Source organism: Meriones unguiculatus, chromosome 10 (genome assembly GCF_030254825.1).
Source record: "Meriones unguiculatus strain TT.TT164.6M chromosome 10, Bangor_MerUng_6.1, whole genome shotgun sequence".
Classification (NCBI taxonomy): domain Eukaryota; kingdom Metazoa; phylum Chordata; class Mammalia; order Rodentia; family Muridae; genus Meriones; species Meriones unguiculatus.
This window is the reverse complement of record NC_083358.1, coordinates 121,540,422-121,684,600: the sequence shown is the minus strand read 5'-3', so window position 1 is coordinate 121,684,600 and position 144,179 is coordinate 121,540,422. Positions and strand designations below refer to the sequence as shown.

Sequence of the window (144,179 nt, the reverse complement as noted above, 5' to 3'; positions counted from 1 at the left end):
CACAGCTCAGCATGCAAACTTGAAACTACAGATGGGAAAATACCTCATTAAAAATTGAGTCATGCTGGCACTGGGTGTGTTATTGTAACTGGGTGTGTTTATTGTGTAATGTGGAGACAGAAGACATCTGAGTTTGCTGGCCATTTAGGCTAAGCTAATCAGGAAGCTTCAGCTTTGGAGAGACCCTGTCTCAAAAAATAAGATATATAGAGAGATTAATGAAAATTCCCAAAATTGACCTTTGTCTTTTGCATGCAAGCATATAGGTACAGCTGTGCACTCTAACATGCATACCCCCACACACATGAGAGAGAGAGAGAGAGAGAGAGACAGAGAGACAGAGACAGAGAGGGACCCAGACATCCAGACACACATAGGAAATTGAGACCTGAATTTATATGTAATAGATCAAGTTGCTATAATTGTTTTTAAACGCCCAGTTTTGTTTGTTTCTGTTTTTTGTTGTGTAGTCTTACTCACTAATTGGAAGTCCGCTTTTCCTTCACCGAGCATATACTCATCAAAATTAGATGAAAATGCACATTTCTATGGTTCCTTGTCACAATCTGGAAACACCCATAGGCTACCTGCTCATTGTGGCTCCCTTCTTGACTTTTCGTGGGTACATGAGGAACTTCAAAATATCATCCTGAATCATTCTTGCAGTAAACTGGGAGTTCCTTCTGAGATATCTCTGCTTGGTGCTTAATACTTGCCACCAATGGTCTTGATGCTTTTATTGTTGTTGTTGTTTTGTTTCTTACAATTTGTTCACTTTATATCCTAATTGTAGCCCCCTCCCTCATCTCCTTCCTGTCCCTCTCTAATCTCTCTTCCCCCCATTCTTATCCCTCTCCCCTAGTCCACTGAAAGGGGCAGTTCTCCTTCCCTACCATCTGACCCTAGCTTATCAAGTCTTATCAGGACTGCCTGGGTCCTCCTCCTCTGTGGCCTGGCAAGGCCGCCCCACCAGGGGGAAGTGATCAAAGAGCAGGCAACCAAGTTCATGTGAGAGACAGCCCCTGCTCCCCTTACTAGGTCTGCTAAATGGAGACTTAGGGACCTCTGATGGTTTTGTTGGGAAGGCTCCAGGTCTTGATGTTCTTTTTTTGTTTTGTTTTGTTTTGTTTTGTTTTATTTTGTTGTTTTGTTTTGTTTACCCATAAAGGAAGGAATTCACAGCATCTGCACTTGGATGTCATATTGAATTTGTGTCTTCTCATGGATTCCTGGAGTCTACTTTGTTGGTATTCATCTGGGTTAAGTCCTGGCATTGAAAGGCTTTTCTGGGGTTCCTGCTGGAATCTCAGCTCTCCTTAGGAGGAAACATAAACCTATTAGGTGTAAAGACAGTGGGTACACAGGCTCTCAGTTAGCTTAACTTTCAGCCTTTAATTTGTAGGATATACTTTATACATTTATTTATTTTTTTTATGGCTTCATCTTGAGAGATGAAAACAAGATGAAAAATCATTGAGCTCCCTCCTCAGGGCTCTTCTTTTACCAAGCAGCTTCATGACTGTCCACTGTCATTTTGGAATTCCTTCAGTAGAACAAGAGAGTTTCTTGAGTGGTGGTGGTAACCTTTAGGTACTTGTGCATGGCTAACCTTGCCGCAGGAGCCTGGAACATGTTACTCAGGGTTCTATAGAAACTCTTCTTCAGCAGTGACTGATATTTCTTTGCAAATATCTTAACTATGTCACCAGCTTTTTTCATGTTGGGGTGTAGCAGCTGTGAGGGAATCTCACTTAGATCTTAATACACCCATGGCATGGAACATACCTCATTGGTCTTTGGCATTTTTGCAAACACATCTTCCAAAGATGGAATGGGTGTCCAAGAGAGAAAGCAGCAGAAAAAGACAGCACTTTTGGCACCTAGAGAAGAATGTTTTGATAGACTATCATGTAGCTCAGGCTATCCTCAAATTCACTATGCAGTTGTGGATGACCTTGAACTTCTGACTCTCCTGCCTCCAACTCCCCTGTGTTAGGATTACAGGCATGTGCCAGCACATCATGTTTTATGTAGCACTGGGGATCAAATGCCAGACTTGCTGCATTCTTTTTTTTTCCATAATTTTATTTCTCTCATTAGTTACATTTTGTTAATTCTGTATCCCAGCTGTATCCCTCATTCCCTCCCCAGTCCCACCCTCCCTCCCTCATCTCCTCCCTGCCCCTTTCCAAGTCCACTAATAGGGGAGGACCTCCTCCCCTTTCATATGACTCCCTTTTGTCAAGTATTTTCAGGACTGGCTGCAAAGTCCTCCTCTGTGGCCTAACAGGACTGCTCCTCCCTTGGGAGGTAGGGAGGTCAAAGAGCCAGTCATTGAGTTCCTGTTAGAAATAGTCCTTGTTCCCCTTACTATGGGAAACCAATTGATTACTGAGCTATCAGGGGTCACATCTGAGCAGAGGTTCTAGGTTTTATCCTCTCATGGTCTTTGGTTGAGTGTCCATCTCAGAAAAGACCCTGTGCCCAGATATATTTGGTCCTTGTGGAGCACCTATCCTTTCCACATCAAACTCCCCTTCTTTTATATGATTCCCTGCACTCTGCCGAAGGTTTGGTTGTGAGTCTTAGTATCTATTTTGGAGCACTGCTAGGTAGAGTCTTTCAGATGCTTTCTGTGGTAGACTCCTGTCATAAGTTCAATGCATATCCCATTTGTCTTTCTAAATGAGGATAGATCATCATACCCCGTGTCCGCTTTCTTGATTATCTTCTTTAGGTGTATAGATTTCATTATGTTTATCCTATCTTTTAGGTCTATATAAGTGAGTATATTCCATGTTTGTCTTTCTCCTTCTGGGATACTTCACTCAGAATGATCGTTTCTAGATCCCACCATTTGCCTGCAAATTTCATGATTTCCTCCTTTTTGATTGCTGAGTAGTATTCCATTGTGTAAAAATACCACAATTTCTGTATCCATTCCTCCGTTGATGGACGTCTGGGTTGTTTCCAGGTTCTGGCTATTACAAATAAAGCTGCTACAAACATGGTTGAGCAAATGTCCTTATTGTGTACTTGAGCAAATTTTGGGTATATGCCTAGCAGTGGTATAGCTGGGTCTTGAGGAAGCACTATTCCTAATTGTCTGAGAAAGCGCCAGATTGACTTCCAAAGTGGTTGTACCAGATTACATTCCCACCAGCAGTGGAGGAGGGTTCCCCTTTCTCCACAACCTCTTCAACATGTGTTGTCATTTGTGTTTTTTATCTTGGCCATTCTGATGGGTGTAAGGTGAAATCTTAGGGTCGTTTTGATTTGCATTTCCCTAATGGCTAATGAGGATGAGCATTTCTTTAAGTGTTTCTCTGCCATCCTATATTCCTCTGTCGAGAATTCTCTGTTTAGCTCTGTTCCCCATTTTTTAATTGGATTACTTGTTTTGCTGCTTTTCAGCTTCTTTAGTTCTTTATATATACTGGATATTAGCCCTCTGTTCGATAGAGGGTTGGTGAAGATTCTTTCCCAATCTGTAGGCAGTCATTTTGTTTTGATGACGGTGTCCTTTGCTTTACAGAAGCTTTTCAGTTTCATGAGGTCCCATTTATTGATTGTTGCTCTTAAAGCCTGTGCTGTTGGAGTTCTGTTCAGGAAGTTGTCTCCTGTGCCAATGAGTTCTAGGCTGTTCCCTACTTTTTCTTCTAACAGATTTAGCGTATCTAGTTTTATGTTGAGGTCTTTGATCCACTTGGACTTTAGTTTTGTGCAGGGTGATAAATGTGGATCTATTTTCATTTTTCTGCATGTAGACATCCAATTAGACCAGCACCATCTGTTGAAGATGCTATCTTTTTTCCATTGAATGGTTTTGGCTGCTTTGTCAAAAATTGAGTATTCATAGGTACGTGGGTTTATTTCTGGGTCTTCTATGCGGTTCCATTGATCCTCCTTTCTGTTTCTATGCCAATACCATGCAGTCTTTATTACTATTGCTCTGTAGTACAGCTTGAGATTGGGAATGGAGATACCTCCAGATGATCTGTTGTTGTATAGGGTTGTTTTGGAGATTCTAGGTTTTTTGTTTCTTCATATGAAGCTGAGAATCTTTTTTTCAAGGTCTGAAAAGAATTGAGTTGGTATTTTTTTTTATTATTTTTTTATAAGTTACATTTTATAAACTCTGTATCCCAGCCGTGTCCCGATCCCTCATTCCCTCCCAGTCCCTCCCTCCCTCCCTCATCTCCACCGTGCCCCTTTCCAAGTCCACTGATAGGGGGGACCTCCTCCCCATTCATCTGATACTGTTTTATCAGGTATCTTCAGGACTGGCTGCAAAGCCCTCCTCTGTGGCCTAACAGGACTGCTCCTCCCTTTGGGGGTGGGGAGACCAAAGAGCCAGCCATTGAGTTCCTGTTAGAAATAGTCCCTGTTCCCCTCACTTTGGGAAACCAATTGGTTACTGAGCTACCACAGGCTACATCTGAGTGGAGGTTCTAGGTTATATCCATACATGGTCCTTGGTTGAATGTCAGTCTCAGAAAAGACCCTGTGCCCAGATATATTTGGTCCTTGTGGAGCTCCTATCCTTTCCCCATCAGACTAACTCCCCTTCTTTCTTATGATTCCCTGTACTCTGCCAAAGGTTTGGTCATGAGTCTTTGCTTTAAAAACACTGCTAGTTAGAGTCTTTCAGATGCACTCAGTAGACTCCTGTCATACGTTCAATGCACATCCCATCTGTCTTTCTAAATGAGGATTGATCATCTTACCCCATGTCCGCTCAATTGATTATCTTTTTTAGGTGTATAGATTTCATTATGTTTATTATATCTTATAGGTCTATATAAGTGAGTATATACCATGTTTGTCTTTCTCCTTCTGGGATATTTCACTCAGAATGATCTTTTCTAGATCCCACCATTTGCCTGCAAATTTCATGATTTCCTCCTTTTTGATTGCTGAGTAGTATTCCATTGTATAAAAATACCACAATTTCTGTACCCATTCCACCGTTGATGGACGTCTGGGTTGTTTCCAGGTTCTGGCTATTACAAATAGAGCTGCTATAAACATGGTTGAGCAAGTGTCCTTTTTGTGTACTTGAACAAACTTTGGGTATATACCTAGCAGTGGTATAGCTGGGTCTGTAGGAAGCACTATTCCTAGTTGTCTTAGAAAGCGCCAGGTAGCTTTCCAGAGTGGTTGTACCAGTTTACATTCCCACCAGCAGTGGAGGAGGGTTCCCCTTTCTCCACAACCTCTCCAGCATGTGTTATCGCTTGAGTTTTTCATCTTGGCCATTCTGATGGGTGTAAGGTGAAATCTCAGGGTCGTTTTGATTTGCATTTCCCTGATGGCTAATGAGGATGAGCATTTCTTTAAGTGTTTTTCTGTCATTCAATATTCCTCTGTCGAGAATTCTCTGTTTAGCTCTGTTCCCCATTTTTTAATTGGATTACTTGGATTGCTGCTTTTCAGCTTCTTTCGTTCTTTGTATATACTGGATATTAGTCCTCTGTCAGATAAAGGGTTAGTGAAGATTCTTTCCCAATCTGTAGGCAGTTGTTTTGTTTTGATGACAGTATCCTTTGCTTTGCAGAAACTTTTCAGTTTCATGAGGTCCCATTTATTGATTGTTGCTCTTAGAGCCTGTGCTGTTGGTGTTCTGTTCAGGAAGTTGTCTCCTGTGCCAATGAGTTCTAGGCTGTTCCCCACTTTTTTTTCCAATTGATTTAGGGTATCTGGTTTTATGTTGAGGTCCTTGATCCACTTTGACTTTAGTTTTGTGCAGGGTGATAAATATGGATCTATTTTCATTTTTCTGCATGTAGACATCCAGTTGGTCCAGCACCATTTGTTGAAGATGCTGTCTTTTTTCCATTGAATGGAATTGGCTTCTTTGTCGAATATCGAGTATTCATAGGTGTGTGGATTTATTTCTGGGTCTTCTATGCGGTTCCATTGATCCTCCTTTCTGTTTCTATGCCAATACCATGCAGTTTTTATTACTGTTGCCCTGTAGTACAGCTTGAGATCAGGAATGGAGATACCTCCAGATGATCTGTTGTTGTACAGGATCGTTTTGGAGATTCTGGGTTTTTTGTTTCTCCATATGAAGCTGACAATCTTTTTTTCAAGGTCTGTAAAGAATTGAGTTGGTATTTTGATGGGAATTGCATTGAATCTGTAGATTGCTTTTGGCAGTATGGCCATTTTCACAATGTTAATCCTACCAATCCATGAGCACGGGAGATCTTTCCATCTTCTGATATCTTCTTCGATTTCTTTCTTCAGAGACTTGAAGTTTTTCTCAAACAGGTCTTTCACTTGCTTGGTTAGAGTCACACCAAGGTACTTTATGTTATTAGTGGCTATTGTGAAGGGTGTTGTTTCCCTAATTTCTTTCTGAGCCCTTTTGTCTTTGGTATACAGGAGGGCTTCTGATTTTTTTGAGTTGATTTTGTATCCTGCCATTTTGCTGAAGGTGTTTATCAGCTGAAGGAGTTCTCTGGTTGAATTTTGGGGGTCGCTCATGTATACTATCATATCATCTGCAAATAGTAACACTTTGACCTCTTCCTTTCCAATTTGTATCCCCTTGATCTCCTTTAGTTGTCTTATTGCTCTGGCTAAGACTTCAAGTACTACGTTGAAGAGATATGGAGAGAGTGGGCAGCCTTGTCTTGTCCCTGATTTCAGTGGGATTGATTTAAGTTTCTCTCCATTGAGTTTGATGTTGGCTGTAGGCTTGCTGTATATTGTCTTTACTATGTTTAAGTATGTGCCTTGTATCCCTGATCGCTCCAATACTTTAAACATGAATGGGTGTTGGACTTTGTCAAATGCTTTTTCGGCGTCCAAGGAGATGATCATGTGGTTTTTCTTCTTCAGTTTGTTTATGTGGTGGATTACATTGATGGATTTCCATATGTTGAACCACCGTTGCATGCCTGGGATGAAGTCTACTTGGTCATGGTGGATGATATCTTTGATGTGTTCTTGGATTCGGTTTGCAAGTATTTTATTGAGTATTTTTGCATAAATATTCATAAGAGAGATAGGTCTGAAGTTCTCTTTTTTTGTTGGGTCTTTGTGTGGTTTGGGTATCAAGGTAACTGTTGCTTCATAGAATGAGTTTGGTAGTGTTCCTTCTGTTTCTATTTTGAGGAATAGTTTGAGGAGAATTGGTATTAGCACTTCTTTGAAGGTCTGGTAGAATTCTATGCTGAAACCATCTTGTCCAGGGCTTTTTTTGGAGGGGAGGCTGTTAATGACTGCTTCAATTTCCTTGGGGAATATAGGGCTATTCAGTCTTTCTACCTGATCTTGACTTAATGTTGGTAGATGGAATCTATCAATAAAATTGTCCATTTCGTTTAAATTTTCAAATTTTGTGGCGTATAGGCTTTTGTAGTATGACCTAATGTTTGTTTGGATTTCTTCATTGTCTGTAGTTATGTCCCCCTTTTCATTTCTGATTTTGCTGATTTGGATAGATTCTCTCTGCTTTTTAGTTAGTTTGGCTAAGGGTTTGTCTATCTTGTTGATTTTCTCAAAGAACCAGCTTTTTGTTTCATTGATTCTTTGAATAGTTTTATTTGTTTCTAATTGATTGATTTTAGCCCTGAGTTTGATTATTTCCAGCCTCTGCTCCTCTTGGGTGTATCTGCTTTTTTTTTTTTCTAGGCTTTTCAGTTGGGCCATTAAGTTACTTGTATGGGATGTTATAAATTTCTTCTTGAAGGCACTTAGTGCTATAAATTTTCCTCTGAGCACCGCTTTCAATGTGTCCCATAAATTTGGGTATGTTGTGCCTTCATTTTCATTGAATTCTAAGAAGTCTTTAATTTCTTTCTTTATTTCTTCCTTAACCCAGCTGTCATTGAGTAACAAGTTGTTCAGTTTCCATGTGCGTGTCGGCTTTTTTTTTTCCATTGTTGTTGATGTCCAGCTTTAGTCTATGGTGGTCTGATAGAATACAAGGGATTATCTCAATCTTTTTATATCTGTTGAGGCTTGCTTTGTGACCAACTATATGGTCTATTTTGGAGAAGGTTCCATGAGGTGCTGAAAAGAATGTATACTCTTTTGAGTTTGGGTGGAAAGATCTGTAGACGTCTATTAGGTCCATTTGTTTCAGGGACTCTGTAAGTGCTTTTATTTCCCTATTTGGTTTCTGTCTAGTTGATCTGTCCCTTGGTGAGAGTGGGGTGTTGAAGTCACCCACTATTAGGGTATTGCCATCAATGTGTGGTTTAAGCTTTAATAATGTTTCATTTATGAATGTGGGTGGTCTTTTATTTGGGGCATAGATATTTAGAATTGTGATGTCTTCTTGGTGAACTTTTCCTTTGATGAAAATGTAGTGCCCCTCTATGTCTTTTTTGATTAGTTTTGGTTGCAAATCTATTTTATTAGATATTAGGATAGCCACTCCTGCTTGTTTTTTGGGTCCATTTGCTTGAAAAACTGTTTTCCAGCCTTTTACTCTAAGGTAATGTTTATCTTTGTTGCTTAGGTGTGTTTCTTGGATGCAGCAGAATGTTGGTTCCTGTTTCCGTACCCATTCTGTTAGTCTGTGTCTTTTTATTGGAGAGTTGAGTCCATTGATGTTGATAGATATTAATGACCATTGAATGTTATTTCCTATTATTATAGAGTTGGTGATGTTACTGTGAATCATTGCTTGTTTGCTTTTGACTTTTGTTGGAAATTATCTTTACCCTATGTTTTCTTGGGTGTTTTTGTTTTCATTGGATTGGAATTTTCCTTCTAGTATCTTCTGTAGGGCTGGGTTGCTGTTCAAATATTGCTTAAATTTAGTTTTGTTGTGGAATATTTTATTTTCTCCATCTATGTTGATTGAAAGCTTTGCTGGGTAAAATAGTCTAGGTTGGCATCTGTGGTCCCTTAGGGCCTGCATGATATCTCCCCAGGCCCTTCTGGCTTTCATAGTTTCTGATGAGAAGTCCGGTGTGATTCTGATAGATTTGCCTTTATATGTTACTTGGCCGTTTCCCTTGCTGCTTTTAGTATCTTTTATTTGTTCTGTAGATTAAGTGTTTTGGCTATGATGTGGCATGAGGAGTTTCTTCTCTGGTCTAGTCTATTTGGTGTTCTGTAGGCCTCTTGTATGTTTGTGGACATCTCTTTCTTTAGGTTGGGAAAATTTTCTTCTATGATTTTCTTGAAAATATTTTCTGGACCTTGTAACCTGGACTCCTCTTCTTCTTCAATTCCTATTATTCTTATATTTTGCCTTTTCATGGCATCCTTGATTTCTTGGATGGTTTGTGTTTGGGATTTTTCTGATTTTATTTTTGCTTTGAGAGAAGTATCAATTTCTGTGAGTGTATCTTCAGCACCCGAGATTCTCTCTTCCATCTCTTGTATTCTATTAGTGATGCTTACCTTTGAGATTCCTTCTCTTTTCTCTAAGTTCTTCAGTTCCAGGGTTTTCTCAGTTTGTGTTTTCTTTATTGATTCTAATTCTGTTTTCATGTCTTGCAACATTTCCTTCATCTGTTTGAGTGTGGATTCCTGTGTCTCCAAGATGGACTGTATTTTTTTGTTTATTTCCTCTCTTAGTGCCTCTGCTTCTGCCTCCAATTGTTTGGCTATATTTGCATGTGTTTCTTTAAGAGCTTCTTCGTTCACCTTGTTTGTCTTTGTTTCTATTTGGGAGGCCAAATCGTTAAGGGATTTTTTTGTATCCTCTTTAACTGTTTGAATCTCTATGACTATTTCTCTGAGAGATTTTTTGGTTTCCTCTTTATGTGCCTTAAATAACTGGATAATCATAGCTTTAAAATCATTTTCTTTTTCTGTTTCTGCTGAGTTGGAGTGTCCAATAATTTTGGAGGTTGCCGGTGAAGCCACGATATCTTGATTTGCATTGGTTGTGTTCTTTCGCCGACCTCTGGCCATTTGGTTATCTGTCGTGTTCACTGTCTGTTCCTGGATTCTGCAGGTCAGACTGGTTTTTCTCTGGTATCTGGAGAATTCTTCAGAAAAAGGAAGGTCTAGTGAGGTCTAGTGGTTTCAGTGTGTGCGTTGGTTATTCAGCTATACCTGTAGAAGGAAAGTTCGCAGGTGCAGAAGGGCAAATGCGGGGTAGCGTGTGTTTGAGCATGTGCTTGTGGGTATGTCCTAAGGGACAGGGTGTTGGTGAATGAAGAGGCCTTCAGTGTGTGAGAGGGGTGCTTTGCAGGCACTGAAGTTCTTGCAGGCGCTAAGGGATCGCAAGCACTGTTGAAGAATGCGTGTGCGTATTGATTTTACAGGTCTGCTGGTCTTTGCTGTCTATTCAGCTGATTTTCTGCCACTGAGGGGTTGGATGGCCCATACAGTCACTGGCTGGGCAGCCCTGTGTAGTCCGTGCTGCCACTTGCAGGCTTGGGATCTGGGAAGGGTTGTATGGTGGGTCTGAGTCTCTGTGGCTAGCACTGTATTGGGTGTGCACTCTGGCGGGGTGGAGTTTCGGTGGTGCGTGCACTCCTGCAGAGCTGGGTGGTGGTGGTAGTGGGGAGTGTGTTCCGCGGGTCAAGAGCTCAGGGAGAGGGCTCTAGGTCGGGTGTGTTCTCCTCTGAGTGGTGGCGTTCAGCAGGTCGTTACTGCTCTCTGCTGCGGCTGTGGGGTCTGGAGCCCTGCCTCCCTGCCTCCACCCGTCTTGGGTCCCAGGCACTGAGCTTTGTGGCTTTGGTATCCAGGAAGAATTGTATTGTGGATCTGAGTCTCTGTGGTTAGCGCTCAGTGGTTGGAGCTCTGTGATTGGGCCTGTGCTCCTCCTGTGAGGAGGTTTCTAGGGTTATTGCGCTCTGGCCGCTTGGGGCGTGAGCTCAGCTGCACTTCCTGCTGTGGTTTAAGCTGCAGGATCAAGTCAGCGGGATGGGGGAGGGGACGATCCTCGGGACTGGAGGGCCAGGAGTGGGACGTGTCCCAGGAGGGGTTGGGTGTTCAACGGGTGGTTACAGCAGACCACTGCTGTAAGGGGCCCGGAGCACTGTCTCTGCTGCCTTGATCTCCTGGATGTGAGTTTTGTGCTCAGCTGCCTGGTGCTGTGTGCGGGTTTCCCCGCGGGAGGCCCGGACAAGGGAAGCACCCTATTTCCTTCCTGGAGAAGTCCGTGCCCGATCTAAATCTACTAGCACTCCACGCTTCTGTGGTGGCCTCTCTCCTTTAGAAAGCCCCACAGTCCAAATTCTAGCTTTGATTGACTCTCCACTCACCAATTACGGAGATTCATGTCTTCTGCCTCTCCAAAACAGTGAACCCTGCTCGCCGCCATCTTGGAGTCACTCTGACTTGCTGCATTCTAAGCAAACACCTACTGACTGACCTCACTTATAGCCCCAAGAAGGACCTTGTGAACAGAGACAAGGGAGGAAGTGTCAAGTCCCAATAATACTTTCCTCAGGCTAAGTGATGATTAAGAAGTATGGAGGTGCCATACCTAGAAATCTCTGCTCTCGTAAGTTTTCATCAATGGTTTCTTTTAGTTTGACAAGTCGCCATTGATGCTGTAGAGATGGTTCATGATTTTTCTACCTAAATGTTCTACATTAGGGGTTACTCATGCAATGATTTCTACTCTCCCTGCTTATGATTCATATTTCCCAGTATGTTCTCTATAGATATGTCTGTGAACAAACTTCTTACATTTATAGGTCATGTCTTGATATATGCTGCTCAGGAGGCACAAACTGATGGGTAGATTTCTATAGTTTAAAAAAGTGGCTTTAGCCATTGAATTTTGGCTTGTAAAGAGCCAAAATTCAAATAAAAGCTCATGGAGAAAAATTAATATAAAAAACTATGCATGGAGATAACCTAAGACCCCTGCACAGATGTAACCCATGGCATTTCAGTATCCAAGTGGGTTCCATTGTGATAGGGACTGTCTCTGACATGAGCTGATTGGCCTGCTCTTTAATTACCTCTCCCTGAGGGGGAAGCAGCATTACCAGGCCACAGAAGAGGACAAGGCAGCCACTCCTTGTCGCACGCAGCCTTTGCCGATAAGGATGACGCGGCAACAGAGAATTTGTCCAGCAGCAGTTTTATTGCGAAGCTCTTGAAAGTAGATGGAGAAGGACCCCAAACCCTGTGCGTGCTCTGCTTAAATAGCCAGCAGGGTGACTTGCTCGTCTGTGATTGGTGCTCTACACAAAACCCAATTAGCATGTGTTCTCCAATAGGGAGAACAACCAAACCTACATTAGCATAAAGTGGCGCATGCGTACATCGCAAGACAACGTTTGGCAAGAAGAACCAGGAAGCAGGAAACCGGCGCCATCTTGTAATGGCGGGAGCGGCTCCCGACAACTCCTGATGAGACTTAATTGATTAGGATCAGAAAGAAGAAAAAGAAGTCCTCCCCTATCAGTGGACTTGGGGAGAGGCATGCATGCAGAGGGTGCAGGAAGGGAAGGATTGGGATGGGAGGAGGGAGGGAACCATGGGGGGAGGGGATACAAAGTGAGTAAAGTGTAATTAATAAAGAAAAATTAAAAAAAACCCAATGTATATGTGGTACTTTTCTGATTGGGATGTGCATGATTTTCTCAGAGGGGAGTGGGTTTTGAGGGGTCTCTAGTGTTCTATGGAAAACTTGGAAATCATGATACAGATAAAACTAGTTCATGAAGAAAACACAAAGGATATGAGTTGCTCATTCCCATCCTTATTACAGTTCAATCTGCCTACCTGAGTGAGGAACATGAAGACAGTTTGAAATAGGATTGCTGTAACAAATGCCTGTCATTGGAGATTGTATCATAACAGTCTATGTACAAAGGACCTTGAAACATTACACCCTGTGTTACATGATGAGCAGAGAGAAGTCTGCTATTCAAGTAATCTATGCTATCAACATTATCGACTCCTTTGCTTATGCTCTTCCTGAAGCTATTAGATATAAATTGAAGGATGATTAGAAGATAAATGTTTTTCTGACCTCTGAATGGAACAGGGTAATGTCTATGCTTATTCTTGAAGGTTGTTTTTAAGAGAAGGCACTATCTTGAGTTGACGGAGTCAAAGTACCATGATTTTTAGAATACTCAATTCCTTATCTAGAGATTTATAAAAGCTAAGCATCTAAACAACCCAAGTCACCACCCTTTAATAAATATTTCCAATACTGAGGACTGAATCCAGAGCCTTACCTGTGTTAGGAAGGCACGCTAAGTGTCTACTACTGAGAAGTACTCCCAGTTGCTATACTTTTTGGTCCCACACACCATTTCATTGGATGTCCAGAGCTTGTTATGCAAACATGCAGGGCAAATTCAAGAGACAAAGCCAATTATGTCCTGAATTTGTTGCTGAGAACAAGAAGTCTCTGACCAGATAATCCCTAACAGGGATTAGAAGCTCCAAAAATTGTTCTGCTTTTCCAAAAAGCAATGTTGGGAAAGCTGCAGACATTAACAAACAAACAAACAAAAAGACAACTTGAAAATAAGGATGGCCGTTGGGCTTTAAGCGCTGATTTAAAAAGTTAAGACCATAGACCACCAGGCTTCAAGGCTTGGGAAGATGTGACTCGTTGTCAACTCTGGGAAAACACACACACAGACACACAGACACACACACACACATGCACAGATAGATAGAGATAGATAGATAGATAGATAGAGAGAGAGAGAGAGAGAGAGAGAGAGCACTGCATATACCTAACAGAAACATTTTTCTTGCCACTGCCCTCCCAAAACTCCTTTTTTTTCCTTTTCTTTCAGTTCTGGAATGAACTAATCAGAATGGGAGTCATTCTCCTGCCTCCATCATTTGTGTCTGATGGTAGCCTGGGGCAAATGGCATAGTCTGTTCCCTTCATGTTCTGCTACTTAGTAAAGACAGTGAAGAGTGTTTTCAGGGCTCATGTGAGCAGCACTTGAATGCTTTCTCTGCTGGGACGCTGGGACTTTAGCCTATTATAACTGTTGCTTCCATGGCAATGTACAGGCTTTAAAGATAAGCTTTCTGCTGAAGTACTATGATCTAGTGACAACCTGGAAGACAACTTGAGGCGAGTTTTCTGTAGACATGTTCTAGGCTCCCTAACAACTCCATTGTTTTAAGGTTGTTTTGCTACAACCTTAAAGGGCAATTTGTCCTGAGGGTAGTAGTGAAATAAAAAGGCTTGAATGAATTAAGTCTTCTATTTGAAGACTCAATTTCTTTTCCAATATCCACATCTGGCCACCAGTGTCTTCCTGCCTTAATTCTTTCACGTCTCTGTACCCAATTTCTTTCAAACACTTTAAAAACCTATGAATCATGTTAGCCTCAGCCTCCACATTACAGTCATATATGAAGGAAGAACATACGGGTACAGAGCTGATTTGAATTTTGATCTTCCATAAACTTTATCCTGTGACTTTAACTATCCCAGATCATCTTTGCTTATTTCTGGAGGAAGGTAAAAAACAAATCCAGAGCCAAATTTAGAGGCAATGGTAGCTCAGTATCCAAGTGGGTACCCTAGTAAGGGGAACAGGAACTATTTCTGACATGAACTCAATAGTGGGCTCTTTGATCACCTCCCCACCCCCCGAGGGAGGAGCAGTCCTGCTGGGCCACAGAGGAGGACTTTGCAGCCAGTCCTGAAGATACCTGATAAACCAGGGTCTGATGAAAGGGGCAGGGAGGAGATGAGGGAAGGAGTGTGGGTTTGGGAGGGAATAAGGGAGGGGGATACAGCTGGATACAAAGTTAATAAACTGTAACTAATATTAAAAAATAAAACAATTAAAAAAAGAATAGAACTTATCAACTAGGTTAGATTAAATTGAAGTGTCACAGAGAAAAGCACGCTCACTATAGTGCCTAAACACTGACTTGCCTTCTCATGGCTTATTTCAGAGTGTTGTGCTCATATGTGCTTCTGTGGTAACTGAGGAGAAGTGCAGGCCTCTGGATTCCAGGAAAGAGGACATTAATTACAGGAAGGAGACACATTTTATCTGGATGTCGTTTGTTCTGTGTGAAGCTTCACTTCAGTCTTTGAATTTAGCTTATCTTGGAAGCATAATTTTATGTTCTTGATATGTCTGGGAGAGAAATCTTACAAATATTTGTTTTAATGATTTAAATATGTATAGGAGTATTGCTATCATCCTGATAATATTCAGAGCAAAATTAATTAGACCTTGGGAAAACTTAAGTCGACAAAAGAGATGGTGACCATGCATGGGCTAGACCTAGGCCTGTCACACTTACATACCCAATGGGCAACAGATTTAGCCTCTATTTTGGTGTCTTAGAAAGGGGATCTCTGACATGGTATCTGTTGCATGCTCTTCCATCATTTTTCCCTGGCAGGGATGCCTTGTGAGGACACTGTGAAATAGAAAGTACACAGTCCTGATGCAAATGTATGTGCAGGAATGGGTTTGTGGGAGCTCTTTTTTGAGTGTCAAGGGAGGGGGAATAGTTGGTGAAGAAGGGATGGGAGAGGGACTGGGAGGAGATGGTGGAGGAGGCTATAATTGAGATATAAAGTGACTAACTAAATACAATGTTTTTCTGTTTAACATTTATATATCAAATGAAAAAGTAATTTATGTGGCATCTAGAATATTTCAACTATTACTAAGAAGTTGTTGGATTTCAGTACAATTACTGGCCTTAGCTACAATAGATTCTTGGTTTGTGACGTTGGACATAGGCACAATCATCACTGTGTCTCCTGATCTCTTTGTCTTTAGTATACTCTCTTTAGTATACTTTCTGAGAGAGTTTCCCATTGTGCTCTGGTTCATTACCAGTCAGTCTCTAAAGAATGGCCTTGGATATAGAAGATGGCAACTTTTCATAATGACTGGGGAACCCCCGAGCCCTAAGGAATAGTGAGAATCCCTGAAAGCTCTGATACTTTCAGTGGCAGAAATGGATTCTCTTTGTAGAAATTCCCTTCACTTGCCTAAGAGGATTACTTTGTAGTTATTTTTTTTACATTCTACTTTGAATTCAAATGTTTATATTCTGTGTGTATGCACAAGTGTGCTTTCACTTGTACATCTGTGTTGATGTGAATATGGAAACCATCCTCAGGCTGTATGTTCCAGTGCTGAGGCCAGCAGGTCTCCTTGGAGATCCAACGAGATGATGATGATTTGGTCCAAGCTGTAAAGTCTGGAAAAAGTGATGCTCCTCCAGACAGAAGGACCCTTCTTTCTAGTCTGTCCTCAGAAGTGCTGTCCACTTCCATTGAGAGAAGGTATCTGAAAGGCCTGGTCCTACCTCCATGCCTGTAGTGCGGAGATTGCCAGAGGACCAGCTCTTGCAGCTTGTTAGGTTGACACTGGGAATCAAACTTGGTCCTCATGATTGTGAGGCAAGCATGTTACTAAGTTATCTTCTCCATGCCACAAACGGTATTTGTAAGTGAACTATAACCAAAAGGAAAACATCTTCACATTGGAGACCCCACATTTTAGTTCCTCTTTGATTGGAATAAGTATTTGGTGATAGCTGTGCTTTAGTGGGAAAATATGTATATGACTATGATCCATATTTTGCTAGGTCAATAAGGGAACTATGTAAAAGCATAAAGCTAAATTCAGAATGTAGATTATTAAGCTATTCTCCATGCACATTTTTCTTTTTTCTTTTTAATTTTTTAATTCTTTCTTAATTGCATTTTATTCACTTTGTATCCCCCCCTGTGGTTCCCTCCCTTCTCCCGTCCCAATCCCTCCCTTCCTCCACCCTCTGCATGCATGCCCCTCCCCAAGTCCACTGATAGGGGAGGTCTTCTTTTCCTTCCTTCTGATCCTACTCAATCAGGTCTCCTCAGGAGTGGCTGCATTGTCTTCTTCTGTGGCCTGATAATGCTGCTTCCTCCTTAGGGGGAGGTAAATAAAGAGCAGGCCAATCAGTTCATGTCAGAGACAGTCCCTGTTTCTATTACAATGGAACCCACTTGGATACTGAACCGCCATGGGTTATATCTGTGCAGGGGTCTTAGGTTATCTCCATGCATGGTCCTTGGTTGAAGTATCAGTCTCAGGAAAGACTCCTGTGCTCAGATGTTTTGGTTCTGTTGCTCTCCTTGTGGATTTCCTGTCCTATCCAGATCTTACTGTTTCCCACTTCTTTCATAAGATTCCCTGCACTCTGCCCAAAGGATGCCCATAAGTCTCAGCATCTGCATTGATAGTCTGCAGGGCAGAGCCTTTCAGAGGTCCTCTGTGTCAGGCTGCTGACTTGTTCCCTCTTTTCTCCTTCTTCTGATGTCCAGCCTCTTTGCCTTTCTGGATAGGGATTGAACTTTTTAGCAAGAGTCCTCCCTCTTGATTAGTTTCTTTAGCTGTACAGATGTTAGTAGGTTTATTCTATATTATATGTCTATATGAGTGAGTATATACCGTGTATATCTTTCCACTACTGGGATAGCTTACTCAGGATGATCTTTTCCAGATTCCACCATTTACCTGCAAATTTCATGATTTCCTTGTTTTTTTATTGCTGAGTAATACGCCATTGTGTAGATATGCCAGAATTTTTGCTTCCATTCCTCCACTGGAGGGCATCTGGGCTGTTTCCAGCTTCTGGCTATTACAAATAAGTTTGTTATGAACATAGTTGAGCAAATGTCCTTATTGTGTACTTGAGACTCTTTTGGGTATATGCCTAGGAGTGGTATAGCTGGATCTTGAGGAAGCGCTATTCCTAGTTGTCTGAGAAAGCGCCAGATTGTTTTCCAGAGTGGTTGTACAAGTTTACATTCCCACCAGCAGTGGAGGAGGGTTCCCCTTTCTCCACAACCTCTCCAGCATGTGTTGTCACTTTAGTTTTTCATATTGGCCATTCTGATGGGTGTAAGGTGAAATCTCAGGGTCGTTTTGATTTGCATTTCCCTAATGGCTAATGATGTTGGGCATTTCTTTAATTGTTTCTCAGCAATTCTATATTCCTCTGCAGAGAGTTCTCTGTTTAGCTCTGTTCCCCATTTTTTAATTGGATTACTTGGTTTGCTGCTTTTAAGATTCTTTAGTTCTTTATGTATACTGGATATTAGCGCTATGTCAGATAAAGGGTTGGTAAAGATTCTTTCCCAATCTGTAGGCAGTCGTTTTGTTTTGATGACGGTGTCCTTTGATTTACAGAAGCTTTTCAGTTTCATGAGGTCCCATTTGTTGATTGTTGCTCTTAGAGCCTGTGCTGTTGGTGTTCTGTTCAGGAAGTTGTCTACTGTACCAATGAGCAGCAAGCCTATAGCCAACATCAAATTGAATGGAGAGAAACTTAAAGCAATCCACTGAAATCAGGGACAAGACAAGACTTCCCACTCTCTCCATATCTCTTCAACATTGTTCTTGAAGTCCTTTATAGAGCAATAAGACAATTGAAGGAGATCATGGGGAATACAAATTGGAAAGGAAGAAGTCAAAGTATCACTATTTGCAGATGATATGATAGTATACGTGAGTGGCCCCAAAACTCTACCAGGGAACTCATTCAGCTGATAAACACCTTCAGCAAAGTGGCTGTATATAAAATTAACTAAAAAAAAAAATCAGTAGTCCTCCTGTATACAAAAGACAAAAGGGATGAGAAAGAAATTAGGGAAACAACACCCTTCACAATAGCCACAAAGGACATAAAGTACCTTGGTGTAACCCTAACCAAGCAAGTCAAAGACTTGTATGAAAAAAAATTTCCAGTCTCTGAAGAAAGAATTAGAAGAAGATATCAGAAGATGGAAAGATCTCCCATGTTTATGTCTTGGCGGGATGAACATAGTAAAAATGGCCATCTTACCAAAAAGCAATCTACAGATGCAATGCAATTCCCATCAAATTACCAACACAATTCTTTAGAGACCTGGAAAGAAAAATTCTCAACTTCATATGGAATAACAAGAAACCCAGAATTGCTAAAACAATCCTCTACAATAAAAGATCTTCTGCAGGTATCTCCATCCCTGATCTTAAGCTGTACTATAGAGCAACAATACTAAAAACTGCATGTTACTGGCATAGAAACAGAATGGTGGATCAATGGAACCGAACAGAAGACCCAGAAATAAACCCACACACTTATGGTCACCTGATTTTTGACAAAAATGCCAAAACCATACAATGGAAAAAAGACAGCCTCTTCAACAAATAGTGCTAGTCTAACTGGATGTCTACATGTAGAAAAATGCAAATAGATCCATACTTATCACCCTGCACAAAACTAAAGTCAAGTGGATCAAAGACCTCAACATAAAACCAGACACATCAAATCCGTTAGAAGAAAAAGTTGGGAAAACCCTAGAACTCATTGGTTGAGCATTTCTTTAAGTGCCATTTAATATTGCTCTATTGAGAATTCTCTGTTTAGCTCTGTACTCCACTTTTTAATTGGATTACTTGATTTTTTGCTGTTTAACTTCTTTAGTTCTTTATATATACTGGATACTAGTCCTCTGTCAGATATAGGGTTGGTGAAGATCCTTTCCCAATCTGTAGGCTGTCGTTTTGTTTTGAGGACAGTGTCCTTTGTTTTATAGAAGATTTTCAGTTTCATGAGATCCCATTTATTGATTGTTGCTCTTAGAGCCTGTGCTGTTGGTATTGTCTTCAGGAAGTTGTCTCCCGTGCCAATGAGTTCAAAGATCTTCCCCACTTTTTCTTCTAAGTGGTTTAGTGTGTCTGCTTTTATGTTGAGGTCTTTGATCCACTTGACTTTAGTTTTGTGCAAGGTGATAAGTATGGATCTATTTGCATTTTTCTACATGTAGACATCCAGTTAGACCAGCACCATTTTTTGAAGATGCTGTCTTTTTTCCATTGAATGGATTTGGCATCTTTGTCAAAAATCAGGTGTCCATAAGTATGTGGATTCATGTCAGGGTCTTCTATATGGTTCCATTTACCTACCAGTCTGTATCAATGCCAGTACCATGCAGTTTTTAGTATTGTTGCTCTATAGTACAGCTTGAGATCAGGGGTGGAGATGCCTCCTGAAGATCTTTTACTGTAGAGAACTGTTTTAGCAATTCTGGGTTTCTTGTTGCTCCATATGAAGGTGAGAATTTTTCTTTCCAGGTCTCTAAAGAATTGTGTTGGTAATTTGATGGGAATTGCATTGAATCTGTAGATTGATTTTGGTAAGATGGCCATTTTCACTATATTAATCCTGCCAAGACATAAACATGGGAGATCTTTCCATCTTCTTATATCTTCTTCTAATTCTTTCTTCAGAGACTGGAAATTTTTTTTTCATACAAGTCTTTGACTTGCTTGGTTACGGTTACACCAAGGTACTTTATGTCCTTTGTGGCTATTGTGAAGGGTGTTGTTTCCCTAATTTCTTTCTCAGTTCTTTTGTCTTTTGTATACAGGAAGGCTACTGATTTTTTCTAGTTAATTTTATATACAGCCACTTTGCTGAAGGTGTTAATCAGCTGTAGGAGTTCCCTGATAGAATTTTTTGGGTCACTCAGGTATACTATCATATCATCTGCAAATAGTGATACTTTGACTTCTTCCTTTCTAATTTTTATCACCTTGATTTCCTTCAATTGTCTTATTGCTCTAGCAAGGACTTCAAGAACAATGTTGAAGAGATATGGAGAGAGTGGGCAGCCTTGTCTTGTCCCTGTTTTCAGTGGGAATGTTTTAAGTTTCTCTCCATTGAATTTTATATTGGCTATAGGTTTGCTGTATATTGCCTTTACTATGTTCAGTTATGAGCCATGTATCCCTGATCTCTCCAAGACTTTAAACATGAGTGGATGTTGGATTTTTTCAAATGCCTTTTTAGCATCTAAGGAGATGATCATGTGGTTTTTCCCCCTCAGTTTGTTCATGTGGTAGATCACATTGATGGATTTCCATATATTGAACCACCCCTGCATGCCTGGGATGAAGCCTACTTGGTCGTAGTGGATGATATCTTTCATGTGTTCTTGTATTTGGTTTGCAAGTATTTTGTTGAATATTTTTGCATCGATGTTCATGATGTTCGTGAGGGAGATTGGCCTGAAATTCTCTTTTTTTGTTGGGTCTTTGTGAGGTTTAGGTACCAAGGTGATTGTGGCTTCATAGAATGAGTTTGGTAGTGTTCCTTTTGTTTCTATTTTGTGGAATAGTTTGAAGAGTATTGGTGTTAGCTCTTCTTTGAAGGTTTCGTAGAATTCTGCGTTGAAACCATCTGGCCCTGGGCTTTTTTTGAATGGTAGACTTTTGATGACTGCTTCTATTTTCTTAGGGGATATAGGACTATTTAATTGGTTTACCTCATCTTGATTCAGGTTTGGCATTTAGAATCAGTCAAGAAAATTGTCCATTTCATTTAGATTTTCAAATTTTGTGGCATATAGACTTTGGAAGTAAGACCTAATTATTGTTTCGATTTCTTCATTGTTTGTGGTTATGTCCCCCTTTTCATTTCTGATTTTGTTGATTTGGATAGTTTCTCTTTGGATAGTTTTATTTAGTTTGGCTAAGGGTTTGTTTATCTTGTTGATTTTCTCAAAGAACCAGCTTTTGGTTTCATTGATTCTTTGAATTGTTTTATTTGTTTCTAATTTATTGATTCAGCCCTGAGTTTGATTATTTCCAGCTGTCTACTCCTCTTTGGTGTGTCTGCTTCTTTTTTTTCTAGGGCTTTTAAGTGAGCCATTAAGTTGCTTGCATGAGATGTTTCCAATTTCTTCTTGAGGGCCCTTAGTGCTATGAACTTTCCTCTTAGCACTGCTTTTATTGTATCCCATAAGTTTGGGTATGTTGTGCCTTCATTATCATTGAATTCTAGGAAGTCTTAATTTCTTTCTTTATTTCTTCTCTGACTCAGGTGTCATTTAGTAGCAAGTTGTTCAGTTTCCATGTGTGTGTAGGCCTTTTGCTATTTTTGTCTTTGTGGTCCAGGTTTATACCATGGTGATCAGATAGGATACAAGGGATTATTTCAATCTTCTTGTATCTGTTGAGTCTTGCTTTGTGACCAACTATATGGTTTATTATTTTGGAGAAGGTTCTGTGAGGTGCTGAGAAGAAGGTAAATTCTTCTGTGTTTGGGTGAAAGGTTCTGTAGATATCCGTGAGGTCCATTTGATTCATGACCTCTGTCATAGTTATTGTTTCTTTGTTTAATTTCTGTTTGGTTGACCTGTCCTTTGTTCAGAGTGGGGTGTTGAAGTCTCCCACTATTAATGTGTGGGGGTCTATGTGTGGTTTAAGTTTTATTAAAGTTTCTTTTACAAATGTGTGTGCCCTTGCATTTGAGGCATAGATGTTCAGGATTGTGAGAGCTTCCTGGTGGATTTTTCCCTTGATGAGTATGAAGTATCCTTCTCTATCTCTTTTGATTAATTTTGGTTTAAAATCTATTTTATTAGACATTAGAATGGCTACTCCTGCTTGCTTCTTAGGTCCATTTGCGTGGAAAACTGTCTTCCAGACCTTTACTCTCAGGTAATGTCTATCTTTGTGATTTAGGTGTGTTTTTTTGTATGCAACGGATTTTTGGGTCTTGTTTATGCATCTATCCTGTTAGTCTGTATCTTTTTATTGGAGAATTGAGTTCATTGATGTTGAGGGAGATTAATGACCAGTGGCTGTTTGATGCTTTGATATTGATGGTGGCTACGGTAGTGTGTTTGTGTGTATGGCTACTTCTTGTTTTGCTGTAGTGAGGTTACTTATTTCCTGTATTTTCTTGAAATTAGTTAGTTTTCTTGGGTTGTCTTTTTCCTTCTTGTATCTTCTGTAATACTTAATTTGTGTGTAGCTATTGTTGAAATTTGTTTTTGTCATTGAATATCTTGTTTTCTCCATCTATGAGGACTGAGAATTTTGCTTTGTACAGTAGCCTAGGCTGACATCTGTGTTCTCTTCGGGTCTGCATGATATCCTTCCAGGCTTTTCTGGCTTTCATAGTTTCTGTTGAGAAGTCAGGTGTGATTCTGATGGGTTTGCCATTATATGTACTTGGCCTTTTTCCCTTGCTGCTTTTAGTATTTTTTCTTTGTTTTGTAGACTTTCTTTGTTTTGATTATTTTGTGACAGGAGGATTTTATTTTCTGGTCTAATTTATTAGGTGTTCTGTAGGCCTCTTGTATTCTTATAGGCCTCCCTTTAACTTGGGGAAATTTTTTCAATGATTTTGTTGAAAATATTTTCTTGGCCTTGGAGGAGGGAATCTTCTTTTTCCTCTATTCCTATTATTCTTACATTTTGTCTCTTTATGTTGTCTTGGATTTCTTAGATGGTTTGTGTCAGGAATTTTTTAGATTTATTATTTTCTTTGAGGGATACATCGATTTCTTCTATTTCATCTTCCACACCTGAGATTCTTTCTTCCATCTCTTATAGTCTGTTGGTTATGCTTACCTCTGTAGTTCCTGTTTTCTTTCCTAGTTTCTCCCTCTCCACGATTTCCTCCATTTGTGTTTTCTTTAATTCTTCCAATTCTATATTCAGGTCTTGAACCGTTTTGTTGATTTTCTTCACCTGTCTGACTGTATTTTCCTGTTTTTCCTTCATTTTCTTCAGCTGTTTTTTGAACATTCCTCCGTTTCTTTTCTTTCTTTCAGAGATTTAATCATTTCCTCTCTGAATGCCACAAGCTGTTTGGCTGCATCTTCCTGTATTTCTTTACGGATGACCATAATCTGTTTTACTATATCTTCCCCTAAATCTTTACGCATTTCATTTGCTTCCTCCATTAACCTCTTCATAAGCATAGATGTAAGGTCATCTTCTTGAATTTCACTTATGTTAGGGTGTCCAGGGCTACCTGTCCCTGGATAACTGGGTTCTGGGGATGCCATATTGCTTTGCCTTTTGTTGGTTGTGCTTTTTCACTGGCTTCTACCCATCTCTCTGTCTCAGGTGTTGTCTGTTAATTTCTGTTGCCTGCTGGGTCCTGGGGTGTGGAGAATCCACTTGGCGGGGTTCTGAAGTTCTCCTCTGCTTTTTGGGTATGGCCAACTGAATGGTGGTGCTTCTGAGGAATTGTCACAGTTCACTTCTCGTGTATGGACCTGTGTGGTAACTGTGGTGTTCAGGAAGGCTCTCCTCTCATCAGGAGAGGTCCTGGTGATGGCTGCCCTGCTGCTGGGTTTCTTGCTCTGAATTTAGTGAGTAGCAGCTGTTGCTCTAAAGGTTTAATTATTGGGTGCAGCAGCACATTTTTCTTAAGAAGTTAATTTTCTTTTTATTAGATGTGTTACTGGTGTTATGATATCTGACATGGTAGTAATAGTCACAAATGTCTATTTAAATTAAGTTTGATTAAAATCCGATAAAATACTCAGATTCTCCATTGTGCTTGCTATTTTGCAAGGGCTCAATAGATGCATGTGACCAGAAGATGCTGCATTGGATTTAGCAAAAAAGAGAGTGTTTTTCTCATTGCAAAAATGTCTACTGAATAACATTGCTGGTACATAACAAGACACTTGTTGCACATGTGACTGAAATTTAATCATAGGATGAATGTTTTCATTGTTTGTATGAGCTTTTAAAACGTTTATTAGAACTCTATAAATACGATGCTGCTATGTAGAAAATAAGTGACAGATGATTTTTTTAAAATATCAATTGATTGGACCCAGGATTGCCCAAACTTTGCAATAACTGATTCTAGTTGTGTCTGTAAGTATGTTTCTGGATGAGGTCAATACTTGAAGTTGGTAGACCAAAGCAGACTGCCTTGTTCACGTGGGTGTCCTCATTCAAACAATAATGGACCTGGACAGACTTGAAAGAAAGGTACTCCTGCCTGGAGGCTTGAGCATCACTCTTTTCAGACTTTACAGCTTGAACCAAATCATCATCAGTTCTCATTGGGTCTCCAAGGAGAGCTGCTGGTGTCAACACTGGAGCGAACAGCCTGAGGCTCCTGATTGTAGCCTGAAGTTCTCCAGTTCTCAGGACTTCTCAGCTTTTGAGCTCCTTCAAATCATGTAATCCAGTTTCTTGTGTCCTTATATGTATGTACTCATGCATGTCTGTATGTATGCATATATAGTATGCATACATATATAGTAATATATACACCACTGCATATCTATACATACTTATAAATGGAATATTGTGCACACATACACTGGATTGGTTGATTTTTTTTCCTTTGAAGAGCATTAAAGCATCAATGAAATAAGGTGAAAAGTGTTTGCTAAAAAATGGGAAAATAAAATCTGTTCTTTATATTTTCTTTTTCTAACATCTCACTTTACCAAAAGTCAGCAAGAAAATAATTCAGTCATCAAGAAAAGTGCTTACCTGCAAGCCAAAGCAAAGTGAGAGGGGCAGAAGACATCTGAAACAATCTAACAGGGGGAATAAGCAGCAGAAAAATACTGAATGGAAGTCATATGATAAACTATGTGTGATGAAACCTGGGTTCCCAAATAAAATTATGGGAATGAATATTAGGTATCTAATCACATGATGAACTGTTCTTAAGATGCTTGCCTGATGGCTTAGTGATTTTTCAGAATCACATTATACTGCTTAGAATAGAGATAAATGTGCCTGAAACATTTTCAGGAATGTTTTCTGCTCTTAGGCCTAAGCAGTGGATCAATGAGGCATGATTTGATGCTCTTGTTAGGCCTGTGCCTTATTTTACACTGCAATTTAGCAGCATACAAAATACCACTGAATCATCACCACGATCAAACAAGCGAATAAGCAAACACTCATTCTTTTTCACGATCAAAGAAATAAACAAAAGTGGAATTAATTATCTGAATAAAATAAATTATAATGGATGTGAACTCATTACTGTTGAAATCAACACGTGCATAGCAGACGGTACATCTATTGAAGTCAACATACTTAATTACATTTGGAGTAATAAAAAGAGTAGGCATGAAGTCCAACATCTCTAGAGCCTAAACATTAATTTTGTTCTAATTTTCTTTTCCTTAATGTGGAGAAAATGAAAAGGCAAATAAGATTAAGAGACCAATGTTAACTTCATCAGCTCTGTGAACAGAGGCCTGACAGTTTTGTGGACCAGGAGTCCTCTACATTGTGATTCAAAGACAGGCTCCATTAAATTAAACCCCACAACATCATTATATGAGTAGAGGGGCTCACATAACCTTTCCCAGGGCACAGGAGGAAAGCCCAGATTCTAGGAACCTCAGCAACCGACCCCCATTGAGGATGTAGTTCAGTTAGATATCAGTCCTGATAATTATTTTCATTATGCGGCTTGCCTGTAAGAGATACATGACCTGATTCAAAAAAGAGAGGTTTGAAATTTTTTCAATCCAGAGTTTTGTTGCATTTGAGGGCATGCTTGTTTCTTTCCCCATTCCTTTGACAAAATACCCTGAGAAAAACAACTTAAGGGGCAAAAGATTCATTTCGATTGACTTCCCTTTATGGCCCATCACTTCAGGCAAGTGTCAGCAGCTGGAGCTTGAGGCAGCTGGTCACATGATGACCCCAGGCAGACAACAATGCATGCATGCATGTGCTCAGCTCATTTTCTTCACATTATACAGCTCAGGGTCCTCTGCTGGTAAATGGACCTGCCCACATGTCTTCTGATGTCAATTATTGTGATCAAGATACTCCTCCATGTGGGTGTGGGGGTCGGCAGAGCTGGCCCCAAAGTCATGAGAGACTGGCTGTAAAATGGGCTCTGTGTTCTGCTTGGGCAACATAGTAGAGCTAGTCCTGATGTGGAAGGCACAGATGAGCCAGTCTCGAGGGTGTGAGAGTGGAAGGGTTGGACAGGTTCCTCCCTGGCTGCAGCACTTGGGGGAGTGAACCCCAAACCTTGACTGGACAGCACAGTGGAGTGGCCTGGGGTGTGTGGGTGTGGGTGAGCTGGCCCTGAGAGGAAGAGCAGAAGTTCTACCCCTGCTTCCTGCTGAGGTGTCTTAGCTGGAGCAGTGCTGGAGAACTTGCTCTGATGGTGCAGATAAGGGAGAGTCAGTGGGCTGACCAGCTCAGCTGCCACCAGGCCCAGATACAGGGCTTTGCTTTTGCCTACCTTAATATCTACATTATCTGTGAACTGTTGAGACACGTGAAAGGGCTGGTCTTGCTGAGTCAAAGCTATAAGATCTCCATGACACAGGGCAACAGAATAACTGGGAGGAGTCCGAGAGTAAGGATCCAATACTGATGGTGACACAAAAGCCAGAGACCAGGGACAAGACCAGTGACTCATTGCAATGAACATTTGTCAAGTCAAGATGTGTAGACATAGGGGTATACTGAGGGACACACTGTGACATACCACAGTGAGATGTTTTCTATGCTTTGTTTTGTTTTATTTTTGTTTGTTTATATGTGTGTTTTATTTGGGGGTTTGCAAGGGAAGAGGGCAGTTATGGGGAGACAGGAAGATGAGTGGGACTGCTGTGCATGATGTGAAATTCACAAAGAATCAATAAAAAAATTCTAGAAATAAATAAATAAAATTCTAGGGGAGATAAAGATACTCTTTCATAGGCTTGCATAAAGGATAGCCTAACCTAGATAATCAACACTTACAGTGTGCCAATATGTCTGTCATCTAGGCAATGCTAGAGTCTATCAAGTTGACAATGCTATCATCATTTAAAATAAATGACAGCCATCAGTGACCTCATTCCCGACCTCTCCAGCACATATTATCACCAACTAGAGGTCAAATATTTGCTTGCTAGTTCAAATTTATGTGCAAGAAAACTTACAACTCTTAAATGTGCCATTCTTTAGATTTTTGATAAATTCACACATCTCTGCATCCCAAGCCTTCATCCCTTGCTCTGTCTTTAGGCACCACTGTTTGTCTGCTCTATGACTGATAAAATAGGAGCCACACAGGATACAGTCCTCTCTAAGCTGCTTTTGCTCAGTAGAATACTTTTAGATATCCACACACCCAAACTCTTGTCAAAAGTGGTTTCTTTTCTGTTGTAGAGGAGCATTTTCCTGTATCAAAATGTTATGATTAGTTTTATTTTTTTTTCTGTTGCTGGTCATAGGACTGTTAATAATTTTTATCTCACATTTTAAAAGGATTCTTCTGGCTGAGGGTTAAGAATAGAATCTTGGGTATAACACATCTACGACGCTGATAGTTTGTATGAGAGATAGGATGTGGAGATATTTTTGAATTAATTTCATTTTTTAATTAAGAGATTTATTAATTAACAGTAATTGTTCATATTTATGGGGTACAGTGTGATAATTACTTTCTTGTTCAAAATGTGATTAAATGATTAAAGTAGGGTAATTAGCCTTTTCCTCTCCTTATAAATGTATCATCTTTTTGTGTCAGGAAGGTTTAAATTAGTCTCTTCTGATTTTAGTGAAATGTGTAATAAATTGTAAACTATGGCCACCTTATTGTGCTAGAGAGCATTAGAGTGCCTCTGGGAATGTAATATGATACCTGTGGGTGCATGGGCACAGAGGGCTCCACTCACTACTTATAAACTGTGTGATGAAAGCCATTTTTAATTCCTGCGTCTGATCAGATGTATTATTGGGCAAAATGCTCAGCTTCCACAAGAAAATAATTTTAATTGCTTTTAACAGAGGAAGTATTCAACTTTTGGAAATTGTCTTACTTATGATAATTCTGTCTTAGTTAACAAGACTAGGGAAACAGGGACAGTGGTGAGAATTTCATAGACCACTGGCTTCTAAGGTTTTTGTACTTTATTATGTGTGTGGGATATGTATCTGTAAGTGTGTGTGTGTGTGTGTGTGTGTGTGTGTGTGTGTGCACATGTGTGTGGACATGTGTATGCAAGTGCATGTGCACATGAATGTACACGTGGAGCCCCGAGGTTGCTGTTTGTCACCCTCCTCGTTGTTCTCCTCATTAGTTTTCGAGGCAGGGTCTCTCACTGAACTGGGAACTCACTGATTCTGGTAGACTAGCTGGTCAGCAAGCAAGCCTTCAGGGTCCTCTATTATCCCCTCCCCCACTAAGATGAGGCATGATGGGTGCCACTGCATCTGGCTTCTTACATGGGTGCAGGAAATCCTCATGATTGCATTGACTGAGCCACCTCTAGTCCCAATGATTTTCTTTTAATTTTTAACAATTAAATAATAGTGAACAATCAAAAGGAATAAAGGTTTATTATATAAAGCAAATAAGGGGAACATAGATACTACCTTTTATCTAAAAAATAAGTTTTAACCATCATTTACCATACTCTATGCATTCATATTTTCCTAGTTGCCACAAAGAAAAGGTTTCTACATTCTAAGTTCATGATCTCATGAAGCATTCTCCATAAAAATAAAAGGAGTGATTAGGTGAGCATAGGTAAAACATCCAAGAGAAGAAATTGATCAGAGTTATAACAAATATGTTATATTGAAGGGTATCCAATGAAAGGATGAAACCAATCTGTTGATACCATACAAGCCTGCTAGGGCAAAGCCCCTGCTGTCCTAGGAAGTCTCTATGGGTTGGATTCTCTTGGCTTGAGCTCATTCTAGTTTTATAGTACTGAGATCATAACATCATGTATCCACATATTAAACTATCACACTGTAGACTCTGTACAAACACTATGTCTCAATTAAAACTTTAAACACAAAAATTATAAAGTAAAAAAAAAACCTTTAAACACTTTTTGAAGATAAGAAGTTGATTCTTGTTTATTTGTAAAATGGAGACGTTAGATAATCTTTTCCCCAAGTCAAATAGGTTTCATGTCAAAAAGATTAAATTAACATGGTAATTAATTAACTAAATTGACATTAGTTATCTGTTAGTTTTCTTCACAGAGCCACAGTACAAGGTTGGAGATAGTCAAGTGAAACTCAGGTAATGCCTGTCCCAGGTCCTTTAGTCCAGTGGTTCTCAGCTCCTAAGCCTCAGAGATGTTTGGCAGTGGTCTGTTAATCTCAAGTACTTCAGTAGGCATTCTAAGAAGCACAACCAGGCAAGTCCTCTATCGCCGAGCTCTAGCCACAGCTGTTTCTTATATACCTGTGTTATATCAGAACTTACAACAGCACTCCCAATTCCATCTTCATATCACAGAATTCAATAGGGATTTCTTCCCTTTCGTATTTGTGATGCATTTGTCTAATATTAAGAAAGATGACTCCAATTATCCTTAATATACTGATTTTATAATTCGTCTCCAAGTATGTAATTTAATTTTCCCTCTCTGAGAGCCAGCTGCTCTCTTCCTGTTGAGGGTTTGAAACTGAGCACTGCCTGCTGATGCTGTAGATGCCCCTTTCACCACCTACTGGCTTGCCTCTGCACCAAGATTCATTTTTCACCCTGTCAATGTACACCTCACCCTTGTATGACTCACCTCCATAGGGTGGAGTCAGTCTATTTGCAGTGTCTTGTTTGTACTGCCCATTCATAGTTTGTTCACATCTGACTTTCAGTAGCCTGGTATGATGTCCTACTCATCCTGCTTTCACATTCCTTGCCAGTCACCCTCTCTACCCCTCACATTCTCTAAACTCTTGAGTTGGCAAGTGGTCTAGTTATTTTGTGTGAGTGATACTGAGTAGCAAGCCCAGGTCTTGCGCACTTCCAGCAGGCATTCTACAGCTAAGCAACATCCCCTGGCCATTTTGAAGTTGAGAAAAGGGTCTTGCTAACTGGAAGCAAGAATGTAGTTAAATCACCAAGCCAGACCCCTCTATGTGGGAAAAGAAATGCTTATTTTAGGGAGTTCAAAACTTCCAGGGTGCCTGTAGCAAGTAGGAGAATCTTGCCAGTTTTAAGGGTTTATGTTATGGGCAGGAGAATGGAAAATTAGCTGGAACATAACAGCCTGAGAACTAGTATGGGGCTCTGATCTGTTGGAGGTTTGTTTGCATTAGTAGGAGGTAGGTGGTTGTATGGGCAGATATGAAAATAATGGCTTCTTTTTCCTGCCAGTTAGAACCCCAATTTAAAGGATTTCTGAAGAATGCTTATCCTTTACTGAGTCAGAGTCCAGCCTGAGCTGAGCCCAGACTGTCATCCATGACATTGTCAAAAGCAGTGCTGCCATTTTGGGGGAATTGGGACTGAACACTAACTTGCTCAAGCTAGCCTTGAACTTACTAACCATTTTTGAACTTATCCGTTTTTGTGCCCCAGCCTCCCAAGTAGCTGAAATTATAATGAGGCATCAAAACAACTGACTAAGATGTTCTTGATATGGGCTTATGTCCTTTTTATGTCATTCTTCATCTTTTCCCAGCCTCTGTGACAGGAGCTATTGAGTGCAGAAGCCATTACGGAGATAGGTATCCAAATGGGTCTCCATTAGGCCCTAGGAACAGACATGCTTGCTTTTACCTTTCTGCTGAAAGAGGCTTATCATAACAGTGTCTTAAGACATCAGCAAAACACCCGTGTATCAGGATACCTATCATCACATGTATGTTAATTAAGACTACATGTCATTGTGACAAAGTGCCCAAGACAAACAGCTTATACTGAAGAAGTGTATATTGGCTCACAGTTTGTTTATTTTAGCTCCTAGCCAGTAGGCTCTGGTGCTTTGGTGCCTGTGTCAAGGCAGTAAATTGTGGTAGAAATGTGTAACCGAGAGAAGCTGCAGCTAGGAGAAAAACTGGGAGAGAAGGAAGCTATGGTCCCAATACTTCCCACCCCTTCAAGAGTTTTACCAGTGATCCAACTCTCTATGTTCCACATTCTTCCCACAGGGCCACAGACTGGGGACCAAGCCTTCAGTATATGAGCCTTTAGAGGACAATGCAGATCCCAGCTAAAGCATGCAGTTAATAGAATTATAAACCATATCCTTTTAGTCTTTGCCTGTTCTCTGGACTATTACCTCCCTGGAATATGCTGACTATCCTTTTATCTGTTCATACTTTTAAGTGTGCTGCTGCAAATTTTGAAAATCTCTTTCATTGCCTTAGGGCTTTAACTCTGCACTCAAAACTAATGTGCACAGAGACCCTTGTGTACTCATTTAATGCCTTGTAATATGTTCCAGTGAGCTTCTGCTTCCACAAAAATGATCATGTTCATAGGACCTCTGTTGAGGTTCCACATTTCAGTCATAGGTTTGGACTGGCTTTTGAAGCAGCACACTTTGTGGCCAGCCTGAGAACTGCAGGAGCATGAGATCTAGACTGTCACTTTGGTTCATGATGTACTATGGAAAAGTCTAGCTAAGTTGGCTGCAGAACTGACTCAACAAAATGAAACAACAGCCTTGTAAATATCTGTCTTGTGACAGAAGAATTGACAAGGATCTGTGCCTAGCTTTCCTCAGTGATGTTTCCAACTAGATAGTCATGCAGATGCCAATATGAAATTCCTCAGGGTGGTGGAGAACATTTCATGCCTCTGCTTTGGTACCCTTTTGCTCCGCTCTGCTTTTTTTTTTGTGTGTGTTTCCTCTTTCTTCGTCAGCCTTTCTCTTGATGAAATGCAGGTCTATGTTCTGTATTATAAGTAATAGCAATTCTCGACAAGAAAAGAGATCAGGATTACTTTGACAGTTAAGGATTTATTGTGTATATGTGCATATTCTGTTGCCTTTATTTAAATAGTTGTATGTGTCCAATATATTTTAAAAAGTGAGAATATCATAAGCAAGTTATTTTTGCCTATGTGTTTTTCACAAAAGAAATTGATAGAACAAACTCTAAATTCAGTGGAGAATTCCTTTATAAAATGTATTTGTTATAATGAAGTAAAAAACCACACAAAACCAAACCCCAAAACTAAAAAACACCCTTCTTTTCAATTTTTTGGTTGTGAGACATCTCTCCAGATCTCTTTTTATTTAAAACAACAACAACAAAAACAGTTATGGGTCATTCTATAGTGCAACTCTTTTGCTTTCTTATTTTTCTGTCTTAAATCTTAGTACACAGGGGCACAGAGACTGAAGTCAAGTGATCTCATTAAAAAGGGAGAGAGATCTGCAGACAGAGGCAAACTTTCCCTTCAGAGCAGACCTCTAGCAGCTGAGACTGAAGGCAGACTTTAGAACACTTTAAATATATGACCAAAGGTGGCATAATCTGGGCTATGCCAGAAGGTTTCAGAATAGACAAACTCTCTCCCTTTCAGGTAATGGACTCAACATTTGTAATGGAGACAAGAATGGTATGCTCTGAATCTCAGCTTCTGCTTCAATCTCCTGTTTTGGGTGGAGCCTTTCAGGTAACCCTCTATAGTAGGCTCTCACCCTGTTCCCTCTCTTCCAATTATTTTGGTGTCTATTCTATTTGCCATTTTGAATGAGATTTAAGTAGTCTACCTAATGTCCTTCTTAGTGTTTAGCTTCTTTAGGTCTATAGTTATAGTATGGCTATCCTATAATATATGGCTAATATCTGCTTATAAGTGAGTGTATACCATGCATGTCCTTCTGTTTCCGGGTTACCTCACTCAGGATGATCTTTTCTAGTTCCATCCATTTTGCAGCAAATTTCAGGATTTTCTTGTTTTTAATTGCTAAGGAGTATACCATTGTGTAAATGTACCACAATTTATGTATCCATTCCTTCATTGAAGGACATCTAGGTTGTTTCCAGATTCTGGCTATTACAAATAAAGCTGCTATGAACATAGTTGAGCAAATGTCCATATTGAATGGTGGGGCATCTTTTAGGTATATGCCTAGGAGTGGTATAGCTAGATCTTGAGGTTGGGTTATTCCCAATTTTCTGAGAAAGCACCAGATTGATTTCCAAAGTGGTTGTACAAGTTTGCACTATCACCAGCAATAGAGGAGGGCTCTACTTTCTCCACATCCTCTCCAGCATGTGTTGTCACTTGAGGTTTTTTATCTTAGCCATTTTGATTGGTGAAAGATGGAACCTCAGAGTAGTTTTGATTTGCATTTCCCTGATGACTAATGATGTTGAGCATTTCATAAGTATTTCTCTCCCATTCTATATTCTTCTTATTGAGAATTCTCTGCTTTGATTGGATTATTTGGTTCTTTGGTGTCTAATTTCTTGAGTTCTTTATATATTCTGTATATTAGACCTCTATCGGACATAGGTTTGGTGAAGATCTGGGAGTCTTATGGAAGAAGAGGGTGGTGGGGATAAAAGGACATGGAAGGTACATGGAGGAGCCCCTCAAGGAGAGCAACAAAGCTAAGATATCTGAGCCCAGAGGGTCCTACAGAGACTAATGCACCAATCAAGGACCATACATGGAGAGGACCTACACCCTCTGCTCAGATGTAGCTGACTGGCAGCTCAGTTTCCATGTGGATTACTGAGTAAGGGGAGCAGGGGATACCTCTGTCATGAACTCAGTTGCTTGCTCTCTGATCATTTGCCCCTGGTGATGCAGCCTTACCAAGCCACAGAGGAAGAGGATCCAGGCAATCCTGAGAAGACTTGATAACTTATGGGCAGATGGTAAAGAAGAACTCCCTCTTTCAGTGGACTAGGGAAAAGAGATAGGGGGAGAAGAGGGAGGAAGAGTGGAACTGGGAAGAATTGAGGAAGGGGACTTCAATCAGGATATATATGAATAAATTGTGAATAAAAACACATTTTTTTAAAAGAAAGAATCGGTAGGCTCACAGGGCAGAGTAGAGCAAGGACATTTGGCTACAGGGTTGTAACTTGGCCTTGCTAAGTGTCTGAAAAGGCACTCTGAGTGACATGAAGTCACTGAGTATCTGTGAAGAAAAAGGAAGAGAGTAGAGTAGAGCAAAGAGTCAAAGATGTTGCATGCTTGCTCAAAGAATACCTCTTGGATATGACCATCAAATGAAATATAATCTACTCCAAAGGGTAGAAAATCTTTTTGGACACATGTCAGCTGTGTTCCTTATAAAGGAACCATAGAATGTACAGTACATCTTCCCTGGTTGCTCAGTTTGGTTATGTTTGTGGCCAGGCAGCCCCACCAGAGGGAAATGCCCCCCAAACAGGCAAAAACTCCATGTTAGAGACAGATGTTCCCCCTTTCCACTACTTGAGGACCTGCATAAAGTCTGAGCTGCCCATTGGCTATATCTGTGTAGGAGACCTAGGTCCAGTTCATGCATAGTCCTTGGTTGGTGCCTCAGCTCCACAAGCCCTTCTGGGCCTTCGATAGTTGACTCTAATGGTCTTCTCTTCTTTTTTTCAGCCCCCTTTTAAAAATTCATTATTAATTACACTTTATTCACTTTGTATCCCCCCTCTGGTTCCTTCCCTCCTCCTGTCCCAATCCTCCCTTCCTCCACCCTCTACATGCGTGTGCCTCCCCAAGTCCACGGATAGGGGAGGTATTACTTTCCTTCCTTCTGATCTACTCAATTAGGTCTCATCAGGAGTGGCTGCCTTGTCTTTTTCTGTGGCCTGGTAAGGATGCTTCCCCCTCAGGGGGAGGTAATTAAAGAGCAGGCCAATCAGTTCATGTCAGAGACAGTACCTGTTCCTATTACAATGGAACCCACTTGGATACTGAACTGTCATGGGCTACATCTGTGCAGGGGTTCTAGGTTATCTCCATGCATGGTCCTTCGTTGGAGTATCAGTCTCAGGAAAGACCCCTGTGCTCAGATTTTTTGGTTCTGTTGCTCTCTTTGTGCAGTTCCTGTCCTCTCCAGATCTTACTGTTTCCCACTTCTTTCATAAGATTCCCTGCACTCTGCCCAAAGGTTGGCCAAAAGTCTCAGCGTCTGCACTGATAGTCTTCAGGGCAGAGCCTTTCAGAGGTCTTCTGTGTCAGGCTCCTGTTTTCTTCTTCTTCTGATGTCCATCCTCTTTGCCTTTCTGGATAGTAATTGAGCATTTTAGCAAGATTCCTCCCTCTTAATTATTTTCTTTAGGTGTATAGATTTTAGTAGGTTTATCCTATATTATATGTCTATATATACTGTGTGTGTCTTTCTGCTTCTGGGATAGCTCACTCAGGATGATCTTTTCCAGATCCCATCCAATGGTCTTCTTGTGGAGGTCCTGTCCCCTCCAGGTCTTTCTATCCCCTCCCCCCTCACTTTTCCACAAGACTCCCTATGCTTTGCCCAATATTTAGCTGTGAGTCTCAGCATCTGTTTTGGTCTGCTGCTGGTGAAGCCTCTCAGAGAACAGATATGCTAAGCTCCTGACTGCAAGCATAGCCATGTGTTGTTAATAGTGTTGGCTGTCTCTAATGGGGTGGGTCTCAGGTTGGGCCAGTCATTGGTTGGACATACCCTCAACTTCTGCTCTGTCTTTATCCCTGCACATCTTGTAGACAGCGTAAAATTTGCTTCAAAGTTTTTGTGGGTGGGTTGGTATTTTTCTCTCTCCACTAGGAGTGATGCCTAATTGAGGGGATATCTTCCTTAGTTTCCATGACCCCTAGCAATGACCAGGAATCTCAGCTAGAGTCACCCACATGTCCTCCCAGAAGTGTGCCATGTCGTAGGTCTGCAGCTGTCACTGAAATGTCCAGGCCAATGCTTTCTGTTCTCTCTGTGGATCCTCTGTATTCCCACACCTGCTCTCCCAAGGTCTGATTTTCATCTTCATTTCTCTCCTTGATCCCTCTCCTACCTTGTTCCATCTCTTCAACCACTTCTGCTGTCTATTCTATTGCCCCTTCTAAGTGAGATTTAAGCATCCTTCCTTGGGTCTTCCTTGTTACTTATCTTCTTTGGGTCTGTGAATAATGCAATTCAAGATTGTATTTTAAATATCTTTGAGAGGGCATGTGTGAAAGCTTGGTAATCCAGTGATATTATTTGGTAGTGACAGAGTCCAGTGGCAGATCCTTCAGTTATTGGAGTTCTGTCCTCACAGGAGATAAGAGTCCTGACCTTGTTTTATTCCAGAAGGATATAATGGAGTCCCCGACCCGTTTTGTCCCATTTTCACCAATTCTTAGCAGTGAATTGAGAGGCCTTGCTTTGTGTTATTCTCCATACCATGATGTACTGCCCTACCACAGGCTTAAGAGCAACTGGCAATGAATTGACAGCCCTAAATATGAGCGCTAAAATAAACACTTCTATTTACAAGGCAATTCTATCAAGTATTTGTTATAACAAGTTAAGTTGATTAACAGAAACACAAAACTTCATAGAGATAGTAGTCAACTGGGGTACCCTGTGTTGTGAATTTAACCCTGAAGGCATTACATTTTTACAGTGACTGAAATGTAGTCACTGGGTTTATTTTCTTGGAGAGGAACAATTGCTGGCATTACCAGTAAGTTTTTTCTAAGGTTTTTGTTGCTTCACAAACAACAAAACTGGGGCTTAAACTGGGGGGGGGGGATGGTTCAATTGGTAAAGTGTCTACTGTGTAAACACAAGGGCCATTACTGATGTTATCAAGCCAGGGTGGCAGTTTGAGTTTGAAATCCCAGCAATGGATAGCTGGGGGCATGTAGATCCCTGGAGCCCTGGACAAGTAGACTAGATGAATGGGTGAACTTTAAGCTCAGTAAAAGAACACATCTCAAAACAGGTGGAATGCAATTGAAGAAGAACCTGACATAGACCACTGGCCTCTCTCCACACATGCATATACACTTGAATGTACAGCTACACACTCACACAAACATGTTCATGCACCATATACACACAATACCACACACATACACACATTAAAGACAAACTTTTAATTTACTTTGTGTTTCTGATATTTGAGAACTTGAATGTGCTTGCTGGCATTCTTGATAACCAGAGCCAGGTTCAGCTATTCTTGGCTAGATTATATTATATGTCAGAGACCTCAGTACTCCTAAGTGGATTTATGCTGTCCTCCGAAGACTGGGATGAGGTATTCACTGTGCAGCAGAAGTGCTTTGAGAAACCTGGGAGCAAGGGTCACATTGGAGTCTCTGACTCATATTCACTAAGGCCCCATTGACCAAAGCTAGTCACAAGGCCATCCCAGTCACAGAGTAGAGGGAAAACCCACCTCCACACAGAGAATTGGAAGTATCATTTAACAAGTTCATCACCTAATGAAGGATCCACACTACAATATCATGGATGTGAGAAGGGGAGAACTTGAAATCACTTCAAAATATCTTTCATACTTGCGTAATTCTACTTAATCCTTTTACAAGTATGTGGTATTTAGCAGTGTGGAGGACTAGACAAGAAATTGGTAATATGCCACAAAAAATTTTATTACTATTGAACTTAAACTCTCAATCTGAGGAAGCCCTGTCTTGCTAGTCAACTGTAAAAAATTCTCATTTGCTTTAAGCAGAAAAACTACCAGTCAGCCAGGTGTAGTGGCACACACCTATAATGACAGCACTCAGAAAGGCAGAGGCAGGCTGATTGCTTCGAGTTCAAGGCCATCCTAGTCTACAAAGTGAGTCCAGGACAGCCAAGGCTATACAGAGAGACCCTGTCTCAAAGGAAAAAAAAAAAAAAGAAAAGAATTACCAGTCATTACTCAGGCTTCTTAAATTTCCTTTTTGAATTTTAAGACATAGTATGCTTATGGAACCCTACATGTCCCAAACTCATGATCCTCCTCCTCTGTGGGCCTTCTGCTTTCTGCTCTGCTTATACAGTGCCTTATCATACTTAGCTTATGCTAATTAATTGTAAAGGTGATTTGAAAACAATTTGTGAGATATGGAGTGTTACTTAACTGACTATTATACAGATATCCAAAAACAAATTGTACTCTGTTCTATCATCCTTTTAATCACAAGGATGATACTCATTAGAGATGTGAATTTTCAACACACACACACACACACACACACACATACACACTCTCTGTCACCCCCACTCTCTTTCTCTCACACATACATATGTTGTCACACATACTCTATCACACACACACACACACACACACACTCAAACACATACTACATACTCTCTGTATCACACACACTCACACATACAATCTAGAACTAGCCAGTTTCTTAAACGCAAAACAATGACATACACCATTGGAGGAAAGACAGAGGAAACTCTCTCCAGCAGATGAGATACTGTCAGAAGAGAGATGCTACACTACATGGAAACAACTGGGATTTTGCTCTAGACTTTACCTCAGAATTTGTTTATTGGTTTCAGGGCTGAACACCTTTTTGCAATGCCTCATGCTTCTTTTCCCTCACAATATTCTTGACTAGTATTGGGTCCCTCTGTATGAATTATTTTTGTTTTATTATCTTGTCTAGGAAAACTGAGGCTCAGTTTAAAACCTTTGACAGGGACATAATTTTTTTTTTTCTTCCTCTCCACAGGATGGGACATTGCAAGCTTAAATTCCCTCATGTAGTACCCTTCCTTACTGTCAGTTTTTATGAATAAAAGATATTTCTCTATATGCAATAAAAGTAGAAAGTTTCCACTGGATGTCAGGAAAGTTTGAGATACTTGTTAAAGTTAATTTAATAAAACTGTTTCTCATTTTCTCTTTTAACCTGGCTATCAACCAAATGATTGAGATCTTCTATAGTATTTTAACAAGCTTCACAACACAAGAACTAAACAGTTTTAACTCTATTCCTAACCCTCTAAGCTAATTTGGCTTCCTCCCAGCATGCATTCCAGAGATTCTTGCACTTTGTAGCTTTTCTTGCTGAGCTCTCTCTCTCATGGTCCCTCCTGGACATCTGCCCATGGCTGAATCCTTTTCTTCGTCCTCTACCTCCTCCCAGGCTGGCAAGAAGTCCAGCCTTAGCCTTCCCCCTGGTCAGCGATTGGATGTAAGGTGCTTTATTTGCACATCAGGGGACAATTTGGGAGCAGTGTTCACAGGAGATTCTCAGAACAAGAATTGCAATCAGATGTGGAGGGTACAGAAATCAGCCTTTGAATTATACAGTAACCTTATCCTGCGGATGCCAGTGTGTTTCTTTCCATGTATCCATGTAAAGCCAAATAAAGAATGAACAACAGCAAAGTGGGAGTTTTCCTTACCTCAAATCAGAAATGTTCTAGTCCTAATTTTTTAATTTTTATTTAAGTTTATTTTCTTTACATCACAGAAGTGCCCCCTTTCTCTTCTCTCAGTGCCTCCTCCCACTCCTTCCCTCTTCCCTTCTCCCTTTCACCCCAGAAAAGGGGAGCCTTCTCCCCTTGTAATAACCCTCCCCATCACATCAAATCACATCAGGACTGAGCATATCCTCATCCACTGAGGCCAAGCAAGGCATCCTTACCAGGGGGAAGTGATCCAAAAACAGGCAATAGAGCCCCCCTTCCACTCCAGGCAACCCACATGAAAACCAAGTCACCCATCAGCCTCATATGTGCAGGGGGCCTAAGTCCAGACCATGAATGATCCTTAGTTGGTGTCTCAGTCTCTGTAAGCCCCTGGGTTAGTTGTCTCTGTTGGTGTTCTTATGGGGTTCCTGTCCCCTTCAGGTCCTTCCATCTTTTCTCCCAACACTACCACAGGACCCTTGGAGCTCTGCCTTACACTTGGCTGCAAATCCCAGCATCTGTCTCAATCAGCTGCTGGGTTGAGCCTTCCAGACAGTCAAATTAGGCTCCTATCTGCAAGCATAAAACAGGGTCATTAATAGTTCAGGAGTTGGCTCTCTACTGTGGGGTGGGTCTCAGATTGGGTCAATCATTGGTTGGATATTTCCTCAATCTCTGTTTCTTCTTTACCCCTGCACTTCTTGTAGGCAGGGTAATTTTGGGGTCAAAGGTTTTATGGGTGGCTTGTTGTTCCCCTCCCTTCACTAGTCCTGCTTAGCTAGGAAGTGGGCACTTCAGTCTCCATTTCCTACAGATCCTCCACAGGTCTCCAGGCGCTGTGACAGTGTTGCACTAAGGGCAGAGCTTCTTGGCACCCAGAGTTCGCAGCCAGTACTCCCTCTTAGGAGTCTCAGCTAGAGTCACACCTATTTCCTCCACACCTATCTTGTTGAAGGCCTCCAGCTTGTCAAAGAGATGACCCCTCTCAGTTTGGCATCTTGTTCCTAGTCCTCTCACCTCCCACACCTGTTCTCCCCATATCTCATTCTCACCCTTGTTTCCCTTCCCATTCCATCTTCTGCACAATTCCCTCTCTTTATCCACTTCTGTTGTCTATTCTGTTTCCCCTTCTTCATGACATTCTGGCACCCTCCTTTGGCCCCTCCTTGTTATTTAGCTTCTTTGTGTCTGTGGCTTGTAGTATGGTTATCCTGTATTATAGGTCTAATATCTGCTTATAAGTGATTACATACCATGTGTGTCTTTCTGGGTCTGTGTTACCTCACTCAGGATGATCTTTTCTAGTTTCATCCATTCACTTGCAAATTTCATGATTTTCTTATTTTTAATACCTGAATAGTATTCCATTGTGTAAATGTACCACAATTTCTTTATTCATTCTTTGACATCTAGGTTGTTTCTAGATTCTGGCTGTTACAAATAAAGCTGCTATGAACATAGCTGAGCAAATGTTCTTGTTGTATTGTGGAGCATCTTTTGGGTATATGCCCAGAAATGGTGCCTAAGATTAAAAACTCAAGTGACAACATATGCTGGTGAGGATGTGAAGAAAGGGGAACACTCCTCCATTGTTAGGGAAAGCATAAACTTATACAACCTGTCTGGAAATCAATCTGGTGCATTCTCAGAAAATTGGGACTAGTTCCAACCCCAAATTTTAAGTATCCAAAACAGTCTCAAATTCTAGGTGTCTTACTGCTTTGGTTAAGTTCTTATGGTTTTTCTTTAGCAAACGTTGGGTTTCAGTTGTAAGGTTCTTTTTTTGTTTGTTTTGTTTATACTGGTTTAATTCATGTCAAATTCATGTAGTTTACAAAAGGAAAGGACAAGTACCTTTGTATAGAATATACAGACACAGCATCACATCACAGGACCCACGGGAGGAGCAGGGAGGCAGCATTGCCCATGGGAGCAGCACTGCCACTCCCAGGAGTTCTCAACAGCAGGCCTGGCAGCCAGGCACCCTCAGCCAGCCCAACTGTAGCCTGCCTGCCTGCTCCTGCTTGGTCAGTCCCATCTTCCACCCTACCCCAGCTCCTCATAATGAGCCCCATCAGCTAAGACTAAGGAGAGGAACATATCCCTTCGGGCAGAAGGCTCATGTCTGGGAGAAGAAATATACACCACTGAACACTGAGCACATGGGAAAGGGAAGGGATGCCAAGGGAAGAGGGAAAGGCAGGCACCTTAAGAAGAGAAAAGAGGGAACAAGTCAGGAGCCTGCCATAGAGGGCCTTTGAAAGGCTCTACCTTGCAGGGTATCAAAGCAGATGCTGAGACTTATGGCCAGCCTTTGGGCAGAGTACAGGAAATCTCATGAAAGAAGTGGGAAATAGTAAGACCTGGAGAGGACAGGAGCTCCACAAGGAGAGTAACAAAACCAAAACATCTGGGCAAAGGGGGCTTTTCTAAGACTGATACTCCAACCAAGGACCATGCATGGAGATAACCTAGAACCCCTGCACAGATGTAGCCCATGGCAGTTCAGTGTTCAAGTGGGTCCCATAGTAATGGGAACAGGGGCTGTCTCTGACATGAACTGATTGGCCTGCTCTTTGATCACCTCCTCCTGAGGGGGGAGGAAACCTTACCAGGCCACAGAGGAAGACAATGCAGCCACTCCTGATGAGACCTAATAGACTAGGATCAGAAGGAAGGAAAGGAATACCTCCCCTATCCGTGGACTTGGGGAGGGGCATGCATACAGCAGGGGAGTGAGGGAGGGGTTGGGAGGGGAGGAGGAAGGAAGCTACAAGGGGGATACAAAGTGAATAAAGTGTAATTAATAATTTTTTTTAAAAAAGAGGTGGTTGGGCAGAGCCCCCATCCAGCCCTGAAGGGGACACTGCTTCCAGGAATCATTAAAACAAAAAAAGAAGAAAATCATACAACGGAAGGGGAGGTGGTAGAGGGTAAAGTGTCCCATTTATACACAACATTGTAAACATACACAGTCTATATTACATGTGGTTCAGTCTGGTGTTTGCATGTCTGTCTGTGTAGGGACTAGATCTCAGTAACCTTGCCCTGCTACTCCCTAACCCACCTCCCTGCCCCTCCCTGGAAACAGCCAAAAGAGGCAGGGTCCCCAAGTTCAGAAGGGACAAGCAGGCAGGGTTGTTCCACTCTGGCTCTCAAGTCCTCTATGTGTGTTTGGGTGTGGATGTGCATGTATGTACATGGGGAACCTGTGTGCAAGTATGTACAAAAGGAGGGGAGTCACTGTCACAGAGGCCAGGGCAGGTGGGGTTGCTCGAGGCAAGGCCTGCCTGGGTGGCTAGCTCATAAGTAGATCCTCCACAGGTCTCCAGGCGCTGTGATAGTGTTGCACTGAGGGCAGAGCTTCTTGGCACCCAGAGTCCGCAGCCAGTACTCTTCACAGTGCACATGCCAACACTGGATCGAGGTCAGGGGCATCGAGTAGGAGTCCATGCAGATGAGGCATTTGTATCGGTCCCTCCCCTGCAACCCCCCAAGACTGCTGCCGTTCAAACTCCCTGACCAGAGCCTTCAGGGCCTCAAATGTAGTTATAGCTGAATTTTCAGTGATTTTATCAATGTCGCTGTTCTTGCAGGTCTTCTGCATGGCCTCCTGCTTGCTGCTTCCACCATTGCTAGTGGATGACATCTCATCACTGGCCCATTTGGAGAACTCAAGTGTGATGCGGGTGCTGGGGCGGGGGAAAAGGCGCCATTTAGGACTGTGCCCCGGAGTGCCTCTCTCTCGTTGGCTTCACCAGGCTCTTCTCCTGTGCAAGGGATGACATCGGCCTCTGTGTATTGTGGTTTCCCATACTTCAGAGTGTCATCCCCATCCACATCCAGGTCAGCATCATTTTCTGGGTTCTCTTTGCCATTGCACATGACGAAGCTGGAGCCTCGGAGGAAGCCACCTTCCAGTAGTGTGGTGGCAGATAGCTTCTGCCCATACCGTTCATTGTCCTCGAAGCGGTTGCTGTTCTCATGCTCGATGTCCACGGTATCATCCTCAGCCATGCAGGAGCCTTCCCTCCTAGAAAGGCAATGCTCCACATGCCTACTCATCTCCTGCTCTGACCCTGCCACGGGGTGGTTGCACAGCGGACATACCTGCCCTTCATCTTGCTTCCTCCCTTTTACTTTCCCAATCTGAGCATTCAGTTGGGTTTGCCGGTTGGCTCGCACTCGCAGGAAGGTCTACTTCCTCCCTCCCTCCTGGTCCTCAGGCCACTCTGGGCCAGGGGTGCTCTAACGGGACCCTGTGGCCGCCACGCGGTGCCGCCCCAGCCCCAGCCTTCGACGCTGTGGGCCCCGCGGCAAGGGCTGCGATGGGGGTGGATTGTCCCCGGCTGCCCGGCAGTGGTGGCCCCTCAGCTCCCAGCAGCAGGCATCAGTTGTGTTTTTTTTTTTTTCATAACTTCCTTGTTTGGGTATTGAAACAAAGCTTTAAATTCATACAGTAAAACTTCAGTAATCCTCTGGTATCTATAATGAGTAAAATATTTCAAGGGACATCCCACACTCTCATTTTTGTTCTTACAAGAACAACAGTGTGCATTGCTCATAGTTTGTAAGGTTCTTAAGTCAAATATAGTCAATGATTATAGCCAGAAGGTCATGATGTCATATGATATTTTGTGAACCACTCATGATCAGCTGTGGGACTGTGCTAAGTGTACTTGCCGAAAGCAGGTTTCCAGAAATTAGTTACCAAATCTCAATCTGTAAATGTTAAGTTTGCACTATAACCAATTTCTGCCTTGAGGGGAAGGAAGTACCTGAGGCTGTATAACCTCCATCCTGATGTCACAGCTCATAACTATTCATGAGCCCCACTGGAGAAAGACAGAGGGACCAAGGAAGGAAAACCACTGATGTTCTAGAAAGGGAGCATCAAACCACCTAAGTTGTGGCACATGTCTCTGGAGGAGGCCATTTTCTTGTGAGCATCACACGTCTTGAGCTACCTTTGCCCTTTCAGACCTTCCCACATACATAATCTGCTGTTCAGTTTTCCAGCATCTTTGTAAAGCTTTGAATTTTCAGCTAAACTATTAGTCAAACAGTCTGTGGGCTTGTGTTTTCACAGGAAATGACCGCCTCCAGTGCTCAAAGTTCTGCCTACACAGGCAGCTTCACCTTCTTCTCAGTTCCTGTGGAACTGATCCGGAGGCCACAGGGCTGCAATAGTCCTGGTTTGGTAATGCCAGGATACCACATGAAACTACTGATGAACAAAAATTGAGCTTTTAAATTCAGTCAGGCATAAGAAGTCCATATGTGTCATGGGTGTAGACTCCATCTTAGTGGAAATAATCATGGAATGTAGGAATAGACCATATATAACTTACTCGTTCCTCCTGGACATACTGGAACACAGTTCCACGTTCATCACATTTTTATTTTCTGGTGAAGTTTTAGACTCAGTCTGTGTGTCTTGATTGGTCAGAGAATGACCGAGTTTGTGATTATCAGTTAAGATTATATTGTGACTTGTGTCAAGGGGTTTGAGTAAAATCTGCTCACAAATTAATCTTTATTGCTTAATAGGAGAATTATTTTCCATGGAACATGACAGATAATATAAACCCTAAAAATCTGTGTTATGCTTTACTCTGAGGAGTTATCCAAGGGCTCTGAATGGAAGCCTTACCTGCCACTAATGTTTCAAGTATTGCTGAATATGTTTACCATATAACTCACTGGGCGCTGGGGATGGTTGGATAGTGTGCATAAAGAAGGTACATGTGGCTTCTTAACTTTAACTAGTTGCAATATTATATATTACATATAGATATTATAAATATTATAAATATATAGATATTATAAATATATATAGATATTATAAATATATATAGATATTATATAATTATCTTATGTTAAGAGAAGCCATATGAAGCAATTGATTCTCCACTGTGGAAGAGATTTCTCTGAAGTGGCATACTCCTGAGTTCTTTTGTAATTTATTGCCTACCCTCTGGCATTCAAGCACTTTAGAAATGCCTATAGATTTAGTTGTTATCTCCTGCTTATCAGATCCAATCAGTGAAAATTTCATTAATGTAATGGATCAGATGATTCCCTTGGAATGTTCAGTAAGCAGGGTCCCTGAAGAATGGATGACGACATAGTGCTGAGTGTTGATACAACCCAGAGGTAGGCTAGACAGTATTGCTCGTCATGAAGGCTGAAAACAAATGCCTTTTGATGGCCTGTATTAACACGTGTAGAAAAACAAACAGCTTTGCCAGATCAATAGTTGCACAGCAGGTTCCAGAGAACAAGCTGGTTCGGTCTTGCAATGAAACTTCATGGAAGCAGGAGCAGCAATTACTTAATAATGTTTAGGATAACCCAGTCATTGACTAAGATCCATCTGTCTTCTGTGCAGGTTGAGCAAGTGGAGTCTTTTCTTAGTGGGTTTACATTAATCAATGCAGCCTCATCCATCTTCATAAGCCTTTACCTTTGAGCCTGCATTCTCATGACACATTACTCCATGCACATTCCACAGGCTTTTGCCAATAGAAATTGACAAAGTCAAACATTTTTTAAATATGTATTGACTTCTGTAAGTCATGCTTTAAATTTTATTTTGGGGGGGCTTGCTGAAATGTAGCTTCAGAAGCCAGAAGTGATGAGAGTAAGTTTTGAGTAGGATAAGCATTTTTAGGGAAGAGGAAAGGACATTGTTCCTTCAGACAAGAAGAGACTATTATCGTCTAGGAAGGAAAGGCTACTTCTGTACTCAAAGGAGGCTCAATAAAATTTCAGGTGTCAAGGCTCAAAATTTGCAAATTTCATTGCAGTTATCTCATCTATTACCATAAGGATATTCACTGTCCTTTCCATACCCAGTTGTAATGGTTAATCTTCATTATCAACTTCATTAGATTGAAACACTCCCAGAGATTTCTAAGGCTCATCACTGTATGTGTCTGTGAGGTATTTTCAGAGAATATTAACTGAATGTGAGTTATGGTCTTGGATGGAATAAGAGAAGAAAACAGAAAGAGAGAGTCCATTAACACAAATGTCTGTCTGTCTCTCTACCTCTCTCTGCTTTCTGATCAATGTAAGATGCTTTACTCTGTCCTTCTCTCCTTGGCATTATTGATTGAAGTCTCTGAAACCAGAAGCCAAAATAAATGCATTTTTTCCTGATGATGTTTGATCACTCTTTTTTGTCACAGCAATGAAAATCCAACTAGCACACCAGTCAATGTACAAGCTTGAACAAGAGACCAGCTATGATAACAAAAGTTTGACATTCGTTGTAATTTAGTGACACACAGACAATACTTTTGTTTACCTGAAGTCACTCTCATTTTTCCTAGATACCATGCAGTTCTTAATTACTTATTAAAGTCTTTATTGGTTGCTAGCTTTGATCAGGCAATCAATCAGGCATCTCTAGAAATCATAATTCCAATGTGGGTTTCATTGAGCTAAAGGAAGATAGTGATGGTCATCCTGTATTTCATTTCAGCTATCCTGTCTTGTCAACAAGTTTGTGAGATCCCCTTGTCTTTGTCCTGCAGTGCTGAAGTTACAAACATGTATGGTTGTGTCCAGCTTTTATATAAGTCCTAGGGATTCAAATTCCTTTCCTTTTGCTTAAACAATAAGCACTCTTCCCCCCTGAGTGATATCCTTAGCATTGTATTATTGTGTTAAGATAGCAAAATTTAGGGTAATACATGGATTAAATGACTTGGCTCTAAGTAACAATATATTTTAAACATTTTACAACTTCTTATACTGTCTTACATCCCACATGAATAACAACTAGTTAACAAAATAAGACTAAATACGTTTGAGCTAGCGTGTTGGTTCACACGTGTATTTATAGCGTGGGTGGAGGCAGTAAGAAAGGGACCACAAGCTTAAGACCAGCCTGGGATACATCATTCTAGAATATTCAGTGATTCTATACTTTAGTATAAACTGTCAAATCAGAAGAAGAAAAAGTTCCTCTGTTTAAAGTATTCTTTGCATTATTTTCTCATTTTGCTGAATTAATTGGCCATTGTGTTAATTGGCCATTGTGGTGAAAGTGAATAAGATCAATAGCAACAAAATAAAATGAAACTAAAGTTTAAAAAAAAAAAACTCAAAGAGACCCTGTTTCCTACATTTTCTAATTTCTGGATATTTCTGACTATTCACCAGCATTTTCTCAGGACCTTCATTCTCTAACTATTTAATCCTGCCTGCCATGCTTCTTGGTGCTGGGAAAAAATTATCTACTCAGCCAGACCTGTATCTCAACCCCTTTAGGTAAACTAGTCTACTCCTCACAAAACCCTCACTTTTTTAACCTGTATTTTTTGTTGTTGTTTTCTCTTTCTCTAGCTCATATTAGTCTCCCTTTACTCTGAGAAACTAATGAAATCATTTTGATGTCTACAAAAAGAGCATCTGACCTTCAAGGGTAGGTATATCCATAGAAGGAAGGGATGGAAAACCCATCAAATGGGTCCAGGAAACAAGCAGGTGTCACTATCCTAATAGTTGAAAAAATAGACTTTAAACCAAATTTAATCAGAAAAGTTAAGAAGGATTCTTTATTTTAGTGAAGTAAACAAATAGCAAGGAAGACATTATATCACACACACATACACACATATATATGTGTATACACATACACACACATACTCACACATATATGAGCCAGCACCTAGGTCTAGACTGGATAACTTCATTCCATAAGCAATATGTTAATGAGCTTTAAGATACAGATTAATTTGAAATTGGTAATAAAATTATTTCAGGACTCCATTTTCACTGATAGACGGGTCATCTGAACCAAAACTAATTAACTACAAGAGTTCAATGACATCATACACCAAACAAACCTAATGGATATCTACAAAGTATTCTATGCAAACACTAATGAAGATGTTTCTCTGGAGTAGATACAGTATTAGGACACAGAACAAATAACAACAGATACAGAAAATTGAAGATGGAGCTGAGATTGAGGAAAGGGCCAACCAATGACTAGCCTAACTTTAGATTTGTCCCATGGGAGAGAGCCCACCCTTGACCTATTAATGAAACTCTGCTATGCTTGCAGACAGGAGCCCAGCATAACTGTCTTCTCAGAGGCTTCTCCAGCAGCTGATGGAAAATGATGCAGAGACCCACAGCCAAACAACAGGCGGAACTTGGGAAGTCTTGTAGAAGAGTCAGGGGAAGGATTGAGGGAGCTGGAGGGATCAGGGACACCACAAGAAGACCTGCCAACCAAAGTGCATGCATGGGCTGGACCTAGGCTCCCCTCACATGTAGCAGATATGTAGCTTGGTCATCATGTGGCTCCCCTAACAATGGAGTGGGGCCCTATTACCTGTTACTCTATTACCTGCCTCTGGATCCTTTTTACTCTATTACCTGCCTCTGGATCCTTTTCAAATAGCTGGGCTGCCTTGTTTGACCTCGTTAGGAGAGGATGCACCTAGTCCTGTTGGAACTTGAAGTACCAGGGTGTGTTGGTACCAGCAGGAGGGCGTCTGCTTCTCTGAGGATATGGGGGATTTTGGAGGGGTGTTTTAGGGTAGAACTGGGAGGAGAAGAGGGAGGGGTGGGGCTGCAATCAGGCTTAAAGTAAATAATAAAGAAAATAATAACTCCTTGTATTCTATCGAACCACAATGCAACAAACCTCAAAGTTAACAGCAACAAATTACAGAAACCCAGGAGGTTAGACAATACACTGCTGAATGATAAACAGCTCTGAGCAATTTCAGCTTGTAACTATAGGGTGCCTTATGCTGGAATGTGTTATTTTTTAAAGAGTTGTCCTAAAGTTTGATTAGCCCAAGAGGTTCTATGGACTTGAGAAAAAGCATCAGAAACTTCCAGAAACATTATTCCAGCTTTCTGGTTCTAGATCAGAGAACCAGAATTTGTAGAACTAGCTGCAAATTCTTTCTAGAAGAATGAAATAGAAATAAAGAAGAGAACAAAACAAACAAACAAACAAACAAAAAACAGTAGAGCAACAAAGAGCACTATTAAGATGGGGAGGGGAAAACAAACAAGGAACTGCCTACCTGTACTGTATGGTGTTGGCAAGAAAGCCTTCAGAGTTCTGCAGGAGGCAGCTTTCTTCATCAGGGTTTCTGTGGACATTCCATTGGTCTACCATAGAACTTATGCCTAGGTGTTCTACATCATCTTGCCTGCATTGAAAATGGGAACAAAAGGATAATTTCAACACTTATATAAGGCTTAGAAAATGAATTCATTGTGAAATTAATCTATGCTCAGCCCTCATATATTTAAAGTAACTTGAAAAGACATGTTAAGTAGAGCAACCATCAAAGTACAATCAGAAAAATACAGGAAAGCAGCCACGTGGATGGTGGGACTTCCGTCTTAAGAAAACAATGCACCAGTATTCTAGAGCAGTATTTCCTAAACAACTTCATAACAAATGGAAATAGCAGTGAAGAATGTTGAGAAAATTAAACGATGTGTTCTCTAAAAGTAAGTTTCACTGGAAAACAAGTTCAGATGTTAAAACTTTATTAGGGCTTATGCCTAGGATTATATTTTATATTCATGTACATTAATTTGTATTTATTAATTATTAAAACTTAATGAGATTCTTTTGGAATAATATTGAAAGTTCTCATTGTGAAGTTGGCCCATCCAGGCTTGCTTTTTTATTTTTTAATTATTAAACAAGAGATGAATTAACCCTTCAAGTTATTGCTTTCCACCTATTGCTTTATAATTATTAATGTTTATTTCTTTCTGCCTGTTGCTAGAAACATTTTATCTCCTGGACAACCAGATTTAGATAATATTTTATCATAGTTACAAGTGTGCATTAAGGATTAAGTATACTTGACAAATGGGAAGAATTATCATTTATGTATATTAAGCAATTTATGTTTCCAATCACTCATATAGGTAGTAGCCTCTAGTCTAGCATACATTCTTCTTATAAGGAATTTCATTTACTCTTTATGATAGCCTTTTAAACTAATTAATTAACTTTCTGTTGTTCTGAGATAAGATCTTAATCTTGGCTGGCCCCCAAATCTAAATCCTCATGCCTCCATATCCAAGTGCCAGGATTGTGAAGATTTGCCACCATAACCAGTTATAACAACCTGCTAAGGTATACATCATTAATGATTAATATGAGTCACAGGGTAACAAATTTAGATAGTGACAGAGGCCACTTTAAAGGGTCTCTGATTTCCCATACTGTATTCTTTAAGAAACATGAAGAAATAAATTACACGTACTTTAACAGCCCTGATAAGCAAAACCCATTTCCTTTAAAGGTTCTGGCTTATAACTCCCTTTGTTTCACAACAGTTGCTTCTCTCTCGAGTTATTTATTTCCTTCCTCTCTTTAGTGATCTTAGTTATCTTTCTTCTGCCACCTTGGGTTCATTAGAGAGACTGATATGAACAAGGCAAAAGAACAGAGTCTATAGAGAATTAGTTTCTCATCCATGAAAGACATGTTTGGAGAGAAATATACCTAATAAAATGACTCTTGCATGCAATTAGAAAAACTTAGAAAAACTGCCAAAATTGCAGAAAGATGACTATTATACACACACACAATATACACAAATGATTATAACATATGCAAATATATGTAAATCATATCGTATTATATATTATATTATACAATGATTACAATTACATAAAATGATTATAGTTTTTGTTTTTATTATATAGCTCATTGGGGAAAATTGACATTATTCTATCCATTTTGTTGTCTGATTTAAAACAGCAGAGACTAGATGACATATTTTAAGAACCCCAGTCAGTTGGTCAGACAGGTGGAACAGATGGCTGTTGGCCATAAAACAAAGGATGAAGTTGAACAGGAAGGTTGCAACCACAGATAGCATGCCCTAATTCGTAAGTGTTGATCAATTATCTTAAGTATAGGTAAGAGAGTGTTACCCAGTACAAGAGGGATCTCTGGAGTCAGACTGTCTTAAGAAGATGTCTTAATTTTTATAGCTGTGAACTTATTTTCTAAAGGACTGATGATAAAGACTGTGAGGCTCAAATAAGCTAATTTATGTTAAGACTCAGGACAGTGTCAGCCATGTAACAGTTGCTTACTAAATATTAGCCACTTTTCTTAAGTGCAGGAGGAAGTAGTGCAGGAGGAACAGGCTCTAATAAAGTGTGAAGTGTGAATTGGGAAGAAAGCCTTTGCCAAAGCTGTGGAATTTGAATAGTGCCAATACACCTTGCCTGGCCTTGTAGTCTTTGAGTAGATTAAAGGTAAAAAGGTTGTAAGCAGTTGTAGGCTCAGTATTTTAAGTTCCTCTACAACCTGCCCACTTTGTGGACTAAAATTAGCTAAAATATAAATGCTCTTTCAAAGGAATGTCTATTGTGATAGTTTAGAAGCAAAATTAGTCACTTCTAGGAGTATTTTAAGTAGTTTGAGGCAGTTACACACACACACACACACACACACACACACATGCACTCACTCTCACACAAGTACACATCACATCGCTGCTGTTTTCCCTCTGTGGTGCTCTGCAGAAGGTAGTTAGATTCAATTGTAAGCAAAAATCCTTCCCAGGAGCTGTGTTGATACTTGGTCAAACCTTCTGGTAAAACTGAGAAACTGAGAATTTTATTTATAAGCCCATGATCATTGGTTATGAGACTTTTGGAGCTACATATTTAATAAATCACTGTCCAATGACCCAGTTTGTCATTAGTAGCTGCTATTCATAAATGTTGCTTATGCTGCATGCTGAACTATCCTTTTGTAAGTCTGGTGTGAATTAAAAAGCACACAACTAGGCTTCATGCCAATCTTTTAAAAACCATAGATTTAAAGAAATTGAGATGATAGATTTTGGACATCTCTGGTTGCCTGGTTTTGCAGCTTTCTGCTGTAAAGCAGCAACAGAGGATATGTTCACAGGAAGCTTAACTTCATCTGCTCATTTTGCTTTGGATTTTCTAGATAGCACATGTTTTGATGCTTGTCTTTCATTGTGTTTGAACATTTTCTAATTTTAAAATGTAAATCTTATGCATAGAAATATTAATTTCTCTGAAACCTTGGGTAAGGCCAGACAGGAAGGTTGGGCTGATAAGAACTAAGAATGTGGCCATTTCCCCATCCACACAGTGGCGGCTGTCTGTATCAGGGTTACTCTAACACTGGTATGCTGGGATTTTTCCATCTTTTTCTCTTAGACTCTGCTCACAACACAGCCACCCTTAAAGGGCATATCTACCTTTTCTCCAGTTGCCCTGTGCTCCTTAGGGCATTTACCTGCCTCCCTGCTGTCTCTTTCTCCAGGTCCTTTTATCCAGCCACCCTAGCTTACTTGTTCTTTCTTCCCTCTTTAGAAGAATTCCCACTATGTGGCCTAGTCTATAAAACGTCCTGTGTTGTATTAGTAATTTCCTCTGCCTACATGTACACAATAAGAAGGTCCTGATCCCAGCAGGATCTAACTTCTATATTAAGGCCTCTAACCAAAATTCAGACCTCTAAACTAGCCATGAATGCACTGGAGAAAATGTGTTATTTACAGTGCTTATTAAAGATTTCAAGTTCCTCTTGTCAACTCCCAAAGTCAGAATGTCTTTCTCTGTCTGAGTAAGCAAAGAAGAAAACCCAAGCATGATGAAGGGGTCTGCTTGTACACAAATCTAGTCTGCTTTCTCCTGTGGGCCTTGATTGGCAGGGACACACAAGCATTGTTTGACTGGCTTGTGTCAATTTCATTCTTTTATCTTCATGCTTTTTCATGTGTGTACGTGTGCATGTACGTGCGTGTGTGCATGTGTGCGTACGTACATGCGTGTGTGTGTGTGTGTTTGTGTTGGGAAGAGGAGGAGCATCTGTGCCTTGTGTTTGCATGCTGGAAGTTAACTTTTAGTATCGTCCTCTCTTGGCTCTCCATTTTAGGTTTTCAGATAGTGCACTGTTTCACTCAGCAAGTTGAAGAGTGAGCCACCAGGATCTGGTTTTCTCTGCTCTCCCAGCTCAGGCATTGCACAAATGTGCCATGACACCAGGCTTCAATGTGGACATTGTAAATTCTAACTCAGGTCCTCATACAAGCATAGCAAGCAATATACCCGCTGAGCCATCTCCCTATCCCTTGTTTGTTACTTTCACATAACAAAAATTTAGAAGGGGAAACTAAAGAGTAGTCATGTCAGAGGAGTGTGTTTATACAGAAATCTAAATCAACTCTGAAGTTATAGCCCAGACTACTTGTACTCTCTCTATGATGTAAAAACATCTCTCCCACTTCTCCTTCATGTCTTAGAAGTTTGTGATTGCTATTATGGTAGACATTCCTAACATTTTTAGAGGTTTTGTTTATAAAGAAAGGAATGCTCCTTTCCCAATCTGTAGGCTGTTGTTTTGTTCTGAGGACAGTGTCCTTTGTTTTACAAAAGCTTTTCAGTTTCATGAGGTCCCATTTATTGATTGTTACTCTTAGAGCCTGTGCTGTTGGTGTTCTGTTCAGGAAGTTGTCTCCTGTGCCAATGAGTTCAAGGCTCTTCCTCACTTTTTCTTCTAAGCAGTTTAGTGTCTGGTTTTATGTTGAGGTCTTGGATCCACTTGGACTTTAGTTTTGTGCAGGGTGATAAGTATGGATCTATTTGCATTTTTCTACATGTAGACATCCAGTTAGACCAGCACCATTTGTTTGAGATGCTTTCTTTTTTTCATTGTATGGTTTTGGTATCTCTGTCAAAATCAGCTGTCCACAAGTGTGTGGATTTATTTCAGGTACTTTTATTCAATTCCATTGATCCACCAGTCAGTTTCTATGCCAGTACCATGCAGTTTTTATAACTGTTGCTCTATAGTACAGCTTGAGATCAGGGATGGAGATACCTCCTGAATATCTTTTACTGTAGAGAATTGTTTTAGCAATTCCGGGTTTCTTGTTGTTCCATATGAAGCTTCACCAACCTTATATCTGACAGAGGGCTAATATCCAGTAAACAGCAAAAAATCAAGTAATCCAATTAAAAAATGGAGTACAGAGCTAAACAGAGAATTCTATGCAGAGGAATATCGAATGGCAGAGAAACACTTAAAGAAATGCTCAACCTCATTAGCCATCAGGGAAATGCAAATCAAAACGACCCAAAGATTTCATCTTACACCCATCAGAATGGCTAAGATCAAAAACTCAAGAGACAACACATGCTGGAGAGGTTGTGGAGAAAGGGGAACCCTCCTCCACTGCTGGTGGGAATGTAAACTGGTACAACCACTCTGGAAATCAATCTGGTGCTTTCTCAGACAACTAAGAATAGTGCTTCCTCAAGATCCAGCTATACCACTCCTAGGCATATATTCAAAAGAGTCTCAAGTACACAATAAGGACATTTGCTCAACCATGTTTGTAGCAAACTTATTTGTAATAGCCAGAAGCTGGAAACAGCCCAGATGCCCTTTAGTGGAGGAATGGATGCACAAATTGTGGTATATCTACACAATGGAATATTACTCAGCAATAAAAAACAAGGAAATCATGAAATTTGCAGGTAAATGGTGGGATCTGGAAAAGATCATCCTGAGTGAGCTATCCCAGAAGCAGAAAGATGCACATGGTATATACTTACTCATACAGACATATAATATAGGATAAACGTACTAAAATCTGTACCCCTAAAGAAACTAATCAAGAGAGAGGACTCTTGCTAAAAAGTTCAATCCCTATCCAGAAAGGCAAAGAGGCTGGACATCAGAAGGAGAAAAGAGGGAACAAGTCAGCAGCCTGACACAGAGGACCTCTGAAAAGTTCTGCCCTGCAGACTATCAATGCAGATGCTAAGACTTATGGGCAACCTTTGGGCATAGTGCAGGGAATCTTATGAAAGAAGTGGGAAACAGTAAGATCTGGAGAGGACAGGAACTCCACAAGGAGAGCAACAGAACTAAAATATCTGAGCACAGGGGTCTTTCCTGAGACTGATACTTCAACCAAGGACCATGCATGGAGATAACCTAAGACTCCTGCACAGATATAGCCCATGGCAGTTCAGTATCCAAGTGGGTTCCACTGTAATAGGAACAGGGACTGTCTCTGACATGAACTGATTGGCCTGCTCTTTAATTACCTCCCCTTGAAGGGGAAGCAGCCTTACCAAGCCACAGAAGAAGACAATGCAGCCACTCCTGATGAGACCTGATTGAGTAGGATCAGAAGGAAGGAAAAGACCTCCCCTATCAGTGGACTTGGGGAGGGGCATGCATGCAGAGGGTGGAGGAAGGGAGAGATTGGGACAGGAGGAGGGAGGCAACCACACAGGGGATACAAAGTGAATAAAGTGTAATTACTAAAGAAAAAAAAAAAACCAAAGGAATGCTCTATATCTGATTGTGAAATAAATCAATAATTAATATTTGGAGAAGTCATATAGGAAATCAACAGTATCTATAACTCTATTATCTAGATGCTTTGCTGTCAGTGGTTTCATTTGTTACAAAAAGACAAAATTAGTTCTAACAATCTGACTTTTTTTTCAGTAAAATGCCTAAATCTTGTTTTACTTTATTTTTTTTGAAAATTTTTATTATGGAATCTGCCCTATTAGTTAATTTTAAACTTATTATGTAATTTTGTTGTTTTGTTCTTAAAGGGTACAATGCTGTACATAGTAAGATCTCTAGCATTTATCGCACACACTTGAAATTTCACTCACATTTATTATATTTTTCTCTAGCTCCTGAAAAACACCAATATTTTTCATCTCTGAGTTAATTAATTTAGAAACTTCACATGTGTGCTGTCCTGCAGCATTCGTTCTCTTATGCCTTGCATATTTCAGCATGATAAGCCACATAGTGCTGGGAGCCAAAGCTATCTATGGAAGCCAAAGCCAAAGCTATCTAGTGGAGACAAAGGTATCTACAGAAGCCAAAGACAATTAGTGAGCCAAAGCTCTCTAGTGGAGACAAAGGTATTTACTGAAGCCAAAGCCAAGTAGAGAGCAAAGGTCATATAGTGGAGACCTAAAGCTTTGTAGTGAAAGAGTTATCTAAGACCCTAAATCATGGGCGATAGATTGTGAGGACATCCATTTGTTAGAGCATCTGTAAGATATCTTTAGAAAACATCCTTATGGCATCTTGCAGGTACAATATTTAACCCATGAAAGCCCTCTTCCTATTTCCTGCAGCAGCAGATTAACCTTCCCCCTTTCCTGTCTTCTCCCTATATAAGTTGGTAAAAATTTCTAATAAATGGAAGCCTTGATCAGATGAACAGACTTGGCTTTCATTCCTGTGTCTCTTGCCCCCCCCCCCATTCCTTCTAATCTCTCCACCTTAGGAACCCCGTTGAAGCCCTGCAGGTTGGGGTATAACGTAGTGCAGGAGCTCCTTCTCTTTGTATGAACAACAGCCCATTGCTGAGATTGTGACTTCAAAAAAATATATTTTTTTTAGAAAGAATGTTTAGCAATGGGCTGAATAATACTATAGTTCTATTTCATTTTTATGAACCTTCATATTGTTTTTTGTTTCATAATGGCTACATCATTTCAACATTCTCACCAACAGGTTATAAAGTATCCTATTTCTTTACATCCTAGTCAACCCTTGCTTTTTAAGTTTTATGGAAAAAAAACTGCCTTGCCAGGTAGAAGTTTATCTCATGCTTGTTTTAGTTTGCCTTTTCCTGGAGATTACTTATGCTCAGAAATTCTCATGTACGTGTTGTTCGTGTCACTCTTTAAAGAGGTGTTTGTTCAGAACCTAGATCATTTTTTCCACAGTTATCATAATTTTTGATGTTGATATGTAAGAGCCATCAACATGTCTTAGAAATGAACTTGGGTAGCAGGAAAAGTACTTAAAAAATCTCCTACCCAATGGCTGCCTTTTTATTCTACTGATTATTTCCTTTGTTTTGTAGGCTTTTTCTTCCTGCCCTGTAGTCTCTCCTGTCTGATTGGCTTATTTGGCCCATGCTTTGGATGTTGTATCTGGGAAATCACACCTAAAACCAATGTCATAAAACATTTACACTGTTTGCTTCTATGATTTTTATAGTCTCAAGATTTTTAATTTTTTCTTTATTATTATTATTTATTACAATTTATTCACTTTGTATCCCTGCTATAACCCCCTTCCTCATCTCACCTTGGTCACACCCTCTCTCCCTCTTTTCCCCCTATGTCCCTCCCCTAGTCCACTGATAGGGGAGGACCTCCTTTCCTTCTATCTGACCCTAGCCTAACAGGTCTCACAGGACTGTCTGGATCCTCTTTCTTTGTAGCCTAATAAGATTACCTCACCAGGGGGAGGCGATCAAAGAGTTGGCCACCAAGTCTATGTCAGAGACAACCCTTGCTGACCTTGGTTAAATTTTTTGTGTGTTTTATTTATTTTTATTTTTATTATTAGTTACATTTTATTAACTCTGTATCCCACTCCCTCATTCCCTCCCAATCTCACCCTCCCTCCCTCATCTCCTCCCTGCCCCTTTCCAAGTCCACTGATAGGAGAGGACCTCCTCCCCTTTCATCTGACCCTGTTTATCTTCAGGACTGGCTGCAAAGTACTCCTCTGTGGCCTAGCAGGGCTGCTCCTCCCTTGGGGGATGGGGAGGTCAAAAGGCCTGCCATTGAGTTCATGTCAGAAATAGTCTCTGTTCCCCTTACTAGGGTAACCCACTTGGTTACTGAGCTACCACGGGCTACATCAGAGCAGAGGTTCTAGGTTATATCCATACGTGGTCCTTGGTTGGAGAAACAGTCTCATATAAGACCCCTGCTCCCAGATATATTTGGTCCTTGTGGAGCTCTTATCCTCTCCATGTCATATTAACTTCTTCTTCTTTCATTTGATTCCCTGCACTCTGCCGAATGTTTGGTTATGAGTCTTGGTATCTGCTTTGATACACTGCTAGGTAGAGTCTTTCAGAGGACCTCTGTGGTAGGCTCCTGTCCTGTTACTTGTTTTTTCCTACATCCAATGCCCATCCCATTTGTCTTTCTAAGTGAGGATTGATCATCTTACTCCGGGTTGTCTTTCTTGTTTATCTTCTTCAGGTGTATAGATTTCATTATGTTTATCATATCTTATAGGTTTATCATATCTTATAGTGAGTATATACCATGGTTAAATTTTTGATCCATTCGAATTTATTTCTTGTATTGATGGAAAAATGGGTCCAAATTAATTCTTTGTACAATATCCAGTTTTCTTAGTATTATTGATGAAGAAATATTTTTTTTTGGTGCTATATTTTTGGCATCCTTGTTGACTACCTAGTGATCAAATATATGTGGAATTCCTTCTGGTCTCTCTGTTTTATTCTATCTGGTGATATGTCTACCTTTATGTGGTGGCACATTTCAACAATCATATAATGTTTTGTTTGGTTATATTCTCCACTGTGACACCTTGCTTATTCATACCTGATGCCCTTCTTTGTTTCTTCCTACCTTTCCTTTATCTCCTTTCCTTTTTATTTATTCATCTTGTTCTAAAGTTTAGAATTACTATACTATTAATGAACAAACACAGTGTCAAACAACACTTCAGAAACTGGTGATTAAATTTGATTTAATGAACTTGTCTCACCTTATTAAATCTATTGAAGATTTTATTCCTTCTTGTTTTGCTAATTTCACTTGTGCAAACACACATTTGAATAATAGCTTATTCATGAGATAGCTTATTTAGCCAAGAGGCAGTACTTCATTTGCAGTTCTTGTATTAACTCTGTTTTCAGAACGCCTCCCATCCCTTTACAGTGACTTTATAAGCTGCAAATTTCAACTAGACGATCCAGTCCAAGAGTCTACACAGTGCCCATGGAACCAAACATCTTGCTTTCATATGGCCCACAAGATAAGAATGTTTTAACATTTTAGGTGTCTGAAAGAATTAAAGACTAGTATTTTGTGATTCAATTAAATCATGTAAGATCAATTGTCAATGTCACAATTAAAGTTTCCTGAGAATATAGTCATTTGTACAATGTCTGTGGCTTCCACACTGAAAATCTACAGTGTGTACCACATGTCTATAAAAGCTGACATCTACTGTCTGGGTCTTTACACGTAATGAGTGCTTGCCATTTCCTTTCTTGGGCTCTGATGTAAGCACAAGAAACATTGCAAGTTTAGGAGTTGGTATTTCCTATTGGCTGAAGGAATTGACTGGAGGGATGTTGGAACCAATTACAGAACATTTTGGATTCTGTTGGTATGGAAGACTCATATTAAAATGGGCAATGAAACAAAAGCATTCTTCATGGATGTGTTATAAAACTTCAAACATTCACAAGAAAAACATAGGAACGTTGAATTAAGCCCCTTCAACTGTAAACTTTCCAGAATTTCAAAGAATCTTTGCCACATGCCTTAGGGTGGCATCTAGAAACTTACATATGGTAGTCTCCTGTATTTAAATGTTTTCTAAATGTTTATTTATTTATTTCAGATAGAGATGAAGGAGGAACAATGTCAGAGCACACAGGTGGAGCTCAGAGACAGAATGGGGGAAATGTTCTCTCCTTCCATTATGTGGGTTCTGAGGATCAGTCTCAGGCTGTCAGGTTTGGGAGCAAGTACACTTAGCAGCTGAGAGATCTCACTACCTTAAGAACTCTCTTTTTTGCCATTAAAGGCTTTGGTAGACAAATCATTGTTGCAAAATAATTTTTAATTTACTTTTCTTTATTTCTATGTTGTCTTTTTCTAAATTATTGTCAATTATATTATATTTGGCACAACAAACATGTATTTTTCTACTGAGATTCTCACTGTCTCATTTAAATTTGTATTATTAATGAATCAGTGGTAATTATTATTCAGCAGAAATTATTTGTGTAAGGGAAGATATTTGAAATCAATTAAGTGAATTATTTTGGGCCAAGTGGAGAAAATGTAAAGTAGAAGTACCCTGACTTGCCACCAAACCTGATTACCTGAGTTTCAACCCCAGAAAACCCACATGATAGAAGAGAAGAACTAATTCCCTCAAGACATCCTCTGATCTCTGCATACATGCTGTGTGCCAATATCTCTTCACCTTCAACATCATAAATTTAAAATATAAATTCTAAGGCATTTTGCCACCAGATTTATCTCTGAATTTCATAGGAAAATAGCTCAAAGAAAATGCGGTAAAGCTGGGTTCTGGTTATAACTCAGGAATGGAAGGGTCAGTTGCCACCTTGGAGCTTAGAAACAGTGCTGCTGATGGTCACATGGTGTTAGTGTGAGGAGCTTTATGGACATTTTATTCCCAGTGAGTAGTAATTTTACTTGTTATTGCCTTTCTTCTCTCTCTTCATGAGAAGAACACTGTTCTTCTCTATGAAACATCAGTACGAAGCTAGCATCAGATACTTTGGGCATTTATCTTGACTTTTTGATGAATGATTGGGGTGAAGCTTCCAAGTGATCCAGCTCACTGCATGTAGGTCATTCATCTTCCTGTCTCATTATACTTCTGAAACAAGCAGGGAAAAGCCAAAAACATCACAATCCTCATGACACTCAGAATGAAAGTATGAGAATTTAACTCAAGAAAGTACATTCTCTATGTTTGCACATGACACTACCTTATGAAAAACAGAATCACAAACTATGTTTTTAAGGAATTAATGTCAAATAGCCACAAGCAGTTGAAGTTAATAAAATTCTCAGAATATATATTTGCATAGAATAGTTAATATCAGAACAGGCATGCACTTTAGCAGGAGTCTGTGTAAGATATGGCAATGGTTCCATATCAACCTTCTTGGGCTGAGGGGCAGCCAGACTGGGTAGACATTGTTTCTAGATGTTTCTGTGGTGAAGTTTCAAAAGACTGGGCTTTGAATCTGTGGGTTGGTTGTCACCAAGAGAGAGGGTGTTGCTAAGTAAGGGTCTGAAAAGAACAAAACCCTGGAGAAGGGTGAGTTTTGCTTTCTTTTCATTCTATTTCAATGGAGAATCCATTTCAATATCCATGTCATGACCCAGCATCGAAACTCTTGGTTTTTCAAACTTTAGAACTCAAGTTGTCTGATTTCTCAACCCCTTAAAATCCTGTGAGTTAAAACTTATGGTAAACCTTGCTGTAAGTATTTATGTTCTACCAGTTTTTGTTTTCTGAAGAAATGGAAGCAACAAAAACTTGCTCATTGTGTGATGACCCTCCACCATTTACTTTCAGCTTGGTAAGGACTCACAATGTAAAAATGCAGCCTGGCTGGTCAAGGGATATGCATTCTGCCTTCTAGCTGCTTATGTAATTAAACACAGAGGCCCTGAGGAGTGGTCCACTCCTATTGCAACTAATTTCAAATAATGACTGTTTATTCTGAGATGGTATAGTCCCTCAATTTTTCTAATTAAGTTTTTATTCTGCTTTCAGCATAATGTTCCTGATTGAGCAAAAGAGGAGGCGGCTTTGTATTTTAGATGCTAGGCAAGTCCCTGAAGTTCAAGTTTTTGGTTTTACTGATTTAGAACAAGAGTCAGAAGTTTCACAGAGAGCCACACAGCAGACATCTGGGCTTCATGAGCCATGTCTCTGTGTTCCTGCTTTCTCACTTCAGCAGACGGGAGATGCCTGGTGACAACAGTGACTTCTGCGCCACGTGCTACAGAATTTGACTCCCATAGCAACCTTTGGAGATCCACTATTCTGTACCATTTCACATATAAGAAAAGAGCATTGGAAAGCCCCAGAATAAAGAATTTAAACACCTCAATAGAACTCATAAGTATTCTTGACTTAATCTACTTGCTTTGATGACTTTTCTTCTCACATTCATTTTAAAACTAATAATTGTACTCTTCATTTAATAAGCTTTTGCTTGATGGTGGTCTTCTCCATAGAAAACAGTGTGGTGTACTAAGGAAAGCTATTGTCTTACTATCTTTTCTGTGATAAATTATTTATGATTTGCCTAACACATTTTATTTGTTATTAGCTCATTTAATTTCACGCATGAGGTGAAGGGCCTTTTGCCCACTGATTGCTGAAATGGTTTTGCCTTAGCAGGACTAGAATCTCTACAAATTCAGCTTCCCATCACCACTGCCATCTTACTCAGGCTATCCAGAGACTGTGTTCTGGGGTCCTGATGAGTCATCCCTAGCTCAGTGCTTCACCCCAGCCTTTTGTACTTGCAGCTGTCTCTGGAATAGTCTGGAAGTGGCTCCATGGTAAAGAGTTTCATGGCCAAGTTGTGATGACAACCACCTTCTCTTTTTTTTTTAGCAGCATCTTTTTCTTTCTCTATAGAGCCACAAAGAAATGTGGGCATGGCCTCATGCACTTCCTCATTGTAAGAAATAGAAATCATGACAAACAGGTTTCCTGTAGGGTTTGCTACAGGAAACCCTAAATGTCTAGGAAATAGCAAGAAAAATATTTTTAAAACACCTAAAGGTTGGGATGAGAACTCAGCAAGTAGCAATGATAGCAAAGATGACAAAAGCAAGTCTCCCATAATGGTCCTGGGGAAGTTCAGGCTCCTAATATGCATCTTTTAGAAGAACATTTAACTCTAAGATGAAAACATCTTCCCACCTTAACTGTGTGGATGATGTTTTAGATATAGAAAGATTCCCATTGGTGAAAGTTTTACGTCAATGGTAGAATATTGGCTTAGAAGTAGACAGACTTCAAATTTGTTCTTAAGTCAGAGTCTCAATAAATAGCTCAAGACAGCCTTGATCTTAGAATTCTTTTGGCTTGTGAGGGTTACAACAATAGAAGGTCATTATAAAATGATGGCTAAAAGGCCTTGACTTCTTTTTTTTCTTTTCCTAAGATTCATTATCTCTTCCCTTTTATCCATAAGTAACTCAATAGCCCTTTGATGGTCATAATTACTTGGCACTGTCATTACAATGATACTTCATTTGACAGGATACCTTCCTGACAGGAGGTTCCCAGTGTGGTTAGGCAATGGCGATAGCTTTAAGAATAGTGGGAGATGACTCAAAAGTATAACACTTGTCCCCCAACTGTGAAAGCCTGAGTTCAGGTCCCCAGAACCTACATAAAGCTGGGTGTTACAGCATGCATCTGTAATTACAGTCCTGCTACAGTGAGGTGAGAGGTTGAGATAAGACAAATGGTGGGATCTAGAAAAGATCATCCTGAGTGAGGTATCCCAGGAGCAGAAAGACACACATGGTATATACTCCTATATAGTCCTATAAAATAGGATAAATATACTAAAATATGTGCACTAAATAAGATAAACAAGAAAGAAGACCCCAGGGTAAGATGATCAATCCTCACTTAGAAAGACAAATGAGATGGACATGGGAAGTAGGAGAAAGCAAGAAACAGGACAGGAGCCTACCACAGAGGGACTCTGAAAGACTCTACCTAGCAGCTTATCAAAGCAGATGTTGAGACTCATAACCATATCTTCAGTAGAGTGCAGGGAATCATATGAAAGAAGGGGGAGTTAGTATGACCGGGAGGGGACAGGAGCCCCACAAGGACAAAACATATCAGGGCATGGGAGTACTCTTTGAGACTGTTTCTCCAACCAAGGACCATGTATGGATATAACCTAGAACCCCTGCCCGGATATAGCCCATGGTAGCTCAGTATCTAAGTAAGGGGAACAGGAACTATTTCTGACATGAACTCAGTGGCTGGCTCCTTTACTCCCCACTCCCCCCCCACACCCGAGGGAGGAACAGTCTTGCTAGGCCACAGAGGAGTACTTTGCAGCCGTCCTGAAGATACCTGATAAGCTGGGTCAGATGGAAGGGGAGAAGGACATCCCCTAGCAGTGGACTTGGAAAGGGACAGGAAGGAGATGAGAAAGGGAGGGTGGGATTGGGAGGGAATGAGAGAGGGAGCTACGGCTGGGATACAAAGTAAATAACCTGTGATTAATATTAAAAAAATAAAAATAAAAAAGACAATCCTTAAAGGGTCTCAGGCCAGTTATTGTGGTGTATGTCATGGTGAACAAGAGGCCCTTCCTCAAATACAGAGGAAAGTGAGGGATGATGCCCTATGTGGCACACACATGCCATATCACACATATATGAACATGCACAACATACACATACACACACACACACACACACACACACAAGAATATCAGTCCTACTCCTGACAGAAGTAGTCTGTGTTTTGCAACCAGAAATTCAAGATTCAAAGAGCATTTGTAAGGTGTAAATCCACAAGTGAGTCACATGTGTTATTGGGAATATTTTTTATTTCATTTCTACCTGTCATACATTCCAAACATTGAAGATAAGCTGCCAGATATGGCATTAATTTTAGATGATCCTCATCCTAAAGGATTGCTTTCTTCTTTATAGTGTCTCATACTTAGCATGCTATCTCGGCTAGACTTTCAAAAACCCAATCAACCAAACCATCAGGGAAGATAAATGATAGTTTTGTACAGTGTAGTGTGTGGAATACTACAATGTATACTGTGCTTTTCTGTGACTACCCATCATTGGACGAAAAGGATGTCCAATTTTTCCTGTGTAGCAGGTTCTCATCTCAGTATCTCTGAAAGTGTATCTTCCAGCACCTCACAACTATTTGGAGGAAAGGCTAAACCCAGTATTGTCATCTATTTGTATGTTTTGCCTACACTGTGTTTCCCACATATTGGACCCTAGTTAGTTATATGGTTTAAGATGGCTTCAGAATTTGTGTAAAGGTGAGGCAGGCAGGAGGGGAGATCCTTTACAGCCATGAATGCTTCTGGTTCTGATCTGAGTCCTCTACTTTCTGATCCACCTGTACCAATCACAGATCTGTAGAGGGAAGGGACATCTGTCAGCATCCTTGATCCTCTTGAGAGCTGTAAGCCACAGGTAGAAGCATGGAATGAGCTATGGAAAGGAGGTAAATGAGCCTAGGTGGTATGAGCAAGATCTCCTCACATCTATAACGTCAGGGCAGCCCAATACCACTGATACCAAGAAAAGAACTTATATGTCACATGTTGTAGGATGACCCATTTTCCAAAGGCTAGAGCTTCTCATATGCATGGCTGATGCTTGGATAAGGCTAAAGGAGGCACTATGACCTCCAGGAAGAAGGCCATGCTCAGCACACAGTGATCCGGCTTGAGGCAATGATTCTCAACAGTATCACTGTTGTAACAATAGTGATATATCAATACATCAATATTCTAATACAATAATAAGATAACAATCTACATCATCATTTACTGCAGTCATGACAGAGCCACACCAGACTTTAAGCCTTCCTGTTCCCTCTTAACATGTGATAACAAATGTGCGCTTTTCTGGTGCTTTGTCACATTGATAAAACCAAGATTAATGTAGCTGTTTATGTTGGTCAGGGTGAGTTTTGTTTTTCTAGAATGGAAGAAGTTGGTTCTAAGCACAATATCACCAAGTGGCTGAGATTAATGGCCTTCTTTCTTCTGTGATGACCACATCAAAGGGCTACAGCTGGATTTCATTGTAGCAAGTGTGGTGTTTTCTAGCAACAGCATTTTGGGAGAGAAGAAAGATTGGGGCAACGGAGTTTGAGTGTTTAATTTAATTCATAGTTAGAGGTACCAGCATAGAGTGGACAGATCGTGATAGATGAAAGTCTGTTTTCTCATAGGTTATTATTAGGATGGAGAACCATGACATTAAAGAAAAGATATCTTATAAGAAGAGAGAATTGAATTGAAAGGTTAAGACAGAAGTGATGTTTTTCTGAACACTTCTTTTTATCAGTTTGTGTTTGCAAAACATACTTACATCTTGGTAATTACAGTTAAAATTTGAAAAGCAATCCTTAAAAATTAAAGGCAAAATAAGACAAATGAAATATGTAAAATTAGTTAACCTAACTTCTATTCCAGCAGAAATTATTTCTATAACCATAAGATGCAGTTTTTTCACTCACAACTATGCTTTCAGGGATCACATTTTTTGTAGATAACAATGTTATTTCTGTTACCAAAGTGTCTGAGCAACATATTAGGTCAAGAAAACTTGACCAAACTCAGACTCTAGGTGTTTGACATGGGAAAAAAATGACAGGCATGCAAGATTAATGATGGGCAAAAACTGTATTATGGAATTTGAATGACAGACTTCTGTATAATTTAAACTTTAAATAGGATATATTTTCTTAAACAAATAATTTGAGGTTAGTGACATGTGGCATTAATCAGAATGTATTATTCAAAATCCTTAAGGACAGGTATATTTATATGTATTTTTTCTTAAGACTTAAGATAAGCCATTTTCTCATTCAAAAATATGGATAACATTTATATAGTTAGAGTGAGAGAAGTACAGGATCAGATGAGAATAAAGATATAACAGGTAGGTGGAAATAAATATATATCTAAGAACTTGTTGAACCAGAATTGTGAGTTGGTGAACAGAAGGAACTGGATGGTAGAGACTATGGGATTCTGTGTTGGATCTATCAGGCAAAGCAGATGAGTTTGCTGGCAAAAAACTATGGTATGCCATAGCAAAACAACAAGCAATGCTTTCTGAACATGGCCTGGAGATAATGGCACATTGCATGGCGTGACTGTCCTTAGATCTAGGGCCTAGAGAATCATATTTCAGAGGATCATTTAGAGTGTCTTCACAGACACTTATTCTTCGTACAATGCTGGACTAGTTGCAATGATGATGCTGTTGAATATTGTTTCCTGAAGCCAGATCAAGGCTTTGGGTGTGGCCTTCTTCCTGGAGGTCACAGCATCTTGTTTATCCTTAACTAAGCATCAACCATGTATCTGAGAAGCTCTAGGCTTGGGAAAATGAGTCATCCCAGAACCTGAGTCATTTAACATTATTTTCTTGGAATCAGTGGTATTGGGCTGCCCTGATGTTATAGACGTGAGAGGATCTTGCTCATACCACCTATCCCTAGATCTGATTCATAAGTCTAGGCTTGTTTACTTTCTTTCCATACCTCATCCCAAGCTTTTACTTCTGGCTTACAGCTCTCAAGAGCATCAAGGATGCTGAAAGACATCTCTTTCCTCTACAGCCCTGTGAATGGCACCATGATATACATCCCATACCTTTTGTAGGTTCTCTGGATTCTTATCATTATCTTCTCTTCCTTGGAATATATGTGGTGATGCACACTGAAGTCTAGACTTGAAAATATCAAATGAGGGACAGTTTTCTTTGATTGAACAGAACTGCTCCTGTCTGTTTAACAATTACCTGTGTGGTAGTATGTAGAACATATACGAGCAGGTAAATCTGGAAGTTATTATGTTTTAGATATATAGTCATTGAAGCCAGAAAGTTTAAGGTAATATGTTGTTAGATTTACTGTTTCATGCTTATGAAATAGAATGAGTGATAAATTAACATGCAGTGGAAAATAAAAAGTATCATTCATATTTACCTTCATACTTTGGGTCTGATTTGTACTTATAAGCATAGTTAATGAAATGTAATTATAATCTGTGATGGTCATTGGAATCCAATATTTCCAAGTTCTCATGGGAAGATATACCATCATGAGTGCTGCTTCTGCACTAAGCAAACAGTGTTAGAGAAATTCGGATCCAAGGAGGTCTCTATTATCTCCATACAAAGTTTATATTGTATATGAAGAAATGCAATAGCACAGCAGTTAGTAGCACTTAGTCCTTTTTGTAAAAGTTAGTTAGGGATCTGAGAAGCTGTTCTTCTGATGAGAGGGAAAAGAGAAAGTACCTGGATATTGTGCACAGATCTTTGCACGTACTAAATACACCATAAGTGATGCTCATACTCTCCACCTGTGATTCGACTTTGTCACTGATAAATTATTATACCTCACATGGATTTCAAAATTCTGTAATAAAACTTTAGTCAAATGGTCTTCAGAAAGAAATACACACACACACACACACACACACACACACACACAGACAAAATTGTCCAGAATGTTATATGTATACAGTGGCCCTTTAAAAAGCTAACAATGTGAGGGCTGAAAAGCTACAGAAAAAAAAATGAAGTTAAAGATTATTATAGCAATTTAGGGCAGAAGCAATGGGAGGACTAGACTAGAAATATAAAATAATGATATTGACGTAAAACAAAAATACATAAAGAAAAGCTGTTTGAGTTAGTAATGATTCAATAGAAGCTGACAGGGCTGTGAGGTGTCTACACTTAAAGATTGGGGAAATGGGTGAATTGTAGTGGAGAAAAAGACTGACTTGGGATGCAGAAATGTTGACATATGTGTCAGGTTTCTAATTACAAGGAAGCCTTGCATAGAGTAAAATTCAGTCATTGTGCTCGGCAGCTTTCCATCAATACAACAGATACTTGAGATGGCCAGCTTAGAAATAGGAAGGGTTTATTTTGGCTCAAGGGTCAGAACTTTCAGTCTGCGATGGGGAGAGGCCCTTGCTTTGTGTCTGTGGTTGTACACTAAGGCAAGAATATGTGGGGATGCAAGAATGCCACCACTTGTTTGAGGAATGATAAAGAGAGGGGGGAAAGATGGCAATTCCCTTCAAGGACATCGCACCACCACCATGATCTGAAAGCTCTTCACTAGGCCTTGCCTCTTAATTTCCAAATACTGCTAGTCTAGAAACCAAACCCCTATCACACAGGCCTTTGGAGTTCATTCTAGCTCTGTATGGTAGCAGATTAAAAATCTCCATTTGAGGACTCAGTTTCCACTTTTTCTTCCATGTAGTAAGGCAATGACAACCACCTTGTAGCAAATATTTTAAACATGGTATCAGAAGCTGCAAGTCTGAATTTCAGTTTTTCCACTTGGGCTCATTATTTGGCATTTCTTAACCTTGGCTTTATTCCATTACAGTGAGGTGCATTTATGTCTGTGCTGTGTTGCTACTTGGGGAGTAGAGGTGGGGGAGGGCTGAAACTTCTGTAAAAGTGCATAACTTGAGTGGCCTGTGATGTTCAACCACAGAAAATGGTTGTTTGAGTGAAATGGTATGGAATCAACCAGGGCAAATTGCTCTGTGGTTCAATCAATCAGGTAAGACTACCCTCCTTCATGGGCAACAGCAGCCCATGTATCACTTTGTCCCCTCAGGCTGGGTCTCAGGTTTGAGACCACAAACTTCTGCCGTAAAATTTCCCTTAACTGGAGAGAGTGACAAATTGAAGGTGTAAGGACCCAAAGGAGAAATTACTTGTGCCTTGATTATTTACCCACTGCATTTCAGAAGTTGGCTTCTATATTGCTTAAAATACAATCTCCAGTAATATCACATTTGTATTATAGGCTGATGTCCTCTTAGAAACATAAATTAAAGTAGTGTCCTATGAGTCTTTGAAAAATAGATGAAAGCCAAGGCAGAAATAATTTAAGATTGAATGATACTTCAGTGATTTATTTTGATAACAATGTTCTTGGCAGCAGGCTGGCTGAAGAGAAGTACAAAATCTCCATCACTCTCGGCCTGTTTTTATGGCCCTTGCTTAAAATGATTAACTATCTAGTCAGTGACTGGAGCCACCTAATGGCCTTCTTTTCTTCTCAGTGTCCAAGGCTGTTCCTGGCTGTAAGTCAGGCCTTTGAGCAAGGGATGCTGGTTCTTTGATCCCTGAGTAAGCAGTGGTGACTATGTGGCATTAAAAACCCAAGAATGGAAAGGCCATGGCCTTAGGACTTTAAATGGCTCCGTGTATTTACAGGGAAGAAATTTTATTCATTGTAGCTAAAGTATACTGAAAATACTGAGGGAGAAATGGTCATGGTCACTTACCAAACTCTGAGAAAAGCCTTTCAATAAAAGTGTGAAAGTTAAATTGTCATCAGTCAGCTGGCTCAGGGTTCCTCTGTTTTACAGAAATGACTCTATGTTGGTAAGATGGTTCAGCAGGTAAAGTCATTTGGCATGCAAGCTTGATGACTTGGAACTCAAAGTAGGAGAGACAAGACATACTTGCACACATGTACATATACAACACACACATACCAAAATAAAAATTGAAAAAGGAAAGAAATTGTGAGTAGGCAAGGAGACATTCTGAGAAGTGAGTCATGAGCCACTGGTATCCCTTCCAAGGCTCCTAGGACCTCTTCAGCTGTTTAGAATTCATTGCTGCACTTCTGTCAGCATTGTCATGGCCATCAACACCACTGATCTGTTCTGTCTGTGTTTGTGTTATCAGTTTATTCAACTCTATCAAATTAGGCAAGAAGACATGATTCGTGTTAAATGATAGTTGAGTTTGATGTTGTCAGAGCAGAGGAGGAGGCACAGGAGAGCATCTCCTAGCCAGTTCACTGAGTGAGCCCGAGTGGTTAGCTTATAAAGACTAAGACCTACTTTTGAACAATTCATAGTACTTATTTGAACCAATCAGAGCCTTGCCTCTTAGCATCAATCACAGTTATAGAGGCTACTGTTTTGGACTAACGACAGCCTTGCCTCTGAGCCTCGTTTACAATAGTTTCTCTACCAGGGCAACTGCCTCCAAATTAGAAGTGATTGCATGGTCATTAAGTGTTCATTGACATTTGTGATAGCTAAAAGTTTGGTAAAACTGTTTTGATTAATCCTCTCTGGTACTGTGCCTTCATGAGTCTGGAAAATTGGCTGAAATCTTTCCATAATCATCTTAAGGTGTTAGTGGAGAGTTCAAGATGGCTGTAGCTGGCACGAGGGTGGCCTGCTTGGCTGTTAGAAACTGACAATCATTTTCCTTAGAACATCTAGGGAGTCCAGTAGCTGATTAATAGGGACCTAGTAATTGCCCCATCCTATATCTTTCTTATTTATAGAGAAATGCACTAGAAGGAGGAGGAGGGAAAGGAGGAGAAGGGAAAGGAGGATGAGAGAAAGGAGGATGAGGGAAAGGAGGATGGGGGAAGGAGGAGGAGGAGGGAAAAGAGGAGGAGGGAAAAGAGGAGGAGGGGAAAGAGGAGGAGGGAAGGGAGGAGGAGGAAGAGGATGAGGAGGAGGGAAAGGAGAAGGAGGAGCAGTTCCAACATAATTTTATTTTATTACTATTCTTACTTTATTTGATGCCACATGGACAATTTTATTACAGCTTAGAAGAGGAAAATTCCCAAGACAGTGGAGCTGCTTTATGTTTTAGCATCAACTCAGAGGAAGTGAATGGAGAAGAGCAGGGAAACAGCTGTAACATTAAAGCTTGCACAGAGGTCAGATACATGACTGACATGTGCAGCCACTGGGCAGGGAAGAAAGCCTTAGAGAATAAGTAAGAAATCCTGAATGTTGCTGGGACAGATTAAAGTGTCAAGAAAATCATGCTTAGAGAAGAGAGAACAGAAAGAAAAGTTACACCCCCCCTTTTTTAAAGACTATTCAGGAAAGAAGGAAGGCTTAGGACTCTAAATGGCTGTTGCTTGTAAGCCTCTAACTACAATATAGTTTTAAATAAACTTACTGTAACACTACTGGTCTTCGCAAAGTTTGGCAGTGTTTTAACAATGACTTTACATCTTTCCAGTGCCCAGAGAGAGCTGGCTGTCTTTCATCTGTCTCTTAATAATGTGTAGAATTTAAAATGTGGTTGGAAAGGGTCTGTAGGGAATTTCTTTTCAGTAAGTGGAAAATGTTTGAGGCGCAGATGAAAGGGGGTCATTATATCATAGTGAAAAGAGATGTAATGCAATTTAATCTGTTTAAGTTAAGATAAGTGAGGACAATTTTAGGTCCAGGAGATATATCTCTGTTGCTAGAGTGACAGACAAGCCTGACAGTGGCATCTCCAGGTCTAAGCAGTTTACCATTGCTGCACGTTTGTATGTGAACTGATTCAGCATCTCTTTCCATCTTCCACCAAGCTCAGAAAAACTCCTAGAATCCTGAGGTATGCTAGTGTTTTCTACAGTGCAAGGAATGATCGTTGATTGCCATACTTTTAATTTTGGATGAGTAAATTTACTAAGTGCATAGCCAACAAAAGTTAAAGAATAAATAGCTAGTAGCACGGAGATAGATGCATCAGGTAGATGGCAAAACAGCAATAATAATGTGCCGATGGCATCCACTAGACATAACTGACAGGAATAGCTTGGATGAGAGAGCAAACAAATGGAGCATCATCAAATCAGGAGCTCACAACATTCTGTAGATGACTGGGGTTAGTGAGGCAGTCAACTGGAGTTCTGCATTTAGTTTTATCTCCACAGATGAGCTTCCTGTACCTGAACTTCCTATTCCCACTGCAGGCATTTTGCCTCACAGGAGAAGAGGTAGTGGCCTCTGTTGTCTTACTTCCTTACTCATCTGTGAACACATGTTTTAACTCTTGGGCTGTGTGCTGCTCTTTCCCCTTTCTTTAATAGACTTAGGGGTCCAGATCATCCTTGGATAAGGAATCTTGGAGGAAACTTTGAGATAAAAATAAAACTTTAAGATAAAAATGGCTGGATATAAGATGAGGGAGCCTGACTCTACTTCCAGAGCCAGACTTCACTTCTTAGTGAATTCAAAAGTATTCGACCATTCACCGATGCTGTGTCCACTATGGTAATTTACAGGGTTTTTCATATATCTTTGCTTGCTTCAATTTTGTCATTTATTTTGGTACAAAATATTTTCACTCCTGAAGGTGAAGTATGTAACAGCCATTATACAAGGAAAATGTGTTTAAATACAAAAGCCAACTTGAATTCAAATTTCAGGACTTTTGTTTACTAATTACAATATCTAGGACAAATGCCTTCAGCCCTTAGCTCCACTTATTTGAGCTTGGTCTCATCTACAAAATGAGTTTCAGAATAGTCAGGGATACACAATAAAACCTTGCCTTAGAAAACCAAAAAAAAAAAAAAAAAAAACAAAAAAACAAAAAGAAAGAAAACAAGACATTTACTTGTTTAATATATAATGTTTAATAAGATGCATTGACATTCTGGTATACACACTGGAAAAATCTTGGAGTTAAAACAAGAGCAATAGAAAGATAGCTCAGTTAGTAAAGGTTTATATGTCAAGCACAATGTGCCTGAATTCAACCCACCAAGTCCATGTAAAAAGCCAGACATGGTGATGCATGCTTGTAATTTCAGCATTGCAGAGCCAAAGATAGGCAGGTCCCCAGTGCTTGCTGGCTGTCTGATATACTTTAATCCAATGAAAGATCCTGTCTCAAAACACAGGATCTATGGCTCTTGGGTAACTACACCCAAATTGAGCTTGGCCTTCATACCTTCATGCATACATGTGAACCTGCATGAACATGAATCTATACATGCACACATTTTCTGAGATAAGGGAAGGTAAATACACTGATAAATACTAACTAACCTGAATTGAAATAGCAGAAGTACTGTGTACAAAGATGTCTCAATGCTGGAAAATGTAGTGAAATGGAGTACTGTTTTAGATCACAAAAATTTAAAGAACACAGAAGCATGACATAGCATGACATAAGCTCTGAAGTGATTCCTGCAAATGTCTGAGATAAACATGCCAGGGAGGGAAAATAAAAGAGCTAAGATCCTGAGATGAAATGTGCTTAGAATTTATATCTATAGTAAAAGTGGCTGTAAGATTCAGCATAAGTCAACCAAGACATGCATTGATTGGCTAGTAAATTGTTTTTAATGTTTAGAACCACTGATGGGGTGGTGATTTTAGATTATTATGTAAGAAACACTTCACATAGGACTTTTATAAGCTTTGTGTTATCAATAAAGTCATCTTACCTCTAAATAGTCTTGGCTCTTTGTGTGTGTGAGAGAGAGAGAGAGAGAGAGAGAGAGGGAGAGAGAGAGAGAGAGAGAGAGAGAGAGAGAGAGAGAGAACATGCATGCATGTGTGTGCATGTTTGTGTCTGTAAAAAAAAAATCAGGTTATGTCTCTGTCAAGTATGCAAGGTTAGCTAGATGACCAGTAATCCAGTCTCTGCTTTCTCTGCCTCCCCAGATCTAGCATTTAAAGCCTGCACTCACACAGCCTGGTGTGTGTATGGGTTTTGGAGACTGAAGCCAGGCAAGTACTTTATTGACTTGAGTTAGCCTGTAGCCTCTGTCTGGTTCATGAGATACCCCACTTTTTCATTTTCTGATTATCCCCTATGCACTGACAGATACAATTGAAACCTGAGCTCCTAACACAATTGTTGTAGAAAATAAAAATGAGTGTTTGGCTTATAATGTTTGATATTAGCCCTATAATTATTGTGGCTGTATTACCTAACTGGTTATCACAAATAATAAGACACAGATACTTGTTAAACTTTATAATTTCCTTATTACCTTGGGCCTGGCACATATTTCTACCTATGCTGTCTCAATAACCTCACCATTTACCTCCCAGCCCACATCCAGTGCCATTGTTCTTAACCATCCATATCTGGGCTACCTTCCATCCATAATGTTATAAATACTTGCTTATGTTCTTCATCTGAGCCTTTTCACACAATTATTGGGTCCTTCCTCCTGGCCCACGTGGTTTCTTCTTTACGCTAACCCATCATGGAATCCTGCTTCTTCCTCTCTTCCCATCAGTCTCCTTCCCATGAATCGCCTATCTTCAGAAGCCCAAAAACCTTAAACACGCCTACCCCATCCAGCCCTGCCCAAGCATATGCCTTTAACCAACCAATCAGAATTTTCTTCTAATTTAGGAATACCTTTTTCTGTATTCTGACAGTTTCCCTCCCTCTGGTGTATTTCCTCAGTGAGATTAGATTCTAGGAAGAAGGAAACTCACTGACATTTCTGTCTGCAAATGAAAGCTACATTCTTGGTTGATTTACAGAGTGAACCACACATTGAACAACTGGGACATCTGACCTCTGGCATCACCAGATACCTTTCTAGGGTGACAAAGTCCCTGCATTTTTGTCCTACCTCCATTTCCCAGACAGAAGCCTGCAGCCCTTATGACACAGGAAGCATTAGATGGTGGGGGTTGGTGGGGAGGCGGTGCTAGTTCTAAGTCTTCTCTTCGTTTAATGTGGATCCTATACAAAATGCCTGAATTAGTCGTCTCTTCATCTGTAGCCACTGTGTGTTTCTATGTGGCTGGTCTCATATCTTCTTCATTTATTGAAGCTCTAAAGACATGGAACATTTTAGAAATTATTGTGATTCTTATCAAGAGAATTAAAGTGAGCTATTTCTATTATTTAGTACTGTATTCTTCTGAAACCAGTTTATTTTTCTTGGGTATCCAGTAACACTATAAAAAAGGAAGAGACTCTTCCAGTCAATTAAACAAACAAGTTCATTGTAGAGGGCCTTTTTAATGAAACCTTTTCCTTCTGTGATTACAAAATTACAGGGCAAAGAAGCTCAAATCCAATCAGAAAAAAAATCAAAAGACACTAAAAGGGAGGTCAAAGAACAATGTTCACATCCTGTAACAGGTAATGTTCTTTCAACAAAAGGATTTGTTCAGTTTATCATATTGACTGCATTGTTTTTTTTAAAACTCTTCATCATATTGATTATTAATGGTCTATAAATGAGAGGTTGAATTCTAATTAATAAGACTGGGTGGCCAGTTTAAAACCTAGACACCTAGATATTAAAGCAAAGCAGGGGTCACAAATACCAAATTATTAATAACTTGGTCATGTTAAGTGCAGTCTCTGTCCAAAAGTGAAAGCCTCAAAGTCAAATTCAAATTAGCATAAGAGCTGAGGGCAAGGAATGTGTGTGTGTGTGTGTGTGTGTGTGTGTGTGTGTGTGATGGGAGTGGGATGTGTGGGTGCAAATTCATGCAAAGGAACTTTTTGCTTCCTTCTATACCAATTGTGAACTTCTCTTTGGGGGTTGGTAATACAGTTTCGTAACATGTCCAACTGGTTTGTGTGAAACCCATCCAGTTTCTGTGGCAGTTGACTCTTGGTGAATCTCCCTTTCCACATTGGTTTTGGATCCTCTACAAGAGCCACATGTTTGTAGGGTGGGGCTGTGAACAGTTTTACTGAGTGTGTTGCCTGCATAGTAGGGTTTGGTGCTGCACAGGGTTTCCTGGCATCTGAGTATGGCAGTCCTTTGGTAGATCGTGGTCTGACTTATCTTCATTAAGATTTCCCTCACAGACTTGTGTGAATTCTCTTATCCACTATTTCATAGCAGGCTTGCTTGTGTGTAACCTCACTAACATGTTTCTGCCTCTTGGTTGCATGACTAGTAACTGAAGATGAAGACTATCATTATTTACCAATTGGGAATTCCTTCTATCCAAGTTATGCTTTCTAGGTATATTGTGTTAAGTGACTGCCATCTAGCAAATTTTGCTTTAAGAGATAGATAAAATAAGAGCCACAGATATTGCTATACCCTGATCATATGTGGTTGTATTTAAATTCTCTTACTTAGAATGATATTTTATATCAATTGTAGAAGAATTTTATTTTATTTTTCCTATTTTTTGAGAGTCCCATACCTGAGTCCTTTATTTACATTGTTTCTACCCTTCCATGCCTGCCTCCAGGGCTTTCTGTGCTGCCCCCAATACCTCCCCAAATTAAGAACTTTTCTTTTTTTAATCAGTGGTAGAACCAGCTGAGTCCCATTTAGTGTTGCTCATATGTCCATGTGTTCATGTGTTTAGGGATGACCACCTGAGACTGAATAACCTCTCAGGAGGTGTTGGCCCCCTGCTTCTCTGTCTCTCACCAGATATTGATTGCCTACAGCTCTGTATGTAGGAGTGGTGCCTTGTGAAATCCACCCCTATCTACACTGGCATGCCTACTCATGTGATTATTATGCAGTCTGGTTTAGGCAATAATACTACTGAGCTTTCTTGGGTATAGCATGTCAAGCCTGGACTGCATTGTACCAGTTTACAGTATTCCCAGAGTCTTGGGTGTAGACGGTATATTATAGATGTACTAACTGGGGCTGGGCACCACAGAGTCATTTGTTCTCTGCATTTTGGCCAGTTGTTTGCAGTAAATGATGTCTACTGAGGCTTAAAATAGCTATCATAAAACTGCATACCTCTTAGGAGTTACCTTATGGATACCGCTATTGGTTTTGCCAGATGATACCCTTACTTAAATATTACTACAGAACAAAATGGGCAGAGTTTACTATTGTTATTAAACCATCCATATACTGTACTGCTGTTCTTTCATGTCCAAGTTTTAAGAAGTAAATAGGTTCATTCATGTTACTCATACAATATTTTTAATTATGGAGCTGAAACCCATGTTTATAGAGTAAAACTGCTATAGGTTATACTGAATGCCTACGGACAGTCAGATAGTAATGAAGAAATAATAGCAGTTCATTTTAATGGAATCTACAATTACTATTGTAGTCCATAGTACTGTAGCTTCTATTCATTTTCTTTCCTGAAGATTTTATAGTGATAATGAATCTAAAATGAGCCTATCTGCATATCAATTGTCCACAGCAGGTGAGATCCAGATGAAGTCAAAAGACAAATCAAAGTGATGCAGGTTGGTGGTATGAAATTCAAAGCAAATTGTTGCTTCTTTTCAGCTGACACCAGGGGCTGCAAGGTCAGCTAGCCAGTTTTTACTTCTAATTTAAATAAGTGATTTGTATTTCCACAAATCAGGGTTAAATCGTTTGTTCTACTGGCACCATGCTGAATGGCTCTGTGAGACCCTGTTGGTTACCCTTCAGAGTACCCAGCAACGGGATTTGCTCTCTCCTTCCTACTTCAGCAAACCATTGCAGTTGTGCAGTGTGGCAGACCACAGTAACTCGCTATTGTTGTCACAGTTGGATAGTGTTTTCTCAGGTCAGGAACTCTCCAATAGGGCAAGGATCAATGATGCAGGAAATTCAGCTTCTGCCAACTCGTTTGTCTGTCTTGGAGCTACTTCTACTGATTTTTCACTAAATAAGACTCTTAACACAGGTTTCTATCAATTCTGCTGCACACTTAGAACTATAAAAATAAGGATCTTACAAATTATTACTATTATTATTACTTATTATTAATTACAACTTATTCACTCTGTATCCCAGCTGCAACCACCTTCCTCATCTTCCAGTCCCAACCTCTCCTTCTTTCCCCCTCTCCATGTCCCTCCCCTAGTCAACTGATAGGGGACATCCTCCTACCCTACTATCTGACCCTAGCCTATCAGGTCTAATCAGAACTTTCTGGATCCTCTTTCTCTGTAGCCTAGTAAGGCCACCTTTCAAGGTCTGTAAAGAATTGTTTTGGTAATTTGCTGGGAATTGCATTGCATCTGTACATTGCTTTTGGTAAGATGGCCATTTTTACTATCACAGAGGGCCTCTGAAAGACTTTACCCAGCAGGGTATCAAAACATATGCTGAAATTTATAACCAAACTTTTTGCAGAGTGCAGGGAATCTTATGAAAGAAGGGGGAGATAGAAAGACCTTGAGGGAATAGGAGCTCCACAAGGAGAGCAGCAGAACCAAGAAATCTGGGCACAGGGGTCTTTTCTGAGACAGGTACTCCAAACAAGGGACATGCATGGAGATAACTTAGAACCCCTGCACCAAAGTAGCTCATGGCAGCTCAGTGTCCAAGAGGATTCCCCAATAATAGGAACAGGGACAGTCTCTGACATGAACTCATGGGCTGGCTCTTTGATCACCTCCACCTGAGGGGGGAGCAGCCTTACCAGTCCGCAGAGGAAGACGAAGAAGCCAGTCCTGATGAGACCTGATAGAGTAGGGTCAGATGGAAGGAGATGAGAACCTCCCCATCATTGGACTGGGGGAGGGGCATAGGAGAAGAGGAGGGAGAGAGAGGGGAATCGGGAGGGGAGGGAGAAGAGGGCTACAGCTAGGATACAAAGTGAATAAACTGTAATTAATAAAAATAAAATAAAAAATTAAAGAAAAACAAAACAACTCAAGTGACAACACATACTGGAGAGGATGTGGAGAAAGGGGAACCCTCCTCCATTGCTGGTGGGAATGTAAACTTGTACAATCACTTTGGAAATCAATATAGTGCTTTTTCAGAAAATTAAGAATAGCACTAACTCCAGATCCACCTATACTACTCTTGGGCATATATCCAAAAGATCCTCAACCATATAATAGAAAACAAGATCTTGGTAAGGGGTGAGGGTGATAATGACTCTGATAAAATTCAGATGGCCTTAATTTTCCACTAATCTCTAAGTTAAGTAATACGTAAACTCACATAAACTCACCATGCTCATTTATGAGACAGTTAGGCTGTGGGTACATTCCATGTTAGGAACACGTGGTGATTTTACACCTCCCTTGTCTTGAAGAGTCCTTTGTAAGATATACTTTGAAATATTTATAGGTTGCTGTAAGCAGTGGAACTCTTGCCAGGTAGTTGTAAATCACACTTTTACCACTTCTATTAACTTGGACTTATCTTTTCTAATCGCTGAAATACAACCCTGCAATGTTTTGTATTAGCTTAGGGCAAAGATTAACATTAGATTTGGCAATAGAAATTTGAATTTAACATCCTCCACTCAGTTGGGCTTCAAAGCCCATACCAGGCTTAATCAGTCTCTGGTTATGAATTATATAATGCCACATGGTTAACCACAAGAAAGTAACCTATAGTCTTGTTAAGTGCCATAGTCAATGGCTTTGTCATTTTGGATGTAAAATGCCTTTAATCATTTGAAATAAAGATGATTAGTTACAAAACAGCTGGGCAAGATGGGTGTGGGATAAAATGGACATGGGATACAGCAAGATTTTGCTAGATGTGAAAGCATTCAGGAGTAGGAAACACTCTCTCTCTCTCTCTCTCTCTCTCTCTCTCTCTCTCTCTCTCTCTCTCTCTCTGTGTGTGTGTGTGTGTGTGTGTTTGCCTTCCCTGCTGTACATGCAGAGGCCAGAGGACAACTTCAGGCATTGGTCCTCACCATCCACTTTGAGACAGGCTGTGTTCTTATTTTGCCACTGTGTACTCCAAGTTGTCAGTTCATAAGCTTTTGAGGATTCTCCTTTCTGTTTTTTTTTTCCATCTCCCATACAAGCACTGGGATTACCCACACTCATTACCATGCCTAGCTTTACATGAGTTGTGGGAATTCAAAATCAAATACTTACGCATGTCTTGAAAGTACTTTTACCACACTTCAAGCTTCTAATGGCCAAACTTCAAACAGCGCTGCTTTTGTGCTAGACTCTCTGCTGGTAGAAAGTGACTTCTCATATATGAATGTGAAGGCAAACTAGGACACACATACATACATATGTAATATATACATAAATACATACAACATATGTACATACATACACACACGTTACTGTTGTATAGTTTGTCAGAAAATGGTGATTTATTTTTATTTCTATTACCCTTAGCTTACTAGTTTATAATATAGCTTAGTTTACTAGATATTATATTCTTGTAAATATTTTATATTCTTGTAAATAATTTATTCCTGTTCTAAAAAATTAACTATTCAAACAAATTTTGGCTTCTCATTGCCCAAATGTTAGTGTAATAAAGCAATTGAGTTGTAGATTACTGAGAAAGTGTTGAGGGAATCCACTCACTGCTGGAAAATTTACTAACATTTTCAAAACAAGAATGCAGGATCCACATCAATGTACTTTTAGTAAAATATGCAGTAAAATAAAATCTAAAGGGTCTATATTTTCTATAAAATCTAGGTCTATATTTTCTAAGGCAGTCATAATAAAATGTAACAAATTGGGTGAATAAGAATAGTAAAAGCATAGTGTTTTTACAGTTTTGGAGGCAACAAATGAGAGTCTGAGACTTGAAAGGAGGCTGTATGAACAATAGGATATTGTGCATACTTGGCTGGCAGCAGTGGTTGGCCATCAGTCTTTCATGTTCCTGGGCTTGTAGCTGTATCACCCCAACCTCTGCTTCATCTCCACATGTGTTCTCTCTCTCCAAATATCATCTTCCTTCTGGGTGAGTCTGTCTTTTCCCATATCATTTAGCTTGCATATGCATGTCAAATATATGGAGGGAAAGTTAATTCAGCAAGAATCATTTCAACTAATTATGCCTATAGTGATTGTCTTTCCAAATAATGTCCTAGTCTGTGGTACTAGGATTAGAATTTCAACTTAATGTTTTTGCTGGGAAGGGGTCAAAACTCAACTCATGGGAATGTTTAAAGAGCAGCAGGCAAGTGTCCAACCAAAAATGACCCACCAATGTAGGAGATAAATCCAGGTTGAAGAGAAAGACAGTAATTCAGACAAGTAAAACAGACTCATGTATAATCAGGACTATGAGAATATGGATAATCAACTTTGGTAAGAAAAGGAAATGAAGCAAATGAAGAGAAACTAGGAAAATGAAGTGAGCAGATGCTATAGTGAAAAAGACCCAGACGACTCTCCCTGGCTAGTCCCCCCAACGCTCTCATCTGAAGACTGCCTCAAGGCTTCCTTGCTCCCATTGAGAACCTGCACTGGGCTTGGCTACAGAGATTAAATCTGTTTAACAATCTTCCCAATTATAGCTAGTTTATGAGTTTAATAATTACTCACACTTCATGTCCACTCAGAAAGAGAAATGTCTCCTCAGAGTCCTTTTAAAATTAGGTGCTTCTGCTGTTTGAAACCTACAGGAGCTTTTAATTTGGATCGTTTGTTTCCCAGTGAAGTGAATTGAGTTGTTTTTTTTTTTTTATTTTTTGCTTGTTTGTTTGGTTTTTGTTCCTCCATAGAACATATAGCCAGAAGTAACAGTGAACACACTCTTGATGTGAATGATCTCAGTAGGTCATTGTCAAACACAAGATAGCTATGTGCTGGGAGGTTACTGTTTCCATAACCTTGGCCATTAGAAGAGAGGAGTCCTCATTCTGTCATCTTGAACATCTTTCTGCCAAAACTAAATTAATTTTAGCATTTTCTTTCCAAGATTCCATACAGGTCATTTTTAAGATATCACAAGCACACCATTTCTGAAAAATCTGGCTGATCAATATATGTTATGGTAATATAGTAAACTTGGCAGCTTCATTAGAGCTCATCAAGGACCAATGTACCCCTGCCCATGAACTAGAGTAATATAGATTAATTGCTTCTGTACTGTGCTGAGAAAATTGTAAAATATTTTGTATTGAATTTTGTTCAGCAGTGTATTTCTTTTTCATAATGTATTGGGTGTTTCTTTCTACAATTAGTTGAGATAGGCAATCTAATTAATAGTGCAGTGTGGATGGAGGTCACAAGGCTTTCATGTTGCTCACCTGCTCCCAAGAATTTCAATGGAATTTATCAGGATTAAATTTCACCCAATCTGTATAAAACAACACACTGCCAATGGGCAGCAGAATATCATAGGCCTTGTGGTGGCATGCTGCCTGTAAGAGCAGAGATCCTCAAACCTCAGGCTTTGGGCCCTGCATCTAATCTGCTGTCCTTCTGCACATAGTGGCAGAAGGCATGGATACCTGGATCAGACACAAAGGACAAGCATTCACAAAAGGAACACCATTCAGAGAGCCACTGAACTCCACCCGACAGAGCAATGCTAAAGGGACAGGAAATGCCAGAATCACATTGCTTGGAAAGAAGAAATCACACTAGACCCTGCCCTTAGGTAAAGAACTATAGGCAGCAAAGGCATGCTGAGTGTAAGGGGAACAGTCTTTCCCAGAAATAATCTCCCTAATAGGTTATCCAATGTCAAATAGTCAGTCCTTAAAGTCCTAAAATCATTTGCATACAAGTCCATACTAAATGGACTGGGAATATTGCACTTATATGTTCGAACACACACACACTCACTCACACACACACACACACACACAAACACGAAAAAGAGCAATGAATTGGAGAGGAGCAGGGGTAGGGGGACATGGCAGAGTGGCAGAGGTTGAAGGGAGGAAATGGAAGGGGATGGGATGATGTAATTATATTTTAATTAAAATGCATTTTCTAAATATCTAATATTTTTAAAAACTCAGAATTTATGGTGGGAATCTCTTACAATAGGAAGTAAAAATGCCTGATATTTACCATAGAGAGATACTATATTCATACTCTGAGCAGTGAAACAAACCTGTCCTTCACTACTTAGTGGGCTGCTATCTGTCTCTCAGACTGATTCCCACTTAAGCAGCCCTGAAAAAGATCTTTCCAGAGCAAAGGCAATCAGTATATCTGCTTCTGAATTGTACAGGAGGGGTGGACTCCAATGGAGGGCGCATTCCTCACTGTTCCAACTTTTCAGAAAATTATGCTCAATTGGTTACCCTTCCCTCCTGTACTCTTTCTCTTTGTTTTCTCTCAATGAAAACAAAGCCATGGGTATATGTCTTCTCAAGAAAGTTGCAAACTACCCCTACTCCCTGTATCCCTGTCTTCATACTCTGCCCTCTTCTTCACTATGAACTTTGTACAGTTCCTTAACTACTCAGACTCCATTTCTTGTTTATATTGAAGAAGTATATGCAAATCATATATGCAAACATAGATAGATAGATATGACACTCTGTTGTTTTTGTTTATGAATACCAAATGTAATATTTGATAAGAAGCTTGATAATGGTAATATTTATGGTCTTTTCTTTCTTGTGCTCACTGCTAATGCTTTTTATTGCTCATAGCAACTCATTTCCCTGCATGGTTTGGCTACTGTTAATTGTACACTTCTCATTGTCTTTGCAGAAAATTATCTACAGAGATTTTCAGGCTTAGGATACGTGTCTTTTCTCCAAAAGTAATTTTCATTCTTTTCCTTTCAGGTGTTTAAGGTACCATTAGCAGGACAGTTTTAAAGTTATAGTTTTGATTTTTTGCAAACACTGTTGATAAAACCAGGAATAATAATGTGAGAAGTAGATGTATGAGCTACATCTCAAGATCATTTTCTTAATATACAGCCATCCTACTATGCCTAACGGCAGTGTAAATTTTCTGCACTTCTAAGGTTTGGTAGGAGAAGAAACAGACTTATTTCTAGTTCCTTCTTACTCCATAAGAAGTAATTTATGGCTCAATCTTACCCTGAAGGCAAATCTTTGGGGACACCAGTTGCAAGATTCTTATTAGAATCTCCAATATCAGGAGCAGGTGTCCTACTAAGACCTTTTCAGTTCTGTAGGCTGGAAAGTTGAAGGTCGGGTGCTGCCTGATTCAGTTTGTTGAGGGCACACATTTATTTTTTTTCCTTATCTCTTTCTTTTTTTTTTTGAATTTTATTTTTTTCTTATCAGTTACATTTTATTAACACTGTATCCCAGCCATGTCCCGATCCCTCATTCCCTCCCAGGCCCTTCCTCCCTCCCTCATCTCCACCTTGCCCCTTTCAAAGTCCACTGATAGGGGGGGACCTCCTCCCCATTCATCTGATCCTGTTTTATCAGGTATCTTCAGGACTGGCTGCAAAGCCCTCCTCTGTGGCCTAACAGGACTGCTCCTCCCTTGGGGGGTGGGGAGGTCAAAGAGCCAGTCATTGAGTTTCTGTTAGAAATAGTCCTTGTTCCCCTCACTTTGGGAAACCAATTGGTTACTGAGCTACCACAGGCTACATCTGAGCGGAGGTTCTAGGTTATATCCATACATGGTCCTTGGTTGAATGTCAGTCTCAGAAAAGACCCTGTGCCCAGATATATTTGGTCCTTGTGGAGCTCCTATCCTTTCCCCATCAGACTAACTCCCTTTCTTTCTTATGATTCCCTGTACTCTGCCAAAGGTTTGGTCGTGAGTCTTTGCTTTGAAAACACTGCTAGTTAGAGTCCTTCAGATGAGCTCAGTAGACTCCTGTCATACGTTCAATGCACATCCCATCTGTCTTTCTAAACGAGGATTGATCATCTTACCCCATGTCTGCTCTCTTGATTATCTTTTTTAGGTGTATAGATTTCATTATGTTTATCATATCTTATAGGCCTATGTAAGTGAGTATATACCGTGTTTGTCTTTCTCCTTCTGGGATATTTCACTCAGAATGATCTTTTTTAGATCCCACCATTTGCTTGCAAATTTCATGATTTCCTCCTTTTTGATTGCTGAGTAGTATTCCATTGTGTAAAAATACCACAATTTCTGTACCCATTCCTCCGTTGATGGACATCTGGGTTGTTTCCAGGTTCTGGCTATTACAAATAAAGCTGCTATAAACATGGTTGAGCAAGTATCCCTTTTGTGTACTTGAGCAAACTTTGGGTATATACCTAGCAGTGGTATAGCTGGGTCTTGAGGAAGCACTATTCCTAGTTGTCTTAGAAAGCGCCAGATAGCTTTCCAGAGTGGTTGTACCAGTTTACATTCCCACCAGCAGTGAAGGAGGGTTCCCCTTTCTCCACAACCTCTCCAGCATGTGTTGTCACTTGAGTTTTTCATCTTGGCCATTCTGATGGGTGTAAGGTGATATCTCAGGGTCGTTTTGATTTGCATTTCCCTGATGGCTAATGAGTATGAGCATTTCTTTAAGTGTTTCTCTGCCATTTGATATTCCTCTATCGAGAATTCTCTGTTTAGCTCTGTTCCCCATTTTTTAATTGGATTAGTTGGTTTGCTGCTTTTCAGCTTCTTTAGTTCTTTGTATATACTGGATATTAGTCCTCTGTCAGATAAAGGGTTAGTGAAGATTCTTTCCCAATCTGTAGGCTATCGTTTTTTTTTTTTTTTTTGATGACAGTGTCCTTTGCTTTACAGAAACTTTTCAGTTTCATGAGGTCCCATTTATTGATTGTTGCTCTTAAAGCCTGTGCTGTTGGAGTTCTGTTCAGGACGTTGTCTCCTGTGTCAATGAGTTCTAGGCTGTTCCCCACGTTTTTTTCCAGTTGATTTAGAGTATCTGGTTTTATGTTGAGGTCCTTGATCCACTTTGACTTTAGTTTTGTGCAGGGTGATAAATATGGATCTATTTTCATTTTTCTGCATGTAGACATCCAGTTGGTCCAGCACCATTTGTTGAAGATGCTGTCTTTTTTCCATTGAATGGATTTGGCTTCTTTGTCAAATATCGAGTATTCATAGGTGTGTGGGTTTATTTCTGGGTCTTCTATGTGGTTCCATTGATCCTCCTTTCTGTTTCTATGCCAATACCATGCAGTTTTTATTACTGTTGCCCTGTAGTACAGCTTGAGATCAGGGATGGAGATACCTCCAGATGATCTGTTGTTGTACATGATCGTTTTGGAGATTCTGGGTTTTTTGTTTCTCCATATGAAGCTGAGAATCTTTTTTTCAAGGTCTGTAAAGAATTGAGTTGGTATTTTGATGGGAATTGCATTGAATCTGTAGATTGCTTTTGGCAGTATGGCCATTTTCACAATGTTAATCCTACCAATCCATGAGCATGGGAGATCTTTCCATCTTCTGATATCTTCTTCAATTTCTTTCTTCAGAGACTTGAAGTTTTTTTCAAACAGGTCTTTCACTTGCTTGGTTAGAGTCACACCAAGGTACTTTATGTTATTAGTGGCTATTGTGAAGCGTGTTGTTTCCCTAATTTCTTTCTCAGCCTTTTTGTCTTTGTTATACAGGAGAGCTTCTGATTTTTTTGAGTTGATTTTGTATCCTGCCACTTTGCTGAAGGTGTTTATCAGCTGAAGGAGTTCTCTGGTTGATAATTTTTGGGGTTGCTCATGTATACTATCATATCATCTGCAAATAGTGATGAGGGCACCCATTTATATATAATTGTGTTTTCCTGTGTCCTCATGCAGTACAAGGGACTGGGACCTTCCTTAAAAAGATTTCTCTTATAAAGCCACCAATCTCAAGGTCTGAACCCCTGACGCTACTACACGGTGCATCATTAAGCTTTAACATATGACTTTGGACAGGGGTGTGAACAAACATTCTGTACACAGACATTTTGTTTTTCTCAGATGGAGAGAGGGCTTCTGAGCAAAGCAGGATTTAGCATCCTTCTCACCATTTTCAGGTTCCATTTTTTTTTTTTTTTGTATTTTAAACTGATTTTCCTTTTACAGTATTATAATATTTTCAATAGTAAGAAAATATTTTCACCAGTATTTTTTCCTTGATGTGTGTATATATGTGTACATGTATGCTTGGTAAGCAGCCTCAACTGTCATGCATGGTCTCTGTAAATTTTCATCCTTCTTCCAACTATACCTCGTTTGCATAGGAAGTGTTGAAACGTTCTAGCAACCAGAAGAGATTAGCATCAAGCCCATGTGCTGTAATTCCACATTGTAAACCAATGGTGCACACTGGTGGCCTTCCATTGAAATGTTCTTTCGAGAACAGTTTTGTGAACAACTGTAGAGAGAAAATAAAATAAACCATTTTGAATGCATTCTGCTCTGGAATTGACTCTAGCCAGAACAGCTAGCTCTCCCTAACTAGAGGCCCCTATCTGTCTCAAACTCCATATTGGCTGGGAAAGCTGACTAATTGGGGAAAGTTCCTTCTGTGATGGAGGAAAGCTATGACAACTGCAGAGCAGAAGTGTTCACATTAGATGATAGCTCATGGCAGTAGAATACAGGACATTTAGAACATGGTCACTTCATACACTTCATAAGACAGAAACCTTGTTAAAAGTTTTTGTTTTCATTGACATCTGCTTGCAAAACTGGTAAAGGAATTAAAACAAAATTCAAAGTAAAAGGCTAAGTAAGTAAAGATCATCCAGGATGGGAAAGACTACTGAACAAAGACAATGTTCACATGAGCAGTACCTTTAACTACAGATTTTTGCCTTGGACTCTGGAGTTAGACTTTCACATATGGAATATTAAAACTTCTTCAGCGACATGCCAAAATGGACAGGGAGCAACCCATGAGGACTCACCCTATATAAAAACCATAGGCAACTGAGAAATGCTGGCAGTGGGAACTCCTCCCCTTTTATCTGACCCTGTTTTATCAGGTATAAATTAAGTATTCTGACACTCCAATATAGTATGAAATAATGAATACTACTATATGAGATTTCTTTGTTTCCATTATGATGGAATAAAAACAGTGCTTCAAGTGTTTTTGTTTTAAACAACAACAACAACTCCCCCCCCAAAAATAACAAAAGCATTGTCTTAGATATTATTTTGTAACTTTCTCCAGTGGTTGACAGAGGCACAGTGTCGCATCTTGTTATTTTTTTTCTATTAAACAAGATGCCTGTGTCTCTGAGTCTAAATTCAGATGAAATGTAGGGCTTGTATTCTTACCAATTGACCTATTCAGTGTGTGCTTTTTGGGAAAAATCAAATTCTCCATGCATTAGTTTCTTCACTCATTCAACCATGCATCAAAGATTTATCCAGCAACACCAGGAAAGTATTGAACAGAAAGCTGATGATGCAGCAGAGAGGGAAGTAGTGTCCCACAGGTCCCATGGTTACTTTAGGAATATCTGTGAAAACCAAAGGGAACTTACATGGAAAGTGATGAGCAGAATATTCATTTGCTCTTATTATAATTAGGTAAAGAATTTGTCTTAAAGGGGTAAGCAAATGAGGTAATAGCTAATAATCAACAGGAATTTTTACTAATGAAACCATAGTTTTGTTTTTTTTTTTTGTTTTTTTTTTTTTTTACTTTGGTTGTCACACTATAATAATGATTGGTAATAAGACTTCATTTCTCTCGGTTTTTCTTTTTTTTTTTCTCTTCTTTTGCATGCTGGGATTGACATTCATACAATCCTCCCTCACAACATTCCTCTGTCCCATTAAGATACCCCACCCACCATCTCCTTCTGAATAAACAATAATAACACAAAGCCTGTTATTTACCACCTGCACAGTGAGCAAATACAGGTTCTTACAATGAGTTGGATACTATCCCTACCTCTTTAGCGGTAGTCATAGTGAGTCCCTGCTCTGCTCAGTCACATTCATGATATTAAAAAACTAGATGCTATTAATAAAAAGATGTGAAACCTTATTTATATGAACTCAAATCCCCCAAAGCATTAGCAATCAAATCTGAAGTTGAATGAAGGACTTTGGAAGAGAGTGTTTATAGTTCATGAGTGTAAAGTGTATATATAAAATACTGATGAGTGAGATGTCCTTGGAGGAGAATTAAAATAAAATCAAAACCTACAGAAATATCTGCAATGCACCTTAGACTGTAGGTGGTATGGTTACAAAGCAAGTGGAAATCTGTTCCATTAGGTTAACAAGTAGGTGTTGGGGAGAATACCTGAGAATAAGGGCAGCGATGATCTACAAGTATGGGACAAAATTTGAGATTTAGATTTTCAAGAGAGCCAACAATTCTGAGCCCATGGTAGCCTGCAGAGAATGATGCACCAACCAAGGACCATGCATGGAGAGGACCTAGAACCCCTGCTCAGATATAGAATTAGGCAGCTCGGTCTCTAAATGAGCACCCTAGTAAAGGGTGCAGAGGATGTCTCTGACATGGACTCTGATGCCAGCTCTTTAATCACCTCCCCTGGTGGGAGGGAGTGGGCTTGCCAGGCACAGAGGCAAGCAGTCCTAATGAGACTTGATAGGCTGGGGTCAGACAGTAGATGAGAAGGCCTCCCACTTTCTGAGAACTAGAGGAGGGGAATAGAGGAGAAGAGGGAGGGAGGGTGGACTGGGAGGATATGAGGGAGGGGGCTAAAATTGGGATGCAAAGTGTATAAATTATAAAAAATAAATTTAAATTTAAAAAGTTTGTGCTTTTATATCTACATCTATGGATGATCACAGCTCATGTCATAATAAATTGCTGGCAATGTCATTTTCTTGCCCTCCTCCCATCACCCTAATACACTAGGGTCTGAGAGCATCCCACTTGTACAACATGAGATACCTAATGGGGTATGGGCATTTGAACAGGTCACTTACATTTGAATTTGCCTCAAACACACCAGTGCTAGTAGGTTGTAAAGTGCAAAAGAACCAGCCGATACCACAACTTTTTTTCCCCAGTTAGTATTCTGAAGATCTAGTTGAGAAAAGCCAACAAGATTGGCCCTCTAGTAAACCTTTCTCGGTTGTTAGAGTCTTGGAAACGAGTCTGGATGCTGTTATGCCCTTGTCTCATAGGCCAGATGCTTGGCCTGACTTTCTAACCACTCAGGAGGGCGATAGACAGTGGGCATCAGTGAGTTGCCATTGAATATATAAAATTGTTACTTTTCTCTCTAACTTGGTGTTCTGTTGCTCCTGGTCATTCAGTTCTTCATACATGCTAGGGAACAAACTTGGCAATCCCCTAGACAACTGCCACACCCTCATGCCAAAGCATACAAGACTCAGGAAAGCCCTGAAATGTTAAAAAAATATATATATAAGGTTTATCCTCAAAGCAGGAACTATCACTGAAGGGGAGACTGACAAACCAAGCTACCTGAAGGCCACTTATGTGAGCTCCAGGAAGCAGTGTTATAAATCATGCCATGTTCAGTGGGTTTCTGGTGTCGTGCCTTTGAATCACCCATGTTATGTTAATAAGTGACACCTCTCCAGTATTTCTGTAAGTAAACTTTGCTGGGTCACTACACTGTACTTGGGTGTGACTATTTCTTTGGTCTGTCATCGGTGTTCTACCTGGTATGAATAAACATTCGTTCACATGCCTCCTGAGCAGTTACATAACACAGATCCGTTAGAAAGCTAACTAAGATTAAGTAAAGTTTTCAAAAGTGTTCCTAGAAGAACAGTGAGAGACAATGGTTTTCTGTACAGGACACAAGGGAAAGCTCTTGTGTGAGCACAGCAAACATGTAGTGGTCTGTGTGCTAGAAACAAAGGCCTCACTGAGAACCAGTCTTGCCTGTGGCTTACACACCACGCTCCAGAACTGTAACTGATGTCTGTCTAGTGCTTAAGCCACCCAGCATGGGACACACTGTCATGGCAGCCAGAGTAGATGAGCACAGAAATCTCAGCTGGTACTTTTGACCATTTGCTTTAAAGTTGCTGGTCATACTCATTGGCAGGAGACATTAATTTTATCCCATGTATGACAAGTTTCTCTCAGTTCAGGTTACTTCATGGGAACTGATAGTAATGACAATAAAGAGAAGCAGTGTCTTACCAGTTCTGTGAGGTTACATGAAATAAACTTTTTCTCATATAGCCATCTTATTAATATACTGTAAATTGAGAAAAAACATAACATCTTTACTAAACTGGAATTACTCAGTATGCTGAGATGAATCTAGATTAAAATGGGTTGGTCACCATGAAACTCCTTTTCTCTACACTCATTGGACACTTCCAGTATTTTCAAGTACTCTAAGTTTTCTAAGCCCTCCTTTCTGAAGATCTGTGATGTTCCCTCTCTTCTTCAGCAAGTCACTTCCAGATTCCATCCTATTCCCTCTATTTGATTCTCTATCACTTGCTCGTTGCTTTTCTGGGTGAGAACAGAACAAAAGAGACCAAGTCTACCAGAGTTTCAAGATTCAAGCATCACTGACCTCATCTTTTTGGGTGGGGGAGGATTAAAGGTATGATCATTTATGTGTTACTATTTTTTTTCTTTTTTATTAAATTTTTAGTTTTTTACATTAATTACATTTTATTCACTTTGCATTCCAGCTGTAGCCCCTCCCTCCATCCCTCCCAATCTCAATCTCCCTCATCTCCTCCCTTGCTCCTCTCCAAGTCCACTAATAAGGGAGGTCTACCTTTCCTTCCATCTGACTCTAGCTTATCAGGTCTCATCGGGACTGGCTGCAATGTCCTCCTCTGTGTTCTGGCAAGGCTGCTCCTCCCTTGGGAGGGGGGGTCAAAGAGCCAGCCCATGTGTTACTCTTAAAGGTTTATTTTTGACTGGACTCAGACTTAAAAGTAGAAGCTCTCATCAAGGACAGCCTACATCTCTTGGCAATGTGTTCTTGTCGGTTTTCTTTGGCTTCCTTCATTCTCTTAGCCAAAAGTTTAGCATATTCTGCAGCCTCCTCCTTGCTTTTCTTAGTAGGTTGTTTTTTCAGAGCAACACGTTGGCGTTTGTATTGCAGGACACGTGGAGTGACAAGACACTGAATCTTGGGAGCTTTGGTCCTTGGCTCCTTACCTTCTTTGTTTAAGGGATTTCTGACAACATATTGGCAGACATCATCTTTTTTAGCAAGATTAAAGAGCTTTCAGATTCTACTAGCTCTTTTAGGTCCTAGTTGATGAGACACAGTAGTGTCTGTCAGTCCAGGAATATCCTTCTCTCCTTTATTTATAATAACCAAGTCGAGAACACTCAGATTGGCATATACAGTGAGTTTCTGACAGCAGGGAAGGAGATACTCAGCTTCATCTCGACACAGCCAGCCGCCTAGGAGGCACCATGAAAAAGAGCTGACCTTATCATTTTTAACCACGTCACAAGTTGATGAAATAAACTTTCAAAGGCATATTACTTTATTTTGTGTGTTAACCCACTTTGATAATAAGCATTTGTCCAAAGCCTGCTTTATATGAGAAGAGCTGGTATATCCTGAGCTTGAACTCTATAAATGTCCTTACAGTTTGGGGTTTTGACAGTTTGTTACTAGACCTTCAATGAGAAATGCAGTAAGATGAAAATGTGTATTATCAGCACACAACACAAAACAAAATTCCATAGAAACACACCACCCTTCCAGGAGTAACAAACACTTGTGCCTTTATGGCCTGCTTTTGTGTGAGTCCTTTCTCCCTTTTCTTTCAAAAAGAGCCCTCTACTGCATTTCTGTCATGGATTCCAAAAGGTTCATCTTGATAGAACCACAGTAAAGAGAGGTCAACATTTGGAACTGCTGCCATTAACAGCTGCATGAAATATTTATAACGTCAAGCTAAATGGCATAGTGCTGTCTTCCTCCATTTGGCCCCCAGTTAGAACTCTGAATTCTACACTCATGTGCACCTGGAACCTCCCAGGTTCAGTATTTGCCTAGTAATTAAGAAGGACTTACAGAACTTCTAGTTTAAGAAACCTAAGAGAATCATTGACTCGGGGATGACTGAATTATATTTATTCATCCAAGAACAAAAACTAAACACTGCGTGAGCCTATTCATATGTATAATTTACAAAGAAAAAATGATCCCAGAGAATTAGGAAGTAAAATAGGATAGTAGAGGATAATAAGGTCTGGGGGAATTGGGAAGGAAGATTTAGTTGGAGAGATTGATTAAAGGAAGAAATTTTCAATGACATTGATAGATAGACTGCAGGGTTATCTGTTGTATAGTAGTTTATAATAATATATTTTATTCTTGAAAAATGCTGCTTAACAATGTGAGTGCCAAGCAGTCTTGTTACAAAATCATGTGAGAAATAAGTGAGGCTGTGCATGTTGATGAGCTAGGCAAGAATGTTCAGTGGTTGTCCTGTCTACCATAGGATGACCACGTGTTTAGTGTTCTAATACTCAGACTCTTATGTAGAGCAAGGACACTTCTTTGTGTGTGTGTGTGTGAGAGAGAGAGAGAGAGAGAGAACCTCTGATACCTCTGATGTTAATCCCTGTACTTTGTTTTGTTTGAACAGGGTCTCTGTTGTTTGTCCACTGGGGAAATCAAGCTGCTGACCCACGAACTTCTGGAGATTATCCTTTTCCATCTTCCAACAGGAGCACTGAGTTAACACATGGGTGCTATTGTGTCTGGCTTTTATGTGGGCTCTGGGGATTTGAATCTGGATTCCCATGCTTGTATGTCAGTGCCTTTAATTAGTGAGCCAAATCCTCAGCCCCACAAATTCTTTTGTGATTCTAGTGTATAGGCAAAACCAATGTCTGTTGAGCAGTATAACATTCCATGTGAAATGAAGTATCTTATATGTTCTTTGAATTAAAACGACAAAAAACCTAATTTAAACAGTAGAAATCTTAAATTAACAACCTCTGACAGAAAAACATTCTTGATGACAATGTATAGCATTGTTGTAAAATGAAAACAACTATTCCATCAAAATTGACTCAGTGAATTCCAAGGCAGTAGAATAAAACATACTGGCAGATTAACAGAAATTTAATTGAATATCACAGTAACTAAAAGAGAGGTCCCCTGCTGAGAACACTTATGGATAAAGATTTGACTCTGAGGGGTCAAAATCTGGGGTCCAGCTACATATATGCTGAGTTTATTCAATAAGTTAATTTCCATTCATAAGGAGGTGACTGCAGTTTTCACCCTGAATGTGTGAGTCTTGCACTGCCTAGCAGTCAGCTCTTATTTCCCAGGTGCCTCTCTGCCTGTGAGTCCATTAGCTGCCTTTGATAGTCCCAGCTTGATCTGGGTCTGCACAGTCTAGCTCTAGATATTTACTAATGATATGAACTTTTTCATGCCATTAACCTGTCTGAGAATCTATCATGTCTTAATAAATGTGTCACTGTGGTCTTGTTCTGTCCTGTTCTGTCTTTTTGACTTAGTCTTTGCTTGAATCATGCATTTGGGAATACATTTGTTTCTACCTGTTATTTTGCTTGTTTCATGACAGTTTGTAGAGTACATAGTTATTCCTGCCTTGAATCTAGATGGTGGGCTCCATTCCTTTACCCCTCTCTTTCTGTTTCTTAATTGTTGACAGCTGTTTCTTAAGCAGGTAGGCACATATATGTCATGACTGGGCAAATTGGAAAAATCTTCTAATGAGTGACAGATCCTTCTCAATCAAGCCCAATTGTCTAATATTGTCTAATATTTTACTATTTAAAAAAATCCCAAAATGGGATGATTATTTGACTCCTATGTACATGAGCAGTGTTAAATGTCAACTTGACAAACTTTGGATCCCCTAAAAGGCAAGCTTCTCCAAGCATACTTGTGTGGCATTATTTAAGTTATGCTAGCCTGTAAGCATGCTTGGGAGGGAGTATCTTTGTTAAGGTTGTTCAGGTGAAAAGGACTACCCTAAAGGAAGGCAGTATCCTTCTCTGAGCCTGGGCCTTTGGCTGCACAGAAAGGTAGGATCTAGTAAAGCCCCAGTCCTCAGACTGTGAATGAATGAAAGTAGCTGCCTCATATTCCTTATGCTAGAATTTTCCTAGGATGATTCACTGTATCCTTGAACTGTAAGCCAAAATAAACAGTTTCTCCTTGTGTTATTTTTGGTAAGGTTATTTTTATCAGACTTGGAAAATAAACTAAGACAAATGTCACTTTGGGTCTGTAGTATAAGCCTTAACTTCAGCTGCCTCTCCAAACAGCCAAAAAGAAATCAAATTTAATAGTATTTACCATATAGATGCAGAAATAATTTGTCTCTGTCACAAGTCACTAAATGGTCATAGTACCTTCTTATTTGTCTTTCTGTGTTACTCCCTTTGTTTATCTGTGGGGAGCTTCAGAGATATCACCCACAAGTTGAAGGTTGCTCACATGTGTGATGCTTCTTTATAGGACCATAAAAGATTAAACAGGACTAGAATTCTTAAAGAGGGCAGACACATAACAACATATATTTTTGAAAGACACTGTGTATGCAAAGAGAAATACGATTATTAATTCTTGCTTGACAGTAACCACCTTTTCTGGAGAAAACCTATATAAATGCTATGAAAAGAAATTATTGAGAAATTTACACATTTGCTTGCCAAAAGAAATAAAATTAAATTATTGTTATATTTCACTCTGGAGCCACAATATTTTGGCTCATGAACCAGCAACAAATCATATGGAAATGCCATCTTCAATTGCTGCAACTCATTCTTCTTGCAGAATCTGGGCTGTGTGCTGAGGGTAACTCAGCTTTGACCAGTAGAATGCAGGGGACCAACAAAGCTGGACATTCAAGGATTTCTACTGTACAACAGAAAGGCAAGAAAGCAGAGTGAAAACTAAGGACTCTCGTGAGTCCCTTTAACTGTGTGCCAGGTGACCTGAGGTGTCAATCTCAGTGCCATGAGAAATAGCACAATGACAGTCCTGCTCTTAATGTCATAAAATTTCAAAATTGTACAGTGAGGACTGTTTTGATATGATTTCCAGTTTTATAAACAGTCCTTGTGCCTTACATTTGTGACCACTGCTGCAGCTAAATTGGGTTCTTCTTAATGACAGGGCCTCATATATCTTTCCCAAAAGGCCTCCGATTAAAATCCTCCCCAGAATATGTCAGATGACAGTTGAACACTCCTGTTGGAAAAGCATGGGATGGCATGGAACTCAGTGTTTATGCTTATCCTCTTCTGTGTTCCCTACCTCTTTTCCTATAACCCATGCATCTCTGAAATTCTGGCTTCTAGTGATAGAAAATCATTTTGAGTTATGATGTAAAACCCAAATCTAACAATATGTCTTTCAGCTTTTACTTTCACTTGGACTAAAGGGACAATGTTTTTGCTGAAATTTGTTATGGGTTCACAATAGCAGCATCTTGGTCTCCATACTCAGTAACCCTTCTACTTAATTGTGGTCAGCTAATTGTCCTATCCAGTTTCAGATCAGCTGTGGGTTTTGCTGCTCTGGCTTTAACCATAGTCTCCATGGAGGGCATCTTCAACCATCGTGCTACTGAAGTGATCACAAAAGATATATTAACTTCATGCCATCCTTCCTGTTCATCTGAACTACTGTGTCCCTCTCACCATCTCAGATCAGCACTGGTCAAGTTCTCAGTTCCTTTCCGTTTTGGGAAGGCTCTGATACTGAAGTGCATCCTTTGGCTTATAAACGATAAACATTCTGTCTTCACTTCTAAGATACTCTCTTTTTTCACTTACCTTCATACCAGTTGATAGTTTCTCTAAATGTAGAGTTATAGGTTGATAGCTCTCTCCCTTCCGAGTTCTAAAGATATTGCTGTGTCTCCTCTGGTTCCTTTGCTGCTGAAGAGAAGTCTGCCTTAAATCACACTCTCAAGGCAGCCTTTGTTCTTTACTCACCTTTAACCCTTGGTACCTGATGCTCTGTGGTCTCACTAGGATGGACCTGTAGGCATAAGGTTATTGTGTAATTCAAATGCTGATTTCTGAGAATCTCCTCTCTAAATGTTGTGTAAATACTGCTGCCCAATTGTCCCCTGACATGCCAGTAAAGCAGCTTACAGTCAGTTACTGAGCAAGGGAAAGAACAAGGCTGGACTTCCAGCCAGCTAAGGGAGGAGGATTTAGAAGAATTTGGAGAGGATTGAACCACAGAAGAGTTCTATCCAGGAATCATCAGGAAAGAGGAGCTGGACCAAGGAAAGCTACAAAGCTACATCTTGAGATGTACACTGGGAGGAAACCAGATTAGCTTAGAGGGTTAAGAATGGAGTAATAACTATTCAGTTATTGTGTTTTGATGCTTATTATTAAACAAATATAATAGTCTCAATTATTTGAGTGATAGTAGGGTTAAGAGAGGAATTAAGAAAAACAAACACAGTTTTATAAAAATAACTTTAACATTTTGGATACCAAGTGGGCCCACACTTATTTGTAAAATAAAACTACAGAGTAGTTTTCAGTTCTGTTCATCAAGAGAGCAGCCACAGTTTCTAAAGCAGGATCTCACAGCTTCCTGATCAGAGCAGCAAGTCCTCCAGGCTGTTGAAGAAAAAATAAATAAATAAAACCAAACCAACCAAACCTAACAAAACAAAAAACAAAGAAACAAAAAACAACAGCAAGCCCTTGTTAAGAAAAAAAAAAAGTGTTTTTTTTTGTTTGTTTGTTTTTTTGTTTGTTTGTTTTTTTAAGACAAGCAAGCTTCTCAAGTCCAGACTTTCCTTGCCAAGGCAGGAAGCTAAATCCTTTTGAGAAGGGGCTCTTACAGGCATGACTCCTGCAGGCCAGAGGAGTAAACACTTTTGGACTGAATAACTTCCCAACTTGGGGAGGGGTCAAGTCCAGTAAAGGAAGCAGGGGAGAAAAAGCCTCTCCCTGAAAGCAGGAGCCAGGGACAGACTGAGATGCCTCAAGCATCTGAACTGGTAAGGTCTAGCTGGGAAGCTGGGTTTAAGAAAATAAAGTCCTTAGGAAGAGGTTTTAGACATACAACATAGGACAAACCCACTAAAACCTGTGCATCTAAAGAAACTAAGCAAGAGAGAGGACCCTAACTAAAATGTCCAATCCCCATCCAAAAGGTAAAGAGGATGGACATCAGAAGAAGAAGAAAACAGGAAACAACCTAGGAACCTACCACAGAGGGCCTCTGAAAGCCTCTGCCCTACAGACTATCAAAGCAGATGCTGAGCCTGATGGCCAACTGTTGGGCAGAGTGAATGGAATTTTATGTAAGAACTGGGAAATAGTAAGAGCTGGAGAGGACAGGGTCTCCACAAGGAGAGCAACAGAACAAGAAAATTTGAACACAGGGAACCTCCCAGAGACTCATACTCCAACCAAGGACTATTCATAGAGTTAACCCAGAACCCCTGCACAGATGTAGCCCAGGGCAGTTCAGAGTCCAATTGGGTTCCATAGTAATGTGAAGAGGGACTGCCTCTGACATAATCCGATTGGCCTGCTCTTTGATCACCTCCCCCTGGGGGGGAGCAGCCTTACCCGGCCATAGTAGAGGACAGTGCAGCTACTTTTGATGTGAACTGATAGACTAAGATCAGAAAGGAGAGGAGAACCTCCCCTATCAGTGGACTTGGGGAGTGGCATGCAAGCAGAGGGAGGAGAGAGGGTGGGATTGGGAGGGGAGGAGGGAGTGGCTTATGGGGGGGATGCAGAATGAATAAAGTGTAATTGATGAAAAATTTTTAAAAAAATGAAAAAAAGATTAAAGAAAAAAATTATTTTCTACATTAAAAATGGAGGAAGACACTGTGCTTCTAGATTCCATTTGAATATGTTTCTCTTAGCATACAAATAATATTTTCAGTGATGATTTCAGTTTTGTATATCCTTGAGATATACAGAATAAGACAGAGTTGGAGAAAAAAGATACTGAGCAATTAGATGCTAAATTAAATGTCATGAAACAGAGATTGGAGGAATCTTTGAATCAAAATAGAGAACCTTCAGAGATTTGGAAGTAACAATAGCACCAAAAGAGTTAGTTCCAGATCAGGAAATTCCACAAAGTCTTAAAGAAATTGCAGAATGGCAGCCCATTGAGGTGTGGGTAAAAAGACTTCAGCAATAGGCCATCATGGAGAGACTAGATATTGTATACACATTGTCAAAGTTCAATTACAGGATGAAGGTTTATATGCTAAAGTAGAAATACAGATCCTCCTTGGTGTTGCCTTGGAACAAGGTCAGACAGATACTTGTGTTCTCTTTTTTACAGAGTTTAGAGAACAGAAACCACGCTATAGGTTCATATTCAGAATTCCAAAGGACCTTAAATTCTGAAGAATATGATGCTAAGGTTAACCATTTGGTTGAGATTATGACTGTCTTGGAGATGCCTTTTGCAAATTCTGGCTAATGGTTCTTCAGCATGTATATCCATTGGAACACAACATTTATTTTTTTAATTTATTTTATTTTTATAACTTTTTAAATTTTTTATTAATTATACTTTATTCACTTTGTATTCCCCCTGTGGTTCCCTCCCTCCTCCAGTCCCAATCCCTCCCTTCCTCCCCCTTCTGCACGCATGTCCCTCCTCAAGTCCACTGAGAGGGGAAGGACTTCTTTTCCTTCCTTCTGTTTCTAGTCAATTAGGTCTCATCAGGAGTGGCTGCATTGTCTTCTTCTGTGGCCTGGTAATGCTGCTTCCCCCTCAGGAGGAGGTAATTAAAGAGCAGGCCAATCAGTTCATGTCAGAGACAGTCCCTGTTCCTATTACAATGGAACCCATTTGAATACTGAACTGCCATGGGTTACATCTGTGCAGGGGTCTTAGGTTATCACCATGCATAGTGCTTGGTTGGAGTATCAGTCTCAGGAAAGACCCCTGTGCTCAGATTTTTTGGTTTTCTTGCTCTCCTTGTGGAGTTCCTGTCCTATCCAGATCTTACTGTTTCTCACTTCTTTCCTAAGATTCCCTGCACTATGCCCAAAGGTTGCCCATAAGTCTCAGCATCTGCATTGATAGTCTGCAGGGCAGAGCCTTTCAGAGGTCCTCTGTGGCAGGCTCCTGATATGTTCCCTCTTTTTTCCTTCTTCTGATGTCCAGCCTCTTTGCATTTCTGGATAGGGGTTGAACTTTTTAGCAAGAGTCCTCCCTCTTGATTAGTTTTTTAGGTGTAGAGATTTTAGTATGTTTATCCTGTATTATATGTCTATATGAGTGAGTATATACCCTGTGTATCTTTCTGCTTCTGGGATAGCTCACTCAGGATGATCTTTTTCAGACCCCACCATTTACCTGCATATTTCATGATTTCCTTGTTTTTTTATTGCTGAGTAATATTCCATTGTATAGATGTACCACATTTCTGTATCCATTTTTCGGTTGAGGGGCATCTGGGCTGTTTCAAGCTTCTGGCTATTACAAATAAAGCTGCTACAAACATGATTGAGCAAATGTCCTTATTGTGTACTTGAGAATCTTTTGGATATATGCCTAGGAGTGGTATAGCTGGATCTTGAGGAAGCGCTATTTCTATGTCTGAGGAAGTGCCAGATTGCTTTCCAAAGTAGTTGTACAAGTTTACATTGGGTATAAGATGAAATCTTAGGGTCATTTTGATTTGCATTTCCCTTATGACTAAGGACATTGAACATTTCTTTAAGTATTTCTCTGCCATTCTATATTCCTCTATTGAGAATTCTCTGTTTAACTCTGTGCTCCATTTTTTAATTGGATTACTTGATTTGTTGCTGTTTAGGTTCTTGATTTCTTTATATATAATGGATATTAGTCTTCTGTGAAATATAGGGATGGTGAAGATCCTTTCCTAATCTGTAGGCAGTCGTTTTGTTCTGACAACAGTGTCCTTTGCTTTACAGAAGATTTTCAATTTCATGAGGTCCCATTTATTGATTGTTGCTCTTAGAGCCTGTGCTGTTGGTATTCTGTTCAGGAAGTTGTCTCCTGTGCCAATGCATTCCAGGCTCTTCCCACTTTTTCTTCTAAGTGGTTTAGTGTGTCTGGTTTTACATTAAGGTGTTTGATACATTTGGACTTTAGTTTTGTGCGGGATTATAAGTATGGATATATTTGCATTTTTCTACATGTAGACATCCAGTTGGACCAGCACCATTTTTTGAAGATGCTGTCTTTTTTCCAGTGGATGGTTTTGGCATCTTTGTCAAAAGTCAGGTGTCCATAAGTGAGTGGATTTATTTCTGGGTCTTCTGTTCACTTCCATTGATCCACCAGTCAGTTTCTATGCCAGTATCATGCAGTTTTTAGTATTGTTGCTCTATAGTACAGCTTGAGATCAGGGATGGGGATACCTCCAGAAGATCTTTTACTATAGAGAATGGTTTTAACAATCCTTGGTTTCTTTTTCTTGTTCCATATGAAGGTAAGAATTTTTCTTTGAATGTCTGTAAAGAATTGTGTTGGTAATTTGATGGGAACTGCACTGAATCTGTAGATTGCTTTTGGTAAGATAGCCATTTTTACTATGTTAATCCTGTCAAGCCATGAACATGGGAGATCATTCCATCTTCTGATATCTTCTTCTAATACTTCTTCAGAGACTGGAAATTTTTTTCATACAGGTCTTTGACTTGCTTGGTTAGGTTCACACCAAGGTACTTTATGTCCTTTGTGGCTATTGTGAAGGGTGTTGTTTCCCTAATTACTTTCTCTGCTTTTTTGTTTTTTGTATACAGGAAGGCTATTGATTTTTTTGAGTTAATTTTATATACAGCCACTTTGCTGAAGGTGTTAATCAGCTGTAGGAGTTCCCTGATAGAATTTTTTGGGTCACTCAGGTATACTATCATATCATCTGCAAGTAGTGATACTTTGACTTCTTCCTTTCTAATTTGTATCCCCTTGATCTCCTTCAATTGTCCTATTGCTCTAGCAAGGATTTCAAGAACAATGTTGAAGAGATATGGAGAGAGTGGGCAGCTTTGACTTATACTTGATTTCAGTGGGATTGATTTAAGTTTCTCTCCACTGAGTTTGATATTGGCTATAGGCTTGCTGTATATTGCCTTTACTATGTTCAGTTATATGCCTTTTATTCCTGATCTCTCCAAGACTTTAAACAAGAATGGATGTTGGATTTTGTCAAATGCCTTTTCAGCACCTAAGGAGATGATCATGTGGTTTTTCTCCTTCAGTTTGTTTATGTGGTGGATCACACTGATGGATTTCCCTATATTGAACCACCCCTGCATATGTGGAATGGAGCCTACTTGGTTGTAGTGGATGATATATTTGATGTGTTCTTGGATTCAGTTTGCAAGTATCTTTGCATTGATGTTCATGAGGGAGATTGGCCTGAAATTCTCTTTCTTTGTTGAGGTTTAGGTACCAAGGTGACTGTGGTTTCATAGAATGAGTTTGGTAATGTTCCTTCTCTTTCTGTTTTGTGAAATAGTTTTCAGAGTATTGGTGTTAGCTCTTCTTTGAAGGTCTGGTAGAATTCTGTGCTGAAACCATCTGGCCTTGGGCTATGTTTTTGAATGGAGAGTTTTGATGACAGCTTCTATTTCCTTAGGGGATATAGAACTATTTAATTATTGATTTACCTGGTCTTGATTCAGCTTTGGCATGTAGAATCGGTTAAGAAAATTGTCCATTTCATTAAGATTTTCAAATTTGTGGCATTTAGGCTTTTGAAGTAAGACCTAATGATTGTTTGGGTTTCTTCAGTGTCTGTGGTTATGTCCCCCTTTTCATTTCTGATTTTGTTGATTTGGATAGTGCTTCTCTGCCCTTTAGTTAGTTTGGCTAAGGGTTTGTCTATCTTGTTGATTTTCTCAAAGAACCAGCTTTTAGTTTCATTGATTCTTTAAATTGTTTTATTTGTTTCTAATATATTGATTTCAGCCCTGCGCTTGATTATTTCCAGCCATCTACTCCTCTTTGTTGTGTCTGCTTCTCTTTTTTTCCTAGGGTTTTTAAGTGAGCCATTAAGTTGCTTGAATGAGAAGTTTCGAATTTCTTCTTGAAGGCACTTAGGGCTATGAACTTTCCTCTTAGCACTGCTTTCATTGTGTCCCATAAGGTTGGGTATGTTGGACCTTCATTTTCATTGAATTCTAGGAAGACTTTAATTTCTTTCTTTATTTCTTCTCTGACCCAGCTGTCATTTAGTAGCAAGTTGTTCAGTTTCCATGTGTGTTTAGGCCTTTTGCTACTTTTGTCATTGAGGTCCAGCTTTAGTCCATGGTGATCAGATAGGATACAAGGGATTATTTCAATCTTCTTGTATCTGTTGAGTCTTGCTTTGTGACCAACTATATGGTCTATTTTGGAGAAGGTTCCATGAGGTGCTGAGAAGAAGGTAAATTCTTCTGTGTTTGGGTGAAAGGCTCTGCAGATGTCTGTGAGGTCCATTTGATTCATGACTTCTGTCAGAGTTATTGCTTCTTTGTTTAATTTCTGTTTTGTTGACCTGTCCTTTGTTGAGAGTGGGGTGTTGAAGTCTCCCACTATTAATGTGTGGGGATCTATGTGTGGTTTAAATTTTATTAATGTTTCCTTTACAAATGTGGGTGCCCTTGCATTTGGGGTGTAAATTTTCAGGATTGTGATATCTTCATGGTGGATTTTTCCCTTGATGCATATGAAGTCTTCTCTATGTCTTTTGATTAATTTTGGTTGAAAGTCTATTTTATTAGACATTAAAATGGCTACTCCTGCTTGCTTCTTGGGTCCATTTGCTTGGAAAACTGTCCTGCAGCCCTTTACTCTTCAGTAATGTCTATCTTTGTGACTTAGGTATGTTTCTTGTATGCAACAGACTGTTGGGTCTTGTTTACGCATCCATCCTATTAGTCTGTGTCTTTTTATTGGAGAATTGAGTCCATTTATTTTGAGGGAGATTAATGGCCAGTGGCTGTTAGATTTCTTGATATTGATGTTGGCCATGGTAGTGTGTTTGTGTGTTTGGCTACTTTTTGTTTTGCTGTAGTGAGGTTATTTATTTCCTGTGTTTTCTTGAAATTAGTTAGTTTTCTTGGGTTGTATTTTTCCTTCTAGTATTTTCTGTAACACTGGATTTGTGTGTAGGTATTGTTGAAATTTGTTTTTGTTGTTGAATATCTTGTTTTCTCTGTCTTTGAGGAGTGAGAGTTTTGCTGGGTACAGCCTAGTTTGGCTAGGCTGACATCTGTGTTCTCTTAAGGTCTGTATAATACATGTCCAGGCCCTTCCAGCTTTCCTAGTTTCTGTTGAGAAGCCAGGTGTCATTCTAATGGGTTTGCCATTATATGTTACTTGGCCTTTTTCCCTTGCAGCTTTTAATATTTTTTCTTTGTTCTGTAGACTTACTGTTTTGATTATTTTGTGACAGGAGGATTTTCTTTTCTGGTCTAATTTATTAGTGTTCTGTAGGCCTCTTGTATTCTTATAGGCCTCTCCTTTAGGTTGGGGAAATTTTCTTCAATGATTTTGTTGAAAACATTTTCTGGGCCTTGGAGGAGGGACTCTTCTTTTTCCTCTATTCCTATTATTCTTACATTTTGTCTCTTTATGTTGTCTTGGATTTCTTGCATGGTTTATGTCAGGAATTTTTTAGATTTATTATTTTCTTTGGCGGATACATCGATTTCTTCCATTGTACCTTCCACACCTGAGATTCTTTCTTCCATCTCTTATAGTCTGTTGGTTATGCTTACCTTTTTTTTAAAATATTTATTTATTTATTTATTTATTTGTTTATTTATTTATTATGTATACATTGTTCTGCCTGAATGTACACCTGCGCACCTGAAGAGGTCACCAGATTACAGATGGTTGTGAGCCACCATGTGGTTGCTGGGAATTGAACTCAGGACCTTTGCAAGAGCAGCCAGTGCTCTTAACCTCTGAGCCATCTCTCCAGCCCCCATATGCTTACCTTTTTATTTCCTGTTTTCTTTTCTAGATTCTCCTTCTCATGATTTCCTCCATTTGTGTTTTCTTTAATTTTTCCAATTCTATCTTCATATCTTGGATCATTTTGTTCATTTTCTTCACCTGTCTGACTGTATTTTCCTTCAATTCCTTCACCTGGACATTCTTTGAATATTCCTCTATTTCTTTTATTTCTTTCAGTGATTTAAACATTTCCTCTATGAAAGCCACAAACTGTTTGGCTGCATCTTCCTGTATTTCTTTATGGATGGCCATAATCTGTTTTAGTATATCTTTCCCTAAATCTTTACACATTTTTATATGCTTCCTCCATTAACCTCTTCATAAGCATAGATGTAAGGTCATCTTCTTGAATTTCACTTATGTTAGGGTGTCCAGGGCTATTTCTCCCTGGATAACTGAGTTCTGGAGATTCCATATTGCTTTGCCTTTTGTTGATTGTACTTTTTTACTGGCCTCTAGCCATTTCTCTGTCTCAGTGCACAGCCAATACATATATTAATACAAAAATTTATAAAATTTATAAAAAAATTTGATAGTTTAATATTTTGCAGCGTAAGATGACTAGACACCAAAAAAGGATAAGACAAGTATCCTATGTGATCCTACCTCAGAGATGGTCTTTGTGACACTGTTTCTTCAAAAATCTACATCCAGGACAATTTTAAAACACCTAGCATCACAAATGGTTCCAGTCAGGAATTCAGATAAGCTCTGAACTTTCTCAGTGTGCAGAGAATTGACAGCAAATTGTGTGACAATTTCTCAGTGTGACAGAATTGACAGATAGCTTTCTTAAGACTAAACAATCTCCCAATTTTCTTGGGCCCTCAAAAATCAGCAGGAAGCAATTTAAGAAAAAAATACCATATTTCCAAGAAGTGGTGGATGGTTTTTGGTCATTCCTTGAATGATAGATGTTTGTTATTGTTTTAGAGGGATTAGTTGTATATTGGAATGACACATAAAAGATAGATTATTAAATCTACTTTTAGACCAAAGAGCATTAATAAGCCAGAAATCTTATATTGGTATAGATTTTTTAATATTAACACAGATTTTAAGATTATATTTTGTTACAATGTGCTAAGATATTGTACCTTTGTAATTATTAGAACTGCAATTTTTAATTCTAATTTTTTTTAAAAGCTCTTATTACCAACTGTTTAGAATAATTAAGAAATACATGTTAGCAGTCAATCACACTCTTGGTCATGTTAGATACTAGTTTAGTTAATTACAAAAATGTTTCCCAGATTGACAGGTAAAAAATAGCTAAAAACAAACAGTCCAGATAGATAAATGGTCTCCAAAGACCTCACATATTGACAGAATATGACATTTAAAGATTTTATTAACTTAAAGCTTATTTGACAATGAGAGAGTTCTGCTCCTGGCAGCACCCCCGTTCTACTTTAAAGAGCTAGCCACTGGGAGAAAAAATGCCCTTGCATCAATTTTAAACAGAATATTGTCCCAACTGAACAAACTGGATCCAGAAAAGTTAATTGCTGAGCTTTGTAAGGACATTGTAGGCAAGTCCTTTATAATTCCTGCTTCACAGAAAAGCCTGGCAGATGCTCTGAGCCAAAGGCTGAAGATGATTCTCCAACATTACAGAGAGTTTGGGGGAACTGTCCATGCAGCCAAATATCTCTGTAATTTATATACTTTTGGAAGCTGCTTGCCTGCAATTCTTACATATTTAGGTAAAATATATCCATTCTTAAGTCTCTGATGAGGTTGAAGAGTAGATAGCTATAGTCTCACAGTTAAACTTAAATTGCTTAGGATGATAAACTTTGATAAATAACAAAATACTTTATTCAAGGGTGTCAAAGATGCAAATGTAAACCTTACCTAATAATTTTCATAATTGTTATTATTACATATAGTTTGTTATTGTAAGAGAAAGGGCCTTTTATTACACTAAAAAGGGGAGATGTAAGCATAAGGTTATCACGTAATTCAAATGCTGATTTCTGTATTCCTCCCTCCATACCTGCTTGCAATTCTTGTTCTGAGAATCTTCTGTCTCAATGTTGGGTAAACACTGCTACCCAGTTGTCCCCTGATTTGCCAAAAAAAGCAGCTTACCGCCAATTGCTGAGCAGGGGAGAGAATAGGGCTGGAGTTCCTCCAGCCAGGGGAGAAGTAGTTAAAGGAGGGAGTAAGGGATTCGGCCATGATAGAGGTTCAGGAAACATCAGGAGAGAGCAGTTGGAGCAAGGAAAGCTACAAAGTGCAAGTATTCTGGGATGTACACTGGAAGGAAACCAGATTAGCTTAGAGGGTTAAGAATAGAGTAATAACTGCTCGGTTATTGTGTTGTGAAGCTTATTAAACAAATAAATAGAGTCTCAATTATTTGGGTAATAGCTGGGTTAAGAGAGAAACTGAAAGCAACAAATATTATAAAAAAAAACAACAAATAACCTTAACATAGCCTCTTGTGGATGTGTGTTTGCTGGTCTTAGTGCAAATCATGTTTCCTCAAGCTGAGTATGTACATGTTCCTTTTATTCTGTAAAATTGTTAACTATTTCCCCTTTAGTCATTGCCTCTTTTCAGTCTCAATTGTTACTTTTCCAAGCAGTACATCTCATGGCCTCCTAAAGAAGATGTGTTCTTATTCTCCAGCTTGTATCCTTGACTGCATTGGTTATATGCTACTGTGCAATAAATAACCTCAAACTTAGAGGCTCAGACCATATACTTACTCAGTTCCCCTCTCTCTCTTCCTCTTTTTCTCTCTCTCATACACACACTCTCTCCCCTACACAAACATACACACTACATATGCTCTCACACCACACACGCTTGTACCACACACACACACACACACACATGCTACATACACATTTGCTCACACACACACCACACACACTCACATACAACATGTACACATTCACACTACATACAGAAAGAGACATACACTCATACTCAAACACACATATTCACACATACACTCATACACTCACACACAGACACTCACATGTGCCATTTCTTACCCTTGCCTTACTTTTATCTAAGATTATTATCTATCTTCATTACAATTTTCAAACACATCCAAATTCATGACAGAAATAATTTTGAGTCTTTATGAGTATTTCCTAAGTACATGAAATCTTTATTTGCGTAGTTTCAACCTCCAGTACTAAGCAGGTCCACATGTGCTGATAGGAGGTAAGCTCAGCTGGGTGGAGGAGTCCCTGAAGTTTGCTTGATTTTTGTTTCCTTTTGTTTGTGACAGGTACACGAAAATAAGATTTTTGAAGTTACTTATGTAAAAATGTTTCCTGTTACTATCCCTTATGATTTGGATTTCTGTTTCTCAAACTATTTATGTCATATCTTTATGGATGTAGTTCTACTCCCTGCTGAAAATTACTATTCAAAAAATAGACTACTCTTTGTATTTACATGCTAAAATATTCTATTACTTTCTCTGTATATATTCTCATCTTTTCTGTCTAGAAAGCTACTTTTAATCCCTGGCATCAATTAAGATTTCACTTTCATTTGATTCATTGTATTTTTTCAAAATATTTTAGTATCAATATTTTGAATTTCTTATATGTATTTTCCATACCTATCCTAACAGATACCAATTTTTTCTCATTTCTGTAGAGCTATAAAAGCTAAAAGTAGAAGCAAATTTTCCCACCCCGTAGCAATTAGATTCTGATACTTGTACCTGACAGAGTGGCTTGAAATGTCTTATGCAAACATTTGGATGTGATAGTGAGCTGCAAATGGCTAGGTCTGAGAGGGACAAGCAAACTATAAGGTTTCTTTTCTACTTTAAAAGACACCAAGAAGTCAGGTAGCAACATTAGGTATGGAGTCGTGTTGGTATAATGTTCTTGTGGAATGTATACAATTTACACTTGTTCATTCAAATGCTGATTTCTCTCCCACACTATCTGGTATCAATCAGGACATTGCATTGTGATGCTTAGAATAAGCATCATCTGTCTCAAGTTTGTGTAAACATACTACCATTTGTTCTCTATACTGTCAATTAAAACAACCAGCCACAATGCTGAGCAATGGAGAGGACAGGGTGGGACATCCTGGTCCTGAGTGGGAGGAAGAGGAAGGATGGAAAGAGGGAGGAAGAGAATCCATATGAGAAGACTTGGAGCCATGTGGAGAGGTGGGACTGGACCTAAGAAATGACTAAAAGCAAGTATAATTGGTGAAACCTGAATGGTAGGAAATTGTGGGCTTGGCAGTTTAGAATGGAGTAACTATTGCCCAGTATTGTGCTCTAGGTTAATTAAGTAAATCCCAGTCTCTGTGTGGTGATTTGGTTATACAGTTGTTTAGGAATGACCGCTGCTTTCCTAAAAGATAACTCAATAATAACTATTAATAACCCACAACGGAGTCCCCAGCAACATCCCATAAAATGGGACTAAGACACCCCCTCTTACCTGTGACTGAGGGGATCCCGCCCAGGTTGCTCACTCACCACAGCTGTGCTGCAGTGTGATAGAGCACTTCCCACCCCACCCCACCCCAAGCTTGTCTTTGCCTGACTGTTTGGAAAGTTAACTTGGAGTCTTTCACCACTTGTCTGTTACTGTCATCTATGCACAAGAATTTCATCCCGTTTTCCTGGAGGAAAGTTTGGAGGTGTTGTTTATCTGGTTTTGGAGTTTTGCTGACTTGCCTGACTCCAGTGAAGATTTTAACCCTACTGTGAAAACTATTGAAAATGTCTTTTTTATTCTTTTATTAAACTTTTATTTTTTAATATTAGTTACAGTTTATAAACAATGTCTTTAAAGTGCTTAATTTTCAGTGTTCTGTTCTTCCCTTGCACTTCCCAGTGCTTGTAGATCTGCTAGTACAGCATGCCTTGGCCATCTGCACCATCGTGGGGGCAGCCCGGCTTGGCTTTTTGGTACTTCTGGGTCATTTATCTGGCGCTGAGGCAGAACGTTCTGCCCTTAGTTCTCTTCCGTGAATGTCCTCAGCCGTCCTTTAGTTCCCACTCAGGTGCAGCCTGTACCAAACTGTACAGTAGTGAGTTTCATACCTAGGGCCATTTCTAACCGTTTCCACTGAATAGCTATGCTTAGAAAATAATTTTCTTAGGATGCAAATGCCATTGTTTATTTCTCTTTTGCTGATCTTTTCACAAAAGAGACAGTGGGTACTTGAAAAAAATGGCAATATAATATTACCACCTCTGAAGAGTGAAGGGTGGCTGCCAAAGTGTGATGAATGTCATATCTGCCTAAAACACACCAGTAAGCCCAACTCCAATGTTCTCCTCATTTCATTTCTCACTGTGTCATTCTCGTTTGGAGGAGATTGTGTATGGGTTCTTGACAACTCTTCTTCATCTTATTGTAAAAGTAATATGCATTTGACTTCTGCATGTTTTTCTTTTTTATTATTTTATTTTATTTTATGTTTATACCTACTTTACATCTTAGTTATAGCATCATTCCTCCTTGCCTCCCAGTCCCCCTTCCCTTCAGCTCTCCTTCCCTCTTCCTCAGAAAAGGGGAGTTCCTTTCCCATCTACCTCAGCTCATCAAGTAGCATCAGGACTGAGTGTGTTCTCTTCCCAGTGGCCTGGCAAAGCAGCCCTGCCAGGAAGAAGTGATTAAAAAGCTGGCAGGAATGTCTGTGTCAGGTGCAGTCCTGGCTTTCCTTACTTGAGGACCCACATGAAGGCTAAGCTTTCCATATGCTCCCTTTGTGTAGGGGGCTTAGGTCCAGTCCTTGCATGGTCCTTGATTGATGCTTCAGCCTCAGCAAGCCACTCTGGGCCCTGGTTAGTTGGCTCTGTTGGTTTTCTTTTAGAGTATGATTTTTTTTCTCTTAACTTATTTGCCAGCTAGCACATAGCCTATTATGATTTGAACCCAAATGTCAGAAGTTTCTAAATACAGGTATAATTAGTAGGTTAATGAGTTGTCATAATCATTTTACTATTTCTCCAAATGAATTTACCCAAATGAAGCATATTTGCTGTGTGGAGGACACTGGTGTCAGTAGAGTTAGGTTTTACCACAGTTTATGAATGTTGAGACCTTTGGCAGGTCACTGAGACCTTTGAAAATCCAGCTGTCCACATAGTAGTAGTGCTGCTTATCCCGACGGTCTCCCAGCACTGTCAGAAACAGGCTGGCAAATGTTTGTAGACACCAGCACAGCAGACACCTTGTTTCTTTCACAATCCACGACCTTGGCTGCATCAGCACCTTCCAGAAACTGATAACTGAACTAGCAGGTTAAAGAGGTGATTCCCTAACAATAAGTTACTATTTTTGGCCATTACTGAATATGGCTTCAGAATAAAGAAGTAAACGATAATTGTGAGTTCTCTGGCTCCTGCCATTAAAGAATGACACTTGATAACATTTTTCAAGCTCTTAAGTTTATAAGATCTTTTTCTGTTACCTTCTGTGGCTCTATAGAGATTTCTATCTAGTTTTATTTTTTCTTATTCATAAAAGTGTAATTTTTTTCAAAGTTTAGCTATACTATATTTTAGCAGCATAAAGAAGGGAAGACAAATGACAAATGAAAAATGCAGATAAATTTTGATGTGTTAAACCTGATTAAGAGAAAATAATAGATAATTCAAATGGGAAAATGTCATATAGAAAAGTAGAAAATGGAAAAAATAATCTTTAATTGCCTTTAATTGGAAGTAGACTTCTAAATAGAGTCACAGTTTACAGGCTAATAAACACTATGGGCATCTTATCGTAAAATGAAATGGAACCAAAACACAAGGAGAAACTAATTTGGCATATGGTAATTTAGGGACATGTAAATAAATGGTGCCCTGATCATGCTTTTAGATTTAATCGGTGTATAATATAGTCCTATGGAGCTAGATAATCCCTGAAGCTCTGTGCCTTCACTTCAGTGTCCTTGGGCAACATGTATAGTGGAGTACCAAAAGGTTTTATGTTTTTTATTATGTTTATTTATTTGTATGCATATGTGCCTGTGTATGTATGCATGTATGAATGCGTTTGTTTGTGCATGCATGTGCCTGCAATGTTTGTGTGCACTTGCATGCACATCGTTGTAGCTCCTTCCAGCACATGGTGTTATGCCAGGTTCACGGGACCCTCAGAGACCACCAGGAGACGACTCGATGCAATAGCAAGGGAGCTTTATTACGAGAGCAATCGAACTCGGGACCCAAGTCTCACTGATGCAGCAGTAGAGAAGTGGGACCCCAAGCTCTGAGGGAACAGGATTTTTAGAGGGAAAGTCTGTGAGCAGGGGGTTTCCATGGCAGCAAGCAGGAGGGCACAAGCCTTGGCATTACAGAATTGGGTGAAGTTTAGCAGGGCGGGGTGACCTTTTCTGAGGCACACAATCACAATGGCTAAGGCATATAATCACAATGGCTATTTTTCTAAACCATATCTGAAACATTGGGGAGAATTTTCCCACCCCATTTCCAACTGATTCCCAATGATTATTGCCAGGGAGTTTGTCTCTATTTTTTTATGACATTTATTCTGTTATATTTCCTGGAGGCTGTTGCTAGGAGAGTTAACTTTGTTTTCTGCCAGGTGTACATTCTGTGATATTTCCTGGTACCTGAATTCAGTTCCCAGTCAAAATCTTTATTTTAAAATGGAGTTATATTCTGCCTAACTTAATGGTTCAAGCAATCAAGTGCAAGCTCTTAGGATTGGGGTCAGCACCTTTACCCACTGAAGCATCTCACTGGCTTTGTATCAGGAGACTATCCCAAGGCTTTGGAATGGAAGCCCAAGTGCCATTCAAAAAGAAATGACAAGAAAACAGTTGCATATCAGTGGTTGCTGTGCTTATGTGTTCCAGCATGCCTTTGGAAATTTTCCTTAGGACAAAATTAGAAGAGTCCCAAGTTTCTCCAGAAAGACTTCAACAAATAAAAAAGAATTTATTTACTGTTGTTCAAGTTACAGGCACATGTACACACCCATTCAGAAATACAGCTTTTTAATTGAAGTTTTGCCACAGTGTCTTCTATATAACAAAGATAATAAAAACTTAGGGGAAAGAATTAGCCATGTGGAGACTCTAGCACAGAAAGAAAGGACAGAAGGCAGACTGTCAGTGGCATGAAATGTCTGTCTTACTGGATTTCACTTAGTCGATACTGAAGAATGACAGTTTGCGTTGGACTTCCATATTACTAGACTATCTTGTCACTAGAGCTGTAGAATTGTCTGGAAGCAGGAAAGGAGTTGAGATACCAGCTAAGCATAGTTCTGTTATTAGACAAAGTTTGCTGATGCTCCCAGGGAAGTGATTGAACTATGGGGCTAGACATTATTTATTGGTTTGGAGAGCAAAAAACCCTTGCAATCTGAAATGAGTCATGGTAAATTAACTCTGCCCTGTGATCAGGGCCTGGACTGTTTTCACTTTGTATTTGTGCCTAAAATGTGACAGGCTCTTAGTAGGAACTTGCTACACATTAGCTGGTGGAGGAGAAACTTTGTAAACAAAGGGCAACACAGACAGCTGTTGAAGGTGTGCACTTTGCTTGGCTTCACAGCCTGGATCTAACAGTCAGAAGTAGGTGGAAAAGTATCTGGATGACTGAAAAATATTGATAGTGCCAGAATCCACACAACAGAGTTAAATCATTATGAGGATTAAGTATTGGAGGTTGATTTGATGTGTGTTACTGGCTCTCAAGATCTGGGTACACCTATTCTTGTTGTGTAAACCTACCTAATTAGCTGATTAAACAGCTTATACCTGGGCAGGGAAGAATGGGGTAGGAGGGGCTAAAGTTCCTTTAGAAGAAAGGGGAATCTCAGGAAAGAGACAGACAGTAAGAGATGAGGAAGAAGAACACCATGATGGGTTAGGTGGAGAAGGAGCCACCTGGGCTGGAAGGAAGGACTCCAATAATGGCTTGAAAATGCTCAGATGAAGCATGCAAGCAAGTATAATGGAATTATTGATGGAAGGTAGGCCAGATGAGGATGATAAAGATAGATGGCATTGGATGGGGGCTGGGAGGTGGATGGTAAGGTTATTGAGACAGCATAGGTGAAATATCTGCCTGGCCCAAAGTAAATAAGGCAATTATAAAATCTAACAGTGTCTTATTATTTGTGATAAAGGGTTAGATAATACTGTCATGATAATCTTAGGGTTGGTAATAAATATTATATAGCCCACCACTCCTTTTTTAAAAATTTAACAATTAAATGACTTTTGCATATTTTGAATAGTTCCTGAGAAAGTAGCACATTCTATGTGTATTTGCAGTTGCTATGAATATAGGTACCAGGAGCATTAAGTATGGATAGCAAGCACAGTTGAGCCAACCTGAATGTAAAGAACCAAGAAAGGCATAAGATACAAAGTGCACATTTTTACAAGCAGAAATTGGGCATTTAGCACCCAAAGAATATTTTTGGAATGATTTTATATTTGTCCTTTTTAATATTTTTGTTGCATTTATTGATTTGTTTGGGAAGAGGCTCCACATGCCAAGGTGTACATGTGGCCATCAGAGAACAACATCTGGGAGTCAGTTCTCTCCTACCATGTGACTCTGGGACATTGACACTTAGGTGGCCAGGATTGGTAGCAGGTAGCTTTACCCTCTCCTGCTGGCTCTGTATCTGCCTTTTATAAAATGATTTTCTTACTTTTTGTACAATACACATACATACATACATACACACACACACACACATACATACATCATTAAAAGTTATAGTTAGGTTTATATAATGAATTATGTCACCAGATTCATCGAGGTTGTAAGTTTATTCTATATGTAATCTGTTATAGCATTGTGTTGATAAGTATTGCTAAAGCAATGGTCCCTTAGGAGGAAAGGTTTTACTTCCTGAATTTACACAATGTGCAGTGACTGTGATGAACAGAGATGGCCCAAGCAGATACCTCTTGGGCAATAAAAGAAGAGAATATTTACTCAACCCCAATTAATTAAAACTACTAACAAAACGTTTTATATGTTGTAGAATATTAAATAACTTAATAAGTTGAAAATATTTATTGTATCTCAGTACATTTGGAAAAACTAATGAAAAAGTTTTGTTCTCATATGTTTTCCTTACATTGTCTGCCCTTTCCCACCTTTCATATTGATTAATATATTCTGAAACACTTTTCTAGTCATGTCCTTATTTCTGTTTGTGGCAAGTTTTTGATCATAGACGAATAATTACTGACTGTTTCCATTATACACAGAGACTAGTTGCGAGCTAAACTTGGTGAAGTAGTTTGCATAGTAAGTAGCCTGAGAGTGACTCCAGGTTTCACTCCTCAAATTAGTCTGGGAAAAGTGGACTAGCTTGTGTTGCAAGTTGAAGAAAGCAATGCCCTTGCCAGGCAGTCGGATCACTGGGCATTCGAGCTAATTGCAGTCTTCATTTGCATAGACACGGTGCCAGGAGTGATAGTGTGGCTATCCACCACACTCCATCTTCAATCCAGGGTCTTAAGTGTCTAGTACTTTCTTTCCTACAAATATATGTCAGTTGTTACACTATAATATCAAGATTTGAGAATTTTTCCATTTTTACAAATGAAGTATATGTTATAATCCAAAATGAAAAAAAATGAGACCTATTTGCAGTCTGTCCTCATTTTACCAACAAACATGAAACACAGAAGAGGCAAAATAAAGAAGAAAAAGTAAAATTATGCTTAAAGATGAAAATGAGATCATACAAAGTCATGCAAAATTTATGGAGTCAAGAAATAGTAGACACACAAAAATCACAGACAGTCTAGTAAAATCAAGCTTGGATTCTCATGGTGAAAAAAAGTGTACATGAAATAACAGCAATTTTGGCATTCCATTAGCGCAAATAGAAATATGTTTGAGTCTTAATTGTTCTTTTTCTTTTTTTTTTTTTTTGACTCTTAATTTGTCTAATAGCAGCTTCTCCATGAGGAAGATTTTAAGCTCCTAACTGCATGTGAGTGATTGGTCCTTTCAGATCTTTTATCAAGCTTCATCATTCATTTCATCAGCATACTGTAAAATGTGCCATCAAAACACAATGCACTATAGATCATCCTACTGACAGAGCTCCATAAGTCAAGGACTTGCTGGAAATAAGTCACTAGGTTTTCTGTTTCTGCCTTGGACATAACCACCAACAGTCACTGAAAAGAAACACAAAAAGAAAATCACAACATGAAGAGGAAATGGCAAGCTTGTTTCACTACAGACCATTTAACATTAGGTACTTCCTGTGAAAATAGGGCCTGTCCAAGATATTTTATCCCCTGATGATGGTTCATAGAACAAATTTGTAAGAATTAAAATTTTGAACTTTGCAACACTGTTTTTAAATTACTAGTTTATTTTTCATTTTTACTGACAAATAGTAATTTCTTATGTTTTATGGTAGATTTTTACACATTATATATGTGTGTGTACATGTATGTGTAAAATCATTAAAGCACTGTATTTAGCCATCACTTCAAATATTTGTACTTTATTTGAAATGAAACTATTCAAAAATCCTTATTCAAGTTATTTTGAAATATACAACAGAACAAGTTCCACAGACAAACTTCCATGCAATAGAAGCCCAGAAACTTCTGCCTCTCCCACTGAAACAGGAAGGCAGAGACCACCCTTCTCATGTGTAACTTTGCGTGTGACTAGATTCTAAAACAATGCTCTTAAGTGTCTGCATCCCAGAGTGAGGATGGCTCTGGGAGGGAAGCACCATAGACCTACATCCAACAGGGCACTGCTCACAGAAAGCTTATCCTTTCCTAACAAAGTACTTTGTGTCCTAAGTCATTATTTTCATATTTGTCTTAATCCCCTTACAAAACTACCAACTTTATGAAATGATGACAAGTAAAAACTTAATTCTTAACTCTTTAGAATGTGCAATTTAATTTTGAGGAATATTTGCTGCCTGCAGCTGCATATATATCTTTAGGCCTAAAGGGAAAAGTTGATTTTTTTCAAGTAAATATATTTTTTAATTTTTTAATATTAGTTACAGTTTATTAACTTTGTATCTCAGCTGTATTCCACTCCCTCATTCCCTCCCAATCCCACCCTCCCTCCCTCATCTCCTCCCTGCCCCTTTCCAAGTCCACTGATAGGGGAGGACCTCTTCCCCTTTCATCTGACCCTGGTTTATCAGGTATCTTCAGGACTGGCTGCAAAGTACTCCTATGTGGCCTAGCAGGGCTGCTCCTCCCTCGGAGGGAGAGTGTCAAAGAGCCCACCTTTGAGTTCACTATTTCTGAATAGTCCCTGTTCCCCTTACTAGGGAAACCCACTTTGATACTGAGCTACCACAGGCTACATCAGAGCAGAGGTTCTATATTATATCCATACATGGTCCTTGTTTGGAGAAACAGTCTCATAGAAGACCCCTGTGCCCAGATATATTTGGTCCTTGTGGAGTTCCTGTCCTATCCAGGTCATATTAACCACCCCCCCTTTTTTATGATTCCCTGCACTCTACCGAAGGTTTGGTTATGAGTCTTAGTATCTGCTTTGATTCACTGCTAGGTAGAGTCTTTCAGAGGCCCTCTGTGGTAGGCTCCTGTCCTGTTTCTTGTTTTCTCCTACATCCAATGTCCATCCCGTTTGTCTTTCTAAGTGAGGATTGATCATCTTACCCCAGGTCCTCTTTCTTTTTTTCTTCTTTAGGTGTATAGATTTCAGTATGTTTATCCTATCTTATAGGTCTATATCAACTGGAGAACTCCTTCAGCTGATAAACACCTTCAGCAAAGTGGCTGGATACAAAATTAACTAAAAAAAAAAAAAAAATCAGAAGCCCTCCTGTATACCAAAGACAAGAGGGTTGAAAAAGAAATTAGGGAAACAACACCCTTCACAATAGCCACAAACAACATAAAGTACCTTGGTGTGACTCTAACCAAGCAAGTGAAAGACATGTTTGAGAAAAACTTCAAGTCTCTGAAAAAAGAAATTGAAGAAGATATCAGAAGATGGAAAGATCTCCTGTGCTCATGGATCGGCAGCATTAACATAGTGAAAATGGCTGCTCTGCAAAAAAGCAATCTACAGATTCCATGCAATTCCAATCAAAATACCAACACAATTCTTTATAGACCTTGAGAGAAAAATTATCAACTTCACATGGAGAAACAAAAAACCCAGAATTTCCAAAATGTTCTTGTACAACAACAGATCGTCTGGAGGCATCTTAATCCCTGATCTCAAGCTGTACTACAGAGCAATAGTAATAAAAACTGCATGGTATGGGCATAGAAACAGATTAGCGGAACAATAGAACAGAACAGAAGACCCAGAAATAAACCCACACACCTATGTATACTTGATGTTTTACAAAGAAGCCAAAACCATTCAATGGAAAAAAGACAGCATCTTCAGCAAATGGTGCTGGTCCAACTAGATGTCTACATGCAGAAAAGTTGATTTTAATAGATTGATTCTCCCTTTGCATGCCTACTTAGATCTGAATTATTAAGAAATGAGAAGGCAGAGGAAGATTAATCTGCGATGTGTTTCCTTCTGATTGTGCTTTAAAGCAAAGGATCCAGTTTTCTGTCTGTGTTCCCCAAATTGCTACTTGTGGTTCAGATTTTGATCTGGTCATTGATTTTTAGTAAGAAGTGGATTTAAGAAAAAAAATTATCTAAGTTATGAAAATATTCTTTTAAAAGGAAAGAAGGCATTGTAGTATATTAGCATGCAACTTAAAACAATTTTTAGGGCTGAAAAATTATATAAATATATATATACACACACACACATACATATAATATATCAGAATAAAAACAGTACTACAATTATCAAGCTCTGTATTTTTGGGAAGAGAGCATTTTTAAGGGTTCAGAATAAGATAGGTCCAAGTTTCACCAACCAGATACCACCTCTCTCCAATTTCCAAAACTATTTGTCAGCCTGCTTCATACATCAGTGCAATAAATTACAACAAGAAAAATCACACCAAGATTGGAAGCCAAGTGAGATTAACCCAGTAGGCCCTATCTTGTTTCTGAGAGCTCACTTCTAGGATCAGATTAAAAAATAATAATAACTTTTACTACATTGATATTGATGGAAGCAGAATTTGTTCTGCTGAGTTTTTCTTCCCTTTTAATCTTTTGGGAGAGATTTTTGAATTATTTGAAGCCAGCAGAATAACAAAAGTCCTTACCAGCAAATCTCCCCAGAGTGCCATGAATACAGAAAAACCTAGGAAGGTTAAAGGCTCTGTCTTAGAATTGAATGGCTGTGAAATCTGAATCTTCTCTAGCACATAAAGTGTACATGGACCTTTGTGACTCTTATTTTGACAGTAACTTATTTGATCTATACTCGTAAGTTCATGCATTAAAATATATAACATCCAGGTAACAACTTACATTAACTTTTATTCATGACATAGCAGCATAGTATGAGCATGGGCATTCAGATATTACTTTTTTGTGTGCTTGGGTTCATATGATTAGTATCGCTCCAACTAATACTTGTCTTTGATTCTATTTTGCTGTCTTATCTTTGCCTTGACGTCTCGTTTGCATTTTGCGACATTGCCTCTGGTAATGGTATTTCCATTAAAAGATGAACTTTGTACATAACGTCTGGGCTGGATAGTTTTATGTCAACTTGACACAAACTAGAGTTATCTGAAAAGAGAGAACCTCAATTGCCAAAATGTTTCCATAATATTGGTTGTAGGATGTTTTCTTAAGTAGTGATTAATGGGCGAATGCCCAGCCCATTTTAGGTAGTGCCACCTTGGGGAGGTGGTCCTGGGTTCTATAAGAAAACAGGCTGAACAAGGCATGATGTGAAAGCCAGTAAGCAGCACTCTCCATGGCCCATGTAGCAGCTTCTGCCTCCAGTGTCCTGCCTTGTTTGAGTTCTTGTCCTGACGTCCTCCAATGATGAACAATGATGTAGAAGTATAAGTCAAATAAACCCTTTCCTCCTCAGTTGATTATGATGTTTTATCACAGCAATAGTGACTCTTACTGGGACGACCTCTCATTTATTTTAAACAGTTTTTATTTGATGCCAACCAAATGAAATAACCCCATAAAAGGGATACTGATTGTGCCCTGAGCATGACCTTTCCTTGTAACCATTCTCCTTGATGTATTTACAAGCATTGGAATGCTTGGCCACCTTGTCATCCTTGACATCCTCTTCTGTGATGGATCTATGGATATTTCCTGTGTGGTTTAAGATCCCACTTGTATTAGCTTGTGTTATTGTTCAAAATGCTCACTTCTTCACTTAGGGGATTTTACCTCCTGCTATATCCTGAAATTAACTTCATGTCAAGCAGTGGTCAATGAATTATGAAAAGTGACAGGGATCACTTTTAAGATAGCCTTAGAAAGGATGCCATTCTGTTCCTATTCCTTTTATGAATAATCCAGATGAGGTTTGTTAGCACATTCTACATGCCAGAGCAGACTTTTGTAATAATGTATCTTAGTTTTATTTCATCGTACTATTATTAGTTACTTTGGTGGATAATCTCACAAATGTATCCATAATTGTATATGTAAAAATACACATTGTGTGCATACTCACATGTGCATATGAGAATACATATCTCTATATACATATAGAGGCATGTGGAATGAAGATTACTGTTCATAGTGCATGTTTGCTCCATACATAAACCATACTTTTGCTCTTATCTTATTTATCCACATGCCATTATTAAAATCTGGGTGCCTGTGCTCTAGCTATACTCCCCAAATACAAAAATTAGGAAGCTTCTACATCTAGTATCAGACACCATCTGCTGACTTACTCACCTTCCCCTTTTCATCTCTAACCTCACTTCCTAGCAAAGCAGTTTGTCCCTTCAAAGGTGTATTTAGCTTTCTTCACAGTGATAATTGTTCTTGACACCTTTTAAATCACTTGGGATTTGTTTCAGCTTAATTTACTTGCATTTTCTAACTTTTCTAGTTCATGAGAAGCTTTCATATAAATATTTATTATGAAAGTTATTTGTTTGATTTTTTAACCTCATTTTATATCTCTGTTGACTGAGATATTGAATGTGTATAGTTTAAATAATATATTAATTTATTAATAAATCTGGTAAAATTCTCTCAATGACTATTTTATAGGAAATGTCACGGTGAAATAAAAAATGGACTGAAGATTTAGTTATAAATGCAGAGTTTTCCAGGCCTTTACAGCCATTGAAGCAGGACATTCTCCCCAAGCATGGTTGGATACCATAAAAAGTTAAAATGTTACGCTCAGGATGCGAGGCTAAGCACTGCACTCAGGGTCAGCCGCTTTGGACCCAGAGTAGAGCATGTCTGGTTGCATGCGGGTTGATGCCCCAGGTCCCGCCTCTGAGAAAAAGGTATCGGACAGGTCTGATGCTCTTTGGGTGGATGACACCTAAACGAACATCGGTACAAAGTCCCAATTTATTTCTAATATCAGAGATCAGACCTCTACTCTTGCCTGATGCATCTAAAACAAAAAGGGGGAACTGTAGAGAGCTGCGGAATGCTATGCCTTAAAGATGGAGCTGGTTTCTGCCTTCCACCTTCCCGATGGTGAGTGCTCTCTGTCACGAACAATTCCACATTTGGCTAAGGCTGAGGATCTGGCTTGCTTCCATGTATGTGGACCTATCTGCATTGCCCACGTGGCACGCCTGGGTTGGCTACCCAGAGGCTATTTAAGCTGTGGGCTGGCTTTCCCCAGGGTCCGAGGATTGTTCAAGGTTTCTGAATAAACTGCATTGAAAAAAAAAAAAAATGAGAGTGCTGAAGAGATGGCTCTGAGGTTAAGAGTGCTGGCTGCTCTTCCAGAGGTCCTGAGTTCAATTCCCAGCAACCACAAAGTAGCTCACAACCATCTAATGAGAGCTGGTGCCCTCTTCTGGCATGCAGACAGCAAATTGTATTCATAATAAATAATAGATAAATAAATAAATCTTTAAAAAATAAATAAAAATGTTTAAAAAAACAAAACTCAAGATAAAAGGAAATGACAGACAAGTCTGACTAATTTAAAGCAAACCTTTTTTCCTTTTTATTTTTTTATATTAATTAGTTTATTCACTTTGTATCCCAGCTGTAGACTCCCTTCCCAATCCCACACTTGCTCCCTCTTCTTCTCCTATGCCCCTCCCCAGTCCACTGATAAGGGAGGACCTCCTCCCCTTCCATCTGACCCTAGTCTATCAAGTCTCATAAGGACTGGCTTCATTGTCTTCCTCAGTGGACTGGTAAGGCTGCTTCCCCCTCAGGTGGAGGTGATCAAAGAGCCAACCCCTGAGTTCATGTCAGAGACTGTCCTTGTTCCTGTTACTGGGGAACCCTCTTGGACACTGAGCTGCCATGGGCTATTTCTGTGCAGGTGTTCTATGTTATCTCCATGCATGGTTCTTGGTTGGAATATCAGTCTCAGAAAAGATCCCTGGGCTCAGATTTCTCGGTTATGTTGATTTCCTTGTGGAGCTCCTGTTCCCTTTCCCTCCAGGTCTTTCTTTCTATCTCCCCCTTTTATAAGATTCCCTGCACTCTGTCCAAAGTTTGGCTATGAGTCTTAGCATATGTTTTGATACCCTGCTGGGTAGTCTTTCAAAGGCCCTCTGTGATAGGCTCCTGTCCTGTTCCCTGTTTTCTCCCTCTTCCAATGTCCACCTCATTTGCCTTTCTGAATGAAGACTGAACATCTTACCCGGGCTGCTCCTTCTTGATTAGCTTCCTTACATGTACAGAGTTTAGTATTATTATCCTATATTATATATCTAATATCCACTTATAAGTGAGTATATACTGTGTGTGTCTTTCTGCTTCTGGGATACCTCACTCAGGATGATCTATCTGTTCTAGATCCCACCATTTGCCTGCAAATTTCATGATTTCCTTGTTTTTAATTGCTGAGTAGTATTCCATTGTGTAAATGTACCACAATTTCTGTATCCATTCCTCAACTGAGAGACATCTGGGTTGATTCTAGCTTCTGGCTATTACAAATAAAACTGGAAAGCAAAACTTATTACTAAGGAGACTTAGCCTAAAGTAGTGATAAAACAGAGGAGAAATCTTAGAAAATAGACTAATTTTTTCTGTTATTAATTTTAACTTTAATTTTTATTAATTACAGTTTATTTACTTTGCATACCCCCCTGTAGCTCTCTCCCTCCCTTCTCTCCTCCCAACCCCACCTTCTCCCCCCTTCTCCATCCATGCCCCTCCTCAAGTCCACTAATAGGGGAGCTCTTCTCTTTTTCCTTCTGATCCTACTCATCAGGTCTCATCAGGAGTGGCTGCATTGTCTTCCTCTCTGGCCTGATAAGTCTGCGCCCCCTTTAGGGGGCTGTGATCAGAGAGCAGGCCAATAAGTTCATATCAGATACAGTCCCTGTTTCCATTACTATGGGAATCACTTGGACACTGAACTGCTATGGGCTACATATGTGCAGGGGTTCAAGGTTATCTCCATGAATGGTCCTTGGTTGGAGTATCAGTCTCAGAAAAGACCCTTGTGCCCAGATTTTTTGGTCCGTTACTCTCCTTGTGGAGATCCTGTCCTCTCCAGGTCTTTCTATCTCCCCCTTCTTTCATAAGATTCCCTGCACTCTCCAAAGTTTGGCTATAAGTCCTAGTATCCGCTTTGATACCCCACAGGTTAGAGTGTTTGAGAGGCTCTCTGTCCTGTTCCGTTTTCTCCCTCTTCTGATGTCCATCCTCCTTGCCTTTCTGATTGGGGATTAAGCATCTTAGTCAGAGTCCTTGCTGGTGTTTTAGGACCCAGAGTTCTGTCTGCAGGTCACTGTGCAAATACTGCTGTGCTGCTTGTGAGAAAGAGTGTCCTCTCAGTGCCACCATCTTGGATCTTCTAGAATAATTTTTTTCCAACTTTATTTTTATTTTTTAATATTATTTACAGTTTGTTAACTTAGTATCCCTGCTGTATCCTGCTCCCTCTTTCCCTCCCAATCTCACCCTCCCTCCCTCATCTCCTCCCTACCCCTTTCCAAGTCCACTGATAGGGGAGGACCTCCTCCCCTTTCATCTGACCCTGGTTTATCAGATATTTTCAGGACTGGTTGCAACGTCCTCCTATGTGGCCTAGCAGGAATGATCCTCGGGGGGAGGGGAGGTCAAAGAGCCCACCATTGAGCTCATGTCAGTAACAGTCCCTGTTCCCCTCACTAGAGTACCCACTTGAATACTGAGCTACAACAGGCTACATCAGAGCACAGGTTCTATGTTATATCCATATATGGTCCTTGTTTGGAGAAACAGTCTCATAGAAGACCCCTGTGCCCAGATATATTTTGTCCTTGTGGAGCTCCTGTCCTCTCCAGGTCGTATTAATTGCTGCCCCCCTTTTTCATGATTCCCTGCATTCTGCCGAAAGTTTTGTTATGAATCTTTTTTTCTTTTTTCTTTTTCTTTTTATTAATTACACTTTATTCACTTTGTATCTCCCCATAAGCCCCTCCCTTCTCCCTTCCCCTCCCAGTCTCACCCTCCCTCCCCCTTCTTCACGCATGCCCCACCCCAAGTCCACTGATAGGGGAGGTCCTCTTCTCCTTCTTTCTGATCTTAGTCTATCAGATCTCATCAGGACTGGCTGCATTGTCATCTTCTGTGGCCTGGTAAGGCTGCTCCCCCCTCAGGGGGAGGTGATCAAAGAGCAGGCCAATCAGATTATGTCAGAGGCAGTCCCTCTTCCCATTACTATGTAACCCACTTGGACACTAAACTGCCACGGGCTACATCTGTGCAGGGGTTTTAGGTTATCTCCATGCATGGTACTTGGTTGGAGAATGAGTCTCTGGGAAGACCCCTGTGTTCAAATTTCTGGTTCTGTTGCTCTCCTTGTGGAGTTCCTGTCCTCCCCAGATCTTACTATTTCCCACTTCTTACATAAGATTCCATGCACTCTGCCCAACAGTTGGCCATGAGTCTCAGCATCTGCTTTGATAGTCTGCAGGGATATTTGCTTTGATACACTGCTAGGTGGAATCTTTCTGAGGCCCTCTGTGGTAGGCTCCTGTCCTCCTTCTTGTTTGCTCCTACATCCAATGTCCATCTCATTTGTCTTTCTAAGTGAGGATTGATCATCTTACCCTGGGTCTTCTTTCTTGTTTATCTTCTTCAGGTGTATAGATTTCAGTATGTTTGTCCTATTTTATAGGTCTATATAAGTGAGTAGATGCCATCTGTGCCTTTCTGCTTTTGGGATACCTCACTCAGGATGATCATTTTTAGGTCCCACCATTTGCCTGCAAATTTCATGATTTCCTCATTTTTAATCGCTGAGTAATATTCCATTGTGAAAAAGTATCACAATTTCTGTACCCATTTCTCAACTGAGGGACATATGGGTTGTTTCCAGGTTCTGGCTATTACAAATAAAGCTGCTACAAACATGACTGAGCAAATGTCCTTGTTGTGTACATGAGCATCTTTTGGATATATGCCTAGCACTGGTATAGCTGGATCTTGAGGAATCACTATTCCTAATTGTCTGAGAAAGCTCCAGATTGGTTTCCAAAGTGGTTGTACAAATTTTCATTCCCACCAGCAATGTAAGAGGGTTCCCCTTTCTCTACAACCTCTCCAGCATGTGTTGTCTTTTGAGTTTTTCATCTTAGCCATTCTGGTGGGTGTCAGGTGAAATCTCAGGGTCGTTTTGATTCGCATCTCTCTGATGGCTAAGGACAGGACATTGAGCATTTCTTTAAGTTTTTCTCTGCTATTTTGTATTCCTCTACTGAGAATTCTCTAGCTCTGTACTCTATATTTTAATCAGATTGCTTGATTTGCTACTTTTTAACTTCTTTAGTTCTTTACATATTCTGGATATCAGCTCTCTGTCAGATATAGGGTTGGTGAGGATCCTTTCCCGGTCTGTAGGCTGTTGTTTTGTTTTGATGACCATGTCCTTTGCTTTACAGAAGCTTTTCAGTTTCATGAGGTCCCATTTATTGATTGTTGCTCTTAAAGCCTGTGCTGTTGGTGTTCTGTTCAAGAAGTTATCTCCTCTGCCAATGAGTTCCAATGTCTTATCCACTTTTTCTTCTAACCGATTTAGAGTGTCTGGTTTTATGTTGAGGTCTTTGATCCACTTGGACGTTAGTTTTATACAGGGTGATAAGTATGGATCTATTTTCATTTTTCTCCATGTAGAAATCCAGATGGATCAGCACCATTTGATGAAGATGTTGTCTTTTTTTTTTTCATTGAATGGTTTTGGCTTCTTTGTAAAAAATCAAGTATACATAGGTGTGTGGGTTTATTTCTGGGTCTTCTGTTCTGTTCTATTGTTCCGCTAATCTGTTTCTATGCCCATACCATGCAGCTTTTATTACTATTGCTCTGTAGTACAGCTTGAGATCAGGGATTAAGATGCCTCCAGACGATCTGTTGTTGTTCAAGAACATTTTGGAAATTCTGGGTTTTTTGTTTCTCCATGTGAAGTTGATAATTTTTCTCTCAAGGTCTATAAAGAATTGTGTTGGTATTTTGATTGGAATTGCATGGAATCTGTAGATTGCTTTTTTGCAGAGCAGCCATTTTCACTATGTTAATGCTGCCGATCCATGAGCACAGGAGATCTTTCCATCTTCTGATATCTTCTTCAATTTCTTTTTTCAGAGACTTGAAGTTTTTCTCAAACATATCTTTCACTTGCTTGATTAGAGTCACACCAAGGTACTTTATGTTGTTTGTGGCTATTGTGAAGGGTGTTGTTTCCCTAATTTCTTTTTCAACCCTCTTGTCTTTGGTATACAGGAGGGCTTCTGATTTTTTTTTGTTGTTTGTTTGTTTTTTTTTTTTTTTTTAGTTAATTTTGTATCCAGCCACTTTGCTGAAGGTGTTTATCAGCTGAGGAGTTCTCTGGTTGAATTTTTGGGTAGCTCATGTATACTTTCATATCATCTGCGAATAGTGAAACTTTGACCTCTTCCATTCCAATTTTTATTCCCTTGATCTCCTTTAGTTGTCTTATTGCTCTAGCTAGGACTTCAAGTACTAAATTGAAGAGATGTGGAGAGAGTGTGCAGCCTTGTCTTGTCCCTGATTTCAGTGGGATTGGTTTGAGTTTCTCTCCATTGAGTTTTATGTTGGCTATAGGGTTGCTGTAATTTGCCTCTACTATGTTTAGGTATGTGCCTTATATCCCTGATTTCTCCAAGACTTTAAACATGAATGGATGTTGGATTTTGTCAAATGCTTTTTCATTGTCTAAGGAGATGATCATGTGGTTTTTCTCCTTCAGTTTGTTTATATGGTGGATTACATTGATGGATTTCCATATATTGAACCATCCTTGCATGCTTGGGTTGAAGCCTACTTGGTCATGGTGTATGATATCTTTTATGTGTTCTTGGATTTGGTTTGCCTGTATTTTACTGAGAATTTTTGCATCTATGTTCATAAGAGAGATAGGTCTGAAGTTCTCTTTTTTTTTTTTGTTGGGTCTTTGTGTGGTTTAGGTATCAAGGTGACTGTGGCTTCATAGAATGAGTTTGGTAATGTTCCTTCTGGTTCTATTTTGTGGAATACTTTGAGAAGTATTGGCGTTAGCACTTCTTTCAAGGTCTGGTAGAATTCGGCGCTGAAACCATCTGACCCAGGGCTTTTTGTGGAGTGGAGACTGTTGATGATTGCTTAAATTTCCTCAGGGAATATAGGGATATTCAGTCTTTCTACCTGATCGTGACTTAATGTTAGAAGATGGAATCTATCAAGAAAATTGTCCATTTCATTTAGGTTTTCAAATTTTGGGCATATAGGCTTTTATAGTATGATCTAATGATTGTTTGGATTTCCTCAGTGTCTGTAGTTCTGTCCCCCTTTTCATTTCTGATTTTCTTGATATGGATAGATTCTTTCTGCTTTTTAGTTAGTTTGGCTAAGGGTTTGTCTATTTTGTTGATTCTCTCAAAGAACCAGGTTTTTGTTTCATTGACTCTTTGAATTGTTTTATTTATTTCTATTTGATTAATTTCAGCCCTGAGTTTGATTATTTCTAGCTGTCTGCTCCTTTTGGGTGTATCTGATTCTTTTTTTTTTTTCTAGGATTTTCATGTGGCTCATTAAGTTGCTTGTATGAGATGTTACAAATTTCTTCTTGTAGTGCTATGAATTTTCCTCTGAGCACTGCTTTCAGTGTGTCCCATACATTTTGGTATATTGTGCCTTCATTTTCATTGAATTCTAGGAAATCTTTAACTTCTTGCTTTATTTCTTCTTTAACCCAGCTGTCATTGAGTAGCACGTTGTTCAGTTTCCATGTGCGTGTAGGTTTTTTGTTGAGGTCCAGCTTTAGTCCATGGTGGTCAAATAGAATACAAGGGATTATTTCAATCTTCTTGTATCTGTTGATGCTTGCTTCATAACCATCTATATGGTCTATTTTGGAGAAGGTTCCATGAGGTGCTGAAAAGAAGGTATACTCTTTTGAGTTTGGGCGAAAAGATCTGTAGACATCTATTAGGTCCATTTGATTTAGGCACTCTGTAAGTGCCTTTATTTCCCTATTTGGTTTCTGTCTAGTTGATCTGTTCCTTGGTGAGAGTGGAGTGTTGAAGTCTCCCACTATTAAGGTATTAGGATTAATGTATGATTTAAGCTTTAATAATGTTTCATTTACAAATGTAGGCACTCATGTATTTGGGGCATAGATGTTCAAAATTGTGATGTCCTCTTGGTGGATGTTTCCTTTGATGAGAATGTAGTGCCCCTCATTATCTTTTTTGATTAATTTTGGTTGAAAGTCTATTTTATTAGATATTAGGATAGCTACTCCAGCTTGTTTTCTGGATCCATTTGCTTGAAAACATTTTTTTCCAGTCCTTTACTCTGAGGTAGTGTTTATCTTTGTTGCATAGGTGTGTTTCTTGGATGCAACAGAATGTTGGGTCTTGTTTCTGCAACCATTTTGTTAGTCTATGTCTTTTTATTGGAGAGTTTAGTCCATTGATGTTGATAGATAATAGTGTCCAACGAATGTTACTTTCTTTTGATGTGGGGTCGGGGGTGTTGCCATGTTTCATTGCTTGTATTCTTTTGTTTTGTTTTTTTTTGTTGTTGTTATTGTTGTTGTGTAGTTATCAATTTCTTATGTTTTCTTGGATATAGTTGTTTTCTTTGGGTTGGCATTTTCCTTCTAGTAACTTCTGTAGGGCTGGGTTACTGTGTAGATATTGTTTAAATTTGGTTTTGTCATGGAATATTTTGAATTCTCTGTCTATGTTGATTGAAAGTTTTGCGGGTATAGTAGTCTGGGTTGGAATCTGTGGTCCCTTAAGGTTTGCATGATTTCTGCCCAGGCCCTTCTGGCTTTCGTAATTTCTGTTGAGAAATCTGGTGTCATTCTGATAGGTCTACCTTCATATGTTACTCGGCTTTTTTACCTTGCTGCTTTTAAAATTTTTTCTTTGTTCTGTAGGTTCAGTGTTTTGACTATAATATGATGTGCAGAATTTCTTTTCTGGTGTAGACTATTTGGTGTTCTGTAGGCCTCTTGTATATTTATGGACATCTCTTTCTTTAAGTTGGGAAAGTTTCATCTATAATTTGCTTGAAAATATTTTCGAGATCTTTGAGCCTGATGTCTTCTTTTTCATCTACTCCTATTATTCTTAGATTTTCTCTTTTTATGGTGTCCTTGAATTCTTGGATGTTTTGTGTTTGGAACTTTTCTGATTTTATTTTATTTTTTTCTTTGAGAGACGTGTCAATTTCTGCAAGTGTATCTTTGGCACCTGAGATCCTCTCTTCCATCTCTTGTATTCTGTTGGTGATGCTTACCTTTGTAGTTCCTGATCTTTTCTCTATGATCTCCAGCTCCAGGATTTTCTCTGTGTTTTCTTTATTGATTCTAATTCTGTTTTCATATCTTGCACCATTTCCTTCATCTGATTGAATGTGGTGTCCTGCTTTTCAATGACGGCTTCTATTTTTTTGTCCATTTCCCCTCTATATATCACTAATTGTGCTTCTATTTGTTTGGCTGTATTTGCCTGTCTTTCTTTGCGAGCTTTGTTCATTTCTTCTTTATTTGTCTCCATTTTTTGTGGTTATTTCTTTGAGAGCTTTGCTTATTTCCTCTTTGTTTGTCTCAATTTTCATGACCATTTCTCTGAGCGATTTGTTCATTTCCTCTTAATGAGCCTCTAATAGCTGGAAAAAAACATAGTTTTAAAGTCGTTTTCTTGTGTATCTAGGGAATTGAAGTGTCCATTGATTTGGCGGGTTGCTGGTGAAGCCATGATGTCCTGATTTTTGTTGGCTTTGCTCTTATGTGTGCCTCTGGCCATCTGGTTATCTATAACCCTCACTGTTTGTTCCTGGAGTCTGTAGTTCAGGCTAGAACCGTCTCTCTGTTTTCTGGACAATTTTGGTGTTGCAGGTACTTTGCCACTCAAATAAGGTACACACTAGCTGCCACCATCTTGGATCACCTAGAATAATTTTTTTAAAACAGAGATAATAGAAACATCACTTCAAACTGTTCTTTTGTAGGATTCATCCAAAAAGAAAAATAGACCAGCTGATGATAGTATACAAAAGAAACTGCAGACACAAGCATGTAAAGATGTCCAATTTTACAAAAAGTCTGAAAAGTGTAAACTAAAATGAAACCCATTACATTGACCATAACTGAAGGGAACACTACTATACAGTCTGGTCAGGGCACTCACATAAAATATTAGTTATATGATTTTGAGAGTGAAATTAACAATAAAATTTTAAACATGTCATTTAATTGACATAATTTTTAATCACAAGTATCTAACATAAAAAATAATAACATCAACAAATAAGCAAATATGTAACATTAAATTAATGATTGCATCATTTCACATAGCAGAAATCTCCTACTGGATACATCAGCTTCCAGAGCAGGGCATTGTGGGTTCTAGTCTCATCGTGGTCACATAGGGCTTAGTTTGCTGAAGATAACATCCTCTTCAGAAACAGGGTCCAAAGGCTTCAACCTGGTCCTGACCTGAAAACCTACTCCCCAAGAACTAGATTTCATAGTACAAGAAGGCACCAGACAAGTTTCCAAAGAAGAGAAGCAGCAAACCTTCCTATATGATGCCTATGAACAACAAGAATATCCAGCGCAGTGTAACCCTAAGGGTTCCATATTGGCACACATATCTTGTAGGTAACCAACAACTCTATAATTGTACTTGAGACCTGTTCAACAAGAGGAAAAACCCTGCCTGATGATGAAAACTTGTGAAATAACTACACAGTGTTAGTAAAGCCATGGATTTTGTAGCAGAATCAATAACCAATCACTTTAGTAAGCCAGTATAATCCCTACCAACAATATAGACATTTGTCTTCATACCTACAAATAAGTGGAATCTTTCCCACTCATCAAAGAAACTTTCTATTGCAACAGATAAAGACCATTATAGAAAACTGCAACTAATCAAAATGCAGAGTTATGGAGTCCATTTTCAATGGATACATCTATAAAACTCTCCATTCCTAAGGCTCAGGGGACATTGTAAAAAAGGAAGAAAGACTGTAAGAACTAGAGGATCAAGAATATCAAGGCCTCAACTGTGCACAAAGATCTGTGGGCAACTAAAGAATGCTGAGAGTGAAAGAAATAGTCTTCAGAGAAGAGCACACTCATTGGTTATCAATACTAAATGGTCAGCTTTGAAAGTATGCACATAAGTAATATTATACAGATTGAGCAAGTTAGATCTCGGAATATACATGTATATACATATACCTTTGCACATGTAACCATGTGCATAAAGAGGCCATGAAATTGAAAAAAGAGCAAGGAGAATTCTATGGGAGGCTCTGAAGGGAAAAAAAGGAAGGGAAAATGATGTTATTATATTATAATCTAACAAAGTTTAAAAAGAAAGAAAAAAATAAAAATTTAAAAAACAATAAAATTGGAAAACATACAAAAAATCTCCATTACATATTAAGAGAATCCTTGAATTAGGGAATGGAGAGATGGCTCAGTGGTTAAGAGCATTTGCTCTTTCAAGACCAGAGTTTGGTACATGTTAGGTGGAGAACAATCATTTCTCACTCCATCTCTGGAGGGTTCAGTGACTTCTTCTAGCCTCAGAGGGCATTGGACTCACATGTACATACCCTTAGAAATGCACACACACACACACACACACACCTATGCATAATTAGGAATATCTTTTTTAATTTTTATTTTTCTATATTAATTACAGTTTATTCACTTTGTATCCCAGCTGAAATTATTGAGCTAAATGTTACTTGTATTATTTAATGCAATCATGAAACAAGTGAGTTATTTAAATAAATTAATTTAGAAAGTATAAACAACATGGCTATGAGCTGAAATTGTTCAAATAGCAGTACATTACCACCACATGCCTGCTTTGATTAAAAACAAAACAGAACAAAAAAATCTGAGACAATTTATGTCTACCTATGTTATATATGCACTTAAAAATAGTATCTACTAAGTACCATTAAAAGTTTGTTTTTAAGCAAGTGCCTCCTATACTTTTACTTTTATAATGTCCATCTGTGATTTTTATTAAAACACTGTAGTCAGAAGCATCTTGAGCATTGCATTCTGGTGATCTGAACAGAAAAAGCTAGTGATGAATTAGGCTTAGAACCTGCACATGACATATACACTATTCTCCACACACACACGTCTTGCTACAAATAAGGAGCTCCTAAGTAGAAGTGTGTGTCTGCATCTACATACAGGTGCTAAGCTGTGTTTTGAAGTAAATGAATAGCTTGAGCTTGAATATGAACTCCAACCCCACCGTTGAGTGACCTTAATGGTCAATAATTCTTGCCTTCCATTCTGCGCTACTACAACATGGGTTAAGGTGGTGGATGCCAACAGAGCACCCTTTAGGCCAAAGCCGTCTTATTTCTTGGTTCAGCCCACCGCTTCTCTCTGGATTCGCTCAGCTTTGCAAAGGAACATACTAGATTACAGTCATCCGGGTCTATGCTGTGAGTGGCTGGGATGCCCTTCTCTGCCCAAAAAGAGTCTAATCTTGTATTTATCACCAAATGGAGCACAAGCTTCTCTGAAAATCATGACAGTCTTTGCAAGTTTGCATCTCTAAACTTGGAAGCTCATTATTCCTTCAGCAATTTTACAGCAGGATTCTCCCTTTGAAAATGATCTGTTTTTATTCTATCCTATATGAGTGCTTAAATTTTGATAGCTTGGAGTCAGTGTTTTTTTGTTTGTTTGTTTGTTTTCAGCATGTTATGTCACTGATATTAGGAATTTGATTGATACATTTTCTATTTGAAGTTTTCTCATCCCCAAGAAATCTGTGACTATCACATTACTACAGTCAAAGCTCTTTAGAACTCTAAAGCCAAATCAAGACAGTGTCATCTCTCTGGGGACCTCTGAACCAAGAAAAATAAACATTTCAGAGCCAAAACCATAAATCTTCAGTGTTTACATGAGCAAAGCCCTGGAGCTGTGTCCTGAAACCTGATTCCACCTTGAGCCTCAGCTGAGCTATTGCTGGACTGTAACGTTTAATAAATCTTCCCTGTTTTAGAGCACAATGTTCCCATTCTCTCTTCCACCTTAGAATCAGTTACAAGTCCTTGACCTTTATCCAATTCTGCAATGCTCCTCTCTAATTCTCTTTAAATGCCACATCAGTTAGTCATAATATAAGTCGTTCTGGAGATTAAGGAACACCAGAGCAGCTTTCAGGGAATGAACCATTCACAGCATAAAATTCTGAACCAAGATCCTGTTCAGTCACATGTTGAATATGAATCTTTCAAATATGGCTACAGGTAAAAATAAAAAGATAACATCTAAAATCACAGCCAGGTCGTTTAAATATGGCCAGAGTCCACATAGCATTTTTAAATTTATGAGAAGATTCAGGGAGGGGTGATTTCTTATTTCTTCCACTGAACTTTCATTCCCATCATTTTGTATGAAGCATGACTAAAGCAAACAGTGTGCCAGATTCATAAGACACAGAAAGGGGAGAACAACTGAAGGTTGAAGAGCAGCTGTCCATGGTGCAGGCAAGGTTGTAGACACAGAACGCTCATGACCTTATGAAGAAGGGGCTCTTCAAATAAATATTTGAAGCACACAAAGGTGTCAGCCAAGCAAGACCTAACAGGTCTCAGATGCAGCACTATCTTGACCTTTGACACACATCTGCTTTCTCTAATACCTTTGCCTTTCAGAAGCCAGCCTGCTCGGTCAGGCTGCTGCCGTGCCATAGGCTAGCAGACTCACAGGGGAAAATTTACACAGTGTCCCCAGTGGGGATCAGCCGTAGGTCGAGCACATGTACTGCCAGTGTTAACTCAGCTCTCTCTCCTTCCTTATCTCACTTTCACATATTCCTACAGGTTCCCCCCCACCCCCGACCCCAGTAAAAGATTTATTAAAAGCTCAAGTCCAGAGGTAGCTCAGCTTAGGTTAAAAGTGGAATCAAGCTTCAGGGCACAATCCTAGGACTTGGATTAGGTGTTAACACTGGAGATTTACACTTCAGTCTTTGAAGTGTTTGTTTTCCTTGACAGTGTGCATGTACCTGCATCCTGCAATCCTTTCTGGAGTGTTTGAAAATGTCTTAGTTTCAAATACATCAAGTCTAAGTCTCATGAAGAGGAGCCAAGGCTACTTTATTTACAGGAGCCTTATGACAGCGCAGTGGTAGGGCCTCGCTCAGCATTTACAAGGCCTTTGATTCAGTCTCCAACCCTACACACAAACACACATTTACACATATACACAGAGACATATGCACAACACACACTCACATGCATACAGAGAGCTATAGACACACACATGCACCCACACACAGAGATACAGAGATACACAGACACACACTTACACACACACACATGCACACACACACTCATACACAGACACAGAGAAATACAGGCACACATTCAGAGACACACATGCACATGCACATACAAACATATACAGACACACACCCACACACACACACACACACACACACACATGATGAGTAATTGGGAGAAAGGATTCCTCAATTGCCATATAATAATTTATTCAGAGTGGTAGAAGGAGAAAGAGAAAGAAACAAATGCAAGTTTAGGCCACTGGAATGTTAGCTGGTCACCACGTTGACTAAATTCCGTTTTCCATATAGGACCTAGTTATGGCAAAACATGAATCAAGAGCAATGTTTTCCTGAATTTATAGAACATTAACCTGAACTTCAAAATTCTGCCAGCTTACTTTGTTCCGACTTAAGATTTGCTTTGGATCATGAATTATTTGGACAATATTTTGTTTTCCCGGGGACATTTTAAAATTTTATTCAGAGATGGGAATGTCTGCATAGGTAGCATCCCATAAGTGAGAGCTGCGGAGTGTATTGTTGAAGGTGAGACAGATCTTTTTGTACTTTAACATAATGGAAGGTGTGTGATTAATGAACAAGTGCTATTCATTAAAATAACACTGCAATCTGTGGCGTGGGAGATGCTACACAAACAGACAAGTGATTTAACGTTCCTAAGCATGCACCTTTCGCAGAGGCTGGCTGTAAGAGTTTTCCTGTGGGAACTAGCGAAAACCTCTAGGAGTGGGTCACGGTAAGACAATGAGGAGGGGACAAGCTCAGCTCACTCTGGCAAATCACACATGCATCCCTGGAGCTGTGTCTTGCTGTGGGCATTTTGTAAGATTCCCCGTCAGCCTCCCAGATAACAGCTTCAGTGTCTATCGGAAGCTTTAAGTTACAGTGAGGAAACACACCTGCAGGTGACTGCAGCCTGCAGTACGCACACTCAGATGCGGAGGCGGGAGGGCAGCAGCCCTCTCTGAGCCAGCTAGCGGGCAGAATGAGCTTCTGTGTATCTAGTGCTTCAGAAAGCAGCGACTGGGCCTGGGATCTCAGTGAGCCACATGACAGGTACTGAGCTATCCTCACCACTGAACCCCAAAAACAACATCGCACCTGCTCAAGGTGGCTAGCTCTTGCTTGGGGACTACAAATGAAGCATCATACACTTGTTTTGTTAAATATCAGTTAGTCACTATAAACTCTCTAAGCCTAATTTAAAAAATAAATGTGGTTATTTTGCATGTTACAAATGAATAGTTGGTTAAAACAAAACTTTTAGAGACTAAACTATAAATTCTTTATATGACTATAATCTTCAACTGGAATTTCAAGGGAATGTAGTCAGAATATTGCCATTCCTCCCTATCCTACCACCACCACCTTGGGTGCTTTCAATAGTCTGGCTGTTTGAGAAAACAAAAATAAAACAAAACAAAACAAACAAAACCTCTGTGCTTGCCACTGTCATATAGTAAAGTCAATGTAAGAGCAAAAAGAGTAAACTGGGTCCCACTCTGCCTCATATATCAACGAAATTGCCCTCTGAATTGTGGCATGCTGTTATTTGAGAGAGTTGATGATAAATGAAAGTCTGCAATACTGCCTGGTTCCGGAGTTACAGTTCAGTTTATGGCAAATTGTGGCTTGATTTGTAAGGAAAGGTAAAATGACAGAAAAGGTATGGATAGGAAAGACATATCAGCAGGACATTGCTTTAACTGTCCATTTTGGGCTATCAGGAGTTTTAAAAGACATAGTTTGATGTGTTCTTGCCTGACAACGCTCAAAAAGCAAAGAACTGGCCGCCTTCTTCAGTCCATTGATAAAAGCTAAGCTACTAGGACACCATGGATTCATGGCATAACTGTCGGTTATTATTGACACTATGAGTGTCACGGGCAATGAGCTTACAGGCCCCAAGAATGGAAAATACTTGTCTGATTCATTCACAGGGTAAGTCAAGGTTGCAAAGGAGCCTGAGATCAGAAAGGCTTATGTGATAGGTGTGTCCCAGTGGCTCAGTGTGTGGTTGTCATGCACCAGGCTTTGAATTCCAACTCCAGTACCACAAAACCCCAAACAAAACAAAACAACCGAAAACCAAGCTTCTGTTAAAGTCCACTGCCAAAGCCTCTCTCTGCTTTAGCAAGGTTCCAGATTTCGAGGTAGGATCTGGGACAGGATGCAGAATCCCCAAGTATCACAGCTGATGGCTCAGGCAACCGACCATGATTGAGAGAAGAAAGAGGGGAGAAAGCCTAGGATTCCTTCTCTAGGACTAAGGACTGGCTACACTGCTGCTTGGGAGGAAAACTTAAGTTGACCTGTTAGATGCTAATTACTGACCCTCTGTATAAACCTGCCTCAGTCATTATTCCTGATTGGCTAATTAAACGGCCTATATCTGGGCAGGGCAGAATGGTGTAGGTGTGGCTTTGGAGAATCCCACTCGGAATCGTGGGAAGTACAGACTTACAAGAGAGAGGAAGGAGGGGGACACCATGATGGGTTAGCCTGGAGAAGAAATCACATAGGCTTGGAAGAACTCCAATAATGGCTTAAAAAGGCCCAGATGAAGAATACAAACAAGTACCATGGGATTATGTATGGAAGGTAGATCAGATGAGGATGATAAGGCCAATGGCATTGGATGGGGGTGGGAGATGGATAGTGAATATATTGAGACAGTGTAAGTGAAATATGTAAATAAGGCAATTATAAATTTAACAGGTGTCTGTGTCTAATTATTTGTGATAGCAGGTAAAAATAATACTGCCGTGATAATCTTAGTGCTAATAATAAATTTTTCCTAGCCCAACAGCCATTGAATATTTACAACACTGACCACTCTTTTTATTCTCTGACTGGAGTTGTAGAAAGCAGCTTCTAGCCCAGAGTGGAAGGGGTTGTAAAAAGGGGCTCTTTGATTTGAGATTAGCTCCTGTGCAGGAGCAGGCCATCGCTGAGGCCTCTGCTTATCTTATAAGGTTGAAAGTTAGGTTCTGAATCTACTCACTTATTTGTGAATCAGTAAGAAAAAAGGAAAGAGGAAAGACAGTAAGCAATGACTATTCATTCACACATGATAAAGGGAAAAGAATGGATGCGGTTAAAAACTTTACCAATTTCTCACAAGCTTTATATGACAATGATGTTGAATTTAGCATCTCCTCTGCAGAAACTGCAGCAAGTTTAGGCTACCAGTTTCATAATTTCAGCCCATACATACACACAGGCAAACAATCAGACATATAGACCTGTAGATATTTACACACATTCAATGGACAATTCAAAAGGAGCTCCTTACATACGTACATACAATTGACATACACTCAACGAATATATGTACAAAAACAGACAGAAGGACATATTTACATATATGCAACTCATGAATGAAGCAAATTCCAGTGGGCTTCAACCCCAGTGGGCTTTCACCCGATGGGCTTCTGCCCAATGGGTTTCCATCAAGGTTTATTGTCTGGTTAGTTTTATACTTCTGAGACAAAGGAATTACCTCATAGTCAAAAGGCCATTAATCACAAAAACAGATGAATTCTAAAATACAACAGGTTACTTGTTTTAAAACTAAACATTTCTTATCTATGCATCCATTGGATAAATTCATAGTGAGTCCAGAGTGATAAAGCTTGAGAAGGCCTAAGGTAAACAGGGTCTAAAAGTTACAAGGATATATGTCTTTTTGATTAGGACTGACTATGTGTTTTTCCAGCTATATCTAAGTGTATAGTCAGTTCAGGATAATAATTTTTCCTGTCTTTCATTATAAGAACAAAGTAAATTTAGAACAACAGTATTTTATGCCATAAGCTGACAAGGTATAAGGAGTTACAACACAGTAGTTTGTGTGTATTTTGACAGTAAGGTTTGTACTTAAATTAGATATTTCTTGGTAGCCACATTACATTTGGGGTTCACAGGAAGTTTAAACCAACTTGCCTATATATTTTTTCTTTATTAATTACACTTTACTCACTTTGTATCCCCCCCATGGTTCCCTCCTTCCTCCACCCTCTGCCTGCATGCCCCTCCCCAAGTCCACTGATAGGGGAGGACTTCTTTTCTTTCCTTCTGATCCTAGTCAATTAGGTCTCATCAGGAGTGGCTGCATTGTCTTCTGAGGCCTGGTAATGCTGCTTCCCCTTCAGGGGGAGGGAATTAAAGAGCAGGCCAATCAGTTCATGTTAGAGACAGTCCCTGTTCCTATTACAATGGAACCCACTTGGATACTGAACTGCCATGGGCTACATCTGTGCAGGGGTCTTAGGTTATCTCCATGCATAGTCCTTGGTTGGAATAGCAGTCTCAGGAAAGACCCCTGTGCTCAGATTTTTTTTGTTCTGTTGCTCTCCTTATGGAGTTCCTGTCCTCTCCAGATCTTACTATTTCCCACTTCTTTCCTAAGATTCCCTGCACTCTGCCCAAAGGTTGCCCATAAATCTCAGTATCTACACTGATAGTCTGCAGGGCAGAGATTTTCAGAGGTCCTCTGTGTCAGGCCCCTGACAAATTGTGGTATATCTACACAATGGAATATTACTCAGCAATAAAAAACAAGGAAATAATGAAATTTGCAGGTAAATGGTGGGATCTGGAAAAGATCATCCTGAATGAGCTATCCCAGAAGCAGAAAGACACTCACGGTATATACTCACTCATATAGACATATAATATAGGATAAACCTATTAAAATCTGTACATCTAAAGAAACTAATCAAGAGGGAGGACTCTTGCTAGAATGCTCTATCCCTATCCAGAAAGGGAAAGAGGCTGGACATCAGAAGAATGAGAAAAGAGCCAACTTGCCTATATTTATGGTGTATACCAGTATTCTGGAGTGAAGGCAATCTGAGGTTACACATCTGCCTTAAGTCTGTTTCCTGTGAGGCATCTAGAGGTCCACAAATATATGTATTGTAGCCATCCATTAACTTTGTAAAATTATTTTAGAAGTTCTAAGCAATTTAACTTTAAAAATATTTGAATTAATCAGGAATCCCATAATCAGGAATTAATTCATCTGAACAGCAGTACATCTTCAATAAGGTCTCACAGGAAGTTTGTTCAATCAGAGTGGGTAAATACCCAGAAAGGGACAATTCACACCAATGCCAGATTTTAGAGAGATACAGTAGGGCACAAAGAATGAGCGTCAGAGACTGGAAGCAATTCTGGGGTGTATCATGGTACAGATCTTGCAAAATATCAGATCCCAAGCTCACATGTCTACTTAACTCCTTTAGCAGAATGGCTTTTGGCACAGTAGCACAGAGAAAAAGGGGTGTCAGAGGCTGGAAGCAATTCCAGGGTGCATTTCAGTACAGCCTTTGCAAAACACTGAGTTGCTATCCAGAAAGTTCACATGCCTGCTGAACTTCCCTTAATCAATGGCTCTTAACATTGGAAGCAGTTCTGGGGGTTCATCACAGTATAGAGTTTGCAAAATACCAGATCACCTTCCAGAAGGCCCATTTGCCTTTTGAACTCCTTTACCGGAACGGCTCCTGACAAGCTTCCATTGCTTCCCCCCTGCCCTCTGATCTAAGCTGTAACTGCTTTTAGTGTTTCCAGCTGTCTGGTCCATCTTGTACCACACAGAGCAAGGTCTCCTAATGTAATTTGTAGGGTTGGAATTTCTCTAAGACACCAAACAGACTTCAATTTAATTTTTTCTTTTTAGTTACGGGTCTCCAAAAAAGTGTGAAAGACAAACACTTTACCACTGAGTCATATAAGTTTTCACTCTACTCCAAGTTTCCTTGCCTTCAAATTATTCATGTGTATGTTTCTGTATGTGTGTATATGCGTGCTATAGTATGTATCCATGCATTTAGAAGCCAGAGGACAGTTTCAGAGGGGCAGACACCATCCATCATTTTTTTTCTTTAGAGAGTCTCTCACTGGCCTAGAACTAGCCAAGTAGGCTCAGCTAGCTGTTTAGTGGTTCCCTTAAAATTGCCTGCCTCTGCCTACCCAGCTGTTAGCTCACAAGTACTGCTACCGTGCCTGGCTTTTACATGGTTTCTGGGCACCAAATTCAGGTCTCCCGCTTTCAGGATGAGCGCTGCTCCCAACTGAGCCATCTCCTTTGTCCCCAGGCTAAGCAACAATATGACCACCATCAACAAAAACCTGGATAGTGTTAAGTATCTCCTCTTGGTAGTTATCTGTTCATATTTTCAGAAACAAACAGAATATAGAAAGGTTTTTATTTTATTTTTCTCTAGGACTACAAGACTGAGCTGAGACATTGTTTGTCCTCATGCATACTTAAATGCATGTAATACCTTAAAATCAATTTCAGCGTAAAATGCACTAGTTGCTGTATAAAAATATTTCTGGGAGATATTTGTAAGTTTGTTAGGCATTATATTTAGCCACACCAGTCTTGCTGGGTTAGGGTATGTAGAAAGTTCCAGAAAGGACTTAGACAGCCACATCTGTGCTGAGTTTAGCATGGGAACATGAAGTAATTTATCAGCCAAAGTAAGATGTATAAAACTTGATGTTCATATGGGGGAAATAGGTCCTGATTATAAACCATTAAGAAGATAGTCAGAATATATTGGATTTGAATGTCTTGAGCAGTCACTAGCCTGAGCCACTCTACAGTGTAAACTTTCTCATCTATATTTAATGTAAGGGGCTATCCCAAGGAATGGTGCAGCAGGCGCTATAGATAAAAGGATCATCAACAAACCATGTGAGATTTTTTAAGATATTAGTTTTAAGCCTGGTGGGGATATAAATGAATACTTTTCACAACTGTAACTCTCATGCCAAAGCAGTCTGTGTTTGGTGTCTGAGAGTGAAATGATGTGATAAGAGGCTTCAAAAGGCTAGGAGTGACATGCTCAGCTGCACTTTTGGTAATTCAAGAGAAAATGGAGAAGCATATACATATGCAAATATTATTTTCCTATGACAGTCAAAAGAACTTGGTAACTGAGTTTACCAGTACAATGGAACAGGGAAGTCATTTGTGATCCCCTTCTTTTGGGCTGAACAGGAAACTATATGTGACAGACAGGATACAGCTTCTGGTTACAGAAACACCTCAGTGTTCCTGAATCATGATTAGAATTAATGATAGTTTTTATGAGATCACTATGTAGGACATAAAACACAGTGTAAATAGCTGGCTATCACAGGTGCACTTATGAGTACTTTTATCAATAATAATTAACCTACGTTAGTGGCTTACAGTTTATAAAGTGCTTTAGTGTTTGTTACCTCATATGACATCCCCCTTGTAGCCACATAAATATCCTAACTCATCTCAAAGTAGGGAACAGCTTAGCTGTTGACTCCATTCACTCCTTACATTATCACATAGGTATCACATTCTCTTGTATGACTTCTATTCTTCAGTCTCAGTACAGTTCTTTAGGATAAATAAAAAATATTTTGGATTAAAGATACCATTTGCTTTTATATTAATCTGTGTATTTCTAGATTAATGTTCTTTTACACACGGATTCATGAAGGAAAAAAAACTCTTGCCTTTCAAGGTTTCACTAGGCTTAACCACAATACTTAGTTCATGATAAAAATAAACAAAGGTTTGTAAAGAATGGTGTCTTGGTTATTCTTCTGTTGTTGTGAAGATACAATATGACCAAAGCAACTTATAACAGAAAACTAACCAGGGGTACCTACAGTTTCGTACGGTGAGTCGATGACCATTATGGCAGGGAGAGTGTTGGCAGGCAGGCAGGCAGGCAAGCATGCTGTTAGAGCAATAGCTGAGTGCCTAGATTTGATCCAGGTACCAGGCAGAGGGTGTTAACAGAGGTCAGCAAGGGCTTTTGAACCTCTGACAAAAGATGCACAACAATACTTGACAAAAACATGTAGAATGTTTGCTCCCCATTTCCCTTTATTATCAGGAACTTAAATGTAAGTATATCTGTGATTTTTCTAGATGGATACAAGCAGAATGGCAAATGCAGGCAGATCTACAGATTTGTCTAAATTGTGAGACAAAGACCATCTGCAAACAAAGTCTTCATATGGGGAGAAGACAAATGTCTTTGCGCCTGGAGAGCAGTAGAGCATGTACCATGTTAAGTAGTTAGGAGTACTATTACACCAACAGTGCTGCATCCACTACACGATGAACAGCGTGGACCCCTTGAAGTTTTTAGTCTCTGCTGTGGGATGTGTTTCTTCAGCTACTGCAGTTAGTGTTCTGCATGATGCTTCAGTGGCTTCCTTCTTTCAAGTTTGAAAGGCTGTAACAGCTCCCTGCTTCACACACTCATCAAAACTGATGCCCAGTTTCAGAGATCACATGTGCTAAGTTAACTGGTCTCAATATGACCCTCAAATTACACTAGATCTTTGATTCTGTTTGTAAAAAGTTCCAGGACGAGAGTAGGTAACTTTTGGGAGAAAACTTTCTTTTTATTCACATTATTATTTAATTACTTTGGAATAAACTCCCCACACCATTGTCATAAAGCTCTGTCTCAACTTTGTCAGCTTCTTGAGGTGTAGACTCTCACTGAAGATGAAAACATGGGCTCTGACTCCCTCTTCCAGGCCATTGATTCATCCTTAAATACAATAAAAAGTAAAATCATCAATTGTGTTACTGTAGTATAAACCTTATTTTATTAGAATAGCACTTTATGAAATTTTAAAAATTGATATTTTTTCTATAAAATTAAGAATATGCAAAACAGGAAAGCAGTGAATAGTTATTATGTCATGAGCTTTTATACAAATATAAAGAGAAAAATAGGGATTTCAAAATGATAACACTTTGGACAGTAGTAAAATAATAAATAGATGGACAGGGTCACATAAGGCACTCATGAGGCTGAGGCATGATAGTCACAAGCTCAGGTTTTCCAATGCCTGCTTGGGCTGCTGAATTATGTCAAGGTTAGCCTGGGAAACAGTGAGCCCAGCCTGAATGTAACAAGAGGGCTGAAAAAGTAGCTAAGTGACAAAAGGCTTGCTTGCATTCATGGGGTCTCAGCTTCAGCCTTCAGTATGTCCCTTCAAAGTGGACAACTAGCATACAAATAAAGTAACATATAAATTATAAAGACATAGGTAAAAT

General features: G+C 39.6%; 1 pseudogene; it reads right to left on the bottom strand.

Moving 5' to 3' along the window:
- Positions 1–42,967: 42,967 nt before the first annotated feature.
- On the bottom strand, positions 42,968–142,795 carry LOC110562737 (E3 ubiquitin-protein ligase RNF220-like; annotated as a pseudogene).
- Between the last annotated feature and the right edge of the window lie 1,384 nt (positions 142,796–144,179).